At 53.2% G+C, this 132951-nt stretch overlaps 6 protein-coding genes across 21 annotated transcripts; 3 read left to right on the top strand and 3 right to left on the bottom strand.

Moving 5' to 3' along the window:
• FOSB (FosB proto-oncogene, AP-1 transcription factor subunit) lies at positions 6705-14456 on the bottom strand. Its single transcript, XM_021094557.1, is given in 5 exon segments — positions 6705-9298; positions 10247-10354; positions 10604-10779; positions 10782-10923; positions 12834-14456. Coding segments are annotated over 5 exon segments (1014 nt in total). The 5' UTR covers positions 12960-14456; the 3' UTR covers positions 6705-8836.
• Positions 42338-67699, top strand: ERCC1 (ERCC excision repair 1, endonuclease non-catalytic subunit). 7 transcript variants are annotated; one of them, XM_021093259.1, is made up of 10 exons: positions 42349-42502; positions 52817-52928; positions 54654-54869; positions 56871-56974; positions 57800-57899; positions 60760-60836; positions 64971-65070; positions 66930-67001; positions 67217-67285; positions 67598-67699. In XM_021093259.1, the coding sequence occupies exons 1-10, from the start codon at positions 42354-42356 to the stop codon at positions 67649-67651; spliced, it is 1053 nt and encodes a 350-aa protein (XP_020948918.1). In that variant the 5' UTR covers positions 42349-42353; the 3' UTR covers positions 67652-67699. The 7 variants fall into 7 exon arrangements, with proteins under 7 accessions (XP_020948923.1, XP_020948920.1, XP_020948918.1 ...); XM_021093262.1 differs by lacking the exon at positions 42349-42502 and adding an exon at positions 51993-52326; XM_021093263.1 differs by lacking the exon at positions 42349-42502 and adding an exon at positions 52557-52575.
• Positions 67540-70527, bottom strand: CD3EAP (CD3e molecule associated protein). Of its 2 annotated transcripts, none has more exons than XM_013991968.2 (3): positions 69817-70527; positions 69316-69457; positions 67540-69149 (listed from the first exon to the last, which is right to left on the bottom strand). In XM_013991968.2, the coding sequence occupies exons 1-3, from the start codon at positions 69836-69838 to the stop codon at positions 67823-67825; spliced, it is 1491 nt and encodes a 496-aa protein (XP_013847422.2). In that variant the 5' UTR covers positions 69839-70527; the 3' UTR covers positions 67540-67822. The 2 variants fall into 2 exon arrangements, with proteins under 2 accessions (XP_013847422.2, XP_020950215.1); XM_021094556.1 differs by having other exon boundaries at positions 69316-69380; positions 69817-70165.
• On the top strand, positions 71334-88022 carry PPP1R13L (protein phosphatase 1 regulatory subunit 13 like). Its single transcript, XM_021094555.1, is given in 15 exon segments — positions 71334-71639; positions 76272-76348; positions 76466-76611; positions 76953-77298; positions 77301-77462; positions 77551-77649; positions 77725-77816; positions 78070-78402; positions 78405-78549; positions 80487-80941; positions 84002-84133; positions 84226-84359; positions 84465-84631; positions 86503-86702; positions 87442-88022. Coding segments are annotated over 14 exon segments (2505 nt in total). The 5' UTR covers positions 71334-71639; positions 76272-76293; the 3' UTR covers positions 87481-88022.
• ERCC2 (ERCC excision repair 2, TFIIH core complex helicase subunit) lies at positions 93728-116918 on the top strand. Of its 5 annotated transcripts, none has more exons than XM_021094545.1 (24): positions 93728-93879; positions 94213-94312; positions 95473-95550; positions 95625-95687; positions 95872-95985; positions 104699-104815; positions 104903-105019; positions 105346-105469; positions 105566-105662; positions 105781-105914; positions 106009-106177; positions 107856-107974; positions 110042-110111; positions 110201-110270; positions 110357-110458; positions 111918-111981; positions 112490-112611; positions 113968-114060; positions 114172-114244; positions 114405-114475; positions 114569-114712; positions 114791-114934; positions 115299-115415; positions 115918-116918. In XM_021094545.1, the coding sequence occupies exons 1-23, from the start codon at positions 93875-93877 to the stop codon at positions 115389-115391; spliced, it is 2283 nt and encodes a 760-aa protein (XP_020950204.1). In that variant the 5' UTR covers positions 93728-93874; the 3' UTR covers positions 115392-115415; positions 115918-116918. The 5 variants fall into 5 exon arrangements, 4 of the variants coding, with proteins under 4 accessions (XP_020950204.1, XP_020950205.1, XP_020950207.1 ...); XM_021094548.1 differs by adding an exon at positions 100850-100963 and having other exon boundaries at positions 93859-93879; positions 115299-116918; XM_021094547.1 differs by lacking the exon at positions 93728-93879 and adding an exon at positions 100850-100963 and having other exon boundaries at positions 93996-94312; positions 115299-116918.
• On the bottom strand, positions 115483-123345 carry KLC3 (kinesin light chain 3). 5 transcript variants are annotated; one of them, XM_021094549.1, is made up of 13 exons: positions 123216-123345; positions 119972-120237; positions 119275-119505; positions 118899-118962; positions 118418-118637; positions 117983-118070; positions 117802-117903; positions 117107-117280; positions 116486-116576; positions 116371-116411; positions 116181-116287; positions 115931-115994; positions 115483-115667 (listed from the first exon to the last, which is right to left on the bottom strand). In XM_021094549.1, the coding sequence occupies exons 2-13, from the start codon at positions 120227-120229 to the stop codon at positions 115596-115598; spliced, it is 1512 nt and encodes a 503-aa protein (XP_020950208.1). In that variant the 5' UTR covers positions 120230-120237; positions 123216-123345; the 3' UTR covers positions 115483-115595. The 5 variants fall into 5 exon arrangements, with proteins under 5 accessions (XP_020950208.1, XP_020950210.1, XP_020950213.1 ...); XM_021094551.1 differs by lacking the exon at positions 123216-123345 and adding an exon at positions 123004-123209; XM_021094554.1 differs by lacking the exon at positions 123216-123345 and adding an exon at positions 122886-122918.

Genomic DNA, 132951 nt, shown 5'->3' with positions numbered 1-132951 from the left:
CCAGGCTAGGGGTCGAATCTGAGCTGTAGCTGCCGGCCTACACCACGGCTGGCCACAGCTACACCACATCCTCTGTGACCTACGCCTGCCACTGGATCCTTAACCCGATGAGCGAGGCCAGGGATCGAACCGGCGTCCTCATGGATACTAGTCAGGTTCTTAACTCGCTGAGCCACAGCAGGAACTCAAAGGATCACCTTTTTTTTTTTTTTTTTTTTTAATAATGGTTATGATGGCGCAGGTTCGATTCCCCCAAATGGATGGGCTATGTGAACTGGGGTACGATATTATTCATTTCTATGTTTCGATTTCCTCGGCCATAAAATGCGGATGCAAAACCCGAGGATCTCCAGGGTCTAAGCTCGTTGGGAACAGAAATTCTGTCATCCTCACCCCCTAGGACTGTCTGGGACTCATTGCCGCTCACTAAATAACACGTTTGAATATGGGGCTCAGTAGGTCTCTGAAGTTCCATAATAGAACAGCAGATGTCGCACCGGCCCTATACTCGCCAGTCCCGAGCGTCTGGGAACGGGCTAAATTACACTCTAGCACGAACCTGCTCCCTCGAATCCGGATTTTTCAGGGAAAGGGCTTCTGAATGACGAATTGTGAGTCTTTTCTCTTAAAAAATGGACTTCTCTCTTGGAAAAACGGGCTTCTGGTCCTTTAAGCGCTAGAGGTAAGGGAGCTAGGTCCTCGACGCCGTTTCCCAGAATGCGCGGCGTTATGCAAATGAGACGGTTTCAAAAGCGGCAATGATTCGACCATATAGGCAAGGGCAACATTTTGGAAGAATACTTGCCTAATGCATAGCTGGGGAGACTTTATAGATACTGAAGTCAACAGTATCACACCGTCCCAAATCCCGTAACCATAGCTATAAAGTGATAGGAATTTGTGGCTTTGATATACCTGTGCTGGGAAACTGGTCTCTTGCCCGGATGATCCTCAGTGGTCTGGGGTGCAGGCTTCAAACCTGTAGCTGTCTAGCGACAGAGTGGTTCAATTCCACCTTTCGGGCGGAACAAAGCAAGGGTAGTTTTTCTTTCTTTCTCCCAAGCAAACATTGGAATTGTGGGTTGGCCTCGGAGCCCCGCCTGAAGATGTCGCTGTAGTCCTCTGCTTCGCAGTTTACCTTTCGCCACGTGTGTCACTTCCTATAATTGCATTTTTTTTTTTTCTTCCTGGGGATCTCAAAGAACTCCAAAAGATGAAGACACGCTTGTCTATCCTTTCGGTTCTAGGCTATTGACAGTTTAAGAATTATCTTGGGTTCCTCCCCTTCGCTTGCTCACATAGTCATTTACTCAATTCTGTATTGAATCACGCCTGCACTTGTTAATCAAATATGTCTTCATTTGATCATTTATTCGTTCACTCATTCAACAAATATCTGCTGAGTGGTTGCTCAAAGCCCAGCCCTGCACCGAGCAATGCTCGGAACACAGTGATGCCAACAAACTGACCCTGACCTCGTGGTGCTCCCAGGCTAGTGGAGGAGACAAACTTTAAACAGTCATTCATTATACATTTAATTAACCACGACAAAATTGAAAACTACTGCAAGGGCAGGTACAGAACATATGAGGACATCTTATAAGGAGACCTGACTTCAGGTAGGGTGTCAGGGTAACTTCTAAGCATACCAAAGGAGGGTGCGAGTGGATTAGCCAGTAGATGAGGGGAATATGCCAGGTTGCGAATCAAGGTGGCCCCAAGAAGTGCAATGAGGATGGCGATGACAGCACTTTGCTCTGCTCAGCGCTGGCAGGGTTGAAGCTAACGTGCTGCCCTCAGCCCATTCTGCAGCTGAGGCAACAGAGGTTCAGAAAGAGGAAGTCTCGTCCAAGGTCACCCAGCTTTGGGAGGCCGCCAGCCCCAGGGCTCTCAGACCTCTGGCATCTGCTGCTGTGACCCTGTGCTGTGCCAGGGTCTCAGCACCACTGCCCTGTGCTCTCTTCCCCAAGCCAGCTACTCCCAAGTCCCGTCTGTTCTGCCTCCTAAAAGTCTTTCGGATCCTTCTGCTTCTCTATCCCACCGCCCTGGCCCTGGTCCAGGCTCCCCCTCGCACCTCAGTGTCCTCATGCTAGCCTCCTCCCGGTCTTCTGCCTTAGCCTCGCCCCTTTCTCTCCCAGCAGCCCTCAACCTGGCATCTTTTATTTCATTTTATTGTATTGTATTGTATTTATTTTTTAATGAAAGTGCAGTTGATTTACAATGTGCCAGTTTCTGCTATACAGCAAAGTGATTCAGTCATACACACACACACACACACACACACACACACACACACATTCCCTTTCTTATATTATCGTCCATCATGGTCTAGATATAATTCCCTGTTATACAGTGGGACCTCATTGCTTATACATTCTTTTTTTTTTAATTTTTAAAAATATATTGATGGGAGTTCCCATCGTCGCACAGCGGAAATGAATCCAATTAGGAACCATGAGGTTGCAGGTTTGATCCCTGGCCTCACTCGGTGGGTTAAGGATCTGGCATTGCCGTGAGGTCCCAGATATGGCTCAGGTCTGGCGTTGCTGTGGCTGTGGCATAGGCCAGCATCTGTAGCTCCAATTGGACCCCTAGCCTGGGAACTTCCACATGCCGCGGGTGTGGCCCTAAAAAGAAAAAAAAATGTATTTACCTATTTTTGTCTTTTTAGGCCCCCACCCATGGCATATGGAGGTTCCCATTCTAGAGGTTGAATCAGAGCTGCAGCCACCGGCCTACACACAACCACAGCTGTGCCAGATCCAAGCTGTGTCTGCAACCCACACCACAGCTCACCGCCAATGCCGGATCTCTACCCACAGAGCAAGGCCAGGGATCGAACCTGCATCCTTATGGTTACTAGCCAGATTCGTCTCTCCTGAGCCAGGGTGGAAACTCCTCTCTCTTTCTCTCTTGTTTGTTTACTTGCTTGTTTGTTTGAAATAATAAATGTGTTCTCTGCTTTCCTTTTTTTTTTTTTTTTGATTATCCATTCTAAATGTAATAGTTTGCATCTGCTAACCCCAAACTCCCAGTCCATCCCACTTTCTCCTCCTTCCCCCTTGGCAACCACAAGTCTGTTCTCTATGTGAGTCTGTTCTGTCAGTAAGTTAATCTGTGCCATATTTTTAGATTCCACATATAAGTGATATCATATAGTATTTGTCTTTCTCTTTATGACTTCCTTCACTTAGTATGGTCATCTCTGGTTGGATCCATGTTGCTGCAAATGGCATCATTTCATTCTTTTGTATGGTATTTGATTGTATATGTGTACTACATCTGTTGGGTTTTGTTTCTGTTTTTGTTTTTGTTTTTGTCTTTTTGTCTTTTCTAGGGCTGCACTTGTGGCATATGGAGGTCTAATAGGCTAGGGGTCTAATCGGAGCTGTAGCTGCCGAGCCTACACCACAGCCACAGCAATGCCAGATCCAAGCTGCGTCTGCAACCTACACCACAGCTCACGGCAACGCTGGATCGTTAACCCACTGAGTGAGGCCAGGGACGGAACCCGCAACCTCATGGCTCCTAGTCGGATTCGTTAACCACTGCGCCACGATGGGAACTCCCCCATCCTCTTAACTTTTTTAGGGCCGCACCCACTGCATATGGAGGTTCCCAGGCTAGGGGTCCAATCAGAGCTACAGCTGCTGGCCTCCACCACAGCCACAGCAACGCCAGATCCAAGCCACGTCTGTGACCTACACCACAGCTCACGGCAACGCCAGATCCTTAACCCACGGAGCTAGGCCAGGAATGGAACTTGCATCCTCATGGATACTGGTTGGGTTAGTTACCACTGATCTACAGCCGGGAACTCCCCCACCTTCCTAACTTATCCCTCCCCTCCCATATGTAGCCTTTTGTAACTAGCTTCTTTCATTTAGCTGAATGCCTTTGAGATTCATCTCTGTTATTTACATCAGTAATTCATTACTTTTTATTGTGGTGTAACACTCCATTGTATAGAAATACCAGAGGTCGGTGGTTGCTTTATTTTGTTAACAGTATTTTTTTTTCTTATTTATTTATTAATTCAGCCAATTTTATTATATTTATAGTTGTACAACCATCATCACAGCCTCATTTTAGAACATTTCCATCCCAAACCCCCAACCCATCCCTCCCCCACCCCCAACCTGTCTCTTTTGGTAACTGTAAGTTTTTCAAAATCTGCAAACCAGTTTCTGTTCTGCAAATAAGTTCATTTGTATCCTTTTTTTAGGTTCCACTATAAGTGATGGCATATGATGTTTGTGTCTCACAAACTTCACTTAGCATGATAATTTCTAGGTCCGTCCATGTTGCTGCAAATGCCGTTCATTCTTTTAGTGGCTGAGTCATATTCCATTGTGTGTATGTACCATATCTTCTTGATCCACTCCTCTGTGGATGGGCATTTTGGTTGCTTCCATGTCTTGCTTATTGTATATAGTGCATCAGTGAACCTTGGGGTGCATGTATCTTTTCAAGTCACGGTTTTCTTCAGATATATGCTCAGGAGTAGGATTGCTGGATTATATGGTAATGCTATTTTTAGTTTATTGAGGAATTTCCATACATTTTTCCATAGTCGCACCAATTTACATTCTCACCAACAGTGTAAGAGGGTTTCCTTTTCTCCACACCCTCTCCAACATTGTTTGTAGGCTCTTTGATAATAGCCCGTCTGGCTGGTGTAAGGTGGTACCTCATTTTTACCTCACTTGTGATTTGCATTTCTTTAATCATGAGTGATGTTGAACATCTTTTCATGTGTGTTTTGGCCGTCTGTATGTCCCCTTTGGAGAACTGTCTGTTTAGATCTTCTGCCCATTTTTTGATGGGGTTGTTTGTTTTTTTGATATTGAGCTGCGGGAGGTATTTATATATTTTGGAGATGAGTCCCTTAGTCGATTCATCTGCAAATGTTTTCTCCCATTCTGTCGGTTGTCTTTTCATTTTGTTTAGGGCTTCCTTTGCTGTGCAAAAACTTTTGTGTTTAATTAGGTCCCGTTTGTTTATTTTTGTTTTCATTGTCATTACTATAGACGGGTGTAGTTTTGTTGGGATATATGCCCAGGAGTGGGATTGCTTGATCCTGTGGCAGTTCTGTATTTAGGTTCTTGAGGAACCTCCATACTGTTCTCCATAGCGTCGGCACCAATTTACCTTCCCACCAACTGTGTAGGCGGGCTCCCTTTCTCCATACCCTCGCCAGCACTTGTTATTTGTAGGCTTCTTAATGATAGCAATTCTGACCCGTGTAAGGTGCTACCTCATTGTAGTTTTGATTTGAATTGCTCTAATAACGAGTGGTGTTGAGCATTTTTTCATGTGCCTGCTGGCCATGCGTGTGTCCTCTTTGGAGACGTGTCTATTATAGGTCGTTTTGCGATTGGGTTGTTTGTTTTGTTGTTGTCGTTGAGTCGTGTGAGTTGTTTGTATATTTTGGCAATTGAGCCCTTGTCGGTTGCATCGTTTGCAACCATTTTCGGAGTCTTCTTAAAGCACAATCTTATCAGTGAACTTCTTATGCTCAAAACCTGCCATAGCTCCCCAATGTCCTGGAGAGAAAAATCTAAACTCTTAGTCTGGAATCTTAGCCCACAGAATCTGGTTCCTGCTACCCTCTCCCATCACACCTCTTGTTCCAGCCCCACCGACCCCCACCGGGTGAACCGTGAACCGCAGCACATCAAGCCCTCTCCCCACTAACTTGCACTGACTCTTTCATTAGATTCTGCCTTTTTCTATCCCCTTCTCTGCCCTCTGTTCTTCCTTTAAGATGCAGCCCGGCCATCCTCTCCTCTAGGAAGTCTTTCCTGACTCCCAGACGAGGTTAGTTGTCCCCAATGGGCCCCCCAGGTCCCGTGGATTCCCCCGGCCCTGTCCACTTTGGATCGTCCGCGCCTGGGAAAAGGTCTGTGTCCCCCACGGGATTGTGAACTGCAGGAGGGGAGAGCCTGGAAGCTGTTTCAGTCTCCCAGGGTCCCCAGTGCTGCCCAGCGCAGGATTGGGCACACAGTAGGCATTTAGCAAATTTTTGAATTAATTAATCCGTGAAGTAGTTCCATCGTGACAAATCCCCCTGCTTACTCATTTACTGAGACATCTGGCCTCTGGACCGTGACTTCAATTCCCAGGGTGCTTGTTGCTATGCAGATGAGAGTGGGCTTGGATCTTTCGGCAGCGATGGCTCAGCTGTATCTTTGGCCAAAGTGGCAGTATTTTGGGTTTAGTCAGTCCTGGGTTGTCCCCAGTGTGTTCTCAATCCAGAAGAAGTGACTGATTGTGTGAAAAGCCAAAGGAAACCCATCTTTACAAAGGGATCCATACTTTGTCATTCATATGAGACTGAGGACTCCCAACCTTGTACCTGGGTAGTCTTGAACAGTTTGGACTTTGCTGCACCTGACTTTCACTCAGGCCATCCCCAAAGCACACGGGATCAAGCATACAGCTCACTAGGGAGCCTCCATGACACACCTCATGGCTAATATTTTGTCTCATTACTTCTTCAAGGAGGAGGCACAGCCTTTGTCTGTGGGAAATCCTTCTGACTGTCTAAACTCCTTCCCTCCTGCTGTTGGCTGATTCACTGGTAGGTGTTCCTGTGTGTGTGTGTGTGTGGGGGGTCCCCTAGCAATCTAACCTCACTCCCTCATGCTAAAAGAAGGCAGGTGATGGGTGTCAGAAGCAAACAGACCCCAAAACTTGGTGGATGCATTTTAAAGAGCTTTTTATTGGCGACAGTGCAGAACCACGAAGGGCAGGGTAGCGGCCCAGTGCCAGCCAGCCCCAGCCCCCCCGGGGGTCAGGTGCAAAATACAAAAAGAGAACCACAAACACAGCACAGGGTGGGGGGTTGGAGATTCAATACATTGCGGGTCCGTAGGGGCAGGCCCTGCTCACAGCCTCACACTCGCAGCCAGAATTCTCCAAGATACAAATTATGAACATCTCGAATCCCTCAGGCTCACTCCCCAGACGGAAACCTCACGTCCCCAACGAACCGAACCCAGAGTCAGAAGACAGCTGGAGGACCAGGGACAGTCAGGTGGAAACGGTCAGGCCAAAATGGGCAGAGAAGAGACACAGGGGGAGAGACAGTCGGGAAGGAGGCGGCCAGAGACAGGCCAGAAACAACCAGAGGGGCCGAGACAGTCAGAAGAGAGACAGCTCGAGACAGAGACAGCCAGAGACGGGCTGCCTCCAAGTTTCCAGAAGCGGTGTTTCCAATTCAGTGGCATGGCTTTGAGGGCCAACGAACGTGACCTAGGCCAAGGTTGCAGAAGCTCTCACACACTCACGCGCACACACGCACACCCATATATAATATATTTATTTATACATAATAGATATAAGTGCCTTTCGGAAACCAGGAAAGGGATAAATAGCCGCGGGAGGCGGGGGTCCGGGTTCAGGGCGGGAGCCGCGCAGGACGGGTCAGTGGAATGTTTTCCATGCAGCACGGAGGGCGGCGGGACCCACCCGATATTAAAAAATATCCATTAGCCTCGTGAGAAAATTCTCCGAGGTGAAGCACAGGGAAAGGCGGGGGGGGGGGGGGAGGGAGCCAAAACCAAGATTGGGGTGGGGGTGGGGCAGCCCCGTGGGCATCCCCAGGCCCGCAACCCTAGGGGGCGGGGGCCGAAGCCTCAGCCTTGAAATCTCCAGAAAAACGTCAGGTCCCCTGGCACTCTCCCCACGCTCCCTCGTTAGAAGGGATGTGGGGGCCAAGGGAGGGAGACGTCGGCGTCCTAGGCTGGGATGGGGGACAGGCCTTAACGGAAAAGGCCAGGGCTTGGTCTGGGGGCTCCTGATGAGAGAGGCCACGCGGATGGATAAGATAACTGTCACCCCCCCTTCTCGCTTCTGTCACCCCCTTGAGTCTAACTCATTTTGGGGGGAGCACGGAGGCAGATGGGGGAGGGAGACCATGGAAAGGCTTTGGGGGCATGGGAAGGGTCCTGTCCCCACTGGGGCTCCCCCCACAGTCCGGCCAATTCATTTCACAGTATAAAACACTCCAGCAGGACAGGCATCACAGCGCCCCCTGCTGCCTGAATCAGAGAGGCCCAACAAGGAAGGCCAGGACGGGAGGCTGAGGGGGGCGGTGGCGGTAGCGGGGGATAATACTGTCATCCGAAGGCAGGGCTGGGGGCTGAATGGGGGGCGAGCCTTAGGGGGCCGGAAATTCAAATCAGAGCCAGTTTTGCTGGGAGGGAGCAGCTGGACGGTCAGGGAGGGAGGTTCACATTTATAAGTCAAAGGTGGAGGGAAGGAGATTATCAGAGGGGAGCATCAGCTTCCCTTTCAAGGAGGGCTCAATTCAGAGGAGGCTCTAACCACACGGAAATGTTGGATAAATAAGCTAAGGTCGGGGGAGCTGGGAGAACCAGCCCGGTCAGCCCGTGAAGGGTGGGCGTGGGAGACCCTGCTGGGGGCTCTGTGGCCTCTCCTTGTTGGGCCTCTCTGGAGAGGACTCCGCCCACCCCACAGTCCACCACCAGCACCCCAGTCCCTCCAGCCCAAAGGTGGGCATCATCCCCCACCCCCGTCCCCCATCCCCAGCCACTGGGTCGAAGTGAGAGGGCCGATAGGCAGCTGGGGGTGTCCATTCCCTCCCCACCCCCTGCCCCCAAAGTCACCAGCTCTCTGGCCTCGCCGGGCCACAGAAACAAGAGGCGGCACAAAACACAAGGAAGTCCTCCTGTCCGATGGCAGAGGCAGCCGAGGGTCAGACAGGAGAGGCAGGGAGGCCACACACCCGCTTTGTCTCTTCCCCTCTCTCTCCTCCTCCTCTTCCAAGTCTCTCTCCCTTGTGTGTTTGTTTGTTTTGTGTCTAATGAGTTCACAGAGCAAGAAGGGAGGGCGAGTTCAGGGGGTCGGAAGGCTGGTCACTGCCGCTGGTGCGTTGGGCGCCGGCGAACGTGGAGACCTCCGGGCAGGTGAGGACAAACGAGGAAGTGTACGAAGGGTTAACAACGGGGAAAGGGTCGCCGAGGACTTGAACTTCACTGTGTGTAAAGAGAGAAGCTGTCAGGTTGGGGGATGCGTCTTGGCTGGTCTGGAAGGGCAGGGGCGGTGGTGGCGGGGGCGGCAGCAGCCAGCTGAAACCATCTTCCTTAGTGGATGCTGACCCCGGCAAATCTCTCACCTCCGCCAGCGGGCCTGGCCCGGGCCCCTCTTCGTAGGGGATCTTGCAACCCGGTTTGTGGGCCACCAGCACAAACTCCAGACGCTCCTTCTCCTTTTGGAGCTCGGCGATCTCCGACTCCAGCTCTGCCTTTTCTTCCTCCAACTGGTCTGTCTCCTGAGGCCCCGGGTGGCCAGGTTGCAGAGGAGAGCGAGGAAGGAGAAAGAAGCCGTGAGCGACTAGAGAAGGTGGGTCATGGCTGAAACCATCTCTCCTAGACTGGCTGCTGAGGCCCAGGGCTGGAAGGCAGTTCTGGACTGAAAGACCCCCTTAGACAGAGGCCTGGTGTGCGAGGGACTTGGAGCAAGAATGGAGGCGCCTCAGTTTCCCCCTATGTCCAGTGGATAGTTGGGAAAGGGCTAGGTACCCAGGGGAAGTCTCTGGTTGCAAGAAGCACTCAGAGGCTTGTTGAATGACTGAACGATCATTCTGTTTCTAATGCCACTATTCTAAAGCCCCCTGGGACCCTTCCCCCTCTGCCTCCCTGGGACGAGATTAGGTAGTTCAGGCAAGTAGAAGATTTCTCTGGGTTAGCAGGTCATCCTGAAAGCCTCACGTGGAAAATGCTCAGACTAAGGTAGGGTGTGAAAACAGAAGGGCACCTTGGCAAAGGCCACCAGCCCAAGATCTGAGAACTACGGGTGGCTGGGGCAGGTGGTGGGGACTTGATGTAGGATTAAAGGATTTGGTTTTACAAGGCTCTCCAGGATGTTAAAGCTAGAAGGAACCTGGGAGATTCGACGAGGGCTTGAGGAGATGGAAAAACTGAGGCCAAATGGGTTATTGCTTCTCCAAGTCCCCAGAGGGGATCCTCCTCTATGAAAGGTTGCTCACATGGCCCCTTAGGATGAAGTGAAGGCCAAGCAAGTGGTGGCGGGGGGAGGGCAGGTGCCAGGAGGACGCGAGGGTCTGTGTGTGTGAGCCGGGTAAGCCCGTCCCTACCTAGTTCCACAGGTGGAACCTCTGGTTCTCTAAGGGCTCACGTGGGGTGGTGGTGGGTAACAGAAGGTGGGGAGAGAGCCCCTCTTCAGCATCCCCTCACCTCACCCTCAGGACTGTCCTTACCGCCTGGAGTCGGTCTGTCAGCTCCCTCCGCCGGTTCCTGCACTTGGCTGCTGCCAGTTTGTTCCGTTCTCGGCGAACCCTTCTCTTCTCCTCCTCCTCTGGGGTGAGCTGAGACGGGGAGAGAGAGACCATGAGATTTGGGGTATGGTGTACCTCCCCATCCATCCCCAACCTCCTCCTCAAGAGCCCCCCAGGAGCTAGAAAAGGACCCCCTGGTCCTCACAGACTGATGAGGATGACAGGGTTTCTGCAGCCCTGAGGCTGCAGGCGGTCCCTCACCCCAAGAGTGAGAAAGTTTCTGCCAGAGAGGCTTCCTCCCGCACTACCCCAGCCCAAGCTCTGATGCTCCTTACTCACCGTCTCCTCTCGGGGTCTCCTAGGCCGGGCTCGGGCTGGGCGGGCAGGCCCAGGTCCACTGGTGGTTCCGCTGGTGGAAGGCCCACCACCGCCACTAGCTCCACCACTGCTGTAGCCACTCATGCCCGGCGTGGAGTAACTGGTTCCTGGCATGTCGTAGGGGTCGACGGCTGGGGCTGGGAGGCCAGTGGCTGCCCCTGGGACTGGGCCATGGAAGAGATGAGGGTGGGTTGCACGAGCCACTGGAGGTCCTGGCTGGTTGTGATCGCGGTGACCGTGGGCACGAAGGAACCGGGCATTTCCCCAAGACCGGCGCACTCCTACGGGGTGACACATACACACACAGGCGTAGACACACAAACAGAGACACCGACACACACACACCCAACACACATACACACACCGACCCCGTGAGTGAGCACAGGGCGAGCGGGTGTGGATGTGTGTGTCACAGGCAAAAAGCCACAACACCCACCCTTTCACTACACCGTGACGCAGTGGTTAATGAGAGGATTTCTGTGCAACTGGCTTCTACCTCCTCCTTCTTCCTCGGGGAAAGGTTGCACGGTTCCAGCGGGTGGTGAATCACACCCCGGGTTGGTGACTCTTAGGTGTGGGGGGGTGGGGAGGAGGCTGGACACAGCCGGGTGACAGAACCCCCGGGATGGAGTCACAGCCACACACACAGCCACAACACCCCACCCCCACCCCAGAGGCAAGGGGAGGGAGAGGGAGAGGCCTTAGGCCAAACCTTCGTCTGCACTCACACACGTATACACACCCCTCTGAGCGAGGGGATGAGGGACTGGAGGGTCCATGAGACCTCCGTGCAGGGTTGGGGGGTCCCAGTTATAAGGATGTTGGGGGACGGGCCTAGGAGTTTAGGACAACGTTTCAAGTAATTGTCTCTCCCCAGAGTGAGACTGACGAGTGACAGGTTACGATGGGCAGACAAGAAGAGAAAGTAAGGAGCCGGACTCCCTCAGACCGTGACGGAGGGGAAGTGGTGTAGGTCCTAAGACCCCAGGCTGGAGCAGCGCTCATCTCCCCCCCCACCCCGAAATGTAACCCTAGAACTGCTCGGAAGGCTTAACTACTCTCCCAGGGGGCGTGGTGAGGGATGGGCTGGCTCGCTGGCCAATCAGCGCCTTGGAAACCCGGAGGGGGCGGGGCTCCTGGAGACCACCTGGCTGGGCTCCCCTTGGGCTAGCGATTCTAGTCCTGTCTTCGGACACACCAGAGACGACCGGCGTCCGGAGCAGAGGGAGCGGGACTCTGTGTGTGCCAGAAGTGGGTGACAGTCATCATGTCTCCCAGAGAAACCCAGGCACACAAACAGACACCCTCGGACCCTGACAGCGGAGGGACAGGATCCCAGCAAGGTCCTTGCGCACTCATTGGGTCGCATCTGTTGCGACAGGAATCCCCTCGCTCTGCCTCTAGAGGCCCGTAAAAGAGTCTCTGGCGCCGAAGCACCACGGGTTCCGGGGACGAACTGGGGGAAGGAAACTGTACCCTACAAATAGGAAGGGAAAGTTGATTGGTCAAAGGACGCGCCGCAGCGGCCAATCGGAACGCCGGGCTGCCCCCTCCCTTAGCAACGTGGCCTGGCGTTCCAAAATAGAACGCGCCCGGGACGTCAGGGGCGGGGCGGACGAAGGGGGCGCCACGCGCCGTGCGTGCCCCGCGTCAGACGGAGGATTCCAGCGCGTCAGCCGTTACGCACGGGTCCCCCGTTACGTCTCCGCGCAGGAGGCGGAGGCAGCGCCACCGAGGTTTTGCGGCCCGCCTTCCCGCTGGGTCGAGGGTGACCCGGCGCCAGAGTAGGCGCTCGGATGGAGGAGGAAAAGGAAGGAGGCTACTGGAAGCTTCTCCGGGATTTCCCCCACCTGCCTGACCGCGCTAGCTTCAGGTTGGTGATGGAGTGGGGGGCAGCCCCGAAGCCGGCTAAAAGTTCTCAGCCCTGCTACCGCAAACACGTTGCACTGAACATTGCACTCTCCCCACCCCCAAAGCTTACCCCTCTGTATTCCCTTCCTACGCTCCACGCACACAACCAATTGCAAGTCCGGACTCTGCAGTTTGCAGAGTGCTCCGCGAAGCTATTCCCTCTCCGATCTTAGGTTTTGACGCGTCCTTATCTGGGGAAAGGGAATTGATTGCCCCCTCCACCCTTGACTTCAAAAAATTTGTAAACCACAAAGCAGCACCTCAGCCCTCCAGAACTTACCTGAGAGGCGGCGGCGGTGGGTGGACTGCCGAAGGAGTCCACCGAAGACAGATACTGAGACTCGGCGGAGGGTGAAGAGCTGCACCGGGAGCCGGAGTCGTAGTCTCCGGGGAAAGCTTGAAACATTTCCCTGGGCACAGGGGGGCCCCTGTGACCACGCTGAGGTCGCCGGGAAGCCAAGGCTATGGCCGGGTGGGGGAAGAAAGGTGCGAGTCCGGGGTGAGCCGAGCGCGTCCCCCAAGTGCGCTGTCCGGGGAAACTCGAGGTGAGAGCAGCGTCCCGCTCCAACAATGGCAAAGTTTCTGTGTAATTCCTTTGCGGTGCCCAGGCCCCCACAAGATGCCGCTGTGCCTCCTGAAAGTCCCGGCTCCGTAGGACCAAGGGGCGATGGGGGATCGCTCCCCCAGGGGTGGAAAGCTCAGTCCTGCTGTACAGAATCTGCTTCGGGAGTGGTCCCCTCCACGCGTCCGGCGGGTCCCACAAGGGGGAAGGGAGTAATAAAGAAGACGAAAAAAAGTAAGTAGATCCTCCAAAAGAAAATGTAGAATTATCTAGAAGAAGCCGTCCAAAAACTTTCCGGAAAAAAAATAATAAAGCGAATTTCACAGCCCCCAAGAAGAAGAACCACAACAATCAAGTCCCAGCTCCGTGTGTCCCTGCCTTGGCCGTAGCTCTCAGTCTTATGAATGAAGCCCAGAGCAGCCTGTATTTATATGCCCGGGGCCCGGCCCTCTGCTTACGTCACCTGTCCGGCACTTCACAAACTTCTCAATATCTCCGGCCCTGGGAGCCGAGCCCCGCACCGACCGGTAAGAGGTCTGCCCTAACTTCGATCTGATCACCTGTATCACCCTTGTTGCCCTGGGGGTCTTGGGGGCTGCGTTCTGGAGCACTCGGCGGGAGGGGATCCCGGCCTGGTCTCCCCAAAGTTCCTGTGACGCAATTAGCCATATAAGGAGCTCGGCGCGAGAGGCTGAGTGTTTGTTTGGTATCCTAGCAATTACGTCAGAGGGAATCCCTCGCTAGCTCGCGCTCGCCTCGCGCGCCTGCGGAACCCGCCCGCGCCTGCGCAGTGCGGCGCCGCCCTGGGGGCTGGTATTAATAGGCTATTAAGCTGGTCCTGGGTAGGACCCCGGCGGAGAAGACCCCAGACCCCAGCTGGGGGGCGGAGGTCCCCTTTCACTTCTGGCTGCCGCTCCCACTTGTGGTGGTGCGGCGCCCTCTCTCGGGAGGAAGGTCGGCTCTTTAAAGGGAGACCCAGGCTAGTGTCGTGTGGTCACATAGGCGGAGAAACTGAGTCCAGAGCTGAGAGGGAGGAGCTGTGATGCTCCAGGTGAAAGTGGAGGTGGGAGTGGAGTCCCGAGGCTCCTACCAGCTTGTGCCCCGACTGGTTGTTCGCGCTTGAAAAATGGATTTCCTTTCGGAGCTTCAGCTTCACTTTTCCCAGAGTGGGGGGCAAAGGATGTGTGTCTTGGACCCTGCCGCCAGTCCCGCCCCGCCAAGGTTCAGCATTTGGGAGATACGCGAGTTTGGAGGGGATGGGTAATGAAACTCAGGGCGAAGTGTCCCTGCTGCTGATGGTGTGATTAATCTCTCCTTTCTGCTTTATAATCCTGTCTGCAATCAGAAAGAATGGGGGGGCATAATAAATAATAGTAGTCATGATGCTAATAGGTGCCATGAATTACCAAACCAGCTCTGTATTAAGCCTTTCAATACAATATTTACAGTTCTTAAAACAGCTTTGCATGGGTAAGAGAAGAAAATCCTCATTTTATAAAAGAGAAAATGATAGAGAAGTTGCAGCTTGCCCAAGATCCCATCGCAAGAAATGCAAACCCAGAATTCCTATTCTCTTTCTGAGTTCTGAGAACTGCCTGGTTCAGTGAAACGCCCTGAAAAAAGCCTGGGTGTTGGGATTGTTTGAGTAACAGCTTCTACTGATAGAAGTTACAAGTCTTGCAAACCTACCCCTGTCCGCTCACAGTGTACACTGTTATAACGCAGGCTTAGAGGGGCAAATTGCTTACCTGGCCACCCAGTTTGGAAATGGGTTCAAGAGTCTAATTAGGGTATTTCAGACACCACAGCCTCCATCTCTTAGGCACCCGCCTGTACAGATCTCACCAGCTGCTTCATAAACCTGGGTTCCTGGCACTCCCCTCTCAGGGCACAGAGGGAGAAGCACTTTAAAACTGTGGAATTCCCACAGGCCCAGAGATGGGGAGGACCTGCCTCATCATCACATAGCAGGTCTGAAGCGGAGCAAGAGGGCTTGGGTGGTTCCTGACTCCTAGGACGTTTCGATTCCCTGTCCCAGTAGTGGGGAGGGGGGAGGGGGCTGCGGAAGGCCAAAGGGGCATGGGGGCAGCACAGGGAGGTTGAGTTTTCCAGACAAAAGCCCAGCCTCAAACACCTTGTTCCTCCACGCCCCCTCTGTCTGTCACCAGTCTGGGAGTAGGGACAGGGACGAGGAGATGACACAGCAACCACCAGCAGGCAGTGACTCGGCCCCAGCATCAGACAGGGAGTGACCCCTCGTTCCTGTGCCATCCAAGCCCCTCATCTCCTCTCCCACGGAATAAGGGAGACACACCAGTACCTACCCTGGCCGCCCGGAGGCCTTCACACCCTGGCCCAGGTGGCCCCTGCATCCCCACAGCAGCCAGCACGTACTCACAGGGTCACACCCAGGCATTCAGACATTCACCTCCAGGCAGCAACACACACACGGCCACATGGAGAAACAGATTCCACACACACACGCACACACACACCTTCATGTGGTTCCCAACACATGTGACACTATCCTCACTACAGATGCACATGGGTGCTCTTCATACACAATTACAAGAGTTAGTTCTTCCGAGCACTCATATTAACTTATTTAATTCTCACAACACTACTCTGAAGTAGGAACTATCATTTTTCAGGCAAGGAAACGGAGACCCAGAGAGGTGAAGTCACTTGCCTAGAGTCACACAGCAAATTAGTGGTGGAGCTGGGATAAAAATGTAGCCTATGGGGCTTAAGAGCCCATGCTTTTAATTATTGTTTAGTAAGTTATGAGAGTTCCTGTTGTGGCTCAGTGGGTTATGAACCCAACTAGTATCCATGAGGATGCAGGTTCGATCCTTGGCCTTGCTCAGCAGGTTAAGGATCCCGAGTTGCCCTGAGCTGTGGTGTAGGTCACAGACACTGCTCAGATTCCATGTTGCCATGACTGTGGCATAAGCTGGCAGCTCTGCTCCTATTCTCTGACTCGACCCCTAGCCTGGGAACTTCCATATGCTGCGTATGTGGCCCTAAAAAGACTAAATACATAAATAAGTAAAATCAGTTACATATGTCAATACATTCACATGCAGATGGTCACATTCATACGGACACTGGGCATTCACCGCCCCCGCCAAACAGGCAGACCCAGAATCTAGGTGGCCTGGCCTTATGTGCTGGCCCCACCACTTAGTAGTTGGGTGAACTTGAGCTAGTCCTGTCTGGAGATTCAGTTTCCTTGTCTGGGAAAGGAGAGCGGGCATAGTGCCCAACTCATGGAGTTGGTGAAGCATTATGTGAAGTAACGCTCCTGGGACGTGCCTGGCACATCGTAGAGGTTTGTTTGGTTTTTAAAGCAAAGCCACCCTGACCTTTGCAGATGTAGACCTTCTAACATGTCACCTGACACAGAGCTACATAGGATCACATTATAGCTTTCGTGGGTCCTGGGCACTCTTGCCTTTGTGGGCCTCTTTCTCCATAAAGACATCTTTAAAATTACTTTTCATCACTTTGTTGGTATTAAAAAATATCCTATAGTCTAACATTTTATTTGACCCAGAAGTTCAGTTTTTCTTTGATTTTAAGAGATTAGGAGTTCTTGCTGTGGCGTGGTTCACAGCTGTGGCTGGAATTCACTCATTGGCCTGGGAACTTCCATATGCCACAGATTCAGCCAAAAAATAAAATAAAAATAAATAAATAAATAAAATAAACATTTTCATGGACCCTTAACATTGTGATGGGCCCTAGTACCATGCCCTTTGTGCCGAAGGGAAAAATTGGCTCTGGAGACACACACACACCCACACCCACACACACACACTCATACACAGAGTCTCACTCAAATACACACATGGACGTGCACACCCCGCACACAGAGCATGGGGTGGCCAAGGCAGGTCTTTCCCCATGAGGCTCAAGCCCAGGGAGCTTCCAGGACGAGGAGGACTTGAGGGTGGGGGAGGGCAGGATCCCTGCTCCGTCTCCCGAGGTCTTGGCTCTGCATGGGGGGGGGGCTTCTGCCCCGACAGGGTGGGGCTGGGGGGGCAGTGGCAGCTCTTTGCTCACAGCATCCTGTAAACAGTCCTGGGGCCCGATTCTGCCAAAGGGAGCCCTCAGCCCATCTTGCCATTCTTTTGGCTAAACCCTTTCTACTCTGTTCCTCAGTTTCCCCATCCATAGGGCGAGAAGGAAGGTTGACGGTGCACTCTGGAAGTTCTTTCTGGTTCTGAATTTTATTCATAAAAATGAGGAGGAGGGTTCTGTAGATAAAGGCTTAGCTCCGCTCAGAGCTTTCCCGCGCCTTATCCCCGTTCACCCTCACGCCGCATCGGCCCCGTAAGTTGCTTCTGCTCTTGTCCCCGTAGTAGAGAGTAGGAAACCGGGGCGCAGGGAGGTTCCGCCTGAGAGCAGGGCTTCTCAGCTGTTACTGTGATCACAAATCAGCCGGGCACTCTGGTTACAGTGCACATCTGGTGCAGTCTTTTGCATTTTCAGGTGGCCCCTGGGTGATGCCAAGGCTCTGGCTCTAAAAGAAAGGTCTGTGAGTTTCAGAGGCACAGGAGGAGGCAGTGTGGGGTGTGTTCTGTGGCCGTGACTGCGACTCTGTGAGGGTAGAGCCCCGCTGGTTCGTAACTTCTGACTCCGACGTGCCCAGCATTGAGTAGTGAGTGCTACTGGCTGACTGGGCCCGCTCCCTTCTGAGCAGTCCTGGAGGCCTGCCAGAGGGGTGTCTGTGGAGTTTCAGGGAAGCGGAACAGTTCAGATGGAGGACTCTTAGCTTGCCCCCCCTCCCCCAGTACCCCTGCATCCTGCAGTCAGACTCCTCACTCACCTCAGCCCCTGGTGAGGTCGGGCATCACCTGGCCTGGGCAGCCACCCCAGTCTCCCCTCCCCTCCTCTGCTTTGGGTTCCAGACACTGTGCCCTCTCTCCCTGGTCCTCAGGTCTTTGCCGGTGCCCTTTCCTCTGGCTGGAGCACAGCCCCTTTTCCTTCCGCTAGCTCATTCTCGCTTCTGCCAGGTCTCGGCTGCTGTATCCCCTCCTCTGGGAAGCCCTCCCTGGGTCAGACCCCAACCCCTTCCCCTGCAAGCTCTGCTCCCCACTTTGCCTGTCTGGGCACGGGCTGGTCTGCCTCCTGGGGCTGTATTCTTGTTAAGGTGCTGACGGAGGCTGTCCTCGTCACTCAACAGGGGCTCCATAAATATGTGTTGATTAAATGAATCTTCACCTTCCTCTCCTTTATTCTTTCATAAACCCTGACAGGCTGCCTGGGCCAGAAACGTACCTGGGCCTCCCTCTTCCCTGGCCATCGCCTTGATTGAAGAGGGATGATGCTGCCGGCCAGGTGACAGGCAGGGAGGCGGTCCCTGGGTGTTGGGGCCTGGCTCCAGGTGTTAAGAAACAGTGTGGCTTCCCTCTTCTTCCTGCCTCTTCCAGAGAGGAACCAGGCTGAGCTGGTGACCCTGGGTCCTCCTAGGGGTGGGGTGCACGTATGTGTCAGGGGTGCAGAAGAGGAGGCATGGTTTGCAGAATCCAAACCCCAGAGGCAGAAAGACAGAGCCAGGCAGGCAACACGGCTGTACCCGCACACACCTCTCTCCTCTGTCTACCCAGACACACGGCTAGCTCAGCAAACCCACGGTCACACATAGAGCCAGACACACACTGTCGTGCTCACACATCACAGAGGTATGCACACATCAAGTGACACAGCTCCCAACAGGCACACAGCTCCACACACACAAACTGGCAGAGCCAGGCGCCCCCACTGACACAGTGAGACCCCCCAGAGCTGTGGACTCAAAGAATTCCTTAGCTCTCCATCTGCCTCCCCAGTCACCCGGGCAGAAGAGGCTCCACAGACTTGCTCTGAGGTGCATAAAAGCCTACAGACCAAGGCACACGGATACACAGCAGCCCAGCGCCCAGATCCCATTGCTGTGCACACTCTTTCCACGCACACTCACAGCCACGCACACACACAGTCTCAGGGAGCAGGCATGCAGACACAGCTAAGCAGAGGCTGCTCTCAGATGCTGGCTTGTCTCAGGCCCTAGCCCGGGCGTGCCGCGGACCCCCTCACTATGGGGCCAACCTCTCACCCGCCCCCACCCCAGACCCACACACGCTGATGGTGTATCCCCTGGCTGTAACTGCTCCAGGCTTTGGGTGGCTGGAGGGTTCAGGGAGACCCGCGCAAGTCAGGAGGACTTCCTGGTGGAGGTGCGTTTGGCCAACTCCTGTCAGATCCTGAAAAGATTTAGATGAGGAGACAGCCCCGACAGCACTTGCTTCCTGCAGACAGGCAAGGCCGGAGGAGAGGAAGCAGGAGAGACTGTGGGAAATGAAAAGGAACGACTCGACCAAGGTGGTGAGGATGACGGGTCTGGCGCCCTTTCCAGCTGGCCCTCGAATGAAAATAATACGAGAAACATTCATAATACAGCTGGCAGGCATTGGAGGAAACTAACCACCTGCCCGGTGTGCCCTCCAGCTCTGCCACGTCGCCTCTGTTGAACTCTTCCCGCGTCGCCGTGAGGGGCACGGGCTGTGCACTGCGGGCACACGGCTTCTCTAGACCTTACTTGCCTCACCAGTCACATGAGGACAATACCAGCATCTCCCGCTAGAATTTTTTTTGTTTTTTAATTTTATTGGAGTATAGTTGACTTACAGTGTTGTCTTAGTTTCAGGTGTACAGTGAAGTGAATCAGTTATACACATGTCCATTCTTTTTCAGAGTTGTTTTTGTTTTTGTTTGCTTTTTAAGGCTGCACCCGCAGCATATGGAGCAGGATCCAAGCCACGTCTGCAACCTACACCGCAGTTCACGGCCAGACTCTTTTCCCATATAGGCCATTACAGAATACTGTAGAATTCTCTGTGGTATACAGCAGATGTGGAAGCTCCCGGGCCACATTAGTGACAACTGCTAGGCCACCAGGGAACTCCACTATTTTATATGCATAGTAGTATGTATATGTTAATATCAATCTCCTAATTTATCCTTCACCACCACCACCTCAGCGTTTTGAAGAGTAAATGACTTTGTACATAAAAATGCCCAGAGGGGTTCCCGTGGCAGTGCAGCAGAAATGAGTCCGACTAGGGACCACGAGGTTGTGGGTTCAATCCTTGGCCTAGCTCAGCGGGTGAAGGATCCCTCCTTGCTGTGGCTGTGGTGTAGATCAGCAGCTGTAGCTCCAGTTCCATCCCTGGCCTGGGAACCTCCACATGCCGCTAGTGCAACCCTACAAAGCAAAAAAAAAAAAAAAAAAAAAAAGAAAAGGCCCAGAACAGGAGTTCCTGCAGTGGCACAGTGGCTTAGGGATCCAGCCGTAGCAGCAGCTGTGCCCTAGTTCGCAGCTGCTGCTGGGATTGGGTCTCCGGCCTGGGGACGTCCATACGCCGCTGAGTGCGGTGGAAGAAGGGAAAAAAAAAACGCCTAGAACAGTGCCTGGCAGAAAGGACTTCCCTGTAAGTCTCAGCTATCTGGCCCTAATTATTATCCCCACTCAGCAGTCAAGGAAACCGAGGTCAGGCGCCCTTCGCGAACTTGCCTGATCGGCCCTTCTGCGGAGTGAAGGCTGGTGCCCGCCCAGGTCCTGAGGCTCCATGGCCCTGGGGTGCACAGAGGCAGGGCCTCCGCTTGCCGCCGGGTGTGTGCGTGCGTGCGTGAGCGCACGTTCGGTGGTTCCATTGTTCTCTGCGCAAACACTCAGACCCCATCCACCCCCAGCAGGTCATCCAGCTGCTGGCCGCAACCCACAGCCTCCGGGTCACACCCACGCAGGCTTCCTCTTCGCCGCCCAGGGGCCTCCCCACCCGCTCCGCCGCCCCCCGCGCCCCTTCCTGCACCTTGAGGAGGCCTGCGGCCCGGTGGTCTCTGGCTGGAGCTGCCCAGTCCCTGAGTCAGGCCCCGTGCCCCCTCACTGACCCGAGTGCGGCCTGCCCGGCCCCCGCTGCCAGACGGCCACGCGGGGGTGTCGTGGGGGGTCACAGCGGGCCACGTGCCCGCGCCCTGGATGGCTGAATTCCGCCTGTGATTCAGTCAGCTTGTCTGGGCCGCCGGGGGTGCCCTGGCCGGTGATGTCAGCGGCCAGGTATGCGGGCCGGGGTTTCTCCGAGGTGACTCAGGCGCCTGAGTTACCCTCTCCCTCCGGCAGACACTCTGGGCAGTTATCCAGGGCGGGCGGCCGGCCGGCTGCCTGACGCTCCCTTCCCGGCCCCCTCCACGCCCTCCAACGCCCTGAGCTGTGGGAACAGCGGGCTGGGGGACAGCCGTAAGGCCAGCCCTGGCAGCCCACCCAGCCCTCCCCACCTCCCCTAGAGACCAGGACACAGGTTGAACAGCCGGTTGAAATTCATTCATTCATTTAGTCACTCAGTCAGCCACTCAAACACATTTTCCCAGCCCCTCCTCTGTGTCAGGCTCTCAAGGCACCAAGGACAGCTGGAATAAGACAGAAATTCCTCACAAAGCCCCTATCAGCGCCTGAGTATTGTACAGTATTCTTATTGCTGTTGCTACCCCCTCCCCCAGTTCCCCAGACTGCAAGACTCAAGCTGGTTTCTGTTCCTCCAGGCAGCTCTCCAAACGGTCCTGGCTTCTTTAAATCCTTAGCCCCCAAACAGTCCCCTTGGAGGAGGTCCTTTCAGGATTTTGACCTTCACCTCGCCTGCTGCAGCAGGTGCCTTTGCTTCCCTCGTCCCCTTTCCTCTTTCCCAGCCCCACTGAGTGATGTGAATCTCTGCTCTCTCCACCCCAAACTCCACTCCTCCATGGCCTTCCTCAGACCCTGAGTTTCACAGGGGTGATCGTGATCGAGCCTTGCAGATACTGAGTGCTCCCTCGGTCCTTGCAGCAGCGTCAGGGTTTACAAACATGGCTTCATTTGGTCAGAGCCATCCCTGGAGGATGCCTTGTTACCATGTCCATTTTATAGAAAGGAAACTGACATTCGGAAGTATGGTGGTACCCACTAGCTCAGAACAGCTAACCTCTGAATCTGTAACTCAGATTCTGGACACATGCCTACAGGGGCACACAGAGAGGAAGTAATTAATAATACTACTGATGACCAAAAGTGGTATTTTGTACAAGTTTATTCTGTGCCAAGCACCTTCCAAACATTCTCTGTATGAACTCATTTACTCCCTGCAATAGTCCTATGAGTGGGGACAATTTTTATTCCCATTTGAAGATGCGAAAACTGAGGTACATAGAGGTCCTAATGCTACTGCAGTTCAAGTCCACAAATATTGACTGAAGCCGCCTGTTATATGTCACATAGTGCAGTGTGGTGAGCAATGGAAATTAGAGCTACGGGATGCAGCTGGATGCAGCTACTACCAAGACCCCCAAAGCTGAAACACACACATAGGAAACCACCACCCAGAAGCCCAGAAACATTCACACAGTCACACAGATGTGTGCACTTGACGTGGACATACACGAGTCACTGATTCATTTATTCAAGGAATAATTACTGAGTTCCTACTGTGTGCAGGGCAGTGCTGGGGACCCAGCAGTGACTATAATAGCCCTGTGCCCTGCCCTCATGGGGCATGCAGTCCAGTGGGGGAGACAGACAGTAAACAAACAAATATATATTTAAAAATTGTGATAAACACTGTTGAAAGAACCGTGAGAGACAATCATCTGACAAACACAGTTCCCTGCATAGTTACACACAGATGACCATACACAGAGATCCAGAGCTACACACATAGGCACACACAATGAGAAATGCAAGCCAGAGGCAAAACTGTATACATCCATAGGTCCTTACCTACTTGCTGTTTCACATATGACCATACACAAAGACAAGTACACACATGGAAACACACACAGTCAGCAGGGTTCAAATATCTGTATATCCAGATACACAAGTGCAAACTAGGGAAACCACCCTGTCGGTCTGACAGTTGTTCTCACACATGAACGAAGCCCTCATGAGCATTTCACAGGAAATCCCAGTGATTTCATTGTCACCAACAGAATCACTCACCTACAGTCACATCCATTCACAGTCACACACCCAATTTCTTCTCTGCCTGGAGATTCACCCCAGCCCTGGTCACATGAAGCTACTGGATGGGGGGTATGGGGGTGTGTGTTAGGGATGAATTATTAAAACCTCCCAGCTGGGGACAGCTTCCCAGACACAGGATGGAAGGGCCTCGGGCTTCCTGTCTGATGAGAGAGGCTCAAACAAAACAGGCAAGAGAACTCGAGGGGAGCAGGTAGAGGAACGGGAGGGAGCTCTCAGGCTGTGGCTCCGAGTGAGTGTATGTGTCTGTGTGTCTGCCCACACAGGTGGTTCACTTTGAGTCTGTCTCCGCCGGTTGGGACCCCCCCCCCCAAATGCAGCAGTGCACCCAGAAAGCCGGGAGTCCGAAGCAAAAGCAGCAGGCCAGGGAGGTGTGCTTGGATCTATTTTAGTTGTTATTATTTGGAGGAATATGAGACAGCTACGACGCGGGAGACGGAGGACAGACAGACATGCTGGGGAGGAGGGGGCGCAGACGGACAGATACCCAGCGGAGGCGGTCCCAGGTCAGACAGGAGGAGCCGGTGACAAGCAGACGGCGGCTGTCTAAAGGGAAACCGGCAATTTGGGGACCTGGTTCTCCCCCGCTCCCATCACCGCAGCGCCCCCCCTCCCTGGGCTCCCAGTCGTCCCGTCCGCCCGCCCGGGCCGGTCCTGGTTGCGTCCTGTGCGGCCGCGCGACCCGGCCCGGGACAAACAACCTTCACGTTGCTAGGCGACGACGTTCCACAGCCCGTCGCGTCACCGCGTCTGCGCGGGCGGGAGGGGGGAGCACACGGAGATGGCGACGGAGTCGTTTGTTGACGTTGCCTGGCAACCGCCTTGGCGCTGCCGGGCAACGCCGGCCGACTGTTCGTTCTCTTAAAGGGGCAGGAACATTTTACTGGATCCTGCTCTGACTGCGCGACGGGATAGAGGCAGCACAGAGGCGCTGCAGGGAGATGAGAGTTCACTCCTCAGGCGTCGAGGAGGTTTAGGCGAATTGGAGGCTGGGTTAGGCCCCCCTGGTGCAGAGAAAGAATATGAGACAGGAGCTGTTGATATTTAAACTAATATTTGAGGTATTAGCGTTAGATGTTAGACTGACTGCCCATGTGCATAGGCACGCTTGTGGGCACACATGTCCACGGGGGAGTGGGTGGCAGAGATAAACCGATATAGTGAGACCTGGGTTCAAAAACCGACTCTGGGTAACCTTGGCCTGTGACTTCCTTTTTCTGAGCCTCTTTCCTTTCTGAAAAAAGGAGTGATAACATCACCCTCCTCCAGAACTGTGGCCATATGAAGTCTTGTTAAGCACTTGGTACACAGTAAGTGCTCCATATATAACAGGTATAATTATGTTATTTAATAACTAGGTTCTGTCCCTACCTTGCTGGGTTTTTGTAAAGTACTTACTGCCGCACAGCATGCTCAGTACCCCGGGGTTATTGTATTACTTGTCATGTTTTTATTATTATTGCCTCCACTCCGTAAAGGAGCACATCCAAGGGCATTGACAGGCATTGTCTCTCTTGGTGCCTTGCGGTGCAAGGGCTGTGGAATCAGGCAGACGTGGTTGGAATCCTTGTCCTACTGGACTCTGGCTGTGTGACCCCAGGGCAAGTGCCTTGCCCTCTCTGACCTTCTGCTTCCTCCTCAGTGAAACCTGTGATCTCTCACATCTCACAGAGTCACTTGCAGGTAACGGTCCTGGGTGAGGGGTCCCCTCTGGTTGGGTGTGTCAGGTCACTGCCCCATGTCTGCAGCATGACTCATGGGGCTATGTTATGTAAAGCTCCTAGATTCTGCACAGAGGGCAGGTTATATAAACCTGTTTAATGTGCATCCTACATGTCAGGTCTGGGGAGGGGACCTGGCTTGGTAAGCCTGCAATTGCCAAACTATGGCACTGGCTGCTTCTAGGAAGCAGAGCCTGTAAAAGCTGGGCCGTGTGTACACTGTCTCACTGAAAATATGCCCCTCTTGGGGTTTCCCTATCCCCCTAATGGCTGTCTTTCTCCCAATCTCTGCCTCTTAATGTGTCTGCAGTTTTTCTCTGCATCTCTCTGTCTCTGTGACAGTATCTCTGTGCACTTCTGTCACTCACTGTCTCTGCTCCCAGAGTCCCTTTCTGGGTTTCTTCCTCCCTCCCACTCCCCTTTCTCTGTGTCTCTATCCATTTCTGGGTCTCTTTCTGTGTCTCTGTGATTCCCTTTTAATTTATTATTTAACTCCCAAACTTGTTTCCGAAAGGGATTCCATCGATTCTGGAACAGCATCGAGCCTCACAGCTGGCTGCTGTGGGGTGTTGGCCTGGGTCCTCTGCTCTCTGGACCTCTGCTCTTTCCTTTGTGCAAAATTGGATGGAGCGATGAGTGCAAGCTGACAGGGGACCCCCATCACTGTGGGAGCTTGATAAAGGTGGATTGCCCCAATCCCACTCCCAAACGCTGTGGGTCAGAATCTCAGAGAAAGAGGTGGCAGAGACTATGACGTGTGAGCTCCTGCCTGAGTGATTCTGAGCAGCTGAACTGAGGCCTCCCCACATGTGTTCTGATGCCAGGTTCTGAGGCCACATACAAAATGAGGTTCTGTGGAGACACTGGGACCAGAGCGACCTCACCAGCAGCTAGAGGATCCTGAGGGTGGAGGGGTCAGAGAGACTGAGCTGGGGATCAGGGTGGAGACACAGAGAGACGACGATAGCAACACAGAGAGGCAAAGAGACACAAAAGCAATGAAGAGAGAAAGCCAGAAATGGCCTGTTCTGCACACTGCCCGAAAATGCCCTTCTGCGGTGGAGGGCCACATACCCGTCTGCGTGCGAATGTGTGACGTGTTGAACAGGTCGCTGCAGGCAGCACTGGGGTGTGCCGGGTCCAGTGCTGGGATGGAGTGTGGGAAGCACATGCTGGGCTGGGAGGTTCTGGGTGGACCCTCTCGACGTGTACCTGCCTGCCTTTAAGCAAGTGTCCCGGGCCAGCACGGGTGACTGCCTGACAAGCTGCACACTGGTCAGGCAGCATTCTCCACCCTCCCACTGGGTGCGGCTGATGGAGACATAGCTCCAGGGGTCCCAGGACTCACATGGATAAGTTTGGGTATAGCTCTGGCCCCTGAGAGTATTGAGGACGTGGGAATAGCCAGCCTAATAGAGAGGTACCATCTTTGGAGCCAGACTGAGCTGTGAGATCTTGGGCAAGTTGAATGACCTCTTGTGATCTGTTTCTGCATCTGTAAAATGGGGATGACAAGGACTTCTTTGAGGATGTTGTGAGCACCCCTAACACAATGGTAACTGCTGCCATCTACTGAGGGCTTGCCATGAATGTGCCTGTCAGCAAATTCTGCAGCTCTATGTTCGAACACCTCCAGCATCTGATCCCTGCCGCCCCTTGTCCAAGGCACCATCATTTCCTGCCTGGACCAACTCCTGGGGCTCCTGACTGGTCTCTCTGCCTCCACCCTGGCCTCCCAAACAAAGACTATGCCCCACATACAGCCAGAGGGATGCCATCTAAAGCAAAATCAGTTCATGTCCTTTTTTTTTTGCCACACCCGTGGCACACGGAAGTTTCAGTCTTAATCTGAGCAGCAGCTTTGACCCTTTGACCTATGCCACAGCTGCAGCAATGCTGGATCCTTAACTCACTGCATCATAGTGGGAACTCCTCATGTCCCTTTTTTGCTCAGAACCATGGCTCCTAACTCACCGAGAGGAAAAGTCAAAGTCAAAGCTCTCGCCACGGCCCATACGCCCCTTGTCTCTGCCGTTCCCCTACCCTTGCTTCCTCTGATCCAGCCACACGGCATCCTCCTCTTCCTCCAACGCACCAGGTAGGTTCCCACCCTAAGGCCTTCGCATCTGTTGTTCCCTCTGACCGGGATGCTCTTGGCCCAGATATCTGCACCACTTCTCTCTTACCAACTGCTGGGGTTTTTTTTGGCTTTTTGTTTGTTTGTTTTTTCCAAATTTTGGCAGCTCCTTGGTATATGGAATTTCTGAGCCAGGGATCCAACTTCTGGTCTTTGATCAAGCATCACCTTCTCAGGCAGGCCTTCTCTGACCACCATATTTATTTATTTATTATTTATTTTTTGTCTTTTTATTTTTTTTATTTTTTATTTTTTTGTCTTTTTGCTATTTCTTTGGGCCGCTCCCGCGGCATATGGAGGTTCCCAGGCTAGGGGTCGAATCGGAGCTGTAGCCACTGGCCTACGCCAGAGCCACAGCAACGCAGGGTCCGAGCCGCGTCTGCAACCTACACCACAGCTCACGGCAACGCCGGATTGTTAACCCACTGAGCAAGGGCAGGGACCGAACCCTCAACCTCATGGTTCCTAGTCGGATTCGTTAACCACTGCGCCACGACGGGAACTCCCTATTTTTTGTCTTTTTAGGTCCGAACCTGTGGCATATGGAGGTTCCCAGGCTAGAGGTGGAATTGGAGCTACAGCCGCTGGTCTATGCCACCCACACAGCAACGCAGGATCCGAGCCGCGTCTGCGACCTACATCACAGCTCACGGCAATGCTGGATCCTTAACCCACTGGGTGAGGCCAGGGATGGAATTTGCATCCTCATGGATACTAGTCAGATTTCATTGATGCTGAGCCAGGATGAGAACTCCTGACCACCCTATTTAAATGGCACTCCTGGAGTTCCCACTCTGGCACAAAGGGATGGAGGGCATCTCTACAGCACTGGGATGCATCCAATCCCCAGTGGGTTAAGGATCCAGCATTGCAGCAGCTGTGGCCTAGTTCGTAGTCTCCCGCAGCTCAGATCTGATCCCTGGCCTGGGATCTCCATATACATGGGTGGCAAAAAAAAAAAAAAAAAAAAAAAAAGGCACCCCCAACCCTCCCTCCCTCCCCACTTCCTCAGCACTTACTACTTTCCAGTGTGCTTATTTGTGTTTATATATTGTTCATCACCCCATTTCCATGCTCAGAGTGAAAGCTCCCAGAAGGTCAGGGATCTTTGTCTTGGTCACTGTTGAATACCCAGCATTTACCACAGCGCCTGGCACCTATTGGGTGCTTGATAGATATCTGTTGAATGAATGAATGAATGACGGATAGGATGTGCCAGGATTGTGCCGAGAGCTCTCGGTCGGTGAATTCATTGAATCCTTACAACAACCCTATTGTCACAACAGTCCTCTGTGCTAAGCGCTACTCATTTTACAGATATGGAAACAGAGAGAGAAGCCCCTAAGAGGGCCGCGCAGAGGCCCTGACGATCCGAGGTAGGTTGTCTTGCCTTCAGGGGAGTCCCCGCGGACCCGCGGGTTCTCTGTGTGTAACCTCACTATCCCGTGTTTATTTGGGGGCGGGATCCTTGTTTGTCGCGCCGTCTCTCTTTATCACTGCGCTCCAGACAGCGCCGCGTGGCTTCAGACTCCTCGAATTTCTCCGCGTTTCTGGCTTCGGGGCAGTGAATCTCTCCTTACCCGTGGCTGTCCCCCGGGGTCTCTGCGCCCCCCGGGCCGCGGGGGCTCGGGGCCCTGCTCGGTGCGCCCGCCCCGCCTCCATGCACCGCCCCGCCCCGGCGCGGCGAGCTCGCGGCGGGCCGCCCTGGCGCGGGCGGGGCCTGTTGCCCGGAGACCAATGTTTTGCCGCCGCAAACTGGGTCTCTGGGCCATCGCGGGGGGGTGGCCTGGGAACCCGCGCCGGGCGTGGGAGCGGGCCCGGGAGGGGGCGCGGGCGGCCCGGGGTTTGGGGTCCGGGATCCCGGCGGCTGTCTGGAGCCGAGGTGGAATGGGGGACCCGATCTGGGGAGTACGTCGTAGGGATACTGGGGAAGTTTCCAGGAGACCCGAGGGGGCTGGGAATAGGGACTGGAAGGAGTATTAGGGGTCAGTTTGAGGGCGGTGGGGAGGGGTCTGGGGAAGACAGACGGAGGGGGAAGCTTGGGGGAGCCAAGGAGGAGATGGGGGCGGCGGGGGCCAGGTACGAAGGGGGAGGGTAGTTTGAAGGACCCGGTAGAGGGGCCCCCGGCATGGGTGATTGAAGAAAGGCGTGGGAAACTGGACGTTTAGGGGATTCAGAAATCTCCAGGGACTAGCGTGAGGGCAAGGAGTTTGGGGAGGCAGAGTGTAGACAGATATTAGCAGGCTCGGGGAAAGAGCTGAAATTTAGGGGGTATCAGAAGTGAGGGTAGAGAGTTTGGGGGAGATGAGGATCCCTGGGGAGAAGGAGGAGGCTAAAACGGACCGGAAACAAGGGTGAATCAGAGGAGAGGGTGCCCTTGCCACTTCCAGGCTCCCGCTGGGAGGGCCTCTCCCCGCCCATTGTCCCCCGCCTGGCCAGGACGTCCGGCGACATCCCTGGGGACACGACGTGGGGGGGGGGTTATGTAACACTGCCAGGCCCTGGGGAGGGGCGGAAGTTAGGACTCCCGGGTTCCTCTCCACACCCCATCCCAAGGGAGGGACACGGGTTGGGATCCCAGAGAGGTTTGTGACATCAGACGTGGGCGGAGTCCATCAGAGGCAGGAACTCAGTTTTCTAGCTCATCCCCAGCCCACTGGGAAGCGAGGATCCGAGACCCTGGGTGGGGAGGAAAATCCCCAGCAGCGACATTGGCTGAGGCGGCCTGACGGCTAGGGCTGTGGGGCAGAAGGGTAAACGGAGTCCCAGCCAGCATGGACCCCTTTCACTTGATTGTCATTTACAGAGATGTATTGACCCCCTGCTGTGTGCTAGTTAGGGTCTCAGGCGATCGGGACACTGCAGCGAACAGAACAGAAGTCCCTGATCCCAGCAGCCGTGATTCTGAGCCCAGACTGACTCCACCCTCCGCTAGACCACTTGGAAGGAAACTAGACCTTCTTCACAGAGTCCCAGATCATGCATCCTCTCACCCAACCTCTGGGAGACCCTTCCCTAGTGCAGGGGGCAGAAGCCATCCCTCAGCTCCTAAGCCCCTGGTCTCTGAATGACTGCATCCCTGTCACCCCCACCCCCCATGGCCTGTCACTTCCTCCTAATCCTCATCCCCCCCACGGGGCATGACTAGAGATGCTGGTTGTAACAGGCAGTCGGGCGAATCACTCAGACGTCATAACAGCCGGCTGTGTCCCTGAGATGTCATCAAGCAGCCTCCGTCTCCTCCTATGAACACCTCTGGGCCTGTAGAGGGGGTGCTGCCCTGCTGCCAGGGTACTTCAGTCCCCCCAAAGGGAGTCATTTACTTCTGTCCAAATCCATCCTCAGAAGGCTCTGGGAGGCACTTCCTAGCTTCCCTCACTCCTCCTCCAGGAAGCCCCCTTGAACCCCCTACCACCCCCCTCCAGTTCCCTGGGCTCTGGAACTTGGCCCCTAGACTCTGCCCTTTCTGAGCTAACCTGCTTCAATTGTGAAAAGCTTTCAAAGCCAGGCCTTTGAAAGGATACATCCTTGCACCTCCCCTCGCCTCAATTTTCACTTCTCTAAAATGGGCCTAGCAGTGCTGCCTGGCCTACATACTGGGTGGTGAGTGATTTGAGCAAAGTCTCTGTGATGGGCTTGGCCCAAGCTGGGGATATTGTGAGACCTCAATGAATCCTACTGGCCAAGGTACACACGAATGGTTGACGGTGAGAAGTGGGGATCAGAAAGAGGAGGAAAATTTACTTTTTCAAAGTATACTCTTTTCTATTTGTCAATACATGTTCCCCAAATTAAAAAAATTTTTTTTTAATTTAAAAACTACCATCTCTGGACTGACTTTGAAACTTAAAAACTTCCCTGGGCACCCTCTACCCATACCTGCTCATCTTCCTCTTGGGCCTCATGTCAGGGATGACACCACCACCGTCCCTGCCACTTGGCAGAGATCTGGGCCTCATGGTGGGTGCCTCCTTGCCCTCAAAGCCTCTCAGCCACCAAGTCTGGTCCTTCTTGTCTCTTCACTGTCTTTCAAATCTGCTCTCTCCTCCTCTCCTTCCTACCTGGATCCAGGCCCCTCCTCCCCCCCTTCCTCTGTCTACCCCCAGGAAGCGGTCAGAAAGGTCTTGATAAAGCAGAAACCTACAATGTCCCTCGTCTGCTCAGAACCTGCCATTGATGCCCCAGTGCCCTTGGGGAAGTAGTCCAGTTTCCTCACCATGGCCCATCTGGCCCAGTTCTGGCAGGTCCTTGCTGACTTTTCCAGCCTCTTAATTCTTTGATCCAACTACATGATTCTTCTTGTCTTAAAGGATGCTCCAGGGAGTTTCCTGGTGGTCTAGTGGGGGGACCCTGTGCTTTCGCCCCTGCTTTCTGGTCTGGGAACTACGATCCCACATCAAGAAGAAGAATAAAAGGAGCCTCCAGCTTCATCCCTTTGCCTGGTGGTTGAGTCCTGTCCAGACAGCAGGACAGTCAGACACCTACCTGGCTCAAACCTGCTGTCCTCTATGGTCAGAACATCACCACTCCTTGAGGCTGCCGGCCATCCGCAGCCCAAGAGTTCTGCCTGAATTTTCACCGAGGCAACATCTGTCTACTACACTCTTCTCCCTGGGGCCACACAGGACAGGGCTGTTTCTGTTCTGTGGTGTTTCAGAGACTAGAAAGATGCAGACTTTGAACCTTAGGTAAACGTGATATAAATATTTAAGATCCTTGCGGCGATTTTTGGAGTAGGCACTGAGAGAGTCAGTCACAGGATATCAGAATGGGAAGATGCCTTAAAGGATCCAAGTGCAAAGGGGAGACCTAGGTCCAGAGAGAGCAGGGTTCCTGGCTGTTGCCACTGCCTGGAGCTGTTGTGTCCCATCACTGACTTGCCAGGGAGGAAAGAATCCTGGTAGAATTTGGTTTGGTGTACCAAACAGTGGGTGCCAGGCTGAGCCCTGACTCTGGTGACACAGAGACCCCAACCTTGGTGACGACAGACCTGTCACCATCCTGAGTCCCAACTCTGGCCCTGGCCTGAATCCCTGACTCTGGGCACAGATGAGCCCTGAGACTGCTGAGACCCAGGACTAAACCCACTCGATCCACTGTAGAAACTCAACAAGTCAGAGCCTCACCCCCAGCCCTCTGCTTGCAGGTCTGGTGTGACTTCCTGTGACCTCCCCATCCTCCCCCCACAGGAGAGGAGCTGAGGACTTGGGGGAGGGTGGGATTCAGAAAGGCACAAGATTGCAGTGGGTGGGGAGGGAGAATAGGGACAGGGCTTTGGGATGGGTAGGTTGAGAGGTGGGGATGGGGACACGGGGAGGGGGGTGCAGCAGGACTAGGAATTACTTTGATAGGAAAGGGGCAGGTGGTCAGTGGTCTGTGATAAAGGATGGAGGGGAGGCTGAGGATGGGGTGGGGACCAAGAGACAGGGAATTGCGGGAATGGAGGGGGAGGGGGTGCTGATTGGAGGCTGCTGATAGGTTACAGGAAGCGGATTGGGGTCGCAGTTGGGGGCAGCGTGGGGACAGCGGGTGCCGATAGGCGTGGGCCGATCGTCCTGCCCTGGCTACGCTGCGAGGCCCAGCTGAGCCCATCCCCATCCCCCTCGCCCCCGCCCCGCTGCCATCCCCTTCCGCTCCCCGGAAGCGCTGAGTTGTCCTGCCTTATCTGGGGGCCGCTATTTCGGGCTCAGCTCGGAGAGCGAGGACTATTTTTAGCGGCGCTCTGGTAAAAATGGACGCAGCACCGCGCGGGTTCCCGAGGCCGTGCGCGCTCCCTCGCGAGAACTGGGGGGCGGTGGGGGGGGCGCGCCTGAGTCACCTCCCTCCCTCCCTCCCGCCCGCCCCCCAGCACAGCGAGGAGCGCCCGCCGCGGATCATCCTCCCATCGGCACAAGCCTCTTGGGTTCCAGGCCGCCGGGAAGCTAGCGCGCGGCTCAGAATATTCCAGGGCCATCGGAACTCATCCACTCGGGCTCCAGCGGCTGGGCGCCGACTTTTGGGCAGAGGCGTCGCGCCCCCTGGTGGCCCCTGCGGGCATCGCAGGCAGGAGCTGGGCCAGGAGTTCATCCCCCTTCTCTCCCCAGCGCGGCCCCCGCTGGCCCACCCCCACCCATTTTGTAAATGAGGGATCTGAGGCGGGAAAGGCACTGGGCTGAGGGTTTTGCATCATGGATTGTTAGGTACTCTCGTTCTGTTTTAGCTTGGACACCTCCCTCAGTGGAGAACTCACTACCTATTAGAAAACGAGGCACTCTTTGCCTTCATAGGTAGAATTTGTCTTGTTCGACAGGTATTCTTCAAAGGCCTGCTGTGGGCCAGGCACTGGGCTGGGTGATGGGGACACAGCAGTGAACAAGACAGACAAGAGATCTTTGCCTTGGTTCTGATCTTCTAATGCGAGAGAAAAACAGTAAATAAATGCTTTCAGATTGTGGTGGGCACTGTAAGGAAAATGAATGGGAGAAGATATTATAATAAAGAGGATACTTTGGTATGAGTCGTCAGGGAAGGGCTTCTTCTGAGGAGGTGACACTCTAAAATGACCTTCTGATTTCATGCTGTCCCTTATCCCCTTTCATAGACGTGGAGACAGAAGCCTGGAGAAGAACTAATTGGGAATGAACGTGAACAATATAAAATGCATGAGTTTTCACTGTGTGATTGTTCAGCTTCCACTTGGTCTCTCCTGAGCCTGGGAGCTCATTACCTCCCAGCATATAGATACCACTCATCACCATTACTGGATTACTGGTTTTAAAATAATAGGTAGCTTTTGTCCAGGGCCTACTCTTTGTCAAGCAGCCTACAAAATATCTGCATTAATTCATGGAATCCTCACCTTAACCCTTGAAGGTGAGGTAATCTTCCTAGGCCCCATGAACAGATGAGAAAATCTGTTTCCCATGTCCCTTTTCTCCCAGCAACCTGGGCATCTACAGCTTTGCTGGCCTTTTCCTTGTTCTTTGGGAAACCATCCCTTTCTCTCTCTTTTTTTTGGGGGGGGGTGCTTCTTTCTTCCTTCTTACAAAGAGCAGGGATTTTTGTCTTATTTATTTCTCTACTTATCTTTTTAGGGCTGCACCTGCAGCATATGGACATTCCCAGGCTAGGTGTCAAATTGCAACGCTGGATCTGAGCTGCATCTTTATCTACATTGCAGCTTGCGGCAATGCCAAATCCTTCACCTGCTGAGGGAGGCCAGGGATCAAACCTGCATGTCAGGTTCTTAACCCATTGAGCCACAACAAGAATTCCAGGGAAACCACCCCTTTCTCAATTTCAGTTCTGCCGGTCGTCTTGGGGCTCACCCAGTCCTCCGTGTGTGTGTGTGTGTGTGTGTGTGTGTGTGTGTGTGTGTGTGTGAGAGAGACCCGGTCTCAGGCAATCAGAGCATTCCAGTTGGGCTATTCTTTGGTGATGGTGATTGGTTCAGAGGTGAGCATGTGACCCACTTGGAACCATTGGGCAGGAGCCCTTTCTTCTCTCTTGAGTTGACTAAGAGGATGGGATGGGAGCCTAGAGCTAATGGGACTATCTTTGCTGTCTCAAAGAAAGTCTTCCTGAGGAAAAAATCAGAGACATATGAAACTCAGAGATGGAACAATGACTTCATAGCATTATTGGAGCTCCTGGATCAAGCTGTGACTGAAGCTAGTTTTACTCCTTGACCTTTTGAAAATGGAAGCCAATACATTTCCCTAAACCATTTGAACCCAAGAGCTTCCCAATCAATTCACTTGCCCCTCCAATCTGTGGCCCCACCCCAGCCCAGGAACTGATCCTGACATTTTCCACTGCCCCTCAGTCCTTGGGAATGGATCACTGTGCCTCGCTGGAGCCCCATTCATTACACAGTGCCCCCTTGGAGGCCTGGACTCCTTGTATATATCTAGACCCCCCACCTCCCACTGGGCAGATACTCCTGTGGAGCCCTGTGTCTGCTCAACTTCCTGTCCCCAGGCATAGACTGGGATGAGAACTCAATGCTGTCCGGTTCTCCACTGGCTGATGGTGAGGTTACCCTCATGCACCCCCACTGTCTCCCCCTCTCAGGATCTCAGCCCTGTCTGAGCTCTGCTGGCCTCCCAGCATCTGCCCGGCCATCTCTCACACTCTCTCGACCCAAGTGTCTAGAAGTCTCTTGGGTGCCTCCTCCTGGATGGCCCACAGAATTTCACCCTGATCTCAACAGCTGCCGGCCATAGAGGTGCCTCCTTCTTCCAGGTCCCCAGCTAGGGCACAGTCCCACGATGACCATGCCTCCTGGCCCAGAGCTCTGGGCCTCATCCTGGTACCTTCCTTCCCTTTTCTCCCATAGCCCATCACACATCTCCATCCTGTCTCTCTTTTTCTTTTCATGGCTGCACCTTCACGGCAGCATAGGGAGGTTCCCGGGCTGTGGGTTGAGCCAGTGCTGCAACTGCTGGCCCACACCACTGCCACAGCAATGCTGGATCCTTAACCCACTGAGCCGCAGTGGGAACTCCCTCCGTTCTCTCTTCTGAAGGTTTCATATTTTCCCTCCTCTCACTCCCTCTTCTGGCCCGGCTGCCGCCCGCATCCCTTATCCCCACACAGCCCTTTCCTACACTCCTCCCTGGTTTCCCACCCCATTCCTGCCCCTTCCCATCTGGAAGGATCTGGCTAAACCACAGACCTGCTCCTGTCAGGTCTTACCCCTGCTGAAAGCCTGCTCTCCTGACTAGTGCTCTAGTCCTGTGACCTGCCAGGCCTGAATGCTGCTGCCTCTTCAACCCCATCTCTTGCCCCGCCCCTCCCCCAGCACGTGGTCCCTGTGCCCTCAAACAGTACTCAGTCAGCTTGCCTTTCCCCAAACGCATCGTGCTTCTGCGCACTTCCCAAAGGGAACATTCTCTTCCCTCCGCCCAAACACTTTTCCCATCCTTCTCCACCTAGTGAATATTTCTCCATGCTTTGAGGTCCAACACAACCATCCAGTCTGCTGAGAAACCTAGCGTGACTCCCGCCAACCTAAACCAGAAACCTGGTTGCTGCTGGAGCTCATTCTCTGCCGGGCAGTGAGCCCTGCCCTTCCAATGCTGGGTCTCACAGCAGTTCCCCCAACAGCCCCCCGGGGCACAAGAACAAACACGTCCAGCTTCCTGATGAAGAAACTGGGACTCAGGGAAGGAATCACAGCCAGGGAGTGGACAGAGTCAGGATTTGAACTTGTGATCTCATGCAGCCTGGCTCATCCAGTTATTTGAGAATTTTTATCTCCATTTTGTAAGTTTTTATTTTATAATTTTTCTCTATAGAGGCACACATGTATATAACTTGTGAATAAAAATATACTTCATATAACAAGCGGCCACAGGATTCTCCACAGCCCTGTGATCTCTCTCTGCTCAGTAGCTTCTTCATCTGCTCCTGATGGACGTAGGGGCTTCAGAGCATCCTTTAGGGCCACGTTTTTGTTAGGGTTTGGTTTGATTTTTCTTTTTCTTTTTTTTTTTTTTTTTTTTTTTTTTGCCATTTCTTGGGCCGCTCCTGCGGCATGTGGAGGTTCCCAGGATAGGGGTCGAATTGGAGCTGTAGCCGCCGGCCTACACCAGAGCCACAGCAACGTGGGATCCGAGCCGCGTCTGCAACCTACACCACAGCTCACGGCAACACCGGATCCTTAACCCACTGAGCGAGGCCAGGGATCAAACCCGCAACCCCATGGTTCCTAGTTGGATCGTTAACCACTGAGCCACGACGGGAACTCCTTTTCTTTTTCTTTTTTACAGTGTTTATTATTTTATTTTTAATCCAATGAATTTTTATTTTTTTTTATTTTTTTTCTTTTTAGGGCCACCTTGTAGCCTATGGAGGTTCCCAGGCTAGGGGTCTGTCGAATTGCAGCTGTAGCTGCCACCCTGCACCAGAGCCACAGCAACTCAGGATCCGAGCCGCATCTGTGACCTACACCACAGCTCACAGCAATGCCAGATCCTTAACCCACTGAGCCAGGCCAGGGATCGAACCCTCATCTTCATGGATACCAGTTGGGTTCGTTAATCAGTGAGCCACGATGGGAAGTCCTCCAATGAATTTTTATTATATTTATAGTTGTACAACCATCATCTTCGCCTAATTTTAGAACATTTCCATCCCAAACCCCTCGTCCACCCCTCCCTCTCCCCACTTGTCCCCTTTGGTAACCGTAAGTTTTTCAGAGTCTGTGAACCCGTTTCTGTTCTGCAAATAAGTTCATTTGTATCCTTTTTTTAGGTTCCACACATCAGTGATGGCATGTGACCTTTGTCTGTCACTGTCTGACTCTCTGACGAACTTCACTCACCGTGATACTTTCTAGGTCCATCCATGCTGCTGCAAATGTCATTATTTCATTTTTTTAACAGCTGAGTAATATTCCATGGCATATATGTACCACATCTTTTGATCCACTCCTCTGTCGATGGGCATTTGGGTTGTGCTCTGTCCTGGCTATTGTGTATCGTACTGCAATGAACATTGGGGTACATGTATCTTTTCGAGTTGTGGTTTTCTCTGGATGGATGCCCAGGAGTAGAATTGCTGGTCATATGGTAATTCTATGCTTAGTGTTTTGAGGAATCTCCACCCTGTTTTCCATAGTGGTTACACCAATTTACCTTCCCGTGTTTTTTTGGTTTTTTTTTTTTTTTTTTTTTGCTTTTTAGGGCCAACCTCCATAGGGAGGTTCCCAGGCTAGGGGTTAAATCGGAGTTAGAACTGCTGGCCTACACCATAGCCACAGCAACACAGGATCCGAGTTGGGTCTGCAACCTACACCACAGCTCACGGCAATGCTGGATCCTTAACCCACTGAGCGAGGCCAGGGATCCAACCTGTGTCCTCATGGATGCTACTCAGATTCGTTTCCACTGAGCCACGACCAGGAACTCCTCCTCAGCGGTTTTTAATGAGATAGTTTACGTTCTTTTTATCACACTAAGTCTGTGAAATCTGGTGTGCATTTTATTCTCATGACTCATCTCATCATCTCACTTTGGACCAGCCTCGTTTCAAGTGCTTGAAAGCCATATGTAGCCAAGTGGCTGCCAAATTGGACATCAGAGCAGTGGACAATGTCTTGACCATGGATCTAGGAGTGTGGCTTCCTTGAAGTCCAGATTTAACATGTGATGGTGTGCCTCCAGGGGAGAGCATGGCTTAAGGTCAAGAAACTAGGAGTTCCTGCTGTGGCACAGCAGGTTAGAATCCCCCCAAAAAAGAAAAAAAAAATTGGAGTTCCCATCGTGGTGCAGTGGTTAACGAATCTGACTAGGAACCATGAGGTTGCAGGTTTGATCCCTGGCCTCGCTCAGAGGGTTAAAATGATTGACCTGGGGGTCCCCAAGGTCAAAATGATTATAATAATATCAAGTCACTCACCCTTTTTCTTTTTTCTTTATTCGCCGCACCTACAGGAGATGGAAGTTCCCAGGCTAGGGGTCAAATTGGAGCAGCAGCCACTCGCCTATACCACAGCCACAGCAACAACAGATCCGAGCCACATCTGTGACCTACTCTGTAGCTCTAGGCAATGCCAGATCCTTAACTCACTGATCTGGTGTTGCTGTGGCTGTGGCTGTGGCGTAGGCCGGCAGCTGTAGCTCCGAATAGACCCCTAGCCTGGGAACCTCCATGTACCACGGGTGTGGCCCTAAAAAGCCAAAAACAAAACAAAACAAAAACAAAAACAAAACCCTGTAACTTGAGAGTTCCCACTGTAGCCCAGTGGGTTAAGGATCTGGAAATTGTCTCTGCAGTGGCTGGGGACGATGCCAAGGTGTAGGTTCAATTCCCAGCCTGTGCAGTGTCCGTGGGTTAAGGATCCAGCATTGCCACAGCTACGGCATAATTTGTAGCTGTGGCTCAAATTCTATCCCTGGTGAGAAAATAAGTAAATAGGAGTTCCCGTCATGGCTCAGTGGTTAACGAATCCACCTAGGAATCATGAGGTTGCAGGTTTGATCCCTGGCCTTGCTCAGTGGGTTATTAAGGATCTGGCGTTGCCGTGAGCTGTGGTGTAGGTCACAGAATCCCATGTTGCTGTGGCTGTGGTGCAGGCCAGCAGCTACAGCTCCGATCTGACCCCTAGCCTGGGAACCTCCCTATGCCGTGAGTGTTCGCGCCCCTCCCCCCCCGCCCCCCGCAAAAAAACTCGCAAAACCCAAACTGCCATTTCGCAGAAAAACTCAGAGAATCAATAATCTTTTTCTCCCCTTTTTTCCCTGCCACTCGGCATATGGAGTTCGGGCCAGGGATCAGATCTGAGCCACAGTTGATGCAGCAGTGCCAGATCCTTAACCCACTGTGCTGGGCCAGGGGTTGAACTTGTGTCCTGGCACTGTTGAGATGCCACAGATCCTGTGGTGCCACATTGGGAACTCCAGTTCAGTGATTCTTAACCTTTTTGGTCTCAGGTCCCCTTATGCTCTTAAAAAATATGAGAGGAGTTCCCTGATGGCCTAGTAGTTAAGGACTTAGTGTTGTCACTGCTGTGGCTTGGGTTACTTCTATGACTTGGATTCGATTCCTGGCCCAGGAACTTTTGCATACCATAGGTACGGCCAAAAAAAATTATTGACTCCAAAGAGTTTTTGTTGATGTGGATTATATTTATCCATATCTACTGTATTAGAGGTTAAAACTGAGAAATTTAAGTAATATTAATTTATTCATTTAAAAATAATTTTAAAAACCAATTTTAGGTGAACATAAATAATATATTTAAAATTCAAAACAATGGTATTTCCAAAACAAAAAGAAAATTTAATGAGAACAGGGACATGGTTTCACTTTTTTTTTTTTTTTGTCTTTTTGCCTTTTGAGGGCTGCTCCCGCAGCATATGGAGGTTCCCAGGCTAGGGGTCGAATCAGAGCTGTAGCCACTGGCGTACACCAGAGCCACAGCAACACGGGATCCGAGCGCATCTGCGACCTACACCACAGCTCACGGCAATGCCGGATCCTTAACCCTCTGAGCGAGGCCAGGGATCAAACCTGCAACCTCATGGTTCCTAGTCAGATTTGTTAACCACTGAGCCATGATGGGGACTCCTGGTTTCACATTTTTGTAGATCCCTTTAATGTCTGACTCAGCAGAAGAAAGCTGGATCTTCACATCTGCTTCTGTGCACAGTCTGCTGTGATTCTGTGCAGGCTGCTCTGTACACTCAGGACAAAATGAGAGTGAAAAGGGCAGGGAAGGAGTGTCCATGAGGATGCAGGCTTGATCCCTGGCCTCGCTGACAGCCTACACCACAGCCACGCAGGATCTGAGCCCTGTCTGCAACCTACACCACAGCTCACGGCAATGCCAGATCCTCGACCCACTGAGAGAGGCCAGGGATCGAACCTGCAACCTCATGGTTCCTAGTCAGATTCATTTCTGCTGCGCCATGACAGGAACTCCAAGTTGCAGTTTCATCTCTTACTTCCCATCTTGCATCTCATTTATTTGCTGGTCTTACGCTTTGCAAAGACTGTCGGACTATGTCAAAAGCAAAGTTGATTCTTATATACTCCCATCACAGCCTTCTGAATGTCTTGTCTTGTTATCCCTATTTTATAGGAAAACTGAGCACAGAGAGTTAGCCTTGACCAAAGCCACACAGCAAGTAAGCAAACTAACCAGACTCCACCAAAAGCTGTGTTCTCAAGCCCAGCCTTAAAGAAAACTCACTAAGTATCCTGTATTTTCTCAACAGGAAAATACCCTGCAAGTTCCACAGTGACCCGGATCTTGGAGGAGGAGGTTCTGGGGACTGAGTTCTGGTTTGGCTCTGCTTTCTTTCTGAGCCTCACTTCCTCGTGTGAGGAGACAGCATCTGAAGACACAAAACTCTGTCTTCAGGGTGGAAGTGACGGCCCCAAACACTGTATTCATTTCCTGTGGCTGCCTAACAAGTTCCACAAACTTGGTGGCTCAACACACCAGAAATATATTCCTCTCTTCTGGAGGCCAGAAATATTAAATCAAGGTGGGCAGGGCCGCATCCCATGAAGCTTCTAGAGGAAGATCCTTCCTTGCCTCCTCCAGCTTCTAGGGCTCCAGGTGGTCCTGGCTCGTGGCCCATCACTCCGGTCTCTGCTCCATCTTCACATGGCCCTTCCTCTGCCATCTGTGTTCCGTGTCCCTCTGGCAGGGTTCTGTGGACTGTAGTTTGAGAATCGCTCCTTCCCTTTGGGTTCTATAGGGCCTAGAGACAGTATCCTAGGAACAGAACACCTCTTGTGCCAGGCGACCTGGTTCAAAAGACAGTTCTGGTGGCTCAGCAGGTTAAGGAGCTGGCATTGTCACAGCTGTAGCTCTAGTTAGTGCAGTGGCATGGGTTCAATCCAGCAGGGAAAAAAAAAAAAAAAAAAAAGAGCTAGAGAGACAGCTTTGACTGCAAGCAGGGTGAGCTCAGCTATTCTCAGATATTCTCGTTTCTTCATCTCTCACATGGAGATTGGAGTTCCCACTGTGGATCAGTGGGTTAAGAACCCGTCTGGTATCCATGAAGATGCAGGTTTGATAGCTGGCCTTGCTCATTGGGCTAAGGATCCCGCATTGCTGCAAACTGTGGCGTAGGTCGCAGTTGTGGCTTGCATCTGGCATTGGTGTGGCTGTGGCATAGGTCAGCAGCTGCAGCTGCAGCTCCAGCTCTGATTTGACCCTTGGCCTGGGAACCTACATATGTCACAAGTTCGGCCCTAAAAAGACAAACAAACCAAAAACCAAAACCAAAAACTCTCCAAACCAAAACAAAAAACATGAATATGGTACCGATGAAAATAATAAAAGTACCTCCATCCTAAGGTTATAGCAAGACCCTTAGATTCCTCCTCAAATTACATCTGGCATGCAGTGTACAGTAAACATTTTGCTGTTAGTAGCTTGGGAAACACCATTTTATTTTATTACCACTTTTTATTCATGCAGTTAGTTTCTCCAGAGGCCAGTCTTGTGCTGGTCAGTGCTGGGGACATGGCGATGACCGAGAAGGGCCTGGCTCTGCCTTCAAAGGGCTCCCCATCCAGCAAGGCCCAGAGTTTAATTTGTGAGGGATGGCCCTTAGCACCGCGAACCTGAGAAGTGTGAGTTCTTAGGACTGGGGAGGTGGGAAACGGCAAGGAGCCCTGGCAAGTGGAGAGGGGGACAACTGTGGCCTGATGATTGGCCCGGTTATTTTGCTATTTTGCCCGTTACTCTGCCCCTAAGACGCCTCAGTCGTGTTGCCTATCTGGTTCATCCCCCCTCCTTCCCAACCTCTCTTGTATAAAGTTAGTTCATAGATTGGGGGGGGGGCTCTTTGAGGGAAGTCCCACCTCTGCTCTAACCTCGGTCTCTCATGCTGCAGCTCCTCCTTTGGCTGCATATCCATCCACAGTGCCACGTGGAAACTTGGGATGTCCAGGCAGAAGAAGTGTCCGGGATGGCGGGGGTCCGGTCCAGGCGCCTCCACTGTCCCCAATCCGGGGGCCGCCGCTCGGGGCCCGGGTGAGTCAGTCCCCGGCGGCTTCCGCGTCATCCCGGCCGCTCCGCTCCTCGCTATTTCGGGTTCCGGGCGCTATAAATAGAGGCTCACGGAGCGGAGCCGCTCCCCCTCCGCTCCGGCCCCCCTGCGTCCCCGGCCCCGCCGCGATAGCCCGGCCGCGCGTCACGGCGGCTAAGTTTAGAGGCGGGTGGGGACGCCGGCCGGGTCACTGCGCCCCTCTGCCGCGCCCCCGCTTCCAGAGACTTCGGTCCACACCACTTTACCCCCAGCCCTGAGTCCCTTGTGCGGAATTAGAGGCGAGGTGTCCCCATTTTCGCCATCCCCACCCCAATCCTTCCGAGGCGTAGAGGAAACTCGAAGTCGGGATCAGGGGAAGGTTTGCTAGTGGACCAGGGTCTGGAGGAGTCGCCTGGGAACTTCGGTTGGGGCTGGAATTTGAACTTGGAGCGCTGGGAAGGTCGGGGAAATCAGAGTACAGACAGCTGTTAGATTCGAACTGGCAACTCTGGGAGCCGGTAGTTTCGAATCCGGGATCTGGAAGTTCAATTTGGGAACTGGATGTAGGCATCAAACTTGGAAATACAATGTAGAGCCGAGGGCAGCTTACCCCCCCTTAACTAATCTAAACAGTCTCAGAGTCACCTGAACCGCGCTCAGCGGGGCCTTTGCCGCACTTCTGCGTTAGAGAAGCGGGTCGGGAGAAGCGAAGGGGCTGCTTCTTCGTGGTCTTGTCCCAGCGCGGGTTCTGGCGCCCCTACACCCCAAATCCTCTTGTGGGGCACCATCGCCCCCTGGCGGAAAAGGCACGCGTTGCAGGTTTGTTTGGTAATTCCCATTCCCCAGCGGGAGAAACTGAGGCCCGCCCAAGAGAAATGCCCAGAGAGCATTTTCCTTCTAGAAATGCTCTCTGCTCTTGGATTCAGAGACACATTTTCACAGTCCTTCAATGTCACTGTGGCCTCGGTTCCTTCATATATCAAATGAGCCATTGTATATAATCTTAAAATAGATTAAGTACTTTGAGCTAAATCCTCACAGTAACGCTATCGTGAGGGTTATTGGGGAGGATTATCACGAGGACTTAATCTACCTTAAGATTAAGTTATCTAGTTGATGGCAATATTTTTTTTCACATTTGAATAATTTATATTTTCCTATGCTATGAACATTAAGATATAATAAAAATAATGCATGAGACATACTTTTGCCAAAAGTTATTTGATATTTACCTGAAATCAATGATAAGTATCTAAATTTTTAAATTTCCGTTCAGTCTTTTATTTACAGGTATACTTTTTTAAATTCAGTAATGAATTTTATTACGTTTATAGGTGTACAAACATCATCACAACCAAATTTTTACAGCGTTTCCATCCCAAACCCTCAGTGCATCCCCCTGCCCCCCAGCCTGTCTCATTTGGAAACCATAAGTTTTTCAAAGTCTGTGAGTCAGTGTCTGTTCTGCAAAGAAGTTCATTGTGTCCTTTTTTTTAAATTCCACATGTCAGTGATAGCATTTGATGTTGGTGTCTCATCGTCTGAATGAGTTCACTTAGCATGGTAATTTCTAGGTCCATCCATGTTGTTGCAAATGCCATTATTTCTTTTCTTTTAATGGCTGAGTAATATTCCGTTGTGTGTATGTACCACATCTTCTTGATCCACTCCTCTGTCGATGGACATTTAGGTTGTTTCCATGTCTTGGCTATTGCAAATAGTGCTGCAGTGAGCATCGGAGGACGTGTGTCTTTGCAAGTCATGGTTTTCTCTGGAGAGATGCCCAGGAGTGGGATTGCTGGATCAAATGGTAATTCTATTTTTAGTTTTCTGAGGAATCTCCATACTGTTTTCCACAGTGGTTGCACCAATTTACATTCCAACCAGCAGTGATATAGGGTTCCTTTTTCTCTACACCCTCTCCCGCACTTATTGTTGGTAGACTTTTGGATGATGGCCTTTCTGGCTGGTGTAAGGTAGTACCTCGTAGTGGTTTTGATTTGTATTTCTTTAATAATGAATGATGTTGAATATCCTTTCATGTGTATTTTGGCCATCTGTATGTCTTCTTTGGAGAATTGTCTGTTTAGATCTTCTGCCCATTTTTTGATGGGGTTGTTTGGTTTTTTGGTATTGAGCTGTGGGAGGTATTTATAAATGTTGGAGATGAGTCCCTTGTCAGTCGATTCATTTGCAAATATTTTCTCCCATTCTGTGTGTTGTCTTCTCATTTTGTTTAGGGTTTCCTTTGTTGTGCAGAAACTTTTAAGTTTAATTAAGTCCCATTTGTTTATTTTTGTTTTTATTGTCATTACTCTAAGAGGTGGATCTGAGAAGATGTTGCTGTCGTTTAGTCAGTCAGGAGAATGTTTGGCCTACGTTTTCCTCTAAGAGTTTTATAGTGTCTGATCTTATATCTAGGTCTTTAATCCATTTTGAGTTGATTTTTGGGTATGGTGTTAGGAAGTGTTCTAATTTGTTTTTCTTTCTTTCTTTTTTTTTGTCTTTTTTGCTATTTCTTTGGGCTGCTCCCGCAGCATATGGAGGTTCCCAAGCTAGGGGTCGAATCGGAGCTGCAGCCCCTGGCCTATGCCAGAGCCGTAGCAACGCAGGATCCGAGCCGCGTCTGCAACCTACACCACAGCTCATGGCAACGCTGGGTTGTTAACCCACTGAGCAAGGGCAGGGATCGAACCCACGACCTCATGGTTCCTAGTCAGATTCATTAACCACTGCGCCACGACGGGAACTCCAGTGTTCTAATTTCATTCTTTTCCATGTGGCTGCCCAGTTTTCCCAGCACCTCTTATTGAACAGGCTGTCTTTCCTCCATTGTATTTTCTTGCCCCCTTTGTCATAGATTAGTTGACTGTAGGTGTGTGGGTTTAATTCTGGGCTTTCTATCCTGTTCCACTGCTCTATATTTCTTTGTGCCAGTACCATACGGTTTTGATGACTGTAATTTTGTAGTATAGTCTGAAGCCAGGGAGCCTGATTCCTCCAACTCCATTTTTCCTTTTCAGGATGTCTTTGTGCTTCCAAACAAACTTTAAAATATTTTGTTCGAGTTTTGCGAAAAATGTCCTTGGTGATTTGATAGGTATTGCATTGAATCTGTAGATTGCCTTGGGTAGTATAGTCATTTTGATAATATTGACTTCTCCAATCCAAGAGCGTGGTGTGTCTTTCCATCTGTTTGTGTCATCTTTGATTTCTTTCATCAGCATCTTATAGTTTTCAGAGTACAGGTCTTTTGTCTCTTTAGGTAGGTTTATTCTTAGGTATTTTTTTTTTTTCTTTTTGATGCAATGGTAAATGGGATTGCTTCCCTAATTTCTCTTTCTGATCTTTCATTGTTAGTATATAGAAATGCCATTGATTTCTGTGTATTGATTTTGTATCCTGCGACTTTGCCAAATTCGTGGATGAGCTCTAACAGTTTTCTGGTAGAGTCTTTAGGATTCTCTAGCTATAGTACCATGTCCCCTGCAAATAGTGATACTTTCACTTCTTCCTTTCCAATTTGGATTCCTTTTATTTCTTTTACTTCTCTGATGGCTGTGGCCAGGACTTCCCAAACTATAATAGTGGCAAGAGCGGACATCCTTGTCTTGTTCCAGATCTCGAGAGGAATTCTTTCAGCTTTTTTTTTTTTTTTTTTTTTTTTTTTTGGTCTTTGTGTCTTTGTTGTTGTTGTTGCTGTTGCTCAGCTTTTCACTATTGAGAATGATGTTTGGGTTTGTCATATGTGGCCTTTATGATGTTGAGGTAGGTTCCCTCTATGCCCACTTTCTGAAGGGTTTTTATCAGAAATGGGAGCTGGATGTTGTCAAAGCGTTTTCTGCATCTATGGAGAGGATCATCTGGTTTGTTTTGTAATTCCCGTTCTCCAACGGGAGAAACTGAGGCCCGCCCAAGCGGCTTCCTTCTGGAAATGCTCTCTGCCCTTGGATTCAGAGACACATTTTCACAGTCCTTCGCTGTCACTGTGGCTTAGTTCCTTCATACATCAAATGAGCCGTTGGTATATAATCTTAAAGTAGATTAAGTGCTTTGAGCTAAGTCCTCACAATAATGCTATCGTGAGGGTTATTGGGGAGGATTATCGCGAGGACCTAATCTACCTTAAGATTAAGTTATCTAGCTGATGGCAATATACGCATTTTTTTTCTTTGCTTTATTAGGGCCACACCTGCAGTATATGGAGGTTCCCAGGCTAGGGGTTGATTTGGAGCTACAGCCGCCGGCCTACACCACAGCCACAGCAACGCCAGATCCGAGCCAAGTCTGCAGCCTGCACCACAGCTCATGGCAATGCCGATTCCTTAACCCACTGAATGAGGCTAGGGATCGAACCCGCAACCTCATGGTTCCTAGTTGGATTTGTTTTCACTGCGTCGCAATGGGAACTCTCTGATGGCAATATTTTTGTTATTTAGAGAGCCCCTCTTCCTGTAACTGTGTAGCCCCCTGTCCCATCATATATATATATATATTTTTGTCTTTTTGCCATTTCTTGGGCCGCTCCTGCGGCATATGGAGGTTCCTAGGCTAGGGGTGGAATCGGAGCTGTAGCTGCCAGCCTACGCCAGAGCCACAGCAACGCAGGATCCGAGCCGCATCTGCGACCTACACCACAGCTCACGGCAACGCTGGAACCTTGACCCACTGAGCAAGGGCAGGGATCGAACCCGCAACCTCATGGTTCCTAGTCGGATTCGTTAACCACTGCGCCACGACGGGAACTCCCCTGTCCCATCATATTGTTCACAGCACTGTGCTTTATCATCTTCAGAGCATGTATGGCTGTCTGGAACCCTTATTTGTGTGTTTCTTTCCTATGGTCTGTCTCTTCCATGAGACACTCAGCTGCACAGGGCAGGGACCGTGCCTGATTTGCTGGCAGATGAATCCCCAGAGCCTGCCCTGTACAGGGGCTCAAGGAATGAGTGAACCATCCATCTCAAGACAGGCCTCCATGGTCTTATTATTATATTATTATTTTGGTCTTTTTTTTAGGGCTGAACCTACACCATTCAGAGGTTCCCAGGCCGGGGGTGGGGGGGTGAATCAGAGCTGCAGCTGAGCCTACACCACAGCCACAGCAATGCCAGATCCAAGCTGCATCTATGACCTACACCACAGCTCACAGCAATGCTGGATCCTTAACCCACTGAGTGGAGCCAGGGATCGAACCTGCATCCTCATGGATACTAGTCGGGTTCTTAACCTGCTGAGCCACAGTGGAAACTCCTCCGTGGTTTTATTGAATTCTCACAACCTCAGTGGTTACAGATGAGAAAACTGAGGCTGACAGTAGTGAAGTCACTTGCTAAAGGACTCCTTCTTCTGTTCTTTGTTCATTCATGCAACACATGGTTCTCAGTTCAGTAGCCCCTTCTGGTTTCTGGGCACTGTGATCCAGTGATGGCCACAACAGCCTCAGCCCCTGTTTTCCCAGGACTTGATCAAGGGCCATTTTTTGGGGGGTGAGGGGTTGATACACCTGAACACTGCACCCACTGTGTGCCAGGTATGGATTTAGGCACTTTATATATAACTCATTTCATCCTTCTAATAATTACACATCATCCCCATTTTAGAGATGAACAAACTGGACTTCCTGTTGTGGCTCAGTGGGTTAAGAACCGGACTAGTATCCATGAGGATGCAGGTTCGATCCCTGGCCTCGCTCAGTGGGTTAAGGATCCGGCGTTGCAGTGAGCTGTGGTGGAGGTCACAGTTGTGGCTGTGGCCTAGGCTGTAGGCTGGCAGCTGCAGCTAGCTCCAGGAACTTCCATTGCCCTGGATGTGGCCCTAAAAAGGAAAAAAAAAAAAATAGAGATGAGCAACTGACACAGAGAAGCTGTATCAGCATAAGGTCGCACTGGAGTTCCCATTGTGGCTCAGTGGAAATGAATCTGATTAGCATCCATGGAGCGCAAGGTCACACTGCTGGTAAGTGATCCTGGGAGACAGATCACACCCAGTGGTGAGACTGCTTATGAAGGAAGGAGAATCAGGGAGATGGTGGATTTCTCATCCGTGACCGAGACATCAGGGAGATGGAGGGCCAGTATCTTCTAAGTGTGCAAGTAAAATAACTAGGAACCCAGAATTTGAGATTCTAATTGTCAAAGACACTTTCAGATAAGCAAGAGTCAGAAAGTTCCTATCCAGAATGTTCTCTGAAAGAGTTAGAAGAGAATGTACTCTAGCAAGATTCAGAAGGAAGGCATTTATGAAAAATAACAGAAAATTATTAAGGGTTGAATCCTGCTCCCCCCTGCTCCCCAAAAGAGATATGTTGAAGTCCTAACCCCTGTTACTTCAGAATGTGACTTATTTGGCAATATGGTCTTCACAGAGATAAGTTAAAATGATGTCACTAGGGTCAGCCCCAATCCAGTGTGACTGGCGTCCTTATAGAATGGGGAAGCTTGGACACAGAGACAGACGCTCACAGGGGGACACAATGTGAAGACACCCAGGGAGGGGTTCCCTTCGTAGCTCAGCAGTTAACAAACTGGACTAGGATCCATGAGGATGCGGGTTCGATCCCTGGCCTTGCTCAGTGGGTTAAGGATCTGGTGTTGCCATGAGGTGTGGTGTGGGTCTCAGACTCGGCTTGGATCTGGTGTTGCTGTGGTTGTGGCGCAGGCCAGCAGCTATAGCTCTGTTTTGACCCCTAGCCTGGGAACCTCCATATGCTGCAGGTGTGGTCCTAAAAAGGAAAAAAAAAAAGGCGGGGGTGCACACAGGGAGAGAATGGCCATCTACTAGCCAAGGAATGCCTGAGGCTACCAGAAGCTGGGAGAGATGCCTGGAACAGATCCTTCCCTAGTGCTTCAGAGGACGAATTGCCCTGCCAGCACCTTGAATTTGGACTTCTAGCCTCCAGAACTGTGAGATGATAAATTTCTGCGCTTAAACCATGCAAGTTTTGGTACTTCATTACAGGAGTCCTAGGAAACTAATGCCATGAACCAATTATATAAATAAGAATTAATTACAAAAAAATAATTTGCAATAGTCCCCTAACAAAAGCCAAAATCAGGAGTTCCTGTCATAGCTCAGATGTTAATGAACCTAACTAGCATCCATGAGGACGCGGGTTCAATCCCTGGCCTTGCTCAGTGGGTTAAGGATCTGGCGTTGCTGTGAGCTGTGGCATAGGACAGCAGCTGTAGCTCTGACTCGACCCCTAGCCTGGTAACCTCCATATGCTGCGGGTGCAGCCCTAAAAAGCAAAAAACCAAAAAAACCAAAAAAGGCAACCCCCCCAAAAAGCCAAAATCAGAGGAGTGATGGAAACAATGTGCTCATGGATATGAAAATGTGTCGATTTCCTGTTTTTTTTTTAATTAAAAAAATTTTTTTTGGTCTTTTTGTCTTTTCTAGGGCCACTCACTCGACATATGGAGGTTCCCAGGCTAGGGGTCTAATCAGAGCTATAGCTGCCAGCCTATGCCACAGCCGCAGCAACGCAGGATCCGAGCCGTGTCTGCAACCTACACCACAGCTCACGGCAACGCCAGATCCTTAACCCACTGAGCAAGGCCAGGGATCAAACCTGCAACCTCATGGTTCCTAGTCAGATTCATTAACCACTGAGCCACGACGGGAACTCAAATTTTAAAAATTTTTATTTATTTATTTATTTATTTGTCTTTTTGCCTTTTCTGGGGCCGCTCCTGTGGCATATGGAGGTTCCCAGGCTAGGGGTCTAATCAGAGCTGTAGCCGCCGGCCTACGCCACAGCCACAGCAACTCGGGATTTGAGCTGCGTCTGTGACCCACGCTACACCTCATGTCAACGCGGGATCCTTAACCCACTGAGCAAGGCCAGGGTTCCTAGTCGGATTCGTTAACCACCGAGCCAGGATGGGAACTCCTCAATTTCCTTGTAATTAATCCATCAGTTCAGTGCAATTCCAATCTTGGGCCCAATAGGATTTTTCAGAGAACTAGAAAAGCAGCTGCTAAAATCCATCTGGAAGAGAAAATGGACAAGAATGGTAAAGACAGATTTGAAACTGAACAGAGGTGGGGGGGTCTTGCCTTGTTGATATCAAAATACATCTAAATAAAGTAATTAAACAGTTTGGCATGGAGGCAAGGCACAGATGCAGAGATCAATGGAACATGATAGAAACAGCAGAGATAGATCTGTGTGTATGTGGGAATTTGGCTCATGATAAAGGTGGAATCTCAAAATTGGGAGCAGAACTGACTCTTAAAATAAATAGTATTGGGGAAGTTCCTTGGTGGCCTAGCGGTTAAAGGATGTGGTGTTGTCTTTCCTGTGTGGGTTTGATCCCTGGCCCAAGCTTCTGCTTGCCATAGGCAAGACCAAAAATAAAATAAAATAGAATAGAATAAACTAAAAGGCTCATATGGATTAAAGATAGAAACAAAATCAAAACTAGTAAAGTATTAAAAGTAATAATTGACTTTATTTATGAACTTGAGGTATGCAGAGTCTCTTAAACACACCAAAAGTGAGTCAGGATGGAAGAGATTGATAAATAGGTGCAAATAAACACTAAGAACTTCTTTTTTTGCTTTTTAGGGCCGCACCCTGCAGCATATGAAGCTTCCCAGGCTGGGAGTCGAATCAGAGCTACAGCTGCTGGCTTCCGCCACAGCCACAGCAACGCTGGATCTGAGCCTTGTCTGCGACCTACACCACAGCTCACAGCAACGCTAGATCCTTAACCCACTGAGCGAGGCCAGGGATCGAACCTGTGTCCTCATGAATGCGAGTCAGATTTGTTAACCACCGAGTCCCGATGGGAACTCTCAACACTAAGAACTTCTGTGTGACAAAGATAAATTATAAAATGCAAACCATAAGGATGCATTTGGAACATATGTAACTAACAATTAGAATTGGAATCTGTAAAGTACTCCTACAAATGAACAGTAATAAAAAAGGCATAAAACCCCATGAAAAAAATGGGCAAAGGATATGAGCAAGCAACTCACAGAAAACAAAGTGTTTAAGACCAATAAACTCACAAAAAAGTGTTCTCTCTTCTTAGTAATGAGAGAGTTGCTAGTTAGAACAGCGTGATACTATCCTTTCAGGAAATGACTAATACTAACTCATCAACCAGGTCTCTGCCCAGATGTCCTTTCCTCTAGGAAGCTCTTCCTGGCGTTCTGGCTGGGTTACGTGACCCCCTCGCCACCTCCTCCCTGGCCCTCTGGGGTCTCCTATCTCAGCCCTGCCCACCCTGGTTTGTCGCGGTTTGGGAACAGGTCTGCCCCTAAAAATGCGTTGTAAGCTCCAGGAGGGCAGAGCGGAGCTAACGTTATGATGGGTCACCGATGTGTCGCTAGCACTGCCTCACACATGGCTGGGAACAGGAAGGCCCTCCAGGAATATGTGTGGAATAAGGGAATGAATGAAGGGGGAAACAGGTCAAGTCAATGACAAAGCTGGGATTCAAACCCAAGTCTGTCCTGAGAGAGGAACCTAGTGTGGTTGATAGCCCGCCATCTCTTCTTCGCTAAGCCCTGTCCAGAGTCCGGGCACACAAGAAGCGTTCAATAAGGGCACTGAAAGCAAACTGCTTGGCATCGAGAGATGCTCAGACCCAGAGGCAGTGGGCTCTCTCCAACCCCAAACTCAGCAGTCCTCCAAAACCATAGAGAGCTGCGCGGGGAACGCCCCTCTCGATGCTCTCACCCTTAGGGGAACGTTGGGAGTTGGCTGGAGGGCTAGAGAGGCCGGAAGTGCAGCGAGCCCGGGGCCGCGCTGGCCGCGCCGGCGGTGGGACGCCTCGATCTCCCTCCAGTCTTCCCAATGCTCAGGGCCTAGGAGGTGAGTCCTCGGGGTGCTGCGACCACAGGACTGGGGCTAGAGGTGCGGCGGGTGGAGATAGCCTGTGGCGAGTGGCAGCCGCAGAAGCCAATCAGCCGTTTCAGTGGCTGAGTGATGGAGGAGATGGGGCGAGGGGAGGGCATCCAGGTGCGAGCCTTGAGGGGGCAGGGCGGTCGGAGGGTCGGGGACAGTGTGGTCGCACCTGGCAAACGGAAGGCGGAGAACCGTGAGGGCGGGGCGAATAAAAAAGTAGGGGCTCTGAGGCGCGAGGCAAACGGAAAGAGAGGCTCCGTAAGGGGCGGGGCGAGCCGGAGGTGGTGGGTGGATCGATGGGGCGGGGCCTTCGAGATACTGCGCGCAAGGTGTCTGGAGCTGGACCGTATGGACTCCTGGGATTTCGGAGTGGGGATGGCTGTGACTGGGTGTTCCTCCCGGGGTGATGGGAATGCCGATCTCGTACTTGCTGCCGATGCTACGCCTTCATTTTCAGACCCCAGAAGGACCTTGCGATGGACGAAGAGGGAGGCCAGAAGCCGGCTGCCTCACCCACAAGGAAGAAATTCGTCATACCACTGGACGAGGATGAAGTCCCTCCTCCTGGGGTAGGACTAGGAGATGAAGGGACTGCTAGGAGGCTTGGAGGGGGGCGGTCTGCGGAGAAAGGGGGACAGGATGGGGCCTTTGGGACCACAGTGTGGGTTAGAAAGTGTTGGGGCCTGGGTCACCTTGAGAAAACAGTCCTTTGCCCTCTGCAAGTCTCATTTTCTCTACCTGTAAAATGTCATGGTCAGGAGCGCTAAGGCAGAGGCCACAAACTGGCAGCTGGGCAATAGTCCTGCGATATGGTTTATGCAGCCAGCACCCTGGTTCTGCAAGGCATGAATTCATTGCTGATATTTAAGAATTGGAGGAGTTCCTGTCGTGGCTCAGTGGTTAGCGAATCCGACTAGGAACCATGAGGTTGTGGGTTTGATCCCTAGCCTTGCTCTGTGTGTTAAGGATCTGACGCTGCCATGAGCTGTGGTGTAGAGGTTGCAGACGTGGCTCGGATCCCGCGTTGCTGTGGCTGTGGTGTAGGCTGGCAGCTATAGCTCCGATTCGCCCCCTAGCCTGGGAACCTCCATATGCCACCGGAGTGGCCCTAGAAATGGCAAAAAGACAAAAAAAAAAAAAAAAAAAAAGAATTGGAAGGTTCGGAGTTCCCGCTGTGGCGCAGGGGGTTAAGAACAGGACGGCAGCAGCTAGGGTCGTTTTGGAGGTGCGGGTTGGATCCCAGACTGGATGCAGTGGGTGAAAGGAATTTCGCATTACTGCAGCTTTGGCTCAGATTCAGTCCCTGGCCTGGAAACTTCCATATAAAGTGGCTGCGGCCATTAAAAAAAAAAAAAAGAATAATTGAAAGTTTTTTTTTTTTAAAGTCTGCACCTTTGAGGAGTTCCTGTTGTGGCGCAGTGGAAATGAATCCGATTAGGAACCATGAGGTTGCAGGTTTGATCCCTGGCCTCACTCAGTGGGTTAAGGATCCCACGTTGCTGTGAGCTGTGGTGTAGGTCACAAATGCGGCTCAGATCTGGTGTTGCTGTGTCTGTGGTGTAGGCCAGCAGCAACAGCTTCGGTTCGACCTCTAGCCTGGGAACCTCCATATGCAGCGGGTGTGGCCCTAAAAAGACAAAAGACAAAAAATAAAATAAAAAAAGTAAAGTCTGGACCTTTGACCTCTTTTGGTAAATAAAGGATCTCATTCCCACAGCTAAGTACTGGCTGCTACCTATGTGCAATAAAGAAAAAGAAGGTAGGCTAAGGATATAGGGTGTGATGGGGAGAAGAGCTACCTTGAAACAGTCAAGGGAGGGCTTCTTGGAGGAGATGATGCCTGTGCAGGGATGTGCAAGAGATAAGAGAATGAGCTATGTGACGTCAGAGGGGAGAGGGAACAGCCAGTGCAAAGGCCCTGAGGTCAGAGAGAACCTGATAAGTTGTAGGGCTGCAAGGAGGCAGTGGGGCTGGAGTAGAGAAAGCCAGGGAGAAGAGGTAGCCAGGCATGAGATCCCTGAGGCAAGGGGGCAGGGACAGATCTTTAAGAGTCTCGAGGGCTGTGGTGACAGCTTTGGTTTTGCTCTGAGGCAGGAGCCACTTAAGGGCTCTGAGCAGAGGAGGGACGTGATATGACTCTGTGGGGAGCAGGCTGTGGGGGGAAAGGGCAGAGGCTGGGAGCTGATTCGGAGGGACTGCAGTGGTCCAAAGGAGAGAAGATGGTGGCTGGGACCCGGGTAGATGCCGAAGAGGTGGGGAGATTTTTGTGTGTCCTCTCGCATTTCTTCCCACAGGCCAAGCCCTTATTCAAATGCACACGGAGCCTGCCCACCGTGGAGACCCCACCCCAGCCGGCCCCGCAGACCTATGCTGAGTACGCCATCTCAGGACCTCCAGGAGGGGCTGGAGCCACACACCCCACGGGGCCAGAACCCCTGGCAGGAGAGACCCCCAACCAGGCTCCCAAACCAGGAGCAAAATCCAACAGCATCATTGTGAGCCCCCGGCAGGTGAGGAGGGGGATGGAGAAGTGGGGCTTTGGGGTTTGTGTGGGAAAAACCATTATAGGAATGACTTTCTTTCTTTCTTCCTTCTTCCTTCGGCCATGCCTGCAGCATATGGCAGTTCCTGGGCCAGGGACTGAGCTTGGGCCACAGCAGTAACCCAAGCCACAACAGTGACAGCTCTGAGCAAGGCCCAGGATCCAACCTGAGTCTTCATGGCTACTAGTTGTGTTCTTAACCCGCTGAACCACAATGGGAACTCCAAGGCTGCATCATTTTACATTCCCACCATCAGGGGATGAAGGTCCCACTTTCATCTTTTCCTCACCATTTGTCATTGTCTGTCTTTTGGATTTGGGTCATTCTAGTGGTGTGAAGTGGACAAAATAGTCCTTTAAGGAGTTCCCGTCGTGGTGCAGTGGTTAACGAATCTGACTAGGAACCATGAGGTTGCGGGTTCGATCCCTGGCCTTGCTCAGTGGGTTAAGCATCTGGCGTTGCCATGAGCTGTGGTGTAGGTCTCAGACGCAGCTCAGATCCCGCGTTGCTGTGGCTCTGGCGTAGGCTGGTGGCCGCAGCTCCGATTAGACCCCTAGCTTGGGAACCTCCATATGCCACAGGTGTGGCCCTAAAAAGACAATACAAAAATAATAATAATAATCCTTTAAAAATTAAAATGGAAGTTCCTGTTATGGCTCAGCAGAAACAAATCTGACTAGTATCCATGAGGTTGCGGGTTCAATCCCTGGCCTTGATCAGTGGGTTAAAGATCTGGTGTTGCCATGAGCTGTGGTGTAGGTCGCAGATGTGGCTCGGATCTGGCGTTGCTGTGGCTGTGGTGTTGGCTGGTGGCTGCAGCTCCGATTTGACCTGTAGCCTGGGAACTTCCATGTGTTGCAGGTGTGGCTGTAAAAAAAAAAAATTAAAATTGGATCCCGCACTCCCTTGCCCAAAGCCTTTCCACGGTCCCTGGTGCCTCAAGCCCAGATGGCCCGGAGCCTGTGGGACTGGGGACCCTGCGGACCCTTCCCGCCCAGCTGCTCTGACCCCCACACCCTTATTAGAGCTGAATTGCACGTCACTTGGTAATTACACGTTCGTCCCTGAGATAGTTTTGTGTACTGTCTGTGTCCCCATGAAGGCAGGGATCTTGGTCCTCTGGTCACAGCTGTATCCCCAGCCTTTAGACACACAGTAGGCACTCAGATACCTGGATGGATCCGAGCTCAACTTGGACAAAGAATATTGGTCTTGGGCTACAGGGTACATCAGGGCGGAGCACGACGGGGGTTGAGGGGGAGGCCGCCGAGGAGATGTCAGGCTGTCGGAGGGGAAGGGGTCTGACCTCATGGAGGTCACAGGCTGCTGTGAGGAGCTTCCTCCGGAGGGTGCTGGGGAGCCATGGCAGAGCTTAGAGCCGGGGAGGGCCAGGCTTGGGTTTTAGAAAGAGCCCTCTGGCTCCACTTTGAAGCGGGGCCAGGAGGGGGTACACCACTGGGGCAGGTGACCTGGAGGTGGGGTGGGGGCTGTGGTAGTGGAGGGGGAGGCATTCACGGGGGAACTAGAAGTTAGACGTCCCACCTGGGCGAGGAGGGGGAGAGGAAAGCCTCTAGAACAAGGCCTAGGTATCTGGATGCCGGGGCCTCCCTGAATTGGAGCCGGGAGTGGGAGCAGATGTGGGGGTCGGTGCTGAACACAGTGAGGTAGACACCTGGGGACAGGTGTCCAGAGAAGCACAGGACACAGGCCGGGCTGAGGGAGCCCAGGGACCCTTTAGTGAAGACCTAGGGCCGAGGAGGAGGGGCCTGGGTCAGGGCCCCGAGAACCTTCCAGGCTGAGGAGGAGGAGGAGGCGTCTGGGGAGAGGAGGGGAGCAAAGCTGGAGGAGCCGCAGGTGCAGAGCAGGAGGAGGGCGGGAGGTGTTGAGCAGACGTGGGGGGAGGGAGCCCTGGGGTGGCCGTGGTTCCAGGGCCACTCTGCTAATGGCTTCGGTCCTTCCTCCCTCCAGAGGGGCAACCCCGTGCTGAGGTTTGTGCGCAACGTGCCCTGGCAGTTTGGCGATGTGCTTCCCGACTACGTGCTGGGCCAGAGCACCTGTGCCCTCTTCCTCAGGTGGGCTCTGGGGGCCGCCCCACCCTCAAGAGGTGTGCTCCGGTGTTCTGGGCCATGGGATGGGAGACCCCGGGGCATGGCCCTGTCAGCCCTGGGCCTAGGTGTGACCCTAGGGCGTAGGAGGCAGAGGTCTTGGCCTGGAGGTGCCTAGGACTAGAGCTGGGACCCTGGACTCTGGGTCTGAGGGAGGAGGGGCTGGGGGCCTGGATCCTGGGCTGAGGGAGGAGGGTGCCTTATGTCCCAGACACTCAGGACTGGAGCCAGGATTTCTCTAACCTTCACCCCAGTTAAACAAGTTTCCTCCCCGCCCTGGGGCCCCTCTCAGAGCCAGACAGGGGAAGTGAAACTCGCAAGTTCCTATCCACTCTGCAGAGTATGAGGGCTGGCGGCTGCGGCTGCAGGGCAGAGGTGTCCCTTGGTTCCTGGGTGGCGGGTGCAGCTGCCCCACCCCCTCCCCGCCAGCGCCCTCTGGAGCCAAAGCGACAGTCTCGGGCTGGGCCCTGCTTCCTGAGACCTGCTGTGCAGCGCCTGGTACACACCCGTTAGGTCTCCTGTTCTCCCCCTGAATCCCAAAGGTCTTCCCTTCCTCAGTGAAGCGTCCGGGGTCCACCCTTCCTGGGAGCCAGAGCCAGGCTGCCCTCACTGCCAGTCCCCTGTGCGCCTTGCCTGAAGGGTGACCTTGGGCAAGTCACTTAACCCCTCTGAGCCTCCGATCCCAGCAAGGCTGTCCTCCTGAGCTCGCCAGGCCCTCTGCATTCCACTGAGCAGGACAAGGGGTCTGGGGATGACCGGGACCTCCCAACCCCGCCGTCTCCCTGCCCGCAGCCTCCGCTACCACAACCTCCACCCAGACTACATCCACCAGCGGCTGCAGAGCCTGGGGAAGAGCTTCGCCCTGCGGGTCCTGCTCGTCCAGGTAGACGTGGTAAGCAGGGGTCACTCCCCTGGCGGCCTCACTGTCCACATCTGTGAAATGGGGAGTGTTGGGCCTCAAGGTAGCCAGGTAGACTATTGACTCCCTTCCAATAAGAAATGCAAGTGGGAGCAGTTCCCGTTGTGGCTCAGAGGTAGTGAACCCAGCTAATATCCATAAGGACTCGGGTTCGATCCCTGGCCTCGCTCAATGGGTTAAGGATCCAGCGTTGCTGTGAACTGTGGTGTAGGTCACAGACACAGCTTGGATCTGGTATTGCTGTCATGTAGGTTGGGCAGCTGTAGCTCTGATTGGACCCCTAGCTTGGGAACCTCCATATGCCGTGGGTGCGGCCCTAAAATGACCAAAAAAAAAAAAAAGAAAGAAAGAAACGCAAGTTGGAACCTTAGTGGGGAATTTCTCACATCTGAGATGGACGCGTGTATTGCCCAGAAAATGGGAGGGTGAAATTACCCTTCCCCTCCTCCCCACATTCCCTCGAACAAGTCCCAGCCCTCTGCCTCCTAAATAGTTCTTTTAAAAAGAAATTATTTTAAATTTTTGTTATTTATTTATTTATGTCTTTTTAGGGCCGAACCTGAGGCATATTGAGGTTCCCAGGCTAGGGGTCCATTCAGAGCTGCAGCCGCCGGCCTATGCCACAGCCACAGCTACGCCAGATCCAAGCCAAATCTGCGACCTACACCACAGCTCACGGCAACGCCGGATCCTTAACCCACTGAGCGAGGCCAGGGATCAAACCTGCAACCTCATGGTTCTTAGATTCGTTTCCACTGTCCATGATGGGAACTTTCATTTTTTTATTTTTTATTGAAGTATAGTCAGTTTATAATATTGTACTAATTTCTCTTGTATAGCAAAGTGACTCAGTCATACATATATTAATACATTCTTTTTTTTAAAATGTGATTTTCCATTATGGTCTATCCCAGGGGACTGGATAGAGGTCCTTGTGTAGTACAGTGGGACCTTACTGTTGATCCATTCTAAATACAACAGTTGGGAGTTCCTGTTGTGGCCCAGCGGTAATGAACTGGTATAGTATCTATAAGGATGCGGGTTTGAGCCCTGGCTTCGCTCAGTGGGTTAAGGATCCGGTGTTGCCATGAGCTGTGGTGTAGGTCGCAGATGTAGCTTGGACCCCACGTTGTTGTGGCTGTGGCGCAAGCTGGCAGCTGTAGCTCTGGTTTGACCCATAGCTGGGAACTTCCATATGCCGTGGATGTGGCCCTAAAAAGCAATAAACAAACAAACAAACAGTTTGTATCTACTAACCTCAAACTCCCAGTCCATCCACTCCTTTCCCCTCTGCCTTGGCAACCACAACTCTGTTCTCTGTGTCTGTGAGGCTGTTTCTGTTTCATAGACAGGTTCTTTTGTGCAACGTTTTAGATTCCACATATAGGTGATATCATATAATATTTGTCTTTCTCTTTCTGATTAACTTTACTTAGTATGATAATCTCTAGTTTCATCCATGTTGCTGAAGATGGCATTATTTTGTTCTTTTTTATGGCTGAGTGTATTCCTTTGAGTGTATACCACATCTTCTTAATCCATTCATCTGTCAATGGACATTTAGGTTGTTTCCATTCCTTAGCTATTTTGAATAGTGTTGCAGTGAACAGAGGGGTGCAGGTATCTTTTGGTTGTTGTTTTCTGCTGCATGTATCTTTTTGCTTTTTTGGGTTTTTTTGTCTTTTCTAGGGCCGCATCCGTGGCATATGGAGGTTCCCAGGCTAGGGGTCGAATCGGAGCTGTAGCTGTCTGCCTACTCCAGAGCTACAGCAACGTGGGATCTGAGCCTTTTCTGCGACCTACACCACAGCTCATGGCAACACCAGATTCCAACCCACTGAGCCAGGTCAGGGATCGAACCTGCAACCTCATAGTTCCTGGTTGGATTGTTAACCACTGAACCATGACGGGAACTCCGCATGTGTCTTTTTGAATGAAAGTTTGGTCCAGGTCTGTGTCCAGGAGAGGCATCCCTGGATTGTGTGGGAATTCCATATTTGGGTTTCTGAGGAATCTCCATACTGCTCTCCATGTGGCTGCACCAATTTACATTCCCACCTGCAGTGCAGGGGCCTCCTAAATACTTTCTTGAAACTGTGTCACCCTCTTTATCCTCACAGCCTGGCCCTGATGCAGGTGCTTTCCTCCCCTGCCTGGGTCTCGCCCTAGCCTCTTCTCTGATCCCGTGGCCTCCAGCCTTCACCCCTTCTATCCTTACAGCCAGAGGGGTCTTGTAGCACACAGATCTGACGTCCAAAACCCTCTGCGGCCCCCCCATGTCCCCCCTGACCCATGAGGCCCTCCCTGCGTGACCTGATCCCTGCCTGGCTCTCCCCCTCATCTCTGCGCTTCTACACGATCACCTTTCATTTTCCATCCCCCGTCCCGTCCCATGGTGGCAAATTGGATCCTCCAGCCCTCTTTCCCGCCTTCCCTCTGTACACGCCCTTCCCCCTGTCTGGAATCCCCTGTTCTGCTCTCCTTTGTTGCCCTCACTCCTCATCCTCCAGGTCCCGCTCAGATGTCCCTGCTTCCAGGAAGCTCTTCCTTGATCCCCCAGGCAGGACAGACACTCCTCTGGCTCCCCAACCCCAGCCCTGGCCTCTCTGTGTCATCACTGTCTGGGCACTCTCTGTCCCCGCACCAGACTGGGAGCCCCAGCAAGACAGAGCTAGGGCTGTCGCTGTCACCGCTGGGTCCCTGCACTGCCCTGCACAGGCCGGGCACTCCGCCAGAGGTTAGGGAGTGTCAGTTGAGTGAAAGGCTCTCCTTTTGAGACTCTTATTTCCTTGTTTCTCCCAGATCCCTCATTCTGATTTTCTTCTCTACCCAGAAAGATCCGCAGCAGGCCCTCAGGGACCTGGCTAAGATGTGCATCCTGGCCGACTGCACCCTGATCCTCGCCTGGAGGTGAGCCGGAGACTGCCCCTCAGGTCAGGCTCTCTTCAGAGAATCACTGCCCTGCCCACCCCCGCCTCTTCCCAGGAACTCGCCGTGGGAGCCTGGTCTAGGCCCTGCCTCTCTGGGCCTCAATTTCTTTTTATTTATTTTAAAAAAAAATTGGGGGGCAGGGGGTAGGGCACGACTTTGGCATGCACAAGTTCCTGGGCCTGGTGCTAAGGATCTGGTGTTGTCACTGCTGTGGCTCAGGTCGCTGCTGTGGCACAGGTTTGATCCCTGGCCTGGGAACTTCTGCATGCCTTGGTATAGCCGAAAAGGAAAAAAAAAAAAAAAAAAGTGACAAACTAAGAAAAAAATACTTGCTGTATATGCAACAAAGTCTTAAAATCCCTAACTTAAGTATGTATGTGTAAATGTAACTTTTATACAGTTCACATATATTTAAATGTTTGTACTCATAGGAATGTATTTAAACATTTATTTTATATATATATATAGAGAGAGGGAGCGAGCCTCCTACAGTTCGACAAGAAAAAGATAGTGCGGGAGTTCCTGTCTGGCTCAGGGATAATGAACCCAACTAGAATCCATGAGGATGCAGGTTCGATCCCTGACCTCCCTCAGTGGGTTAAGGATCTAGGTTGTTGTGAGCTGTGGTGTAGGCAGCAGACATGGCTTGGATCTGGTATTCTTTTGGCTGTGGTGTAGGCCGGCAGCTGCAGCTCCAATTCCACCCCTAGCCTGGAAACTTCTATATGCCTTGGGTGTGGACCTAAAAAAAAAAAAAAAAAAAAAAGACAAAAAAAAGAAGTTCAACTTTAAAAAGTCTACTAGATTGCCAAAAACACACGAGAGAATTATCAACCATACACCTAATCTGGAAAAAAGTAAATTTTTAAAAAACGAGGTGCCATTTTTCACCCATTAATTTGGTGAAAACGTCAGGTTGGTTAATAAGAAATGGGCACCTGCATGTTTGGTTGACAGGAGCCCTGATTAGCTATTAAGACAGAAAATAGACCTTCTCCTCGATGCAGAAATTCCTGCACTGGGGCCGTCTCCCTCTTGGTCACCCCAGCTGTGTGTGCAGATCCACAGGGTCTCAGGCCTTCCCGGCACCATGGCTACAATAAGCTGCAGGACCAGACAGCATATTTTAACTTATATATAAAGGGAAGGAAATGAGCCATGTTTATGAACAGATGCGGATGTGAATAAATTAAAGGGGTTATAAGGCTCCAGGCTCTGAAGTGTTGACCTCCAGGGAGGGTGTGCGGGGTAGGTTCCGCTGGAGAGGGAATTCTATTCTCTCCCTTCTCTTGTCTTCTGAATATATAATGGTTCAAGTTTCTTTTGTTAAAAATTCATGTAGTTGAAAAATCAGAAGCAAGGGAGTTCCCGTCGTGGCTCAGCAGAAACAAATCTACTAGTATTCATGAGGATGCAGGTTCGATCCCTGGCCTTGTGGGTTAAGGATCTGGCATTGCCATGAGCTGTGGTGTAGGTCGCAGATGCAGCTTGGATCCAGCTTTGCTGTGGCTGTGGTGTAGGCCAGCGGCTACAGCTCTGATTCGACCCCCTAGCCTGGGAACCTCCATATGTGGAGGGCACGGCCCTAAAAAGACAAAAAAAATCAGAAGCGATTTTATATATATATTATATATTATATATACATACCATATAACATTTAGTATAACACATAATAATAACATATAATAACCCAGGAATGGGTTTTTAGGCCAAAGGATAAATGTGTTTGCAATTCTGTGACATCCCTTGGGTGTATTACCTCTATACTGTTTGACTATTTGGAAAAATGTATTTATGTATTAATTGTATACTAAAACAAAATATTCGGAGTTCCTGTTGTGGCTCAGCGGGTTAAGAATCTGACTAGTATCTATAAGGATGCACGTTCAATCCCTGGCCTCATTCAGTGGGTTAAAGGATCCAGTGTTGCCATGAGCTGTGTGGGTTAAAGGATCTGGAGTTGCCTCAAGCTGCAGTGTAGGCTGGTAGCAGTTGCGGCTTGGATCTGGCATTGCTGTGGCCGTGGCGCAGGCCAGGAAGCAGCTGCAGCTGATTCCACCCTAGCCCAGGAACTTGCGTGTGCCACACGCTTGGCTCTAAAAAGACAAAGCAAAGAAGTCCTCTGTGTTGCCCCTGTTACCCCTCTCTCCCCCAACCGGCTCACAGACCTCGGGAAAACACTCACTTATATTTACCGGTGTATTCAAGGATATGATAAAGGATGCAGATGAAGAGGTACAAAGGGCAGGGTCCGGGACCCTGCCCTGTGTACCTCATCGCGTTGGCGTGTTTGCCAGCCTGGAAGCTCCTGAAACCTGGTCCTAGTGACGGGATTTTATGGCACCTTCTCACGTAGGCATGATCACTTATTAATTCCATTTCCAGCCTCTCTCCCCCCTGGAGGATTAGGGGTAGGGCTGGAAATTCCAAGCTTCTCACCATGGCTTGGCTATCAGCCCCCATCCAGGAGCCCTCCAGTCACCTCGGTGGAACTCAAGATGCCCCTGCTGCTCTTATCACTTAGGAATTCACAAGGGTGCAGGAGCCCTGTGCTAGGAACAGGGGTGGAGGCCAGTATGTGTATGTTTTCTGTTATCTCACAGTAGTCTTTTCAGATTGGCTTCTTTCGCTTAGCAGTGGGCTTTGAAGGCTCCTCCAAGTCTTTTTCACATCTTGGCAGTTCATTTGCTGTCACTGAATACCGTCCCACCGCCCTGATCCGTATCCTGTATAATATTCTACCCGCACACTAGCCCCCTCTTGGTGGACTCTTGAGTAGTTCACAGGCTTTTTTTTTCCCTTCACTTTTTATTGTTTGGCAGCGCCTGTGGCACGTGGAAGTTCCCGGGCCAAGGACGGAAACCCACGCCATAGCTGTGACAACCCAGATCCTTAACCACTAGGCCGAAAGGGAACTCCAGAAGCTTCTGAATATTAAAGGATTTGGACAGTGCCTGCAATGCACCTAGGCCCCCGCATGGGGACTATTCCCCATATCTTGACATGCAAACTATGGAATTTTTTTTTTTTAAACTGTGGATTATTTTGGACTCATTAAGTAAATGGGGTCGAGCTCCGTCTGCGGGGTGTGATGCGGAAGGACGTCCCGACGACCGGTAGAGAGCGAGGTGACAGCAGCTTGCAGAGGCAGATACTGCTCGCTACTTTGTGTCCTGAACAACTGCTTAATAACAGTAGCAGTAATAGTCCTGGCTGCAGTGAGGAAAGGGACAAAGCCCATGGGAAAAACGTAGAATTAGAAAAATGACTGTTTCTTTCAAGACTATACATCAAAGTTAAATCAACAAACGTTGCTTGCCGGGTAGCCTTTGAGGGCAAAGACGATGCCTCAAGACAAATCTTCATGTACTTGCCCTCAACTCAGTACTCAAGTTCCCAAGGGAAAAAGGGCCAGGTTTTCCCTGCTGCCAGTAAACTTGGGCGCCTTTATCCGCCCCCACGCACAGACCCTTTTAGTGATCTAGTTGTTTCAACTACCTTTGAAACACTTAATTACATGTCCGGAAAAAAAAAAAAAAACCAACCAAACAAAACAGTGCCTAATGGCAAATGTAATGGCGATTATGAAGTCATGTTATTTGCCATAAAAAACTCAGCACTCAGCGCCCAGAGCTTTCCCTTTGAAGGCAAGTGACGTGAAAAACCTTCAAAGCTCCGTTTTTCTCAGTACTGGGAGTGGAAAGCTTCGTGAGATGGTCTTCCTGTGGTTGGGAAAATGAATCTCCAGAGGAGCTAACCTTTCACCAGGCTTAGCACTTAGAGAGTGCGGGTTAGGGTTAGGGTTACTCTTTCATTGTCACTGGCATCCACCCCATTTTACAGATGAGGAAACAGAGGCCAAGAGAGATGAAAACCACTGGCCCAGGGTGATTCAGGTGGGAAGTGAGACCTGAACCCAGCTCATCAGGTTTCCAAGCTCTGGCGCTTAGCCAGAATGATGTGCCAAGATGTGCCCGCCCCCAGAAAGGGCTATTGCCAGGAGACATTTGGGGGAGGTCAAGAACGTTGATTTTGGGGGTGTCAGCAAATGAAATTAATCTAAAACATGACCTCTCCCCCTTCCCGGGCTGACCTGAATGCCTCTCACCACAGCCCCGAGGAGGCCGGGCGGTACCTGGAGACGTACAAGGCCTATGAGCAGAAGCCAGCAGATCTCCTGATGGAGAAGCTGGAGCAAGACTTCGTGTCCAGGGTGAGGCCCCCTCTCCTCTCGGCCTGGGCCTTCCCCTCCACCCCCTTCCTGGGAGGGTTTGAGCTGCAGTTCTGGTTTCCAGGCAGACCTCTCCTCCCCAGTCCCACCCCCAGCTTCCTGTCCCTTCTCCCACCCAAAGAGAGCTAGAGGGGTCTTCCCAAGCACAAACCCCATCCCACCCTCTCCAGTTCAGAGCCCTGCCATGGCTCCCCAGTGCCCTCAGGGGAAGCCCAACCTTCTCACCATGTCCCCAAGGGCCTGTCCATCTGGCCCAGCAGCCTCATCACTGTCACTTCTGTCTGCCCGTTCTGTTCCCTCTGCCGGATTAGCTGCCTAGTCTCATCTTTCCTTCATCTCAGCTCTGATGCTTCCTTTTTTTTTTTTTTTTTTTCATTTTTGGCTGCCCCCTCGGCAGTTTTGGAGCTCCCAGGCCAAGGATTGGATCTGAGCCACAGTCATGACTAAGCTACAGCTGCAGCACCGCTGGATCCTAAACCCACTCTGCTGGGTCGGGGATCAAACCTGTGACCCGGCGCTCCCAAGACACTGCCAATCCTATTGCGCCACAGTGGGAGCTCCTGATGCTTCCTTCTCCAGGAAGCCCTCCTAGATCCCCAGGCCAGGTCAAGTGCCCTCTCTGGGCTCCCCCAGTCCCAGCCCTGCCTCTCTGGGTCACCATGTCTGGAACTGATTTATCTCCTGCACTGGACTGGGAGCCCCAGGAGGGCAGAGCTGGGGCTGTCTTGGTCCCTGCTGTGTCCCAGCAGCACTGAGTACCCAGTGGGTGCTCAGGGAATTGCTGAATCTGGGCTCCAATGCTGGAGTACCGGAGGATATCCACAGCCACCCCTGAGGTGGGTACACTGAGGACCCCCATTTGCCTGAAAATGGAGGCCCCAAGAGGTCAGTTCCCTTGCCCGGGGTCTCACAGGGAGTAAGCAGCGGGGCCTGGTTTTGAACCTGGTTCCAAATTCAGAGCCTCCGGTTGGCCCCTGGCAGAACTAGCTTGGAATAAATGGCATTCATCTTCTCACCCAGTGACTGGCAACCTATCATCCACTCTGAGATGGCCTTTTAATCATCAAAACACATAGTAAAAAAATCACACCAATTGGCACAACATTGTAAAGCAACTATATTCTAGGAAAAAATTTTAAAGGAGTTCCTGTTGTGACTCAGAGGATTAAGAACCCGACTAGTATCCATGAGGATACTAGTTAGATCCCTGGCCTTGCTCAGTGGGTTAAGGATCTGGCATTGCCACAAGCTTGGGCATAGGTTGCAGATGACTCGGATATGGCATTGCTATGGCTGTGGCATAGGCCAGCAGCTGCAGCTCTGATTTAGTCCATAGCCTGGGAACTTCCACATGCTATGGGTGCAGCCCTAAAAAGAAAAAAAAAAAAGATTACATAGATGCCAAAAATCTCATTACTATAGAAAAACCTGTACTTTCTGAACCCCAAATTGATCAAACAATCTGAATCAAAAGAAAAGGCACCAAAAAAAAAAAATTCCTTTTTTTTTTTTTTCTTTGCTTTTTAGGGCCGCACCCACCGCATATGGAGGTTCCCAGGCCAGGGGTTGAGTTGGAGCTACAGCTGCCAGCCTCCACCACAGCCACAGCCACGCCAGATCCTTAACCCAATGAGCAAGGCCAGGGATCGAACCCACAACCTCATGGTTCGTAGTTGGATTCGTTTCACTGCGCCATGACGGGAACTCCCCAAATAAGCATCTATTGAGCACCTCCTTCATGCAGGGCAGTCTGGGGACTCTGTGACCCAGCGCCACCCTCACAGGCTCAGTCTGGTTCTCCTTTCATCTCCCAACCCACCTCCACCCTCCTCCTTCTCCAGGTAACTGAATGTCTGACCACCGTGAAGTCAGTCAACAAAACCGACAGTCAGACCCTCCTGACTACTTTTGGGGTGAGGAACGTTCCCTTGGGCCGAAAGGCATTTCTGCCCCCTTGCCTTGTGGGGGAAGCCCCTCGCCCATTGCCTTCTACCTCCTGCCCCGTCCTTCCTGCCTCCCTCCCGCAGGACCTCACTTCCTTCCAGGAACATCTTCCACCCCTGATGAGCTGGGGCAGGGGAGAGCTCTGTGCTCACCTCCCCTGACCCTTCACCCCTCCCTTCCCCAGTCCTTGGAACAGCTCACAGCTGCATCGCGGGAAGATCTGGCCTTGTGCCCTGGCCTGGGGCCTCAGAAGGTATGAGCCCGGGGAATGAGCTTGAGGGCAGGAGAGAAGCCCAGAGACATGGGACCTCAGATCCCAAGTCTCCGGTTTCGTAAGGCCTGCAGTGCCTCTCCTACAGATGGGGAACACCAAGGCCCGGAGAGGGTGGGGACCAGCCCAATTTCACGCAGCTGGTCTGGGATAAAATTCAGATGGGGCTGCTTCTCTCCTGGCCCCCAGAGTCCCCTCCACGCTAGGAGAAAAAGAACCAGAAGCCCACTCCGATGTAGCGCACACACGGCTCATTTAATGACCGGTTCCTCTTTTCTCTCCCCTCCCCTCCAGGCCCGGAGACTCTTTGACGTCTTACATGAGCCCTTCTTGAAAGCGTCCCGATGAGCTTAGCTGCCCCCAGTGTGACAATAAAGCATTTTCCTGGTCCAGGCTCCGGCCGGTGTGCAGGTGCAGTCACTGGGAGGGAGGTCTTCTCTGCACTCACCTTCTGATGGCCCAGGTGTCACCTACGGGCGGAGACTACACTGCTTCCTCCCCTGTCCTGTGACTCTGGATTCAGCAGCAGCTTTGGGATGCTGTCTCCAGCACCCGGCTTTCCTGGCCCCGCTTTTTCCTCTTCTTGGTGGATGCTGGATCTGGCCTGGCCTCAGGCTCCCCCTCAACTGGCAGCTCAGCCTCCATCATCTCCCCATGTGGGGTAATCATCTCAGTCCCCGGCTCTGTCATTCTGCGCTCTCTTTCTTTCTTCTTCTTCTTCTTTTTGGCAGATGTTAGATCCGCCTGAGGTTCAACAGCACCTGGCAGCTCGGGCTCCACCACCTCTTCCTTTGGTTCCACCGCCTCTTCCTTTGGTTCCACCACCTCTGTCGCTGGCTCCATCATCGCATCTTGCCGCTTTTCTTTCTTCCTTCTCTTTTTGGTGCATGCCAGAGTGGCCTCAGCCTGAGGCGCAAGAAGTTCAGGCTCCAGCATCTCCCCTGGGACCTCCAGAGGTTTCGTCTCTGGCTCTAGAGCCTCAGTCCCTGGCTCCCTCATCACTTTGTACCCCTTTTCTTTTTTCTTCTTCTTTGAGGATGGCAGTGGGATGGCTTCCTCCTGCGGCTCCATCTTCACCTGCAGCTGAGACTCGACTATCATCCCCTCCACCGGCTCCATCCCTTCGGTCTCCTGCTGCCTCCTCCTCCTCTTTTTGGTGGGGGATAAGACTGCCTCATCCAGAGGCTCAGTTTTCACCACAAGGTCTGGCTCCACCATCTTTTCTTCTGACTCCAGCATCCCCACTTCTACGTCTTTGGGCTTCTTTTTCCTCTTCTTGGTGGTGGATGGAAACAGCATTCCCAGAGGCTCCGACATCTCAGCAGCAGGCTCTGTTGCCAGTGAGTCTCTCCTCTCCAGTTCATGCAGCTGCTGCTTTTTCTTCTTCTTCCCCACATCCATTTCTGGGGACCCCAAAGCTGTGTCCACCTCCAGGGCTCCATGCTCAGGCAGGGCCTCCTGAGGAAATGAGGCCTCTGGAATATGTCTCTTCTTTTTCCTCTTCCCTGACGCCAAGACCGACCCAAGCCCAGTGACTGGAGAGCTGCCTCCAAAGGCACAGAACCGAGGCCTGAGGCCAGGGGGAATCTGTGGTGGGGGACTTGCTGGAATGGGCTGCAGCAGGGTCCCTGTTAAAGACTCCTGGGGACCCTCAAAGATCCTTAGGCTGCCCTGTGGGGAAGGGGCACAGGTGAGTCCCCCTCCCACCTCTGCTGAAGGGGCCAGCAGGGTTGCTTCTCCAGCCTGGGAGCCATTGCTGCTGAGGACCCGGTAGCGGTGCCGCTTGCCTGCCAACTTGCCTTTCACAACCTGGGAGCCAGAGAGAGGCACGAGCCGCCCATTGAGGCTGAAGGGAGAAAGAGGGAGGGCAGAAGCTTGATCAGATTCTTTTGGGGAGACAGGTGCGCAGAAGCAACATTTCTAGGTGCCCCAGGAAAGCCCTTCTAAGTTTCCCCCCAACTTCAGCCACTGGGGCGGGGAGGATTGCCGGGAGGTGGCACAGGACCTCTTACCAGTCCGGGGTGAAGTCCGCAGGAGCCTGGATAAGCCACAGTTCTGTATCAGGGCCCGTCAACGCCTCCAAAGAGAAACGAGTATGCTCTGAGGCTAGGGGCGTCGCAATAAAATTGGGGGGACAAGAAAACCGAGCAGCATCTGCATAAGGGGAAACGGGGGGAGGGGGTGTGTTGACACGCAACTGTCGGTCCCAAATTCCAGGGCGCCTATGGGTCAATCATTTTCAACTTCTTGAGCTCCCCAATCCGCTCACCTCAGAGGTTCCCCTATTTCCACCGACCTAACCCTAGTTCTCGCCACCGGTATTATTCCCCCCACCCCCGCAAAGATACCCTCCCTTTATCTAAATTTCCCCGCGCCCACCATCCCCTGAGGGGTATATTCTCCGCAGGTCCTGTCTCCGAGGATGTCCCTTTTTCCGTCCGAAGACTCAAGGGCGCCCCTTTTTCCTCCCGCCAGCCAACTCTGACCTCTCGGCCCGCCAAGAAGCAACTCACCACTGGACGGGACCGCCGCCATCCCGGAACCCACGCCTCACGTAGACCTAGCATCCAGAGTCACTCAGGCCCCGCCGCCGACCACGTGGAACCGAGGGGGGTGGGACCTTATCTGGGAGCGTCCATGTGGCACAGGAACGCGGGAGGTGTCGCTCGGAGCCCTTCTCGCTCTATAAGCAAAACTGCGGGAAATTTCCACTTGTGCATAGCAGACAAGCGAGAAAACGTCTTTTACCGAAATTCCGCTCCAAAAACAGCTGATTCGCTGTTGGACGGGAGTTAGAGCATTGCCAGGTCCCGGAGGGCGTCCTCCTAGTCTCTCAGCCATGAATTGCTCTAACGTCGTCTTAAAGGGGCAGCCACATTGAGAAGCCCTAACTCTTAAAGAGACAGGAAGATCGATTGGTCTGAAATTCTGAAGAGACAGGTAAGCGTCTAGGTCGGCAGGACTCTGTCCTCAGAGTTACAATTCCTTCGAGGAAAGCCCAGATACCTCGGAAGTTCAGAACTTGAATGGGAGATAGGGGGAAATGGTGTAATGCGGTAATTCCTCCCATGGGCTTTAGGTACCAGACAGGGGCGGAGCTTCTGGGCTCGGAGGGAGCGGGAAACGTAGGGGGAGGAGCCTGTGGGTCCCGGGGCAGAGCCTCCGGACTCCAAAGCTGGACACGCGTGGGGCGGTGCGACTAAGGGGTGGGGTTGTGGACCAAAAGAGACAGGCAGATGCCCTCGAGGGTTTAGTCTCGTGTGTGAGAGACATTCCCAAAGGCTTTGAGGAAGGGAGAGGGAGTACGTGTCCTGACCAGCGCCCCTTCCTGGCCCCGGGGCGCGTGTAAACAGCGGCACGTGGACTCAGATTTGGGGGACGCGTCCACACTCCTTATCACAGGAACCGCAGCGCCTGGGACGATGGGCGGAGCCGTGGGACCATGGCTAGATACGGTGACCCGACAGCATTCCTGACCGGTGTGTCAGAGCTGATTCCCACCCCCTCTGCCGAGATTTCGGATCCTGTTTAGAATTGGGGCGCCCACCTTGTTAGGGTGCCAGCGGCTTCCCAGAGCGAAAGGAGAGTAGGGGAAAGAAGAAGCCGCGCTGCCTTCTCGGGGGATTGCCAGACAGTTCTCTCGCGTGGGCGAGACACCGGGACGCCGCCCCAGTGGGCTCCTGAACTACAGTTCCCAGAGGACGCGAGGCTGTAGGCGCCCGGTGTTGGTCGCGGAAGCTGCTGGGAATTGTAGTCCCAGCCTCCGACTTTGGGCTCTGTTGCTAGGAAATTCAGTAAAGATCCAAACCACTCTTTTTACCGACGGGGAGATTGACGCTCAGGACCCGAGGGGATAGGGATTTTAACGAGGCCCTATTCTCGCCTTGGGGTGTGGTATGTGAGTCTCCACCAGCCTCTATAGCCTTCTGCCTCCTTGGTGGCATCCGAAACTTCATTCAAGCAGGAAACAGCCTGGAGGAGTGAGGCAGAAACTCAAGTGTCCATCTCCTGCAGCCACAGCGAGGTAGGAGTCTGGACTCTATCTACATAACCTGGTGGCCCTCGGCCTTTGGACCTCCCCCTTCCCGCCTGTGAAATGGACTTTGGGTGAATCCAAAAAGGAACGTCCCCGTCTACGTCCTCCCCCTCTGGGACTACAAGTCCCAAGGTGCTCAAGGCGACTCCCTCTCCCCATCCCCTCCGGGACCCGCCTCCCTCCCGTCGGAGTCACGTCGTCTAACCTGTTCCCGGCGCCTGCCCCGCCCCGTCCTCCGCTCCCCACAGCCGGAGCCGGAGCCGGAGGAAGCCCCCCAGTGCCAAGATCTGCCCCGGATCCGTGAGTTACACCCCATTGGGCTTCAGCAGCTCTGGAGGAGCCCGACACTCGCGTCCCTGGGAGGATTGGGAGGAAACTCGGACCCCGGGTCCCAGGGCGGAATTAGGGGTGCGCAGATACCAGGGACTTTAGAAGGATAGAACTCAAATGCCTGATTTACTGGGCAGAAGGCAAAGGGGCTTGGATGCCTGAGTTCTTAGAATGGAGGGTTTGGACGCCTTATTCCAGGGGAGACGTTCCAACTGAGGGCTCTCAGAAGCCTGAGTCCTTAAGTAGAAGTGGGGTATCGGAGCTCTTGGGCAGAAATGGGAGGTTCAGACTGCTGGAGCTCTGGAATGGGCGGCCATCCCTGCCACCTGTCAGTTGCCGTCTCTACCCAGTCTTCAAGGTCCCCGAGCAGAATTAGGGATGGGGTGGGAAGGGTGGAACCCTGGTTCCTGAAATGAAGCAGAGCAAACACATTCTGGAGGCTGTGTTCCTGGTGTTCCCCCCACTTTCTGGCTCTGGGGTGGGAGCCGAGGGGGTGGGGACTGGGGGGGTGGTAGGGAACAGGGCAGGTCTCCAATCTCCTCTGTGCCCCTGCGTGATCCCCAACATGTCATTAACCGGGGCGTCAAACCTGCCTAACCAGAGGAGGGAGCTCCGCCCCAGGGCGCCCCCTGGCGGGAGCGGAGCCCCCCCATTGCCCCACGAAGGTGGGACATATCTGGGGTTTGTAAAGGGCATTCTGGAACCCAGGGCGGAATTCCAGAAGGTGGGGTTGGATTCTGAGAGGCTTGCGTGGCTGGGTACAATATAGCCATTATACAGGAAGGACGGGGGTAAACTGAGGCTTAGAGGTCACACTGGCAGCAGAGTCATGGATCAGGATTTTCCCTCCCCCTCCCTCAGCTGCTCTTTGGGCCCCTGGATTCCATCCACTCCCACCGGATTTTCTGACTAACGTCTCTCCTAGGGCTCCTGGCTGCGACCCTGAGGTGAGAAATGTCACCTCCACCCCCATCTGTCTGACCTGAGCTAGTGTGGGAGATAAGGGAGAATAGAGGCTAATTCTGGAGGTGTGTGTGTCTGTCCTTGAAGCTGAGGGAGGCCAGGGCTCCCCCTTCTCTCCACCCCCAAGCATCATGTGAGAGGATTAGATGAGGGGGCGGGGGAGGCAGGGGGTTCTGATGTGAGAGGGCAGAACTTCCTAATGTCTGGGCTTGAAGGGCATTTGGCGATACCCTGAGATGAAATTAAAAATAATAACTGTGGCTGCCAAGACAGAGCTCACAGCATGCCAGGCTCAGGGCTGGCAGGTAGAAGAATCCTTCCCATTGGCTACAGACATCTCAGGCAACTGCCCCTGGTCTCGCTTCCAATGGGGTTTGCCGAGCCTACCGAGCCCACTGCCCTGTCCAGTGGGGAAGCTGAGGCCAGAATGCGGGCACAGCCCACACCCTGAACTTTTGCCACCTTCCGCCTGGCATCCTCCAGGGATTCCTATGCCCTGGAATAGGCCAGACCTCAGGAAGGCACAGGGAGAAATTTAGGGCTCTGAGACCCAAGAACTGAAGTCAAGACTCCGCAGGTCAAAGCTCAGGGCTTTCAGAATTTCAGAAAGATATGAAAGGGCCCTTTTGTAGGAAAAACAATTACTTTGGGTCTTGAGCCCTCCGTCTGTTCCAGGCCTGGAAATTAGGGCTCTTACACAGGTGAGCTTTCCTTCGTGCCCTGCACTCTTCTAAACTCTACACCGGAATTATGTCCTCCAAACCTCACACTTCTTTGAAGTGAAGGTATTAATTCCCGCATTATACATCCAAGGAAACGGAGGCACAGAGAAGCTGAATAACTAGCCCAAGGTGAAGATTTAAGGCAGCGGAAGGCCCTAGCCCATTCCACAGAGTGTCTCCGAGGGGGAAGCCGCGTTCCAGAGAGGGCGGGGCCTCTGCCGGCGGCTGTCTGTGCGGATAGAGCCGGTGGATCCCCACCTGGGTATTCCCAGCCCAGCCTGGTCTTCTGACTCGGTTCCTCCTGAGGCTGATTCCTCCAGAAAGTACCCCCCACACACACGCCCACACCCCGATTTTTAACCCCAAAGAACCCGGCCTGGGTGCAGAATGCCAGGGAAGGAGATCTATGGGCGGAGGGGATCCGGGGGTGGAGGGCAGGAGTCTGGAGGAGAGGCGCGGCCCGCGCCACCCTCGCGCCCCGCCCGGCCCCCATTACCCTGCCTTGGGAGGTTCGGCACCTGCCTGGGCCCGCCGCGCATTCCCGGGGTCTGAGCTCAGGCGCGGTCTGCCCGCCGGGCGGGAGTCGGGCCGTGACCTGGAGCGCCCCCTGGTGGTCCAGACGCCCCCTTCACCGGCATCAGCCCCAGGACTGCCCCACGCCCAGCCTTGGCATTTCCTTCCACCCAGAAGGTGTCAGCGTCGGATGTGAGAGTCAGAATTTGGGAATCATGAAATCCCCCAAAGAACCATTGAATTCTGGCACCGGAGATAGCATAGATTGTTCGTTTTTATATTTTAACAGAGTTTTCCCGTGTATCTCTCGAGAGAGTGGAAGACGCGTTTTTGATTCCTGGAGTCTCTACTTTTTGAGGCCTCGATTCGCAGAGCCTTAATTCTTCTTGCACCTTATGCCCAGTTGGATCCTCACAGCAGTCCTCTGATGTAGGTCGCTCTCCTCATTTTATAGAGCAGGAAACTGAGGCGGGAGTTCCTGCTGTGGTGCAGCAGAAACGAATCTGACCGGTATCCATGAGGACCCTGGCTCCGGCCCTGGCTTCACTCAGTGGGTCAGGGATCCGGCGTTGCCGTGAGCTGTGGTGTAGGGTCGCAGATGTGACTCAGATCCAGCATTGCTGTGGCTGCGGTGTAGGCCGGCGGCTGTCGTTCCGATTCAACCCCTAGCCTGGGAATGACCATATGCTGCAAGTGTGGCCCTAAAAAGACCAAAAAAAAAAAAAAAAAAAAAAAAAAAAAGAGAGAGAGAGAGAGAAGAAGAAGAAAAAGAGGTAGTCTTGACATGTGGGACTGAGGACCGTGGTGCCACCAGATTTGAACCCTCCTTAATTGTGCTTTTTTTTTTTAATAGAGCCACAGTTACTACATATGGAAGTTCCCAGGCTAGGGGTCGAATTGGAGCTGTGGCTGCTGGCTACACTACAGCAACACTGGATCCGAGCCGCGTCTGCAACCTACACCACAGCTCACAATAACACCGGCTCCTTAACCCACTGAGCGAGGCCAGGGATCAAACCCAAATCCTCAGGGACACTAATTGGGTTTGTTACTACTGAGCACAATGGGAACTCCCCTTAATTGTGCTTTTAGCAACACTGCTATACCATACTTTCCCCTAGACATTTAGTTTGGAATCCTGGGAAAGACAGAACTCTGTGCAAGAAGACAGAGAAATCTAGGCTAGCCAAAGTGGAAAATTCTAGAATGTTCCCAAGATAGACTCTCGAGCTGAAGGTTTTAAGCTTTGTAGAAATTTAACTACAAGCTCAAGGTCCTTATAATTTCAGAGTCTAGGCCTCTGAGAGATGGAAGAGGCCTCTCAGAATAGCTGATTTGCCTCTTCCTTTCACTACTGGGGAAACTGAGGCCCAAGGAGTGGAGGGGACTCATAGACCCAAGTCACACACTCCTAACACACCCAGATGAGCCACCAGCCCCAACAGGTTCTGTTCCGAGTCTTCCCAGACAAAGGCCAGAGTCAGCATGCCCCGGCCCGCCCTGCTGCCCACGCCTGCACCCCAAGTCAAAGCTAAGTGGTTGGTTGGTACAGCAGGGAGGTGGCAGAACTGGCAGGAGTGGCGGCTACCATGGAGATGGGGATGGTGCTGGCCTGACTGGTTTCTGGTGGCCCGGCTCCTTCCCACTGGGCTGGTGACAACATTGGCATAGCTGCCCCGGCCACATCCCTGTTCTTCCTGTTTAATGCTGGGTCCGTGTGAACACACCAAGTCTCCTCTGGGTGTGCACTCTGGAAAGGGGAAGCTGAGTGGTCCCCGGACTCTGGAGCCCCTCCAGACAGGTGGAGATGACCCGGAATAACAAGTTAGGTATGAAACCTAGTGTGCCAGCTTCTCGTAGGGTGACCTTGAACAGATGTTTCTGAGTCCCACTTTCTTGCCTACTATGGAGGTTTCAATCATGGGGTTAAAGCGCTTGGCGCAATTCTAGAGGGTAGTGTCCCTTCCACAAATGGTGGTGGTTTTATACCCTCAAGCAACTAGCACAGGCCCTGACATGCGGTAGGAAGTGCAGTCATTATTTTTAAAGACATCTGGCAGTGTCTCCTGGTCCCTAGCAGGCGTTCAATAACTGATGGGTTATTATTGCAGCTGCTGTTCACTATGTGGCCTGGCACATAGTAGGTGGCCAGTGGATAATTGTTGAAGGAATAATCAAATCTTATTAGCCCTGAGATAGAGAGATGGACAAGGGGCCACACAGAGAGAGTGCATCGTTCTGAGTCTTCCCGGAGGGCTTTTAGGGGAGTTGGCATTTCCCAGCAAGGGCTTCCAGTGGGAAGAACTGGGAGTGCAAAGGCGCTTGCCCGCTCCGCACGGGCCCAGGTGCCCTGTGGGCGGGCTCTGGGCAGACTCTTCCCTACCGCCCCCTCCCCCAACCGCAGGCGCCCCGCTCGGGCCGGCACCATGGACAGCGAGGCGTTTCAGAACTCGGGGGATCTTCTGGACCTGAACTTCCAGTGTGAGCTGGGGTAGGGGGCGGGGCTTGCCGGGGCAGGGCCCTCGGGGTGGGCGTGGCGGGGAGAGGCTGGGCCCCTCCCAGAGGTCCCAGTCCTCACCGCCACTCCCGCCCGTCCAGCTCTGGCCATGAAGCACATGGACCTGAAGCAGATGGAGCTGGACACGGCGGCGGCCAAGGTGGACGAACTGACCAAGCAATTGGAGTCGCTGTGGTCAGACTCTCCGGCAGCCGCCCCTGGTGCGCAGGCGGGAGCGCCGGCTAGGGTGAGGCTGCTCGCCCTGGTCCCCACCCTGGCCCCCAGAGGCAGCTTCTCTCCTGGAGTTAAGGCAAACCTCTCCCGCAGGGCTATGCAGGGAACATTTAAGGGCACCTGACAGAGGGGAACCAGTGCAAGGGCGTGGGCGTCGATCCCCCGGGAAGGAGAGGGGCCTTTTCCTAAGCGGCACGAAGGCACTGCGCGTGTTAGCCCCAGCCCTGACTGCTGTGCCTCAGCCTCTCGCCCCGTCCAGCTCTCCAGGGTTGATTTTTGATCACCTCTATTGACCTCCTACCAACCCTCTCCTAATGTCTCCTTTGACCTCTCAATGTTCCGATCTCCCCACAGCTGTCCCGGTACAGCTCCAGCCCGGTTCCCGAGCCGTTGGTCAGTCGCGGGTCCCCCCGGAAGGCGACTACTGACAGCGCAGACACTCCGTTCGGACGCTCTGAGAGCGCCCCGACTCTACTCCCCTACAGCCAGCTGTCGCCTAAGGGCCGGCCGTCGTCACCGCGCACCCCGCTCTACCTGCAGCCGGACGCCTACGGCAGCCTGGACCGTGCGCCCTCGCCCCGGCCCCGCGCCTTCGATGGTGCAGGCAGCCCGCTCGGCCGTGCGCCCTCCCCGCGGCCCGTCCCGGGTCCCCTCCGACAGCAGGGTGCCCCCATGCCCTTTGACTTCTTGGGCCGTGCCGGCTCCCCCGGGGCAGCCCCCTGGCGGAAGGGCCCCAGGCCTTCTTTCCAGAGCGCGGGCCGTCGCCGCGCCCCCCGACCACAGCCTACGACGCGCCGACGGCCTTTGGGAGCCCCCTGCTGGGCGCGAGCGGCAGCGCCTTCGCCCCGCCTCTGCGCGCTCAAGGTGAACCGGGGGGCCGACCTTGGCCGGTGGGAGGGGTGCAGGGCCCCGGACCTGCCTCCCCCTTAGCGTCTTGGCCATCTGCCCCCAGACGACCTAACGCTACGCCGGCGGCCCCCTAAAGCCTGGAACGAGTCTGACCTGGACGTGGCGTACGAGAAGAAGTCCTCGCAGACAGCGAGCTATGAGCGTGAGTGACGGGAGGCTGGAGGAGTGGGAGAGCCAGGGAGGCGTCCCACAGGCCCTGATGATTCCCACCTCACAGGCCTGGATGTCTTCGGGCGGCCCGCTTCGCCAGGCCTGCAGCTGTTACCCTGGAGAGAGAGCAGCCTGGATGGGCTGGGGGCCGCCGGCAAGGTGAGGGGCGGGGGAGGCTCAGGAAGGGGGCAGGTAGGCAGGGGTGGGGTCGGGTCTTGTCTCCCCCTCTTAACTGCGTAGCCTTCCCCACGCTCTTCCTCTGCCCTGGATCTCCCTCCATCTGTCCCCTGTCCCTCACCTTTGGCCCTGACCTCCTCCCCTTTCCTCCCTCTCTTATCCTTAGCTCCCTTATGCATATCCTCCTCCCACCTGAGCTCCTCCGACCTTCCTCTCTTCCCACGTTCTCCCCCAGGACAACCTCACCAGCGCCACTCTGCCCCGCAATTACAAGGTCTCCCCTCTGGCCAACGACAGGCGCTCGGATGTGGGCAGCTATCGCCGATCACTGGGCTCTGTGGGGCCATCAGGCACTTTGCCCCGAAGCTGGCAGCCTGTCAGTCGCATCCCCATGCCTCCTTCCAGCCCCCAGCCCCGCAGTGCCCCTCGCCAGCGCCCCATCCCCCTCAGCATGATATTCAAGCTGCAGAATGCCTTCTGGGAGCATGGGGCCAGTAGGGGCACACTCCCCGGCTCCCCCATCTTCTCCAGAGCTCCCCCACCTAAGCTTCCTCCCCAGCCCCAGGTGCCCCCCAGCCCCAGCCCCAACCACAACCACAGCCCCAGCTGCTTCCCCAGCCCCAGCCACAAGTACAACCTCAGTCTCAGCCCCAGCCTCAAGCCCCTGCCCCGGCCCCCCAGCCCCCACAACAGACTTGGCCCCCTGTGAGTGAAGGTGAGTCAGCAATGGGGGACCCTGGAGGGCTGGGTGAAGGAGGACAGATGGCTGGGAACCAGAGCAGCTGGGAGATCCATCGCAGCCAAGCACTTGTTTCCAGACACTGTCCCTGCAGAGAGCAAGGCCAGATGAGCTTGGGAATTTGCCCAGGAACTAGGGGTAGCACAGGGCTTAAGCATGGACTCTGGAGTCACACGGCCTGGCTCCATGCTGTGTGACCTTTGGCAAGACAGTTGAAGTCTCTGGCCCTCAATTTCCGTGAGTGTAAAGGGTGAATAAGGATAGACCCTTCTTATTGGGATGTGGCACTAGATTATTTAATCCATATGAGTCCTTAAAATAGAGCCTGAGGTATAGCACGCCCTTAATGGCTATCATATGAGTTATAATAATTAATATTTTGTGGTATGAAACCAGCACAGGACATGGATTTAAGCAGAGTGGGTTTTTTTTTCTTTGCATTTTTTAGGGCCACACCCATGGCACATGGAGGTTCCCAGGCTAGGGGTCAAATCAGAGCTGCAGACGCCACCCTACACCACCACCACAGCAACGCAGGATTGAGCCACATCTTCAACCTACACCACAGCTCATGGCAATGCCAAATCCTTAACCCACTGAGCGAGGCCAGGGCTCAAACCCACAACCTCATGGTTCCTAGTTGGATTCATTTCCGCTGCACCATGGCAGGAACTCCTAAGCAGAGTGGGTTTTGAGCCCCTCTCTCCTATTGAGTGATTCAACATAAATTAACCTATCTGAGCTTCCATTTTCTCACCCATGAAAAGAAATCATATTTACTCAACAAGGGAGTTCCCTTGGGGCACAGTGGGTTAAGGATCCAGCATTGTCATTGCAGCAGCTTGGGTTGCTTCTGTGGTTCAGGCTTGATCCCTGGCCTGGGAACTTATGCATGCTGTGGGTATAGCCCTAAAAAATAGTATTTACCTCATAGATTATGATGGGAATTCAGTGAAATCAGGTTATTATAAAGCATGACCACTATTATTTCCACCTGCTTTAAAAGCCCTGCTAGGAGTTCCCATCGTGGCGCAGTGGTTGAATATGACTAGGAACCATGAGGTTGTGGGTTCGATCCCTGGCCTTGCTCAGTGGGTTAAGGATCCGGCGTTGCTGTGAGCTGTGGTGTAGATCGGTGGCTGTAGCTCCGATTTGACCCCTAGCCTGGGAACCTCCGTATGCCGCGGGAAGTGGCCCTAGAAAAGGCAAAAAGATAAAAAAAAAAAAAAAAAAAAAAAAAGCCCTGCTAGAGGCGTGAGAGCAAAAGGAGAGCATCAGGTACCAGGATTCTAGTCCCAGCAGTTTTTTGCTGAGATGTTCAGAGAGGAACTTCTTAGAATCTTAGAACGTCTATCATAATGGTCAGAGAAGAGATTCTGGAATCAGAACTGAGTTCAAACCTCAGCTGGGTGGCTTTGGGCAACTGGCTCGCCCTCTCTGAGACCCAGTTTCTCTTTCTATAATAAGGAGATGAGGGAGTTCCCATGTGGCTCAGCAGGCTGAAGATCCGTGCTGTCACTGCAGCAGCTTGGGTGGCTGCTGTGGCGCGGGTTTGATCCCTGGCCTGGGAACATGCCATGGGCACGGCCAAAAAAAAAAAAAAAGCAACCACAACCCAAGATGAGCAACCACAACCCAAGATGCTAGCCACATCTACCTTATAAGGTAGTGGTAAGGACTGAGTAAGACAGGCATGTAAAGCTCAAGGCACATGCTAAGTGCTTAGTAAGTGGGGGATGTCATAATTGTCTATTATCCACAACCCAGGGAAATTACAGCTCAGAGAGAGCAAGGAACTGGCTTTAGGTCACACAGCAAATCAGGCACTGATTGCAGGTCTTGGAAGTTGTGAGGAGGGAGTCTTGAGGGTCTCCCAGGGACCCCTCCTCTGATGGGGCTCTCATTCCTTCTAGGCCTCCCCAAACCTCCCGCTGAGCTAGAGCCTGAGCCAGAGCTGGAGGGGCTGCTGACACCAGTGCTAGAGGCTAGTGATGCAGATGAAGGCGCTGTCACTCGGCCCCTTAGTCCCACGCGGCTGCAGCCAGCACTGCCACCCGAGGCACAGTCAGTGCCTGAGCTGGAGGAAGTGGCGCGGGTGCTGGCAGAGATTCCTCGGCCCCTCAAACGCAGAGGCTCCATGGAGCAGAGCCCCGCTGTGGCCCTGCCTCCCACCCACAAGAAGCAGTACCAGCAGATCATCAGCCGCCTCTTCCATCGACATGGGGGACCTGGGGGGCCTGAGCCTGAGCTCTCCCCCATCACTGAGGGATCTGAGGCCAGGGCAGGGCCCCCTGCTCCTGCCCCACCAGCTCCTGTACCAGCCCCAGCTCCGCTCCAGAGCAGCCCACCAGAGCAGCCACAGAGCATGGTAAGTGATGTAGGAGGCAACTGGGGTATATTAGCCCATGGAAGCATCCCTTCCCATTTAGGATAATACCTGGAAATTGCACACCTCACATATTCTGCATCCCACAGGCCAGGAACCCAGCTGCAAGGGAGGCTGGGAAATGTAGTTTTTAATCTAAGTGTACCTGTATTCAGAAGAAAGGGAGAACATATATGGTGGGGCATGCAGAAGTCTTGGCCACACGGAGACTTTCTCTGCTCCTCTTCAGCAACCTGTGGCGCCAGGTCTTTCCTTCAGGAACCTTAGAGTCTTACAACCTGGAAGACTGTCCTGGCGGGACAGTGGGTTTACTCTGGGATCTGAAAAGCCTGCCCGAATCCGGGCGGTCACCATTTCTCTCCCTGGTTGCCACGTGGTCTCTGCCGTCCACCTTCTCTGGGGACCTGATCTCTCCTCTTACACCTCTGCAAGCCCGTGCCATGGCTCGAAATGATCTCTCAGTTCAAGTCCGTGGTGTCCTCTGACTCTAGTCAGAACTTCCTCCAAATTTTTAAGAACAAGTCTCTGGTCTCTGAGGTTGTGGTTGTCTCTGTTGTCGTGGTCAAGTGCACCCACTGCAGTGCTAGGCTGCCTGGGTTCCAGTCCCAGCTCCACAGCGCTTATCAGCTGTGCATCCTTGAGCCAGACACTTAGCCTCTCTGGGTCTCGTTTCCTCATCTGTAAAGTGAGGAGGAGAACAACCATGGGGTTGCTGTGAGGAGTAAATCCATTAATAGAGCGCATAGACTAGCGCCTGGTACTTAACTCTCAACTATTGTTGTAGTGGTTATCATTTGTTCTTGGTCCAGTTTCTGCATCTTTTTTTTTTTTGTCTTTTTTTTTGCTATTTCTTTGGGCCGCTCCCGCGGCATATGGAGGTTACCAGGCTAGGGGTCCAATCGGAGCTGTAGCCACCAGCCTATGCCAGAGCCAGAGCAACGCGGGATCTGAGCCACGTCTGCAACCTACACCACAGCTCACGGCAACGCCGGATCGTTAACCCACTGAGCAAGGGCAGGGACTGAACCCACAACCTCATGGTTCCTAGTCGGATTCGTTAACCACTGCGCCACGACGGGAGCTCCAGTTTCTGCATCTTGGCTGGAGGTTGGGGTGTAGTCACACGGAACAATCCTGACTGCTCCATGTGGGTAGGCGGAGGGAGGGGAGCAATTCCCGGAGAAGAAGTGGGGACCAGGTGACCCCCAAATGCTTATTACCAGGCCCTTCCAAGGGGAGGGCCGAGAAATGTAGAGGCTCAGGATCTTGAAATCAAGGATGGAAGAATGGGAGCTCCCGTCATGGCGCAGTGGTTAATGAATCCGACTAGGAACCATGAGGTTGCGGGTTTGATCCCTGCCCTTGCTCAGTGGGTTAACGATCCGGTGTTGCCTGAGCTGTGGCATAGGTCGCAGATGAGGCTCGGATCCTGCGTTGCTGTGGCTCTGGCGTAGGCTGGTGTCTACAGCTCCGATTGGACCCCTAGCCTGGGAACCTCCATATGCCTTGGGAGCGGTCCAAGAAAAGGCAAAAAACAACAACAACAACAAAAAAGAATGACAACATTTTGAAATGGTCAAGTTGCCTTATTGCAGAATCACCAAGTCCCAGCCAAAGAACTTGAAAACTCACAGAATTCAATAATGAAATCCTGGCATGACAAAATCAGAACAATGAGATTTCAGAATCTTAGAGCATTGAAGGTTTGCACAAGATCTTAGAATTAAAAAGGTAGTAACATGGAGTTCCCTGGTGGCCTAGTGGTTAAGGATATGGGATTGTCACTGCTGTCACATGGGTTTGATGCCTGGCCTAGGAACTTCTGCATGCCATGGGCATGGCACCCAAAAAAGAAAAAAAAAAAAAAAGTAACACAAACTCTGGTTATTACTGTTATTGAAGCCATCAAACCTGAAAACTAAATACTCATCATTTGAAACATAAAAACAGATTAGTGCACAAATATGTTATAATACAAAATTTTATTTTAAGTGAACATTTTCCATGAGAATCAAAAGGCCAAAATCACAGCATTCAGAGAGAACCACTATTAACATTTTGAGTATTTCCTTCCAATCTTTTGGAATGAAATTCTAACCATAAAATATCAAGTTCTCAATCACAGAATCCTGGGAATGCAGTGTCCTGGGTACTCAGCAATTTGAAATGGTACAACCTCATATTTCTGGACTCACAACACATTGGAAACTTGAAAAAACTGAGCATCAGAGGATTTTGAAATCAGCTGCTCTTGGGATCTCCAAATTCCAGAATCTTGAAATCATAGACACCAAAGACCAGAATCACAAATGCTATACGCTCAGAATAAATGAATTTGGAGTTCCTGCTTGGCTCAGTGGGAACGAATCTGACTAGTATCCATGAGGACACAAGTTCGATCCCTGGCCTCCCTCAGTGGGTGAAGGATCCGGGTTGCCATGAGCTGTGGTGTAGGTCACAGATGCATCTCAGATCCCACGGGGCTGTGGCTGTGGCATAGGCCAGTGGCCACAGCTCCAATTCAACCCCTAGCCTGGGAACCTCCATATGTTGTGAATGCAGCCCTAAAAAGACAAAAAATAAATAAATAAAAATTTGTAGGATGACACGTGAAAATCAAAAATAAAAAAGCACAAGATATAAGTTAGGATGTTTATAATAGATAAAGATCCTAATTCCAAACATCTAAAATTAACACTTGGTAACACCTTGCCGTGTGTGCTTCATAGCATTTGTTTTTTAATAAAATGAATGAAGCTGTATGGACTGAATATCTGGCTTCCACAATCATCAGCTTGGTCTCCCAGCTTCCTCTCAAGTCGACTCCCTGACTGTTGTAGGGAAGCAGTAGCTGTAGAACTGAGGCGCCCTCCTCCCCATGGCCTTCTGGACTCGGGCTCTGTGCCTTCCTGGATTCTAATCCCAGCCCTGTTGTAGCTGCATGACCTGGTTCGGCTGCCGCCTGGTTCCTGAACCTCTGTTTCCCCTTCGGAGAAATCAGTATCTTAGCCAGCCGCTGAAATGCCTCGCCCTGTCCCCCAGGAGATGCGCTCCGTGCTGCGGAAAGCCGGTTCCCCGCGCAAGGTCCGCCGCGCGCGCCTCAATCCACTTGTGCTGCTGCTGGACGCTGCGCTGACCGGGGAGCTGGACGTGGTGCAGCAGGCGGTGAAGGAGGTGAGTGCCGCCCGAGGGCAGGCGGGGTCGGGGCGGCGGCGGCCGCCGGCTGGCCGCTGCAGACTGAGCCTCGCGGTCCCCCGCCCGTCCAGATGAACGACCCGAGCCAGCCCAACGAGGAGGGCATCACCGCCCTGCACAACGCCATCTGTGGCGCCAACTACCCTATCGTGGACTTCCTGATCGCGGCGGGTGCCAACGTCAACTCCCCCGACAGCCACGGCTGGTGAGCCCTGACCGCGTGCGGCCGGCGGGGGCCGGGGGGCGACTTGAGGTGGGGACCGCGCTGCGGGCCACCTCGTGGCCTCTCACGCGTGCCTCCCACACCCAGGACACCGTTGCACTGCGCGGCCTCGTGCAACGACACGGCCATCTGCACGGCGCTGGTGCAGCACGGCGCCGCAATCTTTGCCACCACGCTCAGTGACGGCGCCACTGCCATCGAGAAGTGCGATCCCTACCGCGAGGGCTACACCGACTGCGCCACTTACCTGGCAGGTGCGAGACCAGGCTGGGCAAGCCAGGTTCGGGGGAGGGGGTGAAGGGTTGGGCCGCCCAGCTGGCAGGTGTTGGGGCGGAGAGTGGGGTGGGGAAGGCGGCAGAGAGACGTGGTAGCTGTATCAACAGTTTGGCAGCATCAGAGAGGAGGGGCCAGCGGGATGGACCACCTCTCCGCGTGAGAGGGGGACTGGGCCGCCCACCTGGCAGGTGCAAGAAGGGTCTGTGGGGGGAGCAGAATGTGCCACCTTCGAGGGAGAGGGGTCAGGGGAACTGGGCCACGCAAGCTGGACCCCTGTGGGGAGGAGATTGCGCTGCTTTATCCGCTTTTTTTGTTTTGTTTTGTTTTGGTCTTTTCTAGGGCTGTACCTGCGGCATATGGAGGTGCCCAGGCTAAGGGTCAAATGGGAGCTACAGCCGCGGGCCTACGCCACAACCATAGCAACGTGCGATCCGAGCCGCGGCTGCGACCTGCACCACAGCTCACAGCAACGCCAGATCTTGAACCCACTGAGCGAGGCCAGGGATCCAAGGATTGAACCCACAACCTCATGGTTCCTAGTCGGATTTGTTAACCACTGAGCCACCACGGGAACTCCCTGCACTGCTTTATCTGCTTCTCATCTGCGGGGGTGGGGAGTGGGACGTTCCAGCTACACCATCTACCTGGCCTACGGCTGGGCCCCGGGCTGTGCTACCTGTGGGAAATACAGTACCACACAGGTGACAGGTGAACAGGCCATGCCTTCTGGGGAGGGACTTGGGGACTCTTCCACTTGTAGGGAGTCATGAGGCTGTACCATATATCTCCAGGAGGGAGGGGTCACATCACCTCAAGAGGTGACGGAAGAAACTCTGGAGACTGTACCCTGGGGGTGTGCCTGGGCTCCGTTCTGCACCCTGGGAGGCCAACCGTACCGTAGGGTAGAGTTTGGAACTTTACAGAGTTGGAGGAAGGCAGGCTGTAGGACCTGGGGGTAGGACAGTGTTATTGAGAGGTGAGCCTAGAGGGACTGCGACAGCCTCTGGGGCTCTGGCAGAAAGCGGGGGGGGGGGGGAGGCAAGGGGCTGTAACATCTACCTTGCGGGGGAGAAGCAGCTGGCAGAGATTGGACCACTGGGAGGGGGGGAGAAGTAGACCGTCCGCTGCAGAAGGGAAGGGCGGGAACCTTTGCAGAGGAGGATTATGACCACGTTTATCACAAGCAGATGGAGCCTGTGAGATAAGAGGATTGTACAGTCCTACCTGCGTGGACCTGGGGAGTTCCGCGAGGGCGGAGCACGCGTGGGGCCGGGGGAGAAACTGGAACACAGTGGGCTGAACCACTAAAGAGGGGGAGCATGGTGGACTGTACCATCTGGAAAGGGTGGGACTTTTACCTTGTGTGGGGCGGGGGGTGTTGGCGGGCGGGGCTTTCTTGCAGGCTCTACTGTCTGGAAAATTATTACATCCTCCTGGAGACTTTATTTTTTGGGGAGGGGGAATGGTGTGCCTGCACCCCTGAATGGGGAGAGTTGGGACAGCTTCGTGGGGAGGAGTAACGCCATACCGTCTGAAGGAGAGGTTGGGTCCACCATGGAGACTGTACCGCTTAAGCAGGGGCTGAAGACGGTACTTCTGGGAGTGATACGGAGCCCACTGACCCAGCCTTGGGCGCCCCAGTGTTTTAGACATTGCCCGTTCTGGCAGCTGACTCCAGTTCCGGTGCCCCTCTCCAGACAGGGGTACACAACTTTTCCGGGGGCTTAGCCCCCCAGGTGGCGCCCTCCAAGTCCCAGGGTCTCTCCCTTTCCCAGCGTGTCTGGTACCCTTGTGTGTTCCCAGCCCCCCAGGACCGGGCGCTCACGATCCGTGCCGTTTCATGTTTCAGACGTGGAGCAGAGCATGGGGCTGCTGCACAACGGGGTGGTGTGCGCCCTCTGGGACTACAGCGCCGAGTTCGGGGACGAGCTGTCCTTCCGCGAGGGCGAGTCGGTCACCGTGTTGCGGAGGGACGGGCCAGAAGAGACGGACTGGTGGTGGGCCTCGCTTCACGGCCAGGAGGGCTACGTGCCCCGTAACTACTTTGGGGTGAGCCCAGAAGGGATACAGTGCGCGCCTCCTTAGGGCTGTTTGAGGAAAGGGGTGATCCCATTAAAAATAGGGGCAAGAGGGACAGCCCATTATACTGGGATGGAGGGGAGGTCAGAAGAGTCCATTTTCCGTCGTGGGGAGGTGAGGAAAGAGCCCGTTGTAATAACGGGGGAGGTAAAGGAGAGCCCCCCTTCTTCTTTTTTTTCTTTGCTGTCACTTGGCATATGGAAAAATCCCAGGCCAGGGATCTAACCCGCGCCACAGCAGCGACCTGAGCCGCTGCAGTGACAACGCCAGATCCTAAAGCGCTAAGAGCCCCTCCTTGGTGATACTTACCAGTGCTGCCTTACTGGTTATTTGACTGGTTCGTGCTCAAGAAATACTCGTTATTATCTCTAGTTATATTCACCGGAAGGTGAAGAATGATATATTTTAGCCATGGGGAGCCGTGAAGAATCCCGTTTTGGGTAAGTGGGAATTAGATGGAGAAGAGTCCCGCCCAGACAGCCACGGTTTTTATGGCCCAGTGGGAGGCTCAGAATATTTCTTTTCATCCAGCCGGCTGCTGATTGGAAGGCGCCCTCTGTGGTTTGGGAGATGCTGGGAGAGTATACTAGGAAGGGATTGGAGGATGGAGACAGTCCTTGTGTTTGGGGGTGGGTCGGGTGACTATTAAATTTGCGGGTGGAATGAGGGGGTGGGGCTCCTGGTATCTGAAGATTCTGTCTTCCCTCAGCTCTTTCCCAGGGTGAAGCCTCAGAGGAATAAAGTCTAGCTGGAGAGGACATTTCCAAAGGACGGGGAGGAAGCAGCACTGCCTTCTCGCTGCACCTCCTCCTCCTCCCTTACTGCTGCATCTCGCTCTGCCCCAGGCCCTTGCAGGGTGGGGTCCTTGCCAACAGCTCTCTGCTTCCCTGGAAGCCCTGGGGAGAAGGAGAAGCCCAGCCTTAAGTTTAGAAACCTGCCTTAGCTGTGGGAGGTCGAGGTGGGGCGGGGAATCTTTGGGGGCCAGAGAGACCCCCCCCTCCATCTGCCAAATCAGATCCCGTCCAAAGTGCCTCCTACTCTCACTGCCAACTTACCCCACCCCCATCCTGCGCCCCCCAAAACAGACAACCTCCCATCCCAGGGGACCCTGGGGTGGGTCACCTCCACCCCCATCTCTACCAGCAGCGGTCAGGGCCCAGGTGAGGCATAGCCACCTCTGCCAGCCTCCTTGCCCCACCTAGTCAGGTGACTTCACACATCGCTGGTTTTATAACCAAATAGGGAAGTTTTTCTTTATAAATAAAGGTAGTTTGCACAGAAATTGACTTCCTTCTCTTTGAACTTTGTTCTGACTTAGTAAGTGCTTATCATTGGTCTTATTTTTGGTAAACCTTTTTCTTTTCTTTTCTTTTCTTTTTTTTTTTTTTTTTGTCTTTTTGGTGTTTCTTGGGCCGCTCCCATGGCATATGGAGGTTCCCAGGCTAGGGGTTGAATTGGAGCTGTAGCCACTGCCTACACCACAGCCACAGCAACGCGGGATCCGAGCCGCATCTGCGACCTACACCACGGCTCATGGCAACGCTGGATCCTTAACCAACTGAGCGAGGCCAGGGATGGAACCTGCAACCTCATGGTTCCTAGTCGGATTCGCTAACCACTGAGCCACAACAGGACCTCTTTTTTGTTTTTTGTTTTTTTTTTTCCCAAGCCTGGGGCATGCAGAAGTTCCTGGGCCAGGGATCGAACCCACTCCACAGAAGTAACCAGAGCCACAGCAGTGATGACACGAGATCCTTAACCTGCTGATACACCAGGGAACTCCTTTTTGGTATTATCTTGATCTTTTTTCATGTTTTGGATTCCTTTATGTCTTTAAGCGTCTTTAGATTTGTGATGTTATAGTGTATATGTGATAATCCCATCATCTGAAGTTTGAGGCCATCTCCTTCTATAATCTGTTGTGTCAGGTTATTTTACTCATTCATCATTCTGACCAGACGTCTGGTCCCTTCGGTCTGGACCTTCATGCCCTTTGGTTCTGGGAAACTCCCTTGTATATTTATGTGCTGATTTCTTCCACTTTGTTTTCTTGCTCTCCTTTCCTGGAATTTTCATTTGGATTTTGAATCTTCTGGCTTGAACTTTCAGTTTTCTTTTCTTTCCTTTTTTTTTTTTTTTTTTTTTTTTTTGCTTTTTAGGGCCACACCTGTGGCATATGGAGGTTCCCAGGCTAGGGGTGGAATTAGAGCTGCAGCTGCCAGCCCACACCACAGTCACAGCAACTCGGGATCCCACGTTCCTGTTGTGCTGCAGTGGAAACAAAGCCAACTAGCATCCATGAGGATTCAGGTTTGATCCCTGGCCTTGCTCGGTGGGTCAGGGATCTGGCGTTGCTGTGAGCTGTGGTGTAGGCTGGCAGCTACAGCTCTGATTCCACCTCTAGCCTGGGAACTTCCACATGCTGTGGGTGCAGCCCCCCCCAAAAAAAAGTCCTTGCCTTCAAATGCAAACACTGCACCTTGAATGATAGTAAGCAATTATTACTCCTTTTTTTGAGGTAGGGTAATGACACTATGATTATGTTCTTACAAAGAGCTTTTTCTTTTCTCTTTTTTTCCCTGAACCTGTGGCATGTGGAAGTTCCCAGGCCAGGGACTGAACCCACACAGCAGTGACAATGTTGGATCCTTAACCTGTTGCACCACAAGGGAACTCCCAAGAGTCTTTACTTTTAGAGCTACACTTTTGTGTGTGTGTGTGTGTCTTTTTGTCTTTTAGGGCAGCATCAGTGGTATATGGAGGTTCCCAGGCTAGGGGTTCAATTGGAGCCACTGGCCTACGCCAGAGCCACAGCAACACAGGATCTGAACTGCCTCTGTGTCCTACAACACAGCTCACAGCAAAGCCAGATCCTTAACCCACTGAGCAAGGCCAGGGATTGAACCCGAGTCCTCATGGATGCTAGTTGGGTTCATTAACCACTGAGCCACAACGGAAACTCCTAGAGCTACATTCTGAAATACTCAGGGGTGAAATGGTATGATGTCTGGGATTTGCTTCAAAATAATCATCCGGCGGGCGGGGTAGTGGTTGGGGTATAGACGAAGCAAGATCAGCTCGGAGTTGAAAACTGATAAAGCTCCCTGTATGTGGGGCTTCGTTAGACTCTTAGACTCTTCTCTCAACTTTTGTGCCCATTTGAAATTGTCCTTAATAACTGGGGATAAAATGCTCCTGCTTTTGTAGAGCTGACATTCTAGTGGAAGAGACAGATGATTAAAAAAAAAAAAAAAAAGCAAAAAAAACCCATATTCTATTAAATGCTGATCACTGCTATGGAAAAAGCTAGAGTAGGCGAGGTGAGTATAGGTGCCCGATTGGAAGTGTATTCTTTTCCTGTGGCTACTGTCACAAATGACCCCAAATTTGATGGCTTGAAACAACACACATTTATTTTCTTACCATTCAGACGATCAGAAGTCTGAAGTTAGTTTTACCAGGCTGGCCCGCAATCAAGGTATTGGCAGGGGTGCGCTCCCTCCAGAGGCTGTAGGGGAGAATCAATTTCATTTCCTTTTCCAGCTTCTAGAACTGCATTCCTTGCATTCTTTGGCTCTGCCCTCTTCATCTTCAAAGCCTGCAGCCTGGCATCTTGCCTCAGTGTCACATCGCCTCTGTTTCTGTCCTGCTGCACCATCTCCCTCTTAGGAGGACACGTGATTACATTTCCGACACACCTCGATAGCTCAAGGTCATATCTGCAAATTCCCTTTTTGCCATCTGTGGGATCAAAATAAAAATGGAGTCAGTATTGCTAGAAGAGTGCTCTCAAATGGAGCTGGGAGGCCACTGAGGAAGTGTGATTTAGGCACCTCTCAGCCTGGATGGAATCTGACCTTTTGACCACCTATTGTCCTAACATAGGCATCTAGAACATCTGCCAAAAATGCGGGATACTTAGTCAGACCCTTATCCTAAAATAACTCATGACAGCCTATCTATTTGTGGGACTCTTACCCTAAATAACTTGATTTCTTTAGGACAGATATTCCCTGGCGCATATCAGAGTCAACTGGGATTCTCACCACACAACAACCTTGTGGCTATTGTCAGCAAGGCCTTCCCTGACTACCCTATACATTTTTTTTGTCTTTTTAGGGCCGCACCCGCGGCATATGGAAGTTCCCAGGCTAGGGGTCAAATCAGAGCTGCAGCTCTTGGCCACAGCAACGTGAGATCTGAGCTGCGTCTGCGACTTACACCACAGCTCCTGGCAACAGCAGATCCTTAACCCACTGAGCAAGGCCAGGGATGGAACCCACGTCCTCATGGATACTAGTTGGGTTCATTACCGCTGAGCCACAAGGGGAACTTCTGGCTACCCTATTTAAATTGCAATGCATCCTGGGTAGGCTGAATAATGGTCCCCAAAGGTCTCCAGGCCCTGATCCCTGGAACCTCTTAATGTTCCCTTACATGTGTCAACCAAAAATTAACACAGAACAAAACACAGAAGGCTGCAATAAGACAATTGTGATTCTAGGAGTTCCCGTTGTGGTGTAGCAGAAATGAATCCAAGTAGTAACCATGAAGTTGCAGGTTCGATCCTTGGTCTCGCTCAGTGGGTTAAGGATCTGGCATTGCCGTGAGCCGTGGTATAGGTTGTAGACACGGCTTGGATCTCGTGTGGCTGTGGCTATGGCATAGGCTGGCGGCTGTAGCTCTTATTAGACCCCCAGCCTGGGAGCCTCCATATGCCGCTGGCTTCGGCCCTAAAAAAGCAGAAAAGAAAAAAAAAAAAGAATTATGATTCTGGAGACAGATTCAGGTAAAACTGAAGGAGGGTTCTGGGGAAGAGAAAGAGTCGGGGGCTGAGGCAAGAGCCTTCCAGACACAGAGAACTATGACTACAAGAAGGCTCTCAATCACCCCTGCCATCTGGCAGTCACGTCCTTGAGTAAAGCCTCCCCTTGACCAGGAGCTGGATGTAGAGATGTATTCTAAGAAATGTTTTACACTTGGCGCTCCCTACCCGTGGGTTCTGCTCAACCAACAGTGGATTGAAAATACAGTCATCTGGAGTTCCCATTGTGGCTTAGTGGTAACTAGTATCCATGAAGATGCAGGTTCCATCCCTGGCCTCGCTCAATGCGTTAAGGATCTGGTGTTGCCGCGAGCTGTGTTGTAGGTTGCAGATGTGGCTCAGATCTGGCATTGCTGTGGTTGTGGTGTAGGCCGGCAGCTATAGCTCTGATTGGACCTCTAGCCTGGGAACTTCCATATGCCTCAGGTGTGGCCCTAAAAAGCAAAGAAAGAAGTGGAAAAAAAAAAAAAGGAAGAAAGAAAATACAGTCATCCCTTGGAGTTCCTGCTGTGGATAGTGGGTTAGTGATCTGGCTTGTCTCTGTGGTGGTGTTAGTTTGATCCTTGTCCTGGCACAGTGGGTTAAAGATGCTGTGTTGCTACAGCTGTGGCATAGGTTGCATCTCTTGGTATAAGCGGGAGGAATGGCTCCTCCAGGGATACCAAAATCTATGAATACTGAAGCCCCTCATATAAAATCTCACAGTACAGTTTTCCAGGGCAGACTGTGAGGGACCTGAGCATATATTTACTGAACCCCTGGTCTGTGCAGGCCCCGTACTTGGTGGCAAAGGGCACAAAGCAGTGACCCAAACAGTGTCAGCCCTATACTCCTGGAGCTCACAGTCCAGTGGGGGAGACAGAACCATCCCCGGGCTGTGACAACCCAGAGCGGGCAGGGCTGGGATGGGGGTGGCATGGGTAGCGGCACCTGGCCTAGCTGTAAAGCCTTGGGCAAGTGGGGATAATGAAGGAGTTCCCTTCGTGGCTCAGCGGTTAACGAACCTGACTAGGATCCATGAGGATGTGGGTTCAGTCCCTGGCCTCTCTCATTGGGGTAAGGATCTGCCGTTTCCAAGAGCTGTGGTGTAGGTTGCAGACACAGTTCGGATCTGGTGTTGCTGCGGCTGTGGCCAGCAGATGTAACTCTGATTTGACCCCTAGTCTGGAAACTTCAATATACTGTGGGTGAGGTCCTGGGGAAAAAAAAAAAAAAAAAGTGGGGATAATGACACATACCCACACATGGCATTTATCACAGTCAAATGAGAATATACTTTCACAAGTTAGGCAGTGGTTGAAGTATTTAGTGAGACATGACCCTGAGCCTTAAGAGATGCCACACTGGAGTTCCTCTCGTGGTGCAGCAGAAACAAATCCAACTAGGGACCATGAGGTTTTGGGTTTGATCCCCGGCCTCGCTCAGTGGCTAAGGATCTGGTGTTGCCTGTGAGCTGTGGTGTAGGTCACAGACGCGGGAGGCTTGGATCTGGAGTTGCTATGGCTGTGGTGTAGGCCAGCAGCTGTAGCTCCAATTAGACCCCCTAGTCTGGGAACCTCCATGTGCCCCACGTGCGGCCCTAAAAAGCAACAACAACATAAAAAAGATGCCACGCAGGTGCTCCTTGCACTACCACGTACAGGAGAACAGACTGGGAATAACGACCATGTGAGATGTCAAATGGCTGGGTGTAAAGCATGGGATGGCTTCCATTTCGGAGGTTTGTGCTCCCCAAGCCGCATTCCAGCCCCATCTTGCTGTCCTCTGCTTCCACTTGCCTTCAGCGGTGTCCTCTGCGCCTGCAGCGAAGTCTGGGCCACCTTACCCTGCCTCACTTACTCCTCACCCGACCCCTCCCTCAGGAAGCCCTCTCTGATCCCCCAGGCAGGGTCAGGAACCCTCTCTAGGGCCCCCCATTCTAGTCCTGATTACTTTGTTCAAGTGGAGGGGGCATCTTAAAAGCTAGACTATAATAGAATGAAATCAAGTGTGTATTCACTGCTCATAATTCAGACATATGCAGGAAGCCAGAATCCCAGTAAGTAGGATCGATTCTCTCGGTTCTCTTCCTTCCATGTTTTGTTCTTGGTCCTCGGCGATCCTCAGCAATGCCTGTGGTACCGCCCCCCCGCCCCTGCCTTGCCGTGCGCACGCGCATTATCCGATTGACGGCCCCCCAGTGGAGTGACGGGAGGAATCAGCCAATGGTGTCTTGACGAAGGTGGAGCAGAGCCTCGAGGACGCCCTGCGGACCCTGCCTTTACTAGATATTCATGAGGGAGGCGGGCCGACGCTTCTGCGAGTAGCGGCCGGCGCCATGAAGTGAGAGGGGTTCGGGGGCTCGCGGCTTGCGAAGCGGGCGCGGGAGTCTGGACGATGCCAGGACCCGTGGGCGCCCCTGGGGTCCCAGCGGGGCGAGGGGAGGCTGAAGGGGTGGGGTGGGGATAGCCGTGGGGACCCACGGGGCGGTAACGGGGATAGTCAGCGATGAGATGCCAAAGGTACCCAGAGGCTCCTGGGCAACTCGGGGATATCTGGGGAGACCAGCGGGCCAGTTTCGGGCTGGTAACCCCTCTCGGCCTGACGACAGCGGAGTGTGGGTGCTGGAGAGGGGCTGAGGGGACGGGCGACTGACCCGGCAGCCCCTGCCTCCAGGCTCAACGTGGACGGGCTGCTGGTCTATTTCCCGTACGACTACATCTACCCGGAGCAGTTCTCCTACATGCTGGAGCTTAAACGCACGCTGGATGCCAAGGTGGGTGGCTGGGGCTGCCTCACGTGCGTCTAAGACTGAGATTGCAGGACGTCTAGAGTTTGGAAATCTGAGGTCCGTGGGAGGCCAGTACGGCCAAACTTCGTCTTATCTAAAATAATACGGGTTAATAACAGCAGCAGCTAACATTTATCAGAGGCTGCGTTGCTCAGCGGCTGGCTTAGGAACATAAAGAGTTTGGAACCAGCTCCTTGGGTTGGAATCCTGGACCCACAGCTGTGTGCCCTTGGGTAACTCACTTAACCTCCCTGTGAACAGTTTTCACCTCTGTAAAACGAGCCTAGTAATAATACCTACCTTAGAGGTTAATATGAAGGCTCTAGGGGTTAATTCACTACCTAAAGCAGCTGTTCTCAATTAAGGAACGTTTTGACACCCCTCTACCTTCCCCCCCATTCACCGATATCAAGAGACATTCCTGGCTGTCATACTAGTGGGGAGGGGGTGTGGCTGGCATCTAGAGGCCACAGATGCTGCTAAACATTGTAAGGTGCACAGGACAACCCCCCACAATCAAGTTGGGGTTTTTTGGAGGGGGGGCATGCCCAGGGCATGTGGAAATTCCTGGGCCAGGGATCAAACCTGAGCCACAGCAGTGACAATGCCGAATCCTTAATCACTAGACCTCCAGGGAACTCCCAGGTGTTTGTTTGTTTGTTTTTACAATTTTTTAACCCGGGCCTCAGCAGTGAAAACACTGAGTCCTAACCCCTAGACCACCCAGAGAACTCACAATCAAGTATTATCCAGCCCCCAAATGTCAATAGATTCGCTGTTGAGAAACTGATGTAGGACCCTTGGTAGTGGTGCCAGACCCAGAGTAAGTGCTGGGGAGGGGCTTGCTACATTAAAAAGGATTCACTACCTGTTGGGTACTATGCGGAATGTTTAAACCTAGTTTCTTACTCGTCCTCCTAGTTGTGCTATGAAGAAGAGACCCATTTTAGAGATGAGGATACTGAGGCCCAGCCAGGTGAAGGCATTTGCCTAAGTCCACTCAACAGAAGTGGGGTTCAAATCCACTGCCCTGGGGCCCAGACTTTTAACTGATGTGTTGACATGCTCTTCCAGGATTGGGGGGGGGCACTCCCCAGAGTTTGTGTCTCTGAAGTTCTGAGAGCCTTGTTCTTCCTCAACACCAGGGTCACGGAGTCCTGGAGATGCCCTCAGGCACCGGGAAGACCGTGTCCCTGTTGGCCCTGATCATGGCATACCAGCGGGTGAGTGACCCACTGGGCGCGTGGAGGGGGAAGAGGCTGGAGGGGGAAGAGGCTGAGCCCATTGTCGTCGGCAGGCGTATCCGCTGGAGGTGACTAAACTCATCTACTGCTCGAGGACTGTGCCCGAGATTGAGAAGGTGAGCCTGGAGCCAAGCCCACTGCTCCCCGACTCGGTCGGAGCCCTTGGGTTCCCCTGGCAGTTGCCACCAGAGCTTCAGGGGCGTTTGGAAAGCCGGGTAAGGGGTGGGGGCCTGGCTGGGCAGGGGCTGGGGCTTGTGCTTTCAATCAGGCCAAGTCCTGCTCCCTCATCAACTGGAACAGGTGATTGAAGAGCTTCGAAAGTTACTCAGCTTCTATGAGAAACAGGAGGGCGAGAAGCTGCCATTCCTGGGGCTGGCTCTGAGCTCCCGGAAGAACCTGTGTATTCACCCCGAGGTGAGTGCCTGTCCTGCCCCTTGCCCTAAGCCTTAGGGTTGAGGAAACTTTTTCTTTTTTCTTTCCTTTTTTTTTTTTTTTAGGGCCACACCCGCAGCATACGGAGATTCCCAGGCTATGGGGTCGAATCAGAGCTACAGCTGCTGGCCTACGCCACAGCTCACATCAATGCCGGACCCTTAACGCACTGAGTGAGGCCGGGGTCAAGCCTTCGTCCTCATGGATGCTAGTCAGATTCGTTTCCGTTGAGCCACAGTGGGAACTCCCTGGGTTGAGGAAACTCTTGGTCCAACCAGGAGCCCTGGATCCCCAGACTAGGCCTCTCGGGGGATGTTCTGGGGACGCAGAGTCCTCCTCTCACTCAAGTGCTGACACCGCGTTTTGGTAAGCACCCCTCTTCCCAGCTCCGGACTCCGGCAGCCCTGCTTGCCTGGCTCTGAAACGGGCTGGTCATGTACTTATTTTGTTTTTTTCGTTTTTGGCCACACTTTTGGAAGTTTCCCAGCCGGAGACTGAATCCGAGCCGCAGCTGAGGCCATGCCTGATCCTTAACCTGCTGTGCCACAGTGGGAACTCGGCTGTGTACTCTTGCATAGGTGATTTCTGCTCTCTGGATTTCAGTCTTCCATTCTGTAAAATGAGGGTAATTAACTACCTGGAGTTGCCTGGTGGCACAGCAGGTTAAGATTCAGTGTCATTACCTGTGGTGCAGGTCACAACTGTGGCTCGGGTTCGATCCCTGGCCCAGGAACTTCCACATACTATGGGCACGGCCAAAAAAATTAACTACCTGCTTCATACAGTTGTTGATAAGTTTGGGCAAGGGGTGGGGGCTGGGCAAAATGGGTGAAGGGGTCAAAAAAGTAGACTAGTTATAAAAGAAATAGGTCGTGGGGATGTAATGTACACTTGGCCCTGTTATGTGTGGATCCAAAACCTGCGGATAGGGGAGCTCCTATCATGGTGCGGTGGAAACGAATCTGACTAGGAACCATGAGGTTGCTGGTTCGATCCCTGGCCTCTCTCAGCGGGTTAAAGATCCGGCGTTGCTGTGAGCTGTGGTGTAGGTCGCAGACACAGCTCGGATCTGATGTTGCTGTGACATAGGTCGTGGCTACTGTGCCATTTAATATAAGGGACTTGAGCATCTGCGGGTTTGGTATCCGTGGGGCGGACTTGGAACTAGTCCCCCCCCCAAGCCCCCCGCAGATACTGAGGGCAGCTGTACAGCATGGTGACCATAGCTCATAATACTCTATCATATATTTGAAAGTTTTAAGAGAATAAATCTTAAAAGTTCTCATTATAAGGAAAAAAAATTGTGAAGGGAGTTCCCTTTGTGGCTCAGTGGTTAATGAACCCGACTAGGATCCATGAGGATGTGGGTTCGATCCCTGGCCTGGCTCAGTGGGCTAAGGATCTGGTGTTGCTGTGAGCGGTGGTGTAGGTTGCAGATGTGGCTCAGATCTGGCGTGGCTGTGGCTCTGATTAGACCCCTATCCTGGGAACTTCCATGTGCCTCAAATTGGCCTTAAAAAGAAAAAAAATTGTGAAATTCTCCTGTGGCCCAGCAGGTTAAGGATCTGGGGTTGTTACTGCAGCGGCTCAGGTCAGTGCTGTAGTGAGGGTTTGAGATCCCTGGCCTGGGAACTTCCATATGCTATGAGCACGGTGGGAAAGAAAAAAAATTGTAAATGTGTGTGGTGATAAATTTAAGAAAAAAAAATTTTTTTTTTTTTTTTTTTTTTTTTGGTCTTTTTGCCAATTCTCCGGCCGCTCCCACGGCATATGGAGGTTTTCTCTGGATAGATGCCCAGGAGTGGAATTTCTGGATCATATGGTAATTTTGTTTTCAGTTTTTTGAGGAATCTCCATACTGTTTTCCATAGTGGTTGTACCAATTTACATTTCCACCAACAGTGTAAGAGGGTTCCCTTTTCTCCACACCCTCTCCAGCATTTATTGTTTGTAGACTTTGGGTTTTTTTTTTTTGCCTTTTAAGGGCCACACCTGCAGCATATGGAAGTTCCCAGTTAGGGGTCGAATCAGAGCTATAGCTGCCGGCCTACACCACGGCCCCAGGCACTTGGGATCTGAGCTGCGTCTGTGACCTACATCACAGCTCAGAGCAACGCCAGATCCCCGACCCAGTGATCAAGGCCAGGGATCAAACCCAAATCCTGGATTTGTTTCCTCTGTGCCACAACAGGCATTCCCTGTTTGTAGATTTTGATGATGGCCATTCTGGCCCCGTGTAAGGTAGTACCTCATAGTGGTTTTGATTTGCATTTCTCTAATAAATGTTGAACATCTTTTCATGTGTTTTTCTGCTGTCTGTATGTCTTCTTTGGAGAATTGTCTGTTTAGATCTTCTGCCCATTTTTTGATGGGGTTGTTTGTTTTTTTGGTATTGAGCTGCAGAAGGTGTTTATAAATTTTGGAGATTAATCCCTTGTTAGTCAATTCATTTCCAGATGTTTTCTCCCATTCTGTGGGTTGTTTTTCCTTTTCTTTTTTGTCTTTTTAGGGCTGTACCCATGGCATATGGAGGTTCCCAGGCTAGGGGTCTAATCAGAGCTGTAGCTGCCGGCCTACACCACAGCCACAGTAATGGGATCCTAGCTGTGTCTGTGACCTACACCACAACTCACAGCAACGCAGGATCCTTAACCCACTGAGTGAAGCCAGGGATCGAACGTTTATCCTCGTGGATGCTAGTCGGGTTCTTAAACTGCTGACCCACAGCGGGAACTCCTGTGGGTTATCTTTTCATTTTGTTTAGGGTTTCCTTTGCTGTGTAAAACCGTTTAAGTTTAATTAGGTCTTATTTGTTTATTTTTGTTTATTTTTTTTTTTGTCTTTTCAGGGCTGCCCCCACAGCATATGGAGGTTCCCAGGCTAGGGGTCTAATCGGAGCTGTAGCTGCCAGCCTACGCCACAGCCACGCCAGATCCTAGCTGTGTCTGTGTCCTACACCACAGCTCACGGCAGCGCCGGATCCTTAACCCACTGAGTGAGATTTGTTTCCGCTGTGCCATGACAGGAACTCCTATTTTTGTTTTTATTGTCATTACTCTTGGAGGTGGATCTGAGAAGGTAATTCTGTGGTTTATGTCAGAGAGTGTTTGGCCTGTTTTTCTCTAAGAGTTTCATAGTAATTGGTCTTATATTCAGGTCTTTAATCCATTTTGAGTTCATTTTTGTGTATGGTGTTAGTGTTCTAATTTCACTGTTTTACATCTAGCTCTCAGTTTTCCCTGCACCACTTATTGAAGGGACTATCTTTTATCCGTTGTATTTTCTTGTCCCGTTAGTCATAGATTAGTTGACCATAGGTATTTGGGTTTAATTCTGGGTTTCTATCCTGTTCTGCCAGTCTATATTTCTGGCGGGTTTTTTTTTTTTTTTTTTTTTGATGCCAGTACCATACTGTTTTTATGACTATAGCTTTGTAGTATAGTCTGAAGTCAGGGAGCCTGATTCTTCCAGCTTCATTTTTCTTTCTCAGGATGGCTTTGGCTATTCTGGGTCTTTTGTGCTTTCAAACTTTAAAATATTTTGTTCTAGTTCTGTGAAAAATGCCATTGGTTTGATAGGGATTGTATTGAATCTGTAGATTGCCTTTGGAAGTATAATCATTTTGGCACTATTGATTCTTCCAATCCAAGAGTGTGGTATATATCTTTTCATATGTTTGTGTCCTCTTTCATTTCTTTCATCTTTGAGCTTTATAGTGTCTTATAGTTTTCAGAGTACAGGTCTTTTGTGACTTAAGGTAAGTTTATTCCTAGGTATTTTATTCTTCTTGATGCAGTGGTAAATGGGATTGTTTACCTAATTTCTCTTTCTGATCTTCTATTGTTGGCATATAATGTAGTCAATTACTGTGTATTAATTTTGTATCCTGAAACTTTACCAAATTCATTGATGTGCTCTAAGAGTTTTCTGGTAGTGTCTTTAGAATTTTCTAGGTATGGTATCATGTCATCTGCAGTGACAGTTGTGACAGTTTTACTTCTTCCTTTCCAATTTGGATTCCTTTTTTTTTTTTGTTTTTAGGGCTGCACTCACGGCATGTGGAGGTTCCCAGGCTAGGGGTCTAATGGGAGCTACAGCTGCCAGCCTAAACCACAGCCATAGATAGCTATGCGGAATCTGAGCCGCATCTGCGACCTGCACCACAGCTCATGGCAACGCCAGGTTCTTAACCCACTGTACGTGCCAGAGATTGAACCTGAGTCCTCATTGATACTAGTCAGGTTCCTTAACTGCTGAGCCACAGTGGGAATTCCCTCTTTGGGTTCGTTTTACCTGGTATTTGTTGTGCTTCCTGGATTTGAGTGATTGATTCCTTTCCCATGTTAGGCAAGTTTTTGGCTCTTATCTCTTCAAATATTTTCTCTGGCCCTTTCTCTCTCTTCTTCTGGCACCCCTGTAATATGGATGTTGGTGCGTTTAACGTCCCAGAGTTCTCTTTGACTGTCTTCATTTCTTTTTAATCTTTTTGCTCTTTTCTGTTCTTTGTCAGTGTTTTCCACCAGTCTGTCTTCATTCTTCATTCTTCTGCCTGCCATTGGTTCCTTCTAGTGAATTTATTTTAGCTATTGCATTTTGCATTCTCTTCTTAATCTTTCAGTCTTCTATTTCTTTTCTGTTTCTTGTAATTTATCGATCTTTGCTTCCAGTTTATTTTCAAGGTCTTGAATCATCTTTTCTAACATCAGTCTAAAGTCTTTTTCATGGAGGTTGGTAATCTGCAGATCGCTTAGCTATTTTTCTGACTTTTTTCTTGTTCCTTTATCCGAGTCATAATTCTCTGCCTTTTCATTTTGTAGAGCTTTTTTGTGTGGTTTCCTTTTTACAGGCAATGGGGTTGTAGCCTCTCCTGCTTTTGATGTCCCCCCACTTTGTGGCTGAAGTTGGTACACAGGGGCTTGTGGCCGGCTTCTTGATGGGAGAGACTGGTGCCTGCCCCCTGGTAGGTGGAGCTGATTCTTATCCCTCTGGTGGGTGGGGCTTTGTCTCTGGTGTGATTAGAGATGGCATGTGCCTGGGCCGGGTCTTTAGACAGCCTGTTTGCTGATGGGTGGGGCCAGATTTTTCCAAAATGGGCACCCGTAGAGGAGCGCATGCTGACAATTATTCCTGAGACCTTTGCCTCCGCTCTCCTTCCCCTACAACAACTACAGTCACCCCCGTTTTCCCAGGAGGTCCTCCAAGAACCACAGGCAGGTCTGACCCAGATTCCTATGGAGCTTCTGCTTTGCCCCGGGACCCAGGGCACATGAAAGCCTGGGTGCACCTTTCCAGAACGGAGTGTCTGTTTCCCCTAGTCCCGTGGAACCCCTGCGCACAAGCCCAGCTGGCCTTCAGCAGCAAATGCTCCGGGGACTCCTTTTCCCAGTGCCAGATCCCTGGGTGTGGGAACCTGACGTGGGGCTCAGAACTCTCACTCTGGTGGGTGAGCCTCTGTGATACAGTTACTTTCCCGTTGGTGGCCTGCCCACCCGGTGGGTATGGGGTGGCTTATATCGTGTAATCACCCCTCCTACTGTCTTGATGTGGCCTCCTCTTTGTCTTCTGGAGTACAATATCTTTTTTGATAGTTTCCAGTCTTTTTTTTTTTTTTTTTTGTCTTTTGTCTTTTCAGGGCCAAACCCATGGCATATGGAGGTTCCCAGGCTAGGGGTCTAATCAGAGCTGTAGCTGCAGGCCTACACCACAGCCACAGCAACGCAGGATCTGAGCCACATCTGCAACCTAAACCACAGCTCACAGCAACATTGGATCCTTAACCCACTGAGTGAGGCCAGGGATTGAACCTGTGTCCTCATGGAGGCTAGTCGGGTTCACTAACCGCTGAGCCACCATGGGAACCTGCCAGGCACTGTTTTAAGTGCTCTATGTGTGGAACCTCGTGGAGTGGTATTATGCAACATTTATAAGAATTAATGGAGATAATACAGGTGACGGATGATCTCTTGAAGGGCAGCGGCCCCAGCGCTTTGTTTACACCCGTGGAGGGGTGTTGTCCCTATTCTTGGTTACGCTGTGGAGCAAAAGAATCCCCGCCTCTTCCACACAGCCCACTTTGCGCCGTCCCGCTGTTGCTACATGGAGTTGAGGAGCGTAACTGTGGTCAGCCTTTGATCTGATGGCAGGAGGATTGGGATAGAGGAAAGCTGCCACAGACCCTGGAGCAAAATTTCAAGATCTTTTTATTTTACTTTCTGGCCATATCTAAAGCATGCTAGATCCACTGCAGCTGCGACCTACACCACAGCCCACGGCAACGCCAGATCCCTAACCCACTGAGCGAGGCCAGGGATTGACCCCGCGTCCTCATGATGCCACTCTGGTTTGTTACAGAACTCCCCAAGATCCTTTCCTTTAAACTGAAGTTAAGCTGGTCAATGAATCTGCTTACCTGAATGTGTTTCTGCAGAAATTTAGTAAATGCCGGCAATAGGAGAGCCGTGTCACGAGCCTTCAAGACGGGGATGTCTTTAAGGTCCCTGAAAATGGCAACAAGACACTTTCATGATGGGAAGCACATAACCTAACATTTTTTAGTTTCACCATAACTAGTGATAACAGTTTAGTGGAGTTTCTCAATATTAGTAAAATCAAAAATAAAAAATAAACCGAAGTTGAAATTAATGGCTTTAAATGTAGGAAGTGGATGTATGTGTGTGTCCAGAACCTGCTCACGTGGTGGTCGACACTGTCCTCCTTAGGAAAATAAGAAGTAGAGGATTAAGGAAGTGGATTGTATCTTCTGGACCTGTGATAAGACGTGTATAAGCAGGAGTTCCCAGGTGGCCTAGCAGTTAAGGACCTGGCATTGTCACTGCTGTAGCTCAGGTCCCTGCTGTGGATTGGGTTTGATCTCTGACCCAAGAACTTCTGCATGCCGTGGGGGGAAAAAGTGCATAAGCAATACTATGTTAATATATGTTAATAATCAATAGTGTTATATTAATATGTTAATATAGTACTGTTAATTGCTGTGTTGGTATCATATGTATGCATATAGCGTACAGCGTGTATACATATTGAACCGCATGAGCTGTGCTTCAGGGCAGGATCTTAGTCGTCTCCCGAGATGTACAGTGACCTTGGATAATGCTAAAGATTGAGCAGGTATTTCGATCTGGGTTTTGATCCTCCCATGGCTGCTGCTTTGGAAGGACTTAAAAGCATATGCCTGGTAGTCTTCGCTTGGATTTAGCTCTTCAAAATAGATCTGCCTTTGGGGCTCTGCTTCACACGCAGCTAAAATTTTCAGGGTTTTAAAATACTTTTCTGTGGGAACATATGTGATGCTTTCCCCCCCACTCCCCATACCCAGGGCATGCAGAAGTTCTCAGGCCAGGGGTCAAACCCATGCCACTGCAGTGACAACACCAGATCCATAACCCGCTAGCAACTCTATGACACTTTTAACTTTGTATACCTCGTACGATGTATTTGCATGACCTGTTTTTTAAAAAGTGTAAAGGCATGTTAAAAAATGAGGAATGTTCCTTGGCGCCTGATGAAATGGGAAAAGGAGAGGGAGGTGTTGCCAGCCTCAGAGCCTTCCCTTTGGTGAGGAAAAAGATTTGGTTCTGAGGAAAGGCAGCCCTGGGCTGTGACGGTGCTACCAGCAGAGCCTTGCAGGGGAGAGCAGCTTCCTCTGATTCTTGGACCTTGCTAAGGTTCTGGCTGTTTTAGCATTTTAAAAGATAAAGCAGAAATTCCCATAGTGGTGCAACAGTAATAATCCCGACTAGTATCCATGAGGATGTGGGTTCGATCCCTGGCCCCGCTCAGTGGGTTAAGGATCCAGCATTGCCATCAGCTGTGGTGTAGTTCGAAGGTACAGCTCGGATCCTGTGTTGCTGTGGCTGTGGTGTAGACCAGCAGCTACAGTTCCACTTTGACCCCAGCCTTGGAGCTTCCATGTGCCTTGGGTACAGCCCTAAAAAGAAAAAAGATAAAGCAGTTATCTGTAATTTACCTGCTAAAGAATCTTCAAGGTGTAATTAAGAAAAAAAAATTCAGATATAATTGACACCATATGTGACTTAACTTTTTTTTTTTTTTTTTTTTTTTTGATCATTGTGTGGAGCAGCTTGATGAGGGATCTTAGTTCCCAGACCAGGTATTGAACCCAGGCTGCAGTGAAAGCACCAAACCCTAACCACTAGACCACGAGGGAGCTCCCTAAGACATACTGTTTTTGTTTGCTTTTTAGGACCACACCTGTGGCATACATTCCTGGCTAGGGGTTGAATTGGAGCTGCAGCCGCTACCCTGTGCCACAGCCACAGCAATGCCAGATCCGAGCTGAATCTGCAATCTATACTGCAACACTGGATTCTTAACCCACTGAGCGAGGCCAGGGATTGAACCCACATCCTCATGGATACTAGTCGGGTTCTTAACACCCACAATGGGAATTCTGGACTTACTGTTTTAAAAAGAATAATTTAAGAGCCTAACAATTGTACCAACTCTTGCTTCCCTGTAGTAAGTTTCCAGGTGTCTTAACTGTTTACTAGGGAAGCAGGTTGAGGTTCCAGTTTCCACGGATGCCCCAGTGTCACCCGGGACAGGACAGCCAGATGGCCCCATCCCGCCTTAGCCATTAGGTGTTGAGCCCCAGGTTCCAGGAGTGGTTGGGCTCCTTGGCCTGTCCCAGTGCTAAGATGCCCTCTTGGCCCCTCAGGTGACACCCCTGCGCTTTGGGAAGGACGTCGATGGAAAATGCCACAGCCTCACGGCCTCCTACGTGCGGGCGCAGTACCAGCAGGACCCCAGCCTGCCTCACTGCCGCTTCTATGAGGTGCCTGCGGGGCAGCGCTGAGGGAGGGAGGCGGGGACCACTCACCACGGCCAACCTCCCTGACTCCTGTGTGCCCTGTCACCCTAGGAGTTTGATGTCCATGGGCGCCAGGTGCCCCTGCCGGCTGGCATCTACAACCTGGACGACCTGAAGGCGCTGGGGCGGCGCCAGGGCTGGTGCCCGTACTTCCTTGCCCGGTACTCGGTGAGGAGGCTGGCAGGGCTTGCGCAGGGGGGGCGTGCGTGCGGGTTACGCCTTCCCACCCACCTGTCCCTCTGCCTGTGTCCCCCTGTCGGTCTGTCCCTTTGTCAGTCAGTCTCTCTGAGTGTGTGTGCCTTGCCTGTGTCTGTCTTTCCTCAGTTCGCTTCTGCCTGCCCATCTGTGTCTGTCTGTCTGTCTGCCTGAGCCCCTTTCTGCACCTCGTCTCTGCGGGCCTGTCAGGCAGCACTGGGGCCGTGTGCTGTGGGCGGGGGGCAGTAGCACGAGGTGGGCGCTGGTGGCCGGGGTAACCCTGCACTCCCGGCCCCCAGATCCTCCACGCCAACGTGGTGGTTTACAGCTACCACTACCTGCTGGACCCCAAGATCGCCGACCTGGTGTCCAAGGAGCTGGCCCGCAAGGCTGTCGTCGTCTTCGACGAGGCCCACAACATTGGTGAGGAGGGAGCCAGGGCTGGGAGGCCATGCCAGCCCCTTGGGCTGCCGCCCCAGCTGCCTGCCTGAGCCCGGCGTCCCCTCCTTCCTCTTCCAGACAACGTCTGCATCGACTCCATGAGTGTCAACCTCACGCGCCGGATGCTGGATCGGTGCCAGGGCAACCTGGAGACCCTGCAGAAGACGGTGCTCAGGTGCGGGGCGCCGGCCTTTCCCAGGCCCGGTTCTCTGCCTGCCCTGCCCCCCACCCCAGGACCCCGGTCCCCGTCCCCGGCGTGTCCCCAGCCCTTCCCATCCCCCGGCTCCCCGCAGGATCAAGGAGACTGACGAGCAGCGTCTGCGGGACGAGTACCGGCGCCTGGTGGAGGGGCTGCGGGAGGCCAGCGCCGCCCGGGAGACCGACGCCCACCTGGCCAACCCCGTGCTGCCCGACGAGGTGCTGCAGGGTGAGCCCCCCGCCTCTGTGCCCGCGCCCGCCCCGCTGGGCCCCTGGCACCCCCCCTCCCCGCCACCGACCCGGCTGAGCCCGTGTCCCCGCAGAGGCGGTGCCGGGCTCCATCCGCACGGCCGAGCACTTCCTGGGCTTCCTGCGGCGGCTGCTGGAGTACGTCAAGTGGCGGCTGCGGGTGCAGCACGTGGTGCAGGAGAGCCCGCCCGCCTTCCTCAGCGGCCTGGCCCAGCGCGTCTGCATCCAGCGCAAGCCCCTCAGGTTCGTCCAGCAGGGTGGGGGTGGGCCCGGGGCCGGTATGGGGACTAATGGAAGCCTGGGGGAGTGCGTGTCACACCCGTGGGGCGGAGGGGGCAGGTCGGGGGCTCTGGGGCCAGCAGGGGCTTGGCGGGCAGCAGATGAGAGGCAGAGGAGAGTTTGGTGGACTGTTCACGGGGGTCCCGGGGGCCGTGCAGGATGGAGGAGCTGGTGGGGTGACCAGGCCCCTGCACCTTTGCGGAAACTCATCCCACCCCAGGCCACACGGGGAGGGGAGGGAGTAGCCCTGGAGAGCGGCTTCTGATGGGCCCAGCAGGGTGGGAGCTGGCAGAAAATGCTGTGGATCCTGCCCCCCAGACCCCTGTCGCCTCCCACTGTCCCCCAAGCCCCGGGGGCAGGAGCCTCCCCTCAGTGGTCAGGGAGGTGGTGCATGGACCCGGGAGTGGGGGTGGGGCTTCCTGGGCTTTTCCTTTGCTGTTCTGCCTGAGTCAGTGGTCTTCCCTGAACCTTGGTCTCCTCCTTTGTGCCCCAGGCAGGGAGTCAGCCCCTTACTCCCAGGTTCCTGAGGTGGTTGGTTAGGTGAGAAAGCAGCCACGCCAGGAACTTAGCATCTTGAGTGCTGACAATGAGCTAAGCTACATTCCGTATCCGTGGGATCTCAATAGCGTCCTCGCCTCGCGCTGTGGATGGGGACACTGTGTCCCAGGGAGGGGAAGCCAGTGCCCAGGGCCACACAGCACTGTGGGGGTAGCTGTGACTCGAAGCCAGGCCTGTGGGGCTCCGGAGTTCCTGGCTGCTCTGCCTGAGGTTGGGCGGGGAGCCCTCGATGGGGCCTCACCTTTCACCCTGCCGTGGGAGACTTGTGAGGGCTGCGGGGAGCTTCGCCGCCTGCATGGTCCTGAGTGCCTGATCTGCTGGGACACGGTGGGGACTGAGACAGCCCTGGCCCTGCCTTCCTGGGGTTCACAGTCCAGTGAGAGAGGGACGTGCCAGGGCTGGGATGGGGGGAGGCCTGGGGGCCCAGGGAACATAGAGGGGCACCTGGTCGACCGTGGAGGAAAGGAAAGGAGGTTCAGGAAGCGGGTTTTAAACCTGACTGTCTGCCTGACACCAAAGCCGTGCTGCTGCTCCACAGCCTCTCCCTGAAGGGTGAGAGCCTTGAGTGGCCCTGTGTTGTGTACGGGCTGTTGCTGGACACAGTGTGTGCGAAGCTCCGGGAGTGTGTGTGAGATTGTCTCCCGAGTGTGTGGGACTCTCACGCTGTGTCGCTGAGGGTGGCGAGCGTGGCTGAGACACTGAGAGAGGACCTGGGAGGGAGCAAATGGTGATGTGGCCGTGTGGGGTTCGTGCAGTGACTGTGGGATTCTGGGCGTGCTTGTGGGTTGCCCCTTCTGACCAAGAACCTGCTCATGAGCATGTGGCCCCCTGTGACGTGACCCTGTGACTCTGAGCTGTGTGATTATTGCTCCGAATGTGCCCTCGTATGGCCGTGGCCCTGTGGGATGTGGGGGACACAGAGGGGACTGAAGCAGACCCAGGCCCCGCCCTCATGGAACTTCGGGCAGCTGGGGAGATGGCACCTGGGCCCGTGCTCTGCTGGAGGGGAGGGGGCTGCTGGATGTGCCTGAGCTGGTCACTGTCGCCCCTCACCCCATCCTCCACCCCCCCACCCCCCCTCCAGATTCTGCGCCGAGCGCCTGCGCTCCCTGCTGCACACCTTGGAGATCGCGGACCTTGCTGACTTCTCCCCTCTCACGCTCCTCGCCAACTTTGCCACCCTAGTCAGCACCTATGCCAAGGGTAAGCGCCCCTTCCTGCCTCTGCCGGCCCCGGCAGCTGGAATCGGGATCTCCGTGGGGTTGCCCGTGGGACTTGGACGAGCAGGACCTTGTAGGGCTGGGCTCCGGAGTTTGCGCTTTATTTTGAGGGCAATAGGGAGCTACAGACAGTTCTTGAGTGAGCGAGCCTTGTGCTCAGATTTGTGTTTTTCAAGCTCCTCTCTGGCTGCAGGGTGAAGAAGGGTGGGGCGGGTGGTGGCGTGACATGAGGCCAGAGAAGTTCTGTGGGGTCAGCTGGCCCTGGGGGGCATGGTAAGGAGCTGGTCCGTCTGCTCCCAAGGGCATTGAGGAGCCACAGCAGGTGCCATGCAGGGGAGAGGCAGGGTCACTTGGTGCTTTGGAATGATTCCTCTGGCAGAGCTGGGCCAGGGCGGGAGGAGAGAAGATGCGGGGCTGGAGAGAGACCTGGGAGGTAAAGAGGCCGGGAGGCTGGTGCTCAGGTTGCCAGCTTGCAGAGAGCAGGGCAGCGTCGCAGAGGCTTCGTCGCTCAGCATTGCCTCGCCTTCCTCAGCTTTAAGCTGGCCAGGGGCTCAGCCTAATCCCCGGGGATTACTCCTGTGTCCAGGAAACTAGGTCAGGCCTGCCAGCGCCCTGCGGCCAGCCGGTCTGGGCAGGGCCTTGGCGGGGGGTGACGGCCGTCCCCCTATCCCAAGGTCGATCAGCGGCAAGTCCCCTGGAAGCCGCCTGCTGCGTCCATCCCTCCATTCACCCTGTCTTCCCTTGGGCTGTCTCGCTCCTCCCTCCCCCCTGGCAGTCTCTTCCCTGGAACAGCCTCCCCGTCTTCTTCCTCTGCCCCCACTGCCGCCACCTCACCCGTCAGTTCCTGGCTCAGGAGAGAAGCCCCCTCCTCCCCCAGGAAGCCCCTTCTGGCCCCCAGGCTGGATCAGGCCCTCTCCTCTAGGCTGCCCTGTCCCAGCCCTCCCCACCCAGAGAGGTCACTCTACGGGACAGGTCAGTGTCCCCATCACTGGACTGTGAGCCCTGAGAGGGCAGGACCAGGGCTGTTTCAGTCCTGCTGCATCTCCAGCATAGGCTTAGGTGCAAAAGACTTGATTTTGGGTTGTTTTAATTTTTACTAAGTGAAGGTGTGTGGATTCATTCATTCATGTATTTGTTCAACAAGTGGGCCAGGCCGGCACTGGGGCCAAGTGGCAGGAATCCAGAAAGACCTCATTCCTGACTCCCAGAACTTATATTCTAGCGAGAAGACAGGTAGCAGAGATGCAAACACAAGTCAGGAATTAATTCCAGGAAGTGGTTGTTTTCATGAGAAACAAACATGTCTCCATGGTGGAGCAATGCCTGCAGTGGCCGGGGTGGCTTTTCTGAGAAGCTGACATTGGAGCTGAGTTGCAAATGACCGCATGGAGCCAGCTTGGGAAGCTTTCCGGGCAGGGGGACCAGTGCAGAGACCCCGGGGTGGAATGAGCTTGGTGATTTGAGCAGTTAGGCTGGAGGCCCAGGAGAATGGAGGAAATGGGGTTGGTGTGGAAGGACCCCACAGACAGTTCCGGACCCTGGGAGGGGTTTGGGGGGCTGTGGGGGGCTTCTGAGCAGGGGAGAGATGTGACCTGATTCAGGATTTCCAGGGTCCCCCTGGCCGCTGGGAGTGGAGAGGCCAGCGCAGTGGTCCAGGCAGAAGGGGATGATGGCCGGACTGGGCAGGGGCTGGGGGAAGGGGTCAGAGGGCAGACTTTGGAGGTAGAGCTGGCCGGCTTCCTGATGGCTTAGAGAGGTGGTGGGAGAAAGCTCGAGGCTTTGGCTCGAGTGGCGGAGAGGGGAGAGTGAGGGTGAGCCTTTGTGCTCCCGGCCTAGGGTCCCCTGGGCGTGTTTGCACAGGTGTCGGCCTTGGGGAGAAGCGGGCAGGTTGGGGTGTATTTTGGACTCAGGTGCGTGGGTTTGGGGTTTGGGCTGTTGGTAGCTGGTCCCATTCACCGAGGAAGGTGGGCAGGGGGGACTGGGGTGGAGGGAGACATTGGGGGTGGGGGGGTGGCCGAGTGGGCATGGTCATGACTGGTGCCCCCTGTAGGTTTCACCATCATCATCGAGCCCTTTGACGACAGGACCCCAACCATCGCCAACCCCGTCCTGCACTTCAGGTGAGACCTGACCCCAGAGAGGGTATGAATGGACCACAGCGGCCCCCGCTCCTCAGCCTGGCCCCATCACCCTTGTCTGCTCCTCACAGCTGCATGGACGCCTCGCTGGCCATCAAACCCGTGTTTGAGCGCTTCCAGTCTGTCATCATCACATCTGGGGTGAGGCCCTGGCCCTCCACCTGGGGTGGGGGTACCCTGGTTCCTGCCCAGTCCTGCTAAGATCCCTCCTGCTGTCCCTGCTACAGACGCTGTCCCCACTAGACATCTACCCCAAGATCCTGGACTTCCACCCCGTCACCATGGCAACTTTTACCATGACGTTGGCCCGGGTCTGCCTCTGCCCCATGGTGCGTGGGGAGGGTGAGGAGATGAGGGAGGGAGACGGGAGCGAGGGCAGGAGAGCTTGACAGCTAAGGGCATGGATTCTGGATTCAGCCAGACCTGGGCTTGACTGTGACTCCCCAAGCCTCAGTTTTCTTATCTGTGAAATGGGAATGTCCCCTCCCTGCCCTCCTAAGGGGGTTGGGTAGGGGGGGTTAGTGAAATAGTGGGTGTGAAAGGCTCTTATGGCCTAGGCCCTGCTACTTGGTTAATGTGGCTTTGCCCTTGCTGTGACGCTGGTAAGTGACCCTCTACTCCGCCTCAGTCCCCTTCCCTGTAAAATGAACATCATAACATGGCCCTCAGTCCTGTGTCAGAATCCCTGGGCCGGATGTGTTTTAGAATTGAGAATTTTCCAGACTGCATATGTAACACTCCCACTAGGGTCTGGACAAATCCCTCAGCGAAAATCATATTTCAGGGAGTTTCTGTTGTGGCTCAGCTGTTAACGAACTCAACTAACATCCATGAGGACACAGGTTCAATCCCTGGCCTTGCTCAGTGGGTTAAGGATCCTATGTTGCTGTGAGCTGCAGTGTAGGTGACACATGTGGCTGAGATCCCACGTTGCTGTGGCTGTAGTGTAGGCCGGTGGCTAAAGCTCCGATTGGACCCCTTGCCTGGGAACCTCCATACGCCGTGGGTGTGGCCCTAAAAAGACAAAAAATAAATCATATTTCAGCAATTTTTTTTTTTTTTTGGTCTTTTTAGGGCCATACTCACGGCATATGGAGGTTCCCAGGCTAAGGGTCGAATCAGAGCTACAGCTGCTGACCTACACCACAGCCACAGCAACACAGGATCCCCACCCACTGAGTGAGCTTGGGGATCAAACCCGCATCCTCATGGACACTAGTCGGATTTACTTCTACTGCGCCACAACAGGAACTCCTCAGCAAACATTTTGACGAGTCAAACTAAGGACTTAAATCAGGTCTCTGGGCAGGGCAGGTTTTGCTGCCATATGAGTTTGTGCCAAACTGAAAGATTGGGAGTTCCCAGGCATTTTGGCTTTGGGATTGCCCTTCAGGGGTCGTGGCCTGGTGCTGACCAGCTAGCATGTCGTGCTTCTGTGCGCTTGCTGGTGGGGTGGCACCAGTGACCAAGATGTGAGAGGTGGCTTCCTGGAGCCGACTGGCCGGAGGTCAGGGCTACGTGGAGGGTAACGCTGGTGAGACACATGGTCAGACATGGGTTCAGTTCCATCTCTGCAGGTTATTTGCCATGTGACCTTGGGCGGGTGACACGCCTTTCTGTGAGCCTTAGGTCATTCGTCCGCACTGTGCAGATAACAGGGTAGCTGAGGGTTCCTTTAGTGACATTGTGTCTCTAAAAAACGTAGAACAGCGCCAGCGGGCAGCCGGCACTCACATGCTGCAGTGGTCGCGCTGCTTTGCTTATTGTGACCTCTCTTGCTCTCTCCAGATCATCGGCCGTGGCAACGACCAGGTGGCCATCAGCTCCAAATTTGAGACCCGGGAAGATATTGGTACGCTGCCCGAGGTGGGGGTGGTTTGTATGGTTCCCAAGAGGGGAGGTGTATCAGTCAGGATGGGCTAGGTCATGATGCAGTAACAAACACCCCACTCACAGTGGCTTGATGCAGAGATTTCTTGTTCCTCACGGCCATGCCATCGTGGGTTGCTGGCGGCCCGACCCACACCACCCCATTCTGGGACTGTCCATTATTAGACACATCACTGCAATGGCAAGATACGACAGTAGGGACCATGGTGAATTGTGCACTGGCCCAAGAAGGTTCTCACCTGGAAGTGCACCTGGCCCTTTCTGCACTCAGTTCATTGGCCGTGGCAGGTCGCCTGGTCACAACGAACTTCAGGGAGTGGGGGTGCAGTCCACCCACGAGTCTGGCAAGAGGTGTGCAATGTGGGGTCTCTAGGAACCCCAAGTTCAAGGCAAGGCATTAGGGAAGCTGTGAGAGGGCGCAGGGAGGAGGACCCCGGCCAGGAGCACATCTGACCTCTGACCCCTCCCAGCGGTGATCCGGAACTACGGAAACCTCCTGCTGGAGATGTCCGCTGTGGTCCCCGATGGCATCGTGGCCTTCTTCACCAGCTACCAGTACATGGAGAGCACTGTGGCCGCCTGGTACGAGCAGGTACGCCCAGCGCCCCACTTCCGGAAGGCCTCTCTCAGCACTTGGCTCTGTTCCTCTGTGGGTTGGCTTCACTCTTGTGTTTTAAGTGGTGACATGTCTCATAGGTGACAGGAGAGTATATAAAACACATATGGACTGTCTGTACCCCGTGTCCCCTGCCCCCACCTCCAGGTTAAGAACTGAGATGTGAGCAGCCTTGCTGGGCCCCTCCTGCAAAGGCGGGCCCTCCAGGGGAGGTGATCACAGCCCACCTTCTGTGTGCCTCGTTCCCTCTTTGCTCTTTTGGGGGTTACCTGTGACTGCATCCCTCCTGGTAGACACTGGGTGGCAGGTGTGGCTCTAGCTGGGTGCTGTGCCCTTACAGGAAGGTTCTGGATAATGAAGGCTGGACAGAGACTTGGGGTAAAAAGCCTGCCTGAGCCCTTTCTGGGGAGTCCCTGTGGACGTGGTCACGGGGCTCATCACAGCTGGGCACCCAACAGGATCTGGGTGGGGCGGGCACCCTGTCGGTTTTGAGTGTGCAAGGGGCCCAGCTCTCCGGTGAGTTGGAGCAAGCACTCGTTTGCGGTGAGAGAGTGAACTTGGCTAAGGGAGCACTGCGGATGGTGGGGCGGGGGAACCTCATCCACTCACCACCAAGCCCTTCGCCTTGTCCTGGGACCAGGCTCTTTGCACACAGCGGGAGAGCTGGCCGTCAGCCACCTGAGCCTCACGTCCTGAGTGCCTCTTGTGTCCTATTTAAGAAAACTTTGCCTAGCCCGGGTCACAGAGGTGGTCTCCTGTGCTTCCTTGGAGAAGCGCTGCCGTTTTAGCTTTCACACCTAAGCTCTGCCAGGTACCTTGGGTGCATCGTTGTGTGTGATGCAGAACGGGGGTCAAGGTTCATTTTCTTCTCATGTGGAAATTGAGTTGCTTTTGTTGACTGAAAAGAGCTCTCCCCACTGAGTGGTGTGACCCTCTGTTTTGTCTCACTGGTCCATCTGTGCATCTGCCCTTGATCAGGACCACACACCTATTATCATGTCAAATAGGAGGTCTCAGGGCAGCCTCCGATGGGCTCTGCCTGGCCTACATCAGCCTCTCCCCCAGTCATGAGCTGTGGGGGACATCCGAATTGGCCATTGAGCCGCTGTCCCCCTTGTCCAAAAGACGGGGATGTTCCCTACCTGGATCACAAGCAGTGTGGCTGGACAGTGCCACCACCCTGCCCCAGTCTCTGATGGGCAAGCCGTGACCCAGGGTGACAAGTGGTCTGTTGCATGGGAATCGGTGGCAGAGCTGAGTTTAACCGGGACGCCCCTGTCCTTTAATCTTTCTGCCAACCTGCACCCTGACCTCCCTGGTGTCCCTCCCTAGGGCATCCTTGAAAACATCCAGAGGAACAAGCTGCTCTTTATCGAGACTCAAGATGGGGCTGAGACCAGTGTCGCCCTGGAGAAGTACCAGGAGGTGGGTATTATTGGGGGGGAGGGCGGGAGATGCTGAGAGTCCAGGGTGGAGAAGGGCCAGAGGAGACAGCTCTGAGGTGACGCGTCTCGTATCCTGGCCTCCCCCCTCCAGGCCTGCGAGAACGGCCGTGGGGCCATCCTGCTCTCGGTGGCCCGAGGCAAAGTGTCCGAGGGAATCGATTTTGGTGAGTGGACCAGGCTTTCCCCTCCCGAGGGCCTGCCTGGAGCTCCGGCCGTTTCTGCTTCCCCGGGGACCACCCACCGCCCACGGCCTGGGCTCACCCGGGGGCCTGCCCTCCCTCCAGCCCTGGGCCGCACTGACGCCCCCTCGCCCCCCGCCCCCAGTGCACCACTACGGGCGGGCCGTCATCATGTTCGGCGTGCCGTACGTGTACACCCAGAGCCGCATTCTCAAGGTGAGCAGCGGGAGGAGGCGGGCTTCTGTTGGGCCTTCCCCTGGGGTCTTGTGCGGCGTGAGGAAGGGACGTCTCCCCTCTCTGCACCTGCAGGCGCGGCTGGAATACCTGCGGGACCAGTTCCAGATTCGAGAGAATGACTTTCTTACCTTCGACGCCATGCGCCACGCGGCCCAGTGTGTGGGTCGGGCCATCAGGGGCAAGACGGACTACGGCCTCATGGTCTTCGCTGACAAGGTGAGGAGTCGGGCCCGGCTGGGGGTGCCCGGGCCCCCCTCCCACGGTCCTGACACCTGGCCTCTCTCCCGCTCAAAGCGGTTCGCCCGGGCAGACAAGCGGGGGAAATTGCCCCGCTGGATCCAGGAGCACCTCACAGACGCCAACCTCAACCTGACCGTCGACGAGGGGGTCCAGGTTGCCAAGTACTTCCTGAGGCAGATGGCACAGCCATTCCACCGGGTGAGCCCCGGGCGACCGAGCTCCTCTTACAGGAGGGACCCTGGCTTGCTTTCTCCTTGAGCCCCAACACCCCCCGCCCCTGACAGGTTTGTGTGCGCCCATGTGCCAGGCCTGGGGGCTGCAGAGGTCAGCGTGCGTCCAAGGGGCCTCTGGAAAGCCGGTCCTGCTCCGCCTTGGATGCAGCCCCTCTGCCGGCCTGTCCTCTGTTGACAGGAGTGGTCCGCTCTGCACTGGACATGTTTCCAGATTCAAGCATCCTGTCCCGTGGCCTCAGGCGGGCCACCTCCCTTCACTACTGGCTGCGGCGTGGACCCTGGGTCGGATGTGCGGCAGCCGTCTGACCTGCTTTCTCCCTCCCCTGCAGGAGGACCAGCTGGGCCTGTCCCTGCTCAGCCTGGAGCAGCTCGAGTCAGAGGAGACGCTGCGGAGGATAGAGCAGATCGCGCAGCAGCTGTAGCATGAGCCAGGCGGGGCCGCCAAGGTGTGCGCATCATGCCCAGTCTTACCTGGCCCCGGGGAGGTGCTGGAAGGTCAGGCGTGCATTTTGGCTGCCACATCCACAGCCTTTAATGGCAGGAGAAAGGACAGTGGGAGGCTCCCCTTCCCTCCCCACCCTCTCCCATTCCTCCCGAGATGCTGCGGCCGCGTGGTCTTGTCGCCTTTATCGAGGGCCAAGGTCCTGGGTGCTGGCGCTGAGGGTCCGGGAAGCCTCACTTAGGTGCCGGCTGGAGAACTGGAAAGAGGCACGGGGGGTAGGTGGGTGAGTGAGGCCCGGACCTAACTCTGCTCCAGCTGCCACTAGGGCTACTCCCTGGCAGCCTGGCCGCCACTGGCTGTGTCACTCATCCTCCTGTCCCCACCTCTCCCGCCTCTGCCCGGATAACCCATCCAGGCCCCCGTCCTGGGGTCCTTTCCCGTGCCATCCCCCCCTTCCCTTGCCTCTGGGCCCGACCTCGTGGTCCCCCACTCCCTCCTTGCCCCAGGGACCCCCCTCACCGGGAGCCCAGTGGCCCTTGGCCCATCCACGTTCAGCACGTTGAGGGACACGGCTCTCTTCATCCTGGAGGAGGTGGGGCACCCGTGAGTCTGGGCGTGTCGGGCTCCTGTCCTGGGGCAGACCCTCCAGCACAGGGGTGCTTGTATGTGTTGCGGGGGAGACGGGAGCCGTGGAAGGTTCTTGAGCAGGACAGGAGGGCTACAGAGGGGGCGTCTGTCCAGGCTCTCCCCCACCTGATCCCACACTCACCCCGCTGCCCCTGCCGCCGCCTCCCCTCGGAGCCGGGAGACCAGCTTCTCGCTTCCCCGCCGGATGGACTCCCGGAGCTTGGAGAAGGAGCTGCTCCGCCGAAGCCTCTGGGAGGGGGGCGCCAGTCAGTCCTCCCATCCAGCCGGTCCACCCCCCCATCCCCCGGGAGCCGAGCGAAGCCCCTCCTCACCTGCTGTTCTGCACCCCCGGCTGTGCCTGTTTTCAGGGCTCCTAGGGAACAGATGAGGACATGGTAGTGGGGACCCTGAGCAGCCTCCTGGGGGAGGGCGGGACTGGGGGCTCACCGAGGGGCGCGGGCAGGTCCTCCCTGCGGAGGATTTCTTTGTACAGCTCTTCCGCCTGCTGGTACTTGTTCTGCTTCAGGTAGGCTGAGGCCTGCGGGGAGGTGAGGGCCTGGGTGAGCTTGGCTCAAATCTGGGAGCTTCCCAGCCCCCCCCTGGGAGACACCTGGGCTCACCCTACACTCCAGGCCTCAGCCTGCAGCAGAGTGGGCTCGGCGCCCGACCCCACCGCTTCCCCCAGGGCAGCTGCCTCCCTGACTCAGAGCAGGAGCCTGCTCCCCCTCGACCTTGAGCCACACCTGTCTTTGCCTCCGTGTCCTCGTCTGCAGAATGGGGCGGCAGGAGCACCTACCTCGTGGGGCCCTTGAAGAGATGGGCAGTACAGGGCAAGTGCTAGGAAGGGGTCTAGCTCAATAAATGCGCTCATCTGCTCCTGGCTGGTCTCCGCGGCTGCCTCGTCGCCTGGCGCTGACCTCTGGGCTGAGCAGCCTTGCCTGCCAGGGCCCAGCTCGGAAGCCGAGTCTCACGGGACCCCTCCAGGGCCGGGCAAAGTCAGGTATCCCACCCTCGAGCGGACGCCGGGCCCTGGCTGTCCCCCCACCCCCAGGGGGGGAGCGCACTCACCAGGTTGTTCTTGGTCTTGGCCACGTTGGGGTCGTGGGGCCCCCCCAGGGCCTCGTAAATGCTCAGGGCCCGGGCGTAGTGCCGCTCCACCTCCTCGAACTTGCCCTGGTTCTGGCAGAGCAGGGCCAGGTTGTTGAGCTGCTTGGCCACATCCGGGTGGTCGGCGCCCAGGACCTAAGGGTCACGGGGTCACATGTCACTGGGGTCATCCAGGGCTGATGGGCCACATGATGCCAGTGGCTGGAATGAGGACCACGTTCACGAATCGGTGACCACAGGACCTCTGTGGAAGATTCTAGGAGGTCGGAGTGGGAGACAGGGGCTGCACCATCAGATGGGATTAGTCAGGTCAGAGATCATGGGGGTCCAGAACCTCATGATTATACGTCAAGGATGGGGTTGCACTGGTCACCTGGGGTTGGAAGATCAGGAGTGGGGTTGGGAGCTCAGGACTGGGGGGGAGGGGGGCCAGGAGGCGAGTCGCAAGAGGAGGGGGTCAGAGCCAGGAGTCAAGGCCCAGTGGAAGTCATGGTAGGTCAAGGGTGGTGGGTCAGGGGATTGAGGGCTCTGGGTGCAAAGTGGGAGGGGCCCAAAAGGTCAGAGGTCACCGGAGCAAGCAAGGGTCCTGCCGAATTGAGTGTTTCAGGATCAAATGGGAAGGGCTACACACGACAGGGGCTCCCAGGGAGCAGGACCTTCTCACGGATCTCCAGGGCGCGCTGGCACAGGGGCTCCGCCTCCCGGTAACGCCCCCGCTTCCCGTAGAGGACGGCCAGGTTGTTGAGGGTGGCGGCCACCTGGGGGTGTGGGGTAGGCAGGTCAGGGGTCAGAGGCCCACAGCGCACAGCCCTCCCTTCCTCCGGGGCCCCCGCTCACCGCCGGGTGCTCAGGGCCCAGGGTCTGCTCCCGGATCTGCAGGGCATCGTGGAGCAGGTCTGTGGCCTCTTTGTACTTGTTCTGGTCCCTGTGGGGCGGCCCAGGGGTGGAGGCGGTTAGGCCAGGCCGGGTAGCAGGGCCATGGGCTGGGCTGATCCAAGCATGGGGGGCACCCTTTGGGGGTCCCTTCTGGGTGTTCCCACACCTCCCAAGTCTAGCTTGGGGTCCCTGCCGCCCCCCAGTCTCTTCTCCACTCTGGTGGCCAGGCTGACTCCTCTTTGCCAGGATCTCTGGCCTTGCCAGATCCCTGACCCCTTTCCCTGCCACCATCCCAGGTGCCCATGCTGGCAAGGCAGGAGACCAGGGCTCCCCCTCTTCTACCAAACAGGCCCTGCCCTTCCTGCCCCCTCCAGCCGCAGCGGCCCCAGCCCTTACCGGTACACTAGCGCCAGGATGTTGAGCATGGTGGCCACGTCAGGGTGGCAGTGGCCTGAGCTCCGTTCGAGGTCCTCTAAGGCCTGGCGGCACAGTGGCACAGCCACCTCATAGCGGCCTTGCCCTGCATACTGGATCACGAGGTTGTGCAGGGTCCGAAGGCGGGCAGGGATCTCGTAGCCACCCTGCTGGGCCGCGGCGGCCCCCGCTGCCTCAGGACCTGGGGGTGCCAGGGGCGCCAAGTCACTGCAGGCCTCCTATCCCTCCAGCCCCACGTGAGGGGACACAGACACCCCTGGGACCACAGGTGTCTACCCGGCTTGTGGCATGTAAACACGGGAGCCACCTGGCTTGAGGGACTGTGGCCACAGCCATCTGCTTTAGCCTGACATGGCGCCTCAACCTTCCCCACCCCCCCCGCAGAGACCTTGGGGTCCAGCGAACCCGAGTTCCCTCCCAGGGCAAAGCTCCCCACACCCACCTTTCTCCTCCTCACTGGGGAACAGGGAGGCCAGGCTGTCTCGGCGAGGCGGGGACTCGGGCGGCTGCAGAGAGGACAGGAAAGTGGGGCGTCTTGAGGCTGGGGACTTTGTCGCGAGACTGGGTCCTGAATCTCGGGGCTTGAGGGAGGGGGTGGTCAGGAGCCTCGGGGGTCTGCTGAGGGCCTGGGCAGGATCTTCAGGCTTTTGGGGGCAGCTGGCCGGCTTTCACAGAAGTTCTAGCAGGTCTGGGGATTGGGGGGGGGGGTGCTGTGAGGCTCTGCAGAGGGTCTAGGGCACTCGAGGCTTCATGAAGGGCTGGGGGCTGTCGGGTCTCTAAGGAGCGGGGTGCCCAGCGGACGGCGGCCCCCCGAGCACCTGGCTCTCTGCAGGCGGGTCGTACTGCCGCAGCTGCCCCAGGAACTCCAGGTGGCTCTTCTCCTCCTCCAGCTGGGCCACAGCCTCTTCACTGGCCCGCAGCCGCCGCTGCGTCTCCTCCAGCTCCTCCCGCAGCCATGTGTTCTCCTGGGCCAGCCGCCGGGTCTGTGCTCGCAGCCGCTGCTTCTCGGCCTCCAGTGCACCCATGTGTGCAGACAGGGCCAGCAGCACCTGCAGGGGGTGGGGGCAGCGAGTCAGAGGACTGGTTCCCACCCAGCCCAGGGCCTCAAGTCAAACCAGAGCACCCCCACTGTCTCCAGGATCCCCCAGATTCTGAGAGGCTCGGGTGGGGCTCCGGCAATGCTTAGAGGCTCCCAGGGCCATGCCCCACCATGCCCCGGACCCTTCTGATCTCACCCAGACCCACAGGTTATGGTCAGGGACACTTCGCGTTCTGCCCACGGGACCCCAAAGTCTCCCCAAGACCACAGTTCAATGGAAAGGGCCCATGTGGTTCAGGGCTCCCCCGGGGCACATAAGGACCCCCCCCACACACACATACACAAAGCAGCCCAGGGATCCCACTTGGGACTAGAGCCTCCGCTCCTGGGCTCGGCCTCCCTCTACCCTGGCTGCCCCCCCTGCATACCCGGCCCCCGCCCGCTGAGTCACATTCCCCAGAGTTGGCCCCTCGTACCTGGGCCTCGCCCAGCCCCAGCTCGATGGCCTCCAGTGCGTGGCTCACCACCTGCTGCTTTTCTTCCAGCAGCTCCAAGCCAGCCACGGGGCCCTGTCCCGCTAGGGCCTCCGCCAGGTGCCCAGCCAGGCCATGGTGCTCTGCCCGTAGGGCCTCCAGCCCCTGCACAACTTGCCGCGTCTGCCGCACCAGCTCCTCGGGGCTCAGGCGCTCTGGGCCCAGCCCCAGGCCTCCAGGGGTGGCCACCTGCACGGACATGGCTGCTCCTAGGGGTGACCAGGGTTGGGGGATCACCGCCAGGGCCTGGCAAGCCAGTCCCTCAGCCTCCATGCCATCTGGGCCACTGGTCCCCTCCCAGCTGTCACCCCATCTGCCCATCCCAGCCAGACCTCTGCCTCCGTGCTCTCTCACCCCAGCCAGCACCCTGTCCCGTACCCAGCCCAGCCAGCCCACAACTGGAAACTCGTCTCCCTCTCTGCCCAGAGCCCTGCCCGAGAGCAACCCCCAAACCTCACTACGTATCATCCACCAAAGGAGGGCAAACGCCCCCCCCCACCAGCCCTCAGCTCACCTGGCCAGCCCTCTCCACCCCTGGGACCCTGGCTACCCTGGCCTGGGACTCCCAGCCGTGTGGCCTGGGACCAGAGGTGCCTTCCCCTGCTGGGCGTGTGGGGCGGACGTGTGGAGGCGGCTGCCTCTCTGTGAGCTCATTCTCAGGGTGTTTTTGTTGGGAACCAGTCAGACCACTGGGGGTGGGGTGGTGCGGGAGGAGAGGGCCGAGGGGCTGGGGTGCTGGAAGCAGAGGAGGGGAGCTCAGGGAGGGGGCCCCACGTGGTGGCTCCCAGGGCCCGAGGAGCTGACAGACCTGGAGGAAACCGGCTCCACCCTCCACTGCAGACAGGCCCAGCCGCCCAAGGCGTGTTGGGACACACGTGGGGCAGGCGTGGCCTGTGGGTGTCACACTGGCCGTGTCACAGCTGGGGGGTCTCTTACGTCAGACTTTATGGGGTTGTACATGGGTGACAAGGTCAAGGACACAGCCAGTGATGGTGCTTGTGGGGCACACGTGCGTGCACACACACACACACACACGCTCCCCTCTCAAACAGACCTCAACACATACACACTCTCCTTTCACATATATATTTTTTTTTGGGGGGGGGTTTGAACCTACCACATGCAGAAGTTCCCAGGACAGGGATCGAACCTGAGCCACAGCAGTGACAACACTGATCCTTAACCAGATGAGCCACTAGGGAACTCCTACCCTCCCTTCTTCAAAACACAGTGCGATACACATTCTCCCTAAAATATAACACACGTTCTCCCCTTGTTCAAATACAACATACCACACACACACACACTCTCCCAGAAATATGCGTCCGCAACACCTCTCAGAAATACAACGCAGTTAGTGTACATTCTCTCAGAAATAGGACACACACTCTGTACACACACTTTCTCTTAAAAATACCACTCAACACACATCCATATTTTCCCTTCAAAATACAACCAAGTGCAACACACTCACACAGGCACACACACACGTACCTTCTTTTTTGAGAGAGAACACACGCACAGTCCCCTCCGAGAAACACAACCCAACGCACAGGTGTACCTTCCTTTCAGAAACAGAAGCCAGCACACGAAGAAGCTAACCCTCTGTCTCCTCCCTCACCTGCAAAACACAAGCAAATCCCTCCCATCTGGCCTGACTCCTGGCACTGCTGCCCACGGTAGAACACACTGCCAGGATTCACTGTGGACCCGTCGCCACCTTCCCTGCTTCCTCCATCACCTCCCCAACCCCACCCCTGGCCGGTCCGGCTAAGGATTCATAACGCCTGCACAGATGCACACACAAATACACCGAGAGCTTCACACCTGGGTGTGCAAATGACCTGAGCCCAGACTCTTAACACTGTTGCAAGTGCGTGCCATGGTACAGACAGCCGTGGAAACGCACAGGTAGTGCCATGCTCTCCACACACAGCCCCTCCCAGGCTTACTTTGCTCAAGCCACGGCGCCCACCAGAAGCAGCGCTTTTGGCACCGGCACGCGATCACACCCACTTAGACCTAGAGTAAGGGAAGGCATGTAATCCTGCAGGTTTTCCACACTGCAGCCCCTCCATCACCATCGGTCGTTCTCTATGTATACACGTGTTTGTGCATTTACCAATCTCTATGTAGTACGTTCGTGTGTGTACGTATTTCACACCCACACCATACTTAGTCGTGCAATTCACATGCAAGCCACAGAAATGGTCAACCTCACAGCCACGCGAGTTCGTTGAGCCAACCACAACCATCATTCACACAAGTTTGTGGACATGTACAATCTCAGACAGCTGTGCCCCGCCCAGTAACAGTCACAGTGACAGGCACGGCTCGACCTCATCACTTGGGCTGTTCTCTGGGTCTACACCAGCTCCCACGGTCTACACCAGCTCCTGCGCTCAAAGGCCCCTTCCCAGGCTCGGCAAGGTGCACACAATCACACAGCTGACGACGACCATCACGGACACATCACACCCCACACATCCAGCCTGTGCCCCACAGGGCCCACCTGGCTACCGCTCCATCCGACGGGCAGAGAGACAACCACACCACAACCTCTTGGTCACACACTTAATCCTATAAACAGTTCAACTCCCTGCCCCACACCCACACACACACACAGCGTTACAGAACACAGACGTCGCCCGCATTTTCACATTGCTAAGCTTCAGAGCATTCGCGCAGTCCCTCTGCCCTCATAGGCCATCTCCTGTACCCACACCTGTACCCACCTGTACCCACAGCCTGACATCATCTCATACACCTGAGTTTCAGACGCCATCTCTCAAGCGCAAGCACACATTCGGAGGCAGGAGAGCCCCATCGTGGCCAGTGCCCCCAAACCACACCTTACCCTTGGCCGGCGGTCCAGCCCGGCGCACCCAGCTTCACCACCAGCCCGCCCTCGCCCAGCCGTCACAAGGCCCCCCCCCTCCTCCCCCAGGCCCCGCCCCGCCCTCGCTCCTGTTTACCTGCGCCCGGGGCAGGGGGCACGGCCTTAGCTGGGCCTCCAGACCCTGGGGAGTCCCAGGGCGGCGGCGCAGTGAGTGTCCAGGAGCCGCAAGGCCCGTCCCCGTCGCCAGACCAGCGGGCCCAGGGGTGCGCCGGGCCCAGCTCACACCTTCCGCCCCCGCCTCCATCCTGGGGGCTCCCGGGACTCCCATTCCGCACTCCCGGCGCCCACCTGACTGCAGACGGCTCGAGGTCCGGCTTCACCGCGCTGCCTCCGCCCGCGTCCCGCCCGCCGCGCACGCCCAGCCGCTTGCAGCTGAGCCCCGGGTCTCCGGCCACAGGCGGCTCCTTCGAGGGGCGGGGCGGCCCGGAGCCCCGCCCCCGCAGGTAAGGCCGGCCCCGCCCACCGCCCCGGGAAAGTCAAGCTCCAAGGCCCGGACCCTGCGGGAATAGCAGAATCAGGCGCGCGGAGCCTGTAGCCTCTAGGGCACGTCGAGTCTGAAATAATTCCAGCGCGCGGGAGCCCTGGATACGCGAGCATCGACGAGCTAGAATCTTGGAAATTTTCGATTCCAGACGGATGGCCTTCTTGCATTGGATTTCTCTTGCCACAGACCTCGACGTTTGTTTGTTTTTTTTTTCAAAGGCCGCTTCCTCCGAGAGGCCCTCCTTGCCAGCCTCTTCTAAACACACCTTCCCACCGAAACACGGCCTCATTTCTCTGCTTGATTTTGTTCATAAAACTTTCCAGGACCTAAAATTCTGTAACGTGTATAATTACATTACTGTGTTACGTTACACCACATAATTGTGAAGCTACAAATTAGGCTCTGGGTTCACATCCGATTTCATCACTTTCTGACTGTGCCAACCTCGGGAATACTTTAATCTCTATGCCTACATTTCCCTAATCTGTAAAATGGGGTAGTCTAAGGCTGCAAAGATTGCATGGGTTAATATATGGATCGGAAGCATTTAGCAAAGGTTAGCTGATGATTTTATGATATATTATTGATTCTCCCCCACTGGAATGCCAGCCTTGCAAGGCAGGACTCTGTATTTTCTTGCTGTTTAGCACTAGAACAACCTTGCACAAAGTAGGTGCTCAATAAATAGTTATTGCGTGACCAACTGAATGAGTCAAGTCCTAGAAGCATAAATTGGCCAAAGCTGGGCACACAGGTTTCTAGCCAGCATCATCGAATCTAGTTCATGGCGTGCTTTGCCAAACTCCCCGGTCGCCGCACTACAGGATGCTTCCAGCAGAGGGCGCTGCTGTCCTGTGGCCATGACCCCCGACACCCGCAAGGCTCTCTACTCCCCGGTTGTCAAAGCTCTCGCCTCTGATCAGATGTTCCCCTCGGTTCAGAAGCTCTCTCCTCCAGGAAGCTTTCTCTGATCCTCTAGGCTGGAGGAAACACCCTTCCTGGGTTCCTGCAACCTCCTAGACTCCCACATTCCAGCCCTGCCCATTCTGGATCTCTCGTCTGTCTCCCACACAGGCCTGTAGAAGGGATGACAGCCAAGGCAGACCCTCTCAATCCCCACTGTGCTACCCAGCCCAGGCTGAACACAGAGAAGGCATGCGGGACAATGGGTGCTGATTGAGCGGTGGAAAATAAAACTCAAACTCACGCTCTAATTTCTCCAGGTTATTTCTAGGGAAGAGGGTAGAAGGGGGCAGCTGAGCCCCTGTCCCTTATTGTTCTGGCCTCAGGACACTGGATATTGGTTCTGAACTTGCCACATGCTTACTATGAAGCAGTGCAGGGACTGGAGCCAGAAGGTCCAGGTGCAAATCCCCGCTCTGTGTGTGACCCCTGAGCCAAGAACTAACCTCTCTGACTGTCACGTTCCTGGTCTGTAGACATGGACTCAGAAGGGTAACCTACTTTGTGAGGCTGATGTATGGATTAACGAGTAATCTCTGTAAAAGGCTTAGAACAGAATAGCGCATAATAAACACTATGTGTGTATGTGGGGGGGAATTGGAGCCACGTTGAGCTGAGCTCTTTTTTTTTTTTTTTTTTTTTTTTTTTTTTTTAGGGCCACACCGGGACATATGGAAGTTCCCAGGCTAAGGGTTGAATCGGAGCTGCAACTGCCTGGCCTACACCACAGCCACAGCAATGCCAGATCTGAGCCACATCTTCGACCTACACCAAAGTTTACAGCAACGCTGGATCCTTAACCCACTGAGTGAGGCCAGGGATTGAACCCGCGTTCTCATGGATACTAGTTGAGTTCGTTTCCACTGAGCCACGACAGGAACTCCTACGGCTGAGTTCAAATCCTGGTCTTGTCATTTCCTTTCCGTGTCACCTGAGCAAGTCATGATTTTCTGAGCACTAATTCCTTCATCTGTCTCACTTATCACATAGCAGAGTGATGAGGATTAAATGAGCTAAAGGCTGAAAGAAGCAGCTATTAACTAAGGTGACCATTTCCTTAGGCTACCCCTGTGCCAAGCGCTTTTGCATAATATCAACTGGGGCTGGCATTTTCCCAGTGCTGGCCCCCATGGCAAGTCTTGTCTTGTTCACTAATTCTGTTCATCTTCACACCAACCTGATGGCGTGCATGCTATGTGTGTCCCCATTCCACGGGTGAAGAAGATGAGGCCCAGAGAGGTCAAGCGACTTGTCCAAGGCCACACAGCCAAGGAGGAGCGGAGCCCCTGAATCCATACAGCCACCCCCTGAAGGTGGCACGATCACTTGTGCCTCTAAAAGATGTGGAAACTGGGCCAGGCTGCACCTTGGAGGCTGTGGGGCTCCTGGATGGAGTTGGGGGGGGGTCTCTGGACCAGCTCCACCACGTCAAAGGTTTCCTTTAAGATCCCCTTGACGCTGGACCCAAGACTGCCCTCCAAAGACCCAGTGTTCCTGAAAGTACACCTTTCAGGGTGGTCTTAAAGTTTGCAATGAAAGAATTTGAAATTCCTGCAGCCATCAATAAAGGCAATCATTATTGAAGATGGAAGAGGAAGAAAGCCTGCCTGGACTGTTGGGAAGAAAAAAAAAAAGAACTGCAAAATATTCCTAGATATCGTGTTGGAAGTTGTTACTATCTGCTGTTTGGAACATGTGATTACCTTTCAGAAAGACTATTGATATTAGCGTTGCTGTAAAATGGAGATCAGGTGTGTAAAATACTAGAAAAACACGAGTAGTTAAGGAAATGATAACACTTATTATGAAATAATGAAGGTTACCTGTCCTTTTTTTTTTTTTTTTTTTGTCTTTTTAGGGCTGCACCTACAACATATGGAAGTTCCCAGGCTAGAGGTTGCATCAGAGCTGTAGCTGCCGGGCTACACCGCAGCCACAGCAATGAGGGATCCGAGCCATGTCTGTGACCCACACTGCAGCTCACAGCAACGCTGGATCCTTAACTCATTGAGTGGGGCCAGGGATCAAACCCAAGTCTGTGTGGCCTGGGTTTGATCTGGCCAGGGAACGTCCACATGCTGCAAGCTTGGCCAAAAAAAAAAAAAAAAAAAAAAGGAGGCGTTCCTGCTGTGGCACAGTTGGTTAAGGGTCCAGCATTGCTCCCTCTGTCATAGGTCACATCTGCAGCTTGGATTCTGTCCCTAACTCAAGAACTTCCATATGTAGCAGTGGCGGCCAAAACAAAAACCAAAAAAACCAAATAAGAGGATTATGGATTGTACAGTTGTCTGGATAGCATCTGACTTGCAGGGGTAAAAACAGTTGAATTTGGAATTCCTGTTGTGGCACAGAGGAAACGAATCTGACTAGCATCCATGAGGATGCAGGTTTGACCCTGGGCCTCGCTCAGTGGGTTAACGATCTGGTGATGGCGTGAGCTGTGGTATAGGTCGCAGACTCGGCTTGGACCCCCTGTTGCTGTGGCTGTGGCGTAGGCCGGTGGCCGTAGCTCTGATTTGACCCCTAGCCTGGGAAGCTCCATGTGCCATGGGTGCGGCCCTAAAAAGCAAAAAACAAAAACAAAACCAAACACAGGTGAATTCTTCATTACATAGCATTTAAGATAAAAGATGTAGAGGTATCATGAATACTTTTTATCATTTAGGTTGTTTTTGCGTTTCAAACTTCATGTGTTTATATTAAATTTAATATCAGGAGTTGCCATCGTGGCTCAGCAGAAATAAATCTGACTAGTATTTATGAGGATGGAGGTTCGATCCCTGGTCTCACTCAGTGGGTTAAGGATCTGGGTTGCTGTGAGCTGCGGTGTAGCTTGCAGATGTGGCTCAGATCTGGCATTGCTGTGGCTGTGGCGTAGGCCGGTGGCTACAGCTCTGATTTGACCCCTAGCCCAGGAAACTCCATATACCTTGGGTGTGGCCTTAAAAAGAAAATTAATATCAGAGCCCAAAATTGAATTTTTTGATCTAGCCCTTATGTGTAAAATTCAAATCTCACACCAAAATGTTCTCGCAGAATCCAACACTTGTAATGATGACACCTAAAAATAAAGTAGAGGCATTTTTTCCTGGAAAAAAAGAAAGAGGAGGAAACGGAGGCTCAGAGAGAGAAATCCTTTGCCCAAGACCACAGTCAAAAAGATATTCAAGGGAGTTCCCTGGTGGCCTCGTGGTCAGGATTCAGTGCTTTCACTGCAACAGCCTGAGGTTCAATTCCTGGCCTGGGAACTGAGATCCTACATTAAACTGCTGCATATTGTGGCAAAAAAGAAAAAAAAAAAAAAAAAAGAAGAAGAAGACACTCAACATTTGAAGTTGACTCTAGCTGGGGGAAGGCAGCTCTGGTTCAGTCATAGCAAAACCATTTCCCTGCTCTGCCTTCTTGGTTGGACTTAAATTTTTAGCATTACCAGCTTTTTCCTCCACTCGTGGAAATTACTTCTAATGGCCCATGAAAATATCAAGGCCCAGGAGTTCCCACCATGGCACAATGAGATCGGCGGCCTCTCTGGAGAACCGGGATGCAGGTTCAATCCCAGGCCTGCTGCAGTGGTTTAAAACATCCCCTGTTGCTAGAGCCACAGCGGAGGTCGAAACCGTGGCTTGAACGTGATCCCTGGCCCAGGGACCACCTATGCTGAGAGGCGGCCGAAAAAGAAAAAAAATGAAAAAGAAAAAAAGACCCAGGCCCAAACAAACTCAGGTGTCTTCAGTTGCCATGTTCTACTTTATTGGCAATATATTGAGTGATGCTTTTCTGACAACTCCTGGTTAGGTTGCTTTTAGATGAAAAATAACTAAAGACAGTCATTAATTAAATGAAGATGCAGCAACAAATGTGAAGAACTCACCCTTTTCTTTCTTTTTTCTTTTGGTCACCCTGTGGCATATGGAGGTCCTGGGTCAATGATCAGATCCAAGCCACAGTTTTGACCCGTGCCCCAGATGCGGCAACGCCAAGATCCTTTATTTTTTTTTTTTTTTTTTTTTTTTTTTTTTTTTTTTTTTTTGCTATTTCTTTGGGCCGCTCCCACGGCATATGGAGGTTCCCAGACTAGGGGTCCAATCGGAGCTGTAGCCACGGGCCTACGCCAGAGCCACAGCAACGCGGGATCCGAGCCGCATCTGCACCTACACCACAGCTCACGGCAACGCCGGATCGTTAACCCACTGAGCAAGGGCAGGGACCGAACCCGCAACCTCATGGTTCCTAGTTGGATTCTTTAACCACTGCGCCACGACAGGAACTCCCGCCAAGATCCTTTAACCCACTGTGCCAGACTGAGGATCGAACTCATCCCAGCACACTGCAGAGACACCACTGATCCCACCGGGCCACAACGGGAACTCCCACACCAATGCTGGATCCTTAACCCGCTGTGCTACAAGGGAACTCCGCTGCTGTCTTGGGTTTTTAATTTTTATTTATGTGAACTTCCAGCCTCCAGAGCTGTAAGCAGTAGGTTGCTGTTGTTTACAAGCCACTCAGTCCATATTATAGCTGCTCAAAAGGACTAAGACATTTGGCATCTGTTCCAAGGGCTATGTATAGATTAGCTTTATTCTTTTAACTGCTGGATATTATTCCATTGGAGGAGGTCTTATCTTTTATTCATTAATAAAAATATTTATAAAAGCCATTCCTAAGATAAAGAAGAAATTCTAACAGAAATTAGAAAATAGAAGTGAGAGTTCGCTTCATGGCTCAGTGGTTAATGAACCCGACTAGTATCCATGAGGACTTGGGTTCGATCCCTGGCTTTGCTCAGTGGGTTAAGGATCCAGTGTTGCCTTGACCTATGGTGTAGGCTGGCAGCTGTAGCTCTGATGCAACCCCTAGCCTGGGAACCTCCATGTGCCATGGGTGTGGCCCTAAAAAGATTAAAAAAAAAAAAAAAGAAAATAGAAGTGACCAATAATCAAACAACTGTATAACAAAACTTGCTAAAGATCAGTCTATTGCTGGATGTGTCAGCGTGAATGAATCTCGACAGACAGAGCATTGAGTAAAAAAAGTCAGACAGGAATTCCCGTTGTGGCTCAGTGGTTAACAAATCCAATTAGGAACCATGAGATTGCAGGTTCGATCCCTGGCTTTGCTCAGTGGGTTAAGGATCCACCGTTGCCATGAGCTGTGGTGTAGGTCGAAGATGCGGCTCAGATCCCATGTTGTAGGCTGGCGGCTGTAGCTCCGATTTGACCCCTAGCCTGGGAACCTCCATATGCCACGGGTGCAGCCATAGAAAATACAAAAAAAAAAAAAAAAAAGTCAGACGAACAAGAGGACATCCTGTATGATGCTATCTCTATGAAGTTCAATTATAAGCAGTGCTAATCTGTGGTGTTAAAAGACAGGACAGTGGTTCCTTTGGAGAAGAGAGGGGATATTGACGTGGAAGAGGCATGAGAGAGCTTTTGGGGTGCTTGGTCTTGGTAGCATTCAGAAATACGCACATACACACACACACACACGGAATCTAAAACAGGACACAAATGAACCTATCTATGAAACAGAAACAGACTCACAGACATAGAGAACAGACTTGTGGTTGCTAAGGTGGGGGCTAGGGGAGGGAGGACTGGGAGTTTGGGATTAGCAGATGCAAAGTATCATACATGGGACGGCTAAATACCAAGGTTCTATTGTAGAGCACAGGGAACTACATTCCGCATCCTGGGATAAACCATAACAGAAAAGAATATGAAAAAGAATGCATATATGTGTATAACCAAATCATTTTTCTGTACAGAAGAATTGAACACAATACTGAGAATCAACTATACTCCAATAAAATTTAAAAAAGAAATACACATATCTCAAACTTCATTCATTGATCTTAATTAAGATTAGGATATTTTTGCCTCACACCATCAGAATGGCCATCAGGAATAAGTCCTCAAATAACAAATGCTGGAGGGGGTGTGGAGAAAAGGGAACCCCCCTGCACTGTTGGTGGGAATGTAAGCTGGTACGACCACTGTGGAGATCAGTATGGAGATACCTTAGAAATCTATACATAGAACTGCCACATGACCCAGCAATCCCACTCTTGGGCATATATCTGGACAAAACTTTCCTTAAAAAAGACACATGCACCCGCAGGTTCATTGCAGCCCTATTCACAATAGCCAAGACATGGAAACAACCTAAATGTCCATCGACAGATGATTGGATTAGGAAGATGTGATATATATACACAACGGAATACTACTCAGCCATGAAAAAGAATGAAATAATGCCATTTGCAGCAACATGGATGGAACTAGAGACTCTCATCCTGAGTGAAGTAAGTCAGAAAGAGAAAGACAAATACCATATGCTATTACTTACACCTAGAATCTAATATACAGCACAAATGAACCTTTCCACAGAAAAGAAAATCATGGACTTGCAGCATAGACTTGTGGTTGCCAGGGGGAGGGGAAGGGGGGTGGTTGCGGAGCTTGGGGTTAATAGATACAAACTATTGCCTTGGGAATGGATTAGCAATGAGATCCTGCTGTGTAGCACTGGGAACTCTGTCTAGTCTCTTATGATGGAGCCTGATAATGTGCGAAGATAGAATGTGTACCTGTATGTGTAACTGGGTCACCGTGCTGTACAGTAGAAAACCAAACTGTATTGGGGAAATAACTATTAAAAAAAAAAGATTAGGGTATTTTGCTAACTCTAAGTTACACCTCAATAAAATTAAAGAAGGACTTCCCTTTGTGGTGCAGTGGAAATGAATTTGACTTGTATCCATGAGGATGTGGGTTCCATCCCTGGCCTCAATCAGTGGGTTGGGGATCTGGTGCTGCCATGAACTATGGTGTAGGTCACAGATGCGGCTCAGATCCCAGGTTGCTGTGGCTGTGGTGTAGGTGGGCAGCTATGGCTCCGATTCAACCCTTATCCTGGGAACTTCCATATGCCATGGGTACAGCCCTAAAAAGCAAAATAAATAATAAATAAATAAATAAAATGAAAGAAACTCTATAAATAAATGTGATCATTCATACACTCTAACATTTTCAATGTAAAGAATAAAGTTGAGGTGTTCCCATTGTGGCTCAGTGGAAATGAACCTGACTAGTATCTATGAGGATGCAGGTTCAATCCCTGGACTCACTCAGTGGGTTAAGGATCTGGTGTTGCCATGAGTTGCAGTGTAGGTTGCAGATGCAACGTGGATCTGGGGTGGCTGTGGCTGTGGCTTAGGCAAGCAGCTATAGCTCAGATTCGACCCTAGCCTGGGAATTTCCTTATGCTGCAGGTATGGCACTAAAAAGCACACAAATAAATAAATTTGAAGTAGTAACAATGTAAAAACAACAAAAAATGAAATGCAGCTAATGCAGCAGTTAGAGGAAAATGTATAGCTAAATTGATAAAGATCAATTTAGAGGGCCTGGAGCAGGGCTGGAGAGGAGTCATGAATACTATCTTATGTGCCTGTCTTCTTCCATGCCACCAGTATGTGGGTCTGGGATTCAGTTGACTACAAGGCTGCAGCAGGCCTGGTCTTGCTCTTGGGGAAGAAGAAGGAGTAGGCAGGTCCCTAACTCTCAGTTCTGGGGCTGGCTTTGATTTACAACTTGTTTTTCCTGAATCATTTGGCATCAGAGACTACCAAGAATGGAAGAGGAGTTTTGGGATTCAGTGAGGAGAGCATACTGGGATGGTGGGCCATGGGGGTGAAGAGCTGGCCTCCAGAGTCTTTCCTAGAGTTGGTAGCCTCAACCCAGGGGGAGGGACAGGGACAGTGGAGATGGCAGGAAAAAGGAAGAGTTTGGGATACGGGTGACTTGGCAATGCCAGGGCCTTGGGATTGGAGGGAAATGAGGCTCTAGAGAATATTGCCTGTGACCTCAGGCAACTCCCTTGCCCTTTTTCAGCTTCAGCGTTCATCATAAATTAGAGTAAAACGAGGCTTCAGCATGAAGAGGCCAGTTAGGAAGGGAACGACTACCTAGTCCAGTCTAGTTTTGCTACTTCCAAGCTGTGTGATCGTGGGCAAGTGACTCAACCTCTCTGGGCTTCACTTTCTGGATTTGTAAACTTAGCAGTACTCACCTCATAGGACTGTTAGAAAATTAAATTGGTTAATACTCATACAACTCTTGAATCCTGAAGCCAGACTGCTGCCATGATGAAGGGGATGTGGAGAAGTGGATACAGATCATAAGGATGTGAAGATCTAGAAAGGGACTCTGGGCTGACAATAGAGTTTGACCTTGCCGAGAGGCCTGGAAATTATTCTCACTAAAGCCTGAACCCACTCCTGGCAGCCCTGTCCCACCTGGATTTCCAGCTTTGCCCGTTCTCAGCTGTGTGACCTTGAGCAAGTCACTTAACCTCTCTGAGCCTTATTGTTGGAAATGTTAAATGAATTAATATATGCAGTACTTAACATATAGGAGAGCTCCATGAGAGTTAACTGTTAGGGTGGAGACTGTGGAACAGCCACTTAATAGCCAGGCTAACCTCCTCCTGGCATGTCTAGTTTTCCAGAGGATACCTGGTTCTGGGGGCACAAGGTGTTGCTGGGGGCCAAGCCTAGAGCCTGCTCCTTCA

Source organism: Sus scrofa, chromosome 6 (genome assembly GCF_000003025.6).
Source record: "Sus scrofa isolate TJ Tabasco breed Duroc chromosome 6, Sscrofa11.1, whole genome shotgun sequence".
Classification (NCBI taxonomy): domain Eukaryota; kingdom Metazoa; phylum Chordata; class Mammalia; order Artiodactyla; family Suidae; genus Sus; species Sus scrofa.
The sequence above is the reverse complement of the archived record's forward strand: the minus strand, read 5'-3'. Positions and strand labels throughout refer to the sequence as shown.

What these genes read in the sequence shown, in the direction of transcription:
- ERCC1 (XM_021093259.1), top strand. Translation starts at nt 42,354, where the DNA reads ATGCTGCAGCTCCTCCTTTGGCTGCATATCCATCCACAGTGCCACGTG. An exon ending in AGCAAGACTTCGTGTCCAGG is followed by an intron (nt 65,071 to 66,929) that starts GTGAGGCCCCCT and finishes CTCCTTCTCCAG; the next exon opens with GTAACTGAATGTCTGACCAC. An exon ending in CTGGCCTGGGGCCTCAGAAG is followed by an intron (nt 67,286 to 67,597) that starts GTATGAGCCCGG and finishes CCTCCCCTCCAG; the next exon opens with GCCCGGAGACTCTTTGACGT.
- CD3EAP (XM_013991968.2), bottom strand. Translation starts at nt 69,838, where the DNA reads ATGGCGGCGGTCCCGTCCAGTG. An exon ending in GGCGGCGGTCCCGTCCAGTG is followed by an intron (nt 69,458 to 69,816) that starts GTGAGTTGCTTC and finishes CCCCTTATGCAG; the next exon opens with ATGCTGCTCGGTTTTCTTGT. An exon ending in GCGGACTTCACCCCGGACTG is followed by an intron (nt 69,150 to 69,315) that starts GTAAGAGGTCCT and finishes TTCTCCCTTCAG; the next exon opens with CCTCAATGGGCGGCTCGTGC.
- ERCC2 (XM_021094545.1), top strand. An exon ending in CGACGAGGCCCACAACATTG is followed by an intron (nt 105,470 to 105,565) that starts GTGAGGAGGGAG and finishes TTCCTCTTCCAG; the next exon opens with ACAACGTCTGCATCGACTCC. An exon ending in CCCAGAGCCGCATTCTCAAG is followed by an intron (nt 114,476 to 114,568) that starts GTGAGCAGCGGG and finishes CTGCACCTGCAG; the next exon opens with GCGCGGCTGGAATACCTGCG.
- KLC3 (XM_021094549.1), bottom strand. Translation starts at nt 120,229, where the DNA reads ATGTCCGTGCAGGTGGCCACCCCTGGAGGCCTGGGGCTGGGCCCAGAG. An exon ending in TGGGGCTGGGCGAGGCCCAG is followed by an intron (nt 119,506 to 119,971) that starts GTACGAGGGGCC and finishes CACCCCCTGCAG; the next exon opens with GTGCTGCTGGCCCTGTCTGC. An exon ending in TGGGCCCTGAGCACCCGGCG is followed by an intron (nt 117,904 to 117,982) that starts GTGAGCGGGGGC and finishes CCACACCCCCAG; the next exon opens with GTGGCCGCCACCCTCAACAA.